At 45.0% G+C, this 142282-nt stretch overlaps 4 protein-coding genes across 14 annotated transcripts; 1 reads left to right on the top strand and 3 right to left on the bottom strand.

Annotated features, from left to right (window-relative positions):
- Positions 1-446: 446 nt before the first annotated feature.
- LOC132582437 (uncharacterized) lies at positions 447-12916 on the bottom strand. The gene is made up of 5 exons (XM_060254011.1): positions 12738-12916; positions 10889-11044; positions 4786-5023; positions 3012-3091; positions 447-750 (listed from the first exon to the last, which is right to left on the bottom strand). The coding sequence occupies exons 1-5, from the start codon at positions 12817-12819 to the stop codon at positions 611-613; spliced, it is 696 nt and encodes a 231-aa protein (XP_060109994.1). The 5' UTR covers positions 12820-12916; the 3' UTR covers positions 447-610.
- Positions 12917-29257: 16341 nt separating this feature from the next.
- UPK3A (uroplakin 3A) lies at positions 29258-41760 on the bottom strand. 6 transcript variants are annotated; one of them, XM_060254007.1, is made up of 6 exons: positions 41743-41760; positions 38627-39003; positions 34246-34525; positions 32425-32507; positions 32154-32271; positions 29258-29735 (listed from the first exon to the last, which is right to left on the bottom strand). In XM_060254007.1, exons 2-6 carry the CDS (start codon positions 38637-38639, stop codon positions 29528-29530), a joined length of 702 nt encoding a protein of 233 aa, XP_060109990.1. In that variant the 5' UTR covers positions 38640-39003; positions 41743-41760; the 3' UTR covers positions 29258-29527. The 6 variants fall into 6 exon arrangements, with proteins under 6 accessions (XP_060109990.1, XP_060109987.1, XP_060109988.1 ...); XM_060254004.1 differs by having other exon boundaries at positions 38627-38785; positions 41543-41747; XM_060254005.1 differs by lacking the exon at positions 41743-41760 and adding an exon at positions 41543-41729 and having other exon boundaries at positions 38627-38782.
- Positions 41761-55038: 13278 nt separating this feature from the next.
- On the top strand, positions 55039-107916 carry KIAA0930 (KIAA0930 ortholog). 2 transcript variants are annotated; one of them, XM_060254418.1, is made up of 10 exons: positions 55039-55375; positions 87163-87311; positions 88421-88525; positions 89102-89179; positions 90711-90812; positions 92082-92222; positions 99520-99714; positions 101494-101656; positions 104462-104617; positions 106819-107916. In XM_060254418.1, exons 1-10 carry the CDS (start codon positions 55228-55230, stop codon positions 106857-106859), a joined length of 1278 nt encoding a protein of 425 aa, XP_060110401.1. In that variant the 5' UTR covers positions 55039-55227; the 3' UTR covers positions 106860-107916. The 2 variants fall into 2 exon arrangements, with proteins under 2 accessions (XP_060110401.1, XP_060110400.1); XM_060254417.1 differs by having other exon boundaries at positions 55058-55375; positions 88418-88525.
- Positions 107917-120879: 12963 nt separating this feature from the next.
- NUP50 (nucleoporin 50) lies at positions 120880-134747 on the bottom strand. Of its 5 annotated transcripts, none has more exons than XM_060253733.1 (9): positions 134476-134747; positions 133452-133535; positions 130623-130703; positions 128035-128118; positions 126240-126435; positions 125229-125858; positions 123117-123192; positions 122232-122350; positions 120880-121250 (listed from the first exon to the last, which is right to left on the bottom strand). In XM_060253733.1, the coding sequence occupies exons 3-9, from the start codon at positions 130689-130691 to the stop codon at positions 121051-121053; spliced, it is 1374 nt and encodes a 457-aa protein (XP_060109716.1). In that variant the 5' UTR covers positions 130692-130703; positions 133452-133535; positions 134476-134747; the 3' UTR covers positions 120880-121050. The 5 variants fall into 5 exon arrangements, with proteins under 5 accessions (XP_060109716.1, XP_060109715.1, XP_060109718.1 ...); XM_060253732.1 differs by having other exon boundaries at positions 130623-130700; XM_060253735.1 differs by having other exon boundaries at positions 123117-123189; positions 134476-134594.
- Positions 134748-142282: the final 7535 nt, after the last annotated feature.

Here is a 142282-nt window from a genome sequence, read left to right as displayed (position 1 = left end):
CAAGATTGCCCTGTACGGCGAACTTTCCACCGGCCATCGAAATAGAGGGGCACCAAAGAAGAGGTACAAGGACTCCTTGAAGAAATCCCTTGGTACCTGTTGCATCAACCATCACCAGTGGTCTGACCTAGCCTCAGATCGCAAAGCATGGAGGCACACCAACCACCAGGCTGTCTCTTCCTTTGAGAACGCACGCATAGCTGGTCTTGAGGACAAAAGGAGATTGAGGAAGAATCGCACTGCTACAGCACCAACCCCAAATCAGACTTTTCCCTGCAGCCACTGTGGCCGGACCTGCCTGTCCCGCATTGGTCTTGTCAGCCACCAGCGAGCCTGCAGCAGACGTGGACTACTGCACCTTTCTTAAATCTTCGTTCGTGAAGTCAAGCCGAGAGAGAGAGAGAAGTTATATTTGAAGTAACCCAGATAAACTTATGCAGCCATCATGAGATAAATGATAAACAGTTTTATTGGATGCTTCTAATTCTTCAGCATTTTTCTTGAAATGAATAGATGTTAATGACATATTTTCTTGATTCTTTGCAACCAATCGATTATATATGTAGTTGCTGCGGATCCGGAAGAAGGTACTGTTGACTTGCCTGAGAGGCTACTTCTTGTTTGAGAGAGCGATTGCTATGATTAAGGCAATCAGCAGAACCAATCCACCAATAGAGACCAGAATGGTAATTACAACCATTCCTCCAGCTCGCCCTGCAAACGCCACATCAGCTGAATTATAATTTGTCACTGGAAGAGGAAGGAAAACAGATTTGAGAATTAAAGCAATGATTGTAAGTGTGCAAAAGGGCCAAACTTGTGTTCTATTTCCCTTGAATTCTACTCTTGCACAGTAGCTGAACTAGAAGGCATCCGGATACACAGAAAGAGTATGTACACGTGCAAACACAATTTATCTGTGTACCAACTGAGTACTCAGGGCAGTCACCACCTTTAATAATCAAATATTCCTATGTAAACAAATAAGAGGCCCCACTACCTGGGATTTACATGGCCTTGCTCTGGAGGTCTTTCCTCAGAGCTCACAAAGCCAGGAACTGCCCAAACGCAGTCAGAAGAATCACTACTACAGCCAGATGTGGCACCTTTAAGGAAAGTTAGCTTGTTCCTAGAGGAGTAGGGCATATATCGCCACATCTTTGCAGGACTATTTCAGGTCTCAGCTGACCCTCCGCTTTTGCTGAAACAACACTTAAGCTAGTGACTCCAGCACATTGACACCTGGACCTCTGCCTCAAGCAGGACAGCTGCTGCCTCCTGCCCTGCCATCATCTGTGGCACAAGAGAAGACAGCAAGAGAGCCGTTTGGGGCTCCGGCCAGGAGCTCCAGGTTTGCAGAAATCCCAAGGAAACTATATGCAAGATCCAGGTTTGCTTATAAGGAGATTTTAATAAGCTTACCAAAATAGCAAGCTAAGTTCCTATCTGCTGGTTCTCAAATGCACACGTGGACAGTGAAACTTAGCTAGACCTTGAGACAAGATGCCTACCTAAAACTAAGCATTTTATACCCTAAGTGCTGGCTTTGTTGTTGTTCAGTCGCACAGTTGAGTCCGACTCTTTGCGACCCCATGGGACAAAGTCACGCCAAGCCCTCCTGTCTTCCACCATCCTCCGAAGTCTGCTCAAATTCATGTTTGTTACATCAGTAACACTGTCCAGCCATCTCATCTTTTGCCGTCCCCTTCTTCTTTTGCCTTCTGTCTTTCCTAGCATCAGGATCTTCTCCAGGGAGTGCTCCCTTCTCATTTGGTGGCCAAAGTATTTGAGAGTCTTCTCCAGCACCACATCTCAAAAGCTGGCTACCAGTCAAGAAATCATTAATCAAGCTTTCTCAAACACTAGAATGATCCAAGCCATTTCATACCTCGTGTCTAGTGGTAAGAGAAAACCAAACAGGTTTCTAAGATAAGAGCTGCTAACAAGCATGAGAGAGAAGAATACTTTCTTGGGAGCGACCTGCCAGCTGTTCCTTCATAGAACTCAAAACTAAAGGACAAATACCAACAGGGCTGGCCCTAGGCTGTCTGGCACCTTAGGCAAAGCTAACTTCTGGCACCCCCCTCTGCACTGATAACGTCACTGCATCACATAGGGGGTGCCCAATTTGGTGCCCCAGAAGGCCAGCACCTAGGGCTGCCAAGCCCCCAGTCCGGGCAGGCAATCCCCTGCCTGGGAGGTTCCCAACCTGCCTCTCCCTGTGCTGCTGGCATGATGACATCATCCAGAAGTGATGTCATCAAAATGTGGGCGCCCACGCCAGCCGCTCTAGGCATTCCTGGGAAAACTCTATGGTTTTCTCGGATGCTCTAGTCATTTGGGAGGTAAAACTCTATGGTACAATAGGTACCATAGGGTTTTAACTTCTAAAAATCCTCCGCCGGGACTTGAAGAGCACTTGGCAAACCTACCGGCATCCTAGACAATCACCTGAGCACCAGCCTGTAGTTAAGCTGGAGTTACAAAGGCTATACACAAGCCAACTCCAAAACTGTCTCCACTGCATGCGTGGCTCTCTGCATCACTGGCAAAACAGCTCAGCTTGCTCCTGGCTGCCAGCGGCCCACCAGGAGCACTCCTTGTCAGTTAAATGACCGGTCCACCCTTGAATGGGCTAAGCCACAGGGGTAGGGAACATTGGCTCTCAATGTTTTTTGCCTACAACTCCCATCAGCCCTAGCCATTGGCCATGCTGGCTGGGGCTGATGGGAGTTATAGGCAAAAAAAATCTGGAAAGCCAATGTTCCCTACCCCGCTAAGGTGATCCATGGATCCATCCTTCACATCTGCTTTAACAATTCTACATTTCATTTGTTTATACCCCTGCTGTGAAGCTGAACCCTTTGTTTATAGACATACTTCTTTTCTGATATAAATTAATAGAAAATCCAGGCCCCAATCTTGCTCACACCAAAGGAATTTCTCCCTCCCTGTTGAGTCTTTGCTTAAGCAAAGCAGTTATCAGGACACTGTTCTCTTTCCAGACTCACCATTTCTGGTCTGTATTGCTGGTGACCAGTCTGTATGACCCTTTATTTCGGACTTGTCATCCAAAAGAAAGAAATTCACCCTTGAAAATAAAGATGGAGAAGGAAAATCAAAGTTTACACATGCATGAAAAGCAGTTATAAAAAACAGTACTGCTGAAACAGCTTTATGGTATGCTTTACTATCTATTGATACCTTTATGATACGCTTTACCATCTTGGTTAGCAGTGTTCTACCAGCCTTCCTGAAAGAGTAGCCTTTCTTTACTCAAAGTAGGAAATGCCATTGAGATCCAAAATCCTGCCCAAGGACTGATACCAAACTTCAGGAATGTTTCAAGGGGCAGCTAAATGCCTTGATGACTAATCTGCCATCTTGCTACCAGTAACTGCTCTTCCACCTGTATCTGCCAAGCAATGTGCTTCTCCTTCAAAATGCCACCTCGATACCCCTTTCTTCAGTGTCGCCTGCTGGTAGTGTGGATCTTGACATATTTTCACATCCAAAGCAAAGAGTCCAAATTAAATGACAATTTTACCCCTGCATGCAGTTTTGGCCTGGAGCTTGTTTGCTTTTTAAAATGACAGTGTTAACAGGCTTGGCTTCTAATCGCTGTGATTCAGTCCATCCTCCATGACAGAGGATACCAGAGGATGGTGTCTCTTCAGTTGGTGTTAGGAAACTGGCTGTTTAAGCAGTCCATCAGGCATGGAAGAGAAGACCACCTTCCATCCTTCATGAAGGAAGTAGGCATATGTGTGTGTGTGTGAAAAGGAAACACAGTTTGGAAGCTGGAAGGGACAGAGAAAGAACCATACAGTGACTGCTGGAGTGCTTTCTCTCTTCTGCCCTCCACTCTGCAAGAGTGCATCTATGGTATAGGGTTGCCACTAGCTTCAAGGTTGGGCCTGGAGTTCTCCCACAATCACAACTGATTTCTGGACTACAGAGAATATTTCCTTTGGGGGACATGGAAGCTTCAGTCTCAGCCTCTATATGAGGTGACATCTCAATGGAGTGTAGGGTTGCCAAATTCCAGATGGTGGCTGGAGATCTCCTGGAATTTCAACTGATCTCCAGACTACATAAATCACTTATTATTTATTTCTGTTTCTTCCAGTTCTCCTGGAGAAAACAGGAGGTGGAAGGTGGATTGCATGGCATTATATCCTACCAAGGTCCCTCCCCTCCCTAAACTGTATTTTCCCAGGCTCCATCCTCAAGTCTCCAGGTATTTCCAAACCCAGGGCCGGCTGCTTTAATGGATCTCCTTCCCCCTTCCAGACTTTACCCTTCAGAGGCACAGTCTCTATATCTCTAGGAGTAGACAGCCCTAGTTGATATATTTGTCAATAAAGCAAATTATAGAAACAGTGCTGTCTCCTCCAAAGGGAACCAGGTTGAGTAAGTGCTAGCCTCTGGAACATCTCACTGCTCATGCATAACAGGAAGGGAAATTTTGCCGCTCTGGAATTAGCCGCCAGAGATAGTGGCAAGTTACAGGGTGTTTAAGCCAACTCTGTTTTATTTACAACCTTAATATTATCTCTTTATCAAACCAAGATACCCATTTAATCAGTTTGTGTTAAAGAAAATGTAAAAACCTGGGATATATTTTAAGAACCATGTACCAAGAGCTCATCCTACATGTCTGTCTGTAATCAAACATCTTTACCTTGTGAGAAGTACCATGTGAGTTGATAAAACAACTTGCAGATGAAACACAGCTCTTTAAAGAAAGGTAAGGTACATCTGTCTCAGTCGGGCCATAGTTACCTATAAAAAGTGGATGGCTTAAGAGGTTGATTGCAGAAGGGTCCTTTGGTCTGACGGCAAAATTCTGCTCCCACCTGGAAGCCTAAAACTGTGAACAGCTCATATTGGCTATTATCTATATCCATTACCACAAGATCTCTAGCTACACTACATGCAACACTCTTGAATTCACCAGCAAAATATACAGTGGCTTGAGGTGTTTTCCGGAGATTTTGAATCTCTTCAGTATCTGTCACACCTTCAAAAGAAAATATAATCAGTCTGTTACATCAGAGCTAAAACAAGAGTTGCTTTTTTTCTCTTTTTTTTACCCACAGAGTATTCAAATGTGGGGTCCAGTTTACCGTATTGTTATAGATGCACAGCTGAGCCTGTTTTTAAAAAACTATTATGTGGACTGAAATGGCAAGAATATTGGAGTCCAAATTCTTATCCCAAAAGTAGCACCAGGCAAGGCAATTTCATGGAGTTTTATAAGACCAAGATAGCAACAGGACCTTTAGGGAATGTATTCTACAGTGCAGGGCCTCCACTCTGCATTGTCTCTACCTGCAGCATCAATACAAACACACAGGAGTATCATTACATGCATGACCCAGTCACATATTACATGGCCCATACGGTGGATACCACGAAGACCTTGGATGAGATGTGTGCCTGGAGTTCTATGCTTGGGGAACTCAATTCCCAGGCATGTGGAGGACCCAACTCAGACTGGAACAGCAACTTGCAAAAAGGGGTTTAAGCCTCGCATGCACTGGGTCCAAGACCTGAAATAGAAGCTGCTATTTGCCCCCTTGGGGAAAGCTTAAATGCAAGAGTCCTCAAATGGGTAAACAGTGGCTCATTTCAGGTCATTTATTTTATTTTTATTTACATTATTTATATCCACCTTTCTCACAGGGACTCAAGGTAGCTCACGCATAGTGAAGCAGTACAATCAACAAAGTGGGACGTCCAATGACCACTGCATTGGGATTTTAGAAGACTGGAACTGCCAGAAAGAACTCAAGCACAGCATAAATATTCACATAACACATCAAGAGGTACAGAAATTACATAGTAAGGTCCTGCTTCCTCTAAACCGTACACAGCAGCAATAATCCCACTAAGCTGTTGAGTCTTGTGAGCAAAAATTCTACTTTGTGAGCTACTGGCATTAAAGCTGTGAGCAACTGCACAAATTAGGTGCTCTGGGACCATTTTTCCTAAGTTCAGTAAAAAAATGTTTGTGACGAAGATTCAAAAAAAAATGTGAGCTAGCTCACATTAACTCACTTTAGAGGGAACACTGCACAGCGGTATAGTCTGCAATCCTTAATCGTTTATCCAAGCAAAGACCAGTTTTAAGCAACCCTATTATCTGCATGATTCAAGGGCCCCGTGGCGCAGAGTGGTAAAGCTGCAGTACTGCAGTTGGAACCCTCTGCTCACGACCTGAGTTCGATCCCGGCGGAAGCTGGTTCAGGTAGCCGGCTCGAAGTTGACTCAGCCTTCCATCCTTCTGAGGTCGGTAAAATGAGTCCCCAGCTTGCTGGGGAGAAAGCTTAGATGACTGGGGAAGGCAATGGCAAGCCACCCCGTAAAAAGTCTGCCGTGAAAATGTTGCGAAAGCAACGTCACCGCATAGTTTTGCATAGTTTGCAGAAAGCCAGGAGAAGGGGAGCTTTCCTGACCTTCTCAGGCAGGCCATTCCACAAAGGCAGGAGCTACAACAGCGAAAACATTTGTATAGACAGCTGTTGATTTTGCCCATCTGCAAGTTGGCGGTAAAATGGCATGTGGGAAAGGAGCTTAAGGTTTCCCCCTTGCACACTATGATCCTGATTCAAACTGGGCCTTCTGGGCCTAGGAGTTTAATTCAGAGTGCAGAAGTCCCAGACTTTGTCTATCAAAAGCTCACATGGAGAATATGTAACGTGAATTGAACTTGATCAGTGCCTCTGTGCTCCGTAAAAGAGGTTTATGTGTGATCTCCTGCAAACACCACAATGTGGCTTCTGAGTTAAGAGGAACTAGAAGACAATTCAACTTAAGCTGACCAGTTGGGTCCTCCTATCTATCTTTCACACATCTATACAACTATCGTGGCTTCTCAACAATCCTGGGAACTGTTATGAGAAAAGGGTTTTAAGAACTCAGTGTTAGAGAGCCTGAGCCCCCTCACAGAACCGCATTCCAGGGTTCACTGGAAAGAAGAAATGCGTCTAGTGTCATAATGCACATTCTGAACTCAGGTTCTGAAGGAAAGATTCAGTATAGGTTAGAGGCAAGTCAAAGAAAGAAAGAACGTCCAGTTTCGAACCTAGTCAGCTAGAGGGCCATCTGACATAAAGGCTGTTTTCGCACTTAGCGTTTGCTCCCCTTATTCCGCGGCGCAATTATGTCCGGATCATTTTTCTCGTTTTCCCACTAGTGACTCTTTGCGGAGTCGCCTTCCCTGAAGCCCTGGCTCAAATCGTTTTCCCACTGGCATCGACTTGAGTTCGATGCCCTGTCAATCATTTTTTTTTTAAGCGCAAGTCTGGTTGCGTAATGACGTACTAACGTAACATCGAGCTGTTCCCTCCCCTTCTTTTCGTGGACAAACCGCATCACGTGTGCTGCTGCTGCTTATGGATTGGCTGCAGCTGTAGAATCCTCCACAGCCCTTTATGTATTAACAGAAGCATTCACAGTGGAGAATCCTAGCACTAGATTCCCCCCCCAAATTCTGAAGCACTAGATTCCCCCCCCCAAATTTCCTCCGCTCTCTTTCCCCTCCCCGGCTGGCGCTTGCAACGGGGACCTGACTGATTCCTGCTGCCAGAGCTCCCCCCCCCCGCCCCATTCTCTCCTTCCCCCTCTGTGGCGTGTGTGAAGAGCGAGCTCGCGTCTATTTTCTAACCGAGCGGAATGTAGCCAGGGAGAAGAATGCAGGACTCCAACTTCCCATTTTATACATGGCGATTTTGTGCAGGTCCAGAAATCCTGGTGGCACAGCTGAGGGAGGCATTCCCTTTTTAAAACACACACACATGAACGCTTTGGCCCGCACCGGCACTAGATTCCCCCCCCCCCCAGCAATGTTCTTCTTCGCATTATCGAGATAACGCAACAGCGAAATAACGCAACTAAAGTCAATAAAAAATTCTAACGAAACCAATTGAAGTGGCAATTGAGGCTATTCCAGGAGGGTTTTTTTTTTCTATTTGTTAATTTTGAAATATCGCTATTACGCAAAACTGTGAAGTTTAAAAAAAAAATATGGCCGTGCCGGCACTTTGGGGAAGCGCCGCGAAAGGCTGATGATTGGCCAAGGGGGTGGATGGGGTGGGAGCACGGAAAGGGAGAGGGTGCCGCCCACAGCAGTCGATCCGGCGTGGATGGATTTCCCACTGCAAAGTCCGCGGAGTGGATCCGGTGTGGATCCGGAGGTTTTCAAAAACTCCGGCAGCATGCTGAAAAACATACTCCGGTGTAAAACCCCTGAAGCGCCGGAGCAAAGCGCGGCGCCGGAGCAACAGGTGCGAAATCCAGGAAAAGATCCGGAGGTAAATGGGGCGCTACGCCGGAGCAAAGGCTAGTGCGAAAACGGCCAAAGCCTCCATGACAGATGATTCTTCAAAAGCTTCTCACTTCTATCCAACCTAAACTACCACATGAGGGCAAAACTACAAGGGGTGCCAGTCATCAGGCGGGCCCTGGGGATCGCCTAGAATTACAGCACATCTCCAGTAAAGAGATCAGTTCCCCTGCAGAAAATGGATGCTTTGGAGGGCGGAGTCTGTGGCTTTGTAGCCCACTGAAGTCCTTGTCCTCCCCAGATTCCATCCCCAAATCTCCAAGAGCTTCCCAACCTGGAGCTGGCAACCCTACCTCACCCCCATCCCCTGCCAGTGGCCAGTGGGGACCTGGCAACCCTAACTGCTATGTGCATTACTGAGATTCTTTCCCCCAACAATTTAAAAAATGGAAAGCAGCCTTTGGGGCGGCTATTTTAAAATATAGCCAGTAGGCTTCCCAATCCCCAGGTCCCAGCAGGGGATCCCCTGGTTTTACAGGCTCCCCCCCCACCCCCGCCAGCCAGCTGGCCGCTGGGGGAAGCCCTGCCCCCACAGCCATTATGCACCTCCATGAATGATTCCCATAGGGAATGATGGGGAATTGATCCGCGGGTATCAGGGGCTCTGGGGGGGCTGTTTTTTGAGGTAGAGGCGCCAAATTTTCAGTATAGCATCTAGTGCCTCTCCCCAAAATACCTCCCAAGTTTCAAAAGGATTGGACCAGGGGGTCCAATTCTATGAGCCCCAAAATAAGGTGCCCCTATCCTTAATTATTTCCTATGGAAGAAAGGCTTTTAAAAAGGTGTGCTGTCCCTTTAAATGTGATGGCCAGAACTCCCTTGGAGTTCAATTATGCTTGTCATACCCTTGCTCCTGGCTCCGCCCCCAATGTCTCCTGGCTTCACCCCCAAAGTCGCCAGATATTTCTTGAATTCGACTTGGCAACCCTAATAGCCAGTGCTAAGGGAGGGGAAAGAAGATTTTTTCTCCTGGCTCCATTTTCTGACAAAAACTCTCTCTCTCTCTCACACACACACACACACACACACACACACACACACACAGAGCTGCTTTTACCCCCTGCGGAGGAAAAAAAAGGTGAGCACCTGTAATTTCCTCCCAGGTTAGTGGCAGTAATTTTCTGTGGAGAAACCGAAGAAAAGGCATTAAGAAGCCCTCCCCCTTACAGTCTTCTCTTTTAAATTGTAGCCCCCTAGCTGCTTTCTGTGTTATTTCTTTAAAAGAAACTGTCAGAAAGAAGAATAATGCAACTACATGTAGTTTTGCCCTGTGCTTGTAGATATTAATGTTGGAGGAAAAGAAGTAAGGGAGCACAAACTATTTTTTTTTTCTTCCTTCGCAGCTAGGGTTGCCAGCCTCTGGGTGGGGCCAGGAGGTCTCCTGGAATTAGAACTGATCTCCAGACAACACAGTTCCCCTGGAGATAGCTTAGGAATAGGTATCACGCCTCCAGTGAGCTCCTTTCCTTCTACAAACTGCCCCTCCCTGGACAGTGCTCCCAAATCTTTAGCAATTTCCCAAGCTAGAATTCGCAACCCTAATTTTCACAAATCAAGAGGAAGGAAAGAAGAAAAGCTTACATTTGTTATGGCTGGCTATTTTAACAGTTATTCTTTTATATTTTAACGATATATTGATTTTATTGAGTCCTAGTTTGCTGGGATAACTGCAGATCTAGAAATGTTTCAATTGAAATCAAAAAGTAAAATTCATGTGAGAGCCCTCCAAAATAATCTAAGTAGGCCTATGCGGGGTTAGGCGTTTCAGTGCAAAGAGAATAGGTGCTAGGAAGGCCTGCAGAGAAGAGCATTGGAGTGAAAGGGAGGGGGCATGAGGTGGAGCAGAAGTGACACATTTTGGTGTCCTGACCAGCTGGTTTTGCTGCTCTGTGTAGGAGCCATCAGATAGATGCAAGGACGGAGGATAATGCAAGAGGGGAAATCCACAGAATCCTTCCATTTACAGCTTCAGCCATGTACTGTTGAAGAAGGATGTCATGGATAACTGAAAGGCATACCCACGAACTTTAAAGATACTCCACTAGCTACTCAACGCTCAAGCACACTTATGGGGAAACAGTGGGGAAAGAGACAAAAACAGTGAAATAAGGGGCAAGGATTCACAGGCCAATATTTCATTTGTTTAAAAGGATAAAAAGTAATAAATTTTAGCAGGTACGGAATTCTGATAGTGGCACATGTTGACTCAGGTCAGTTCCCAGTGAACAGATGACTTTGTATTTTGTGTCTCTTTTAGCCACCCACAATTAATGTGCAATGCCATGGTCATGAATGTCTCCGAAAGCAAATTTAAGGCAGAAGCACATCCAAGAAATGCTACAGGAAGTAACTGGTAAAACTTCTCGGGGTAGGGGATCCACGTACCCCTAAGCTATTACCATGTCTTGCCTAAAGCAGAATCTTACCACTCCTATCAAGGAGAACCGCCTGAGAAACGCGGTTAGCAATGTGGATCAGACCTACCTCTAGATTTTGCTTGAAAAGACAGAAATAAAAATTTTTTTGTAAATCCCATACCTGCTGGGATGGTTGCATCAGGAAGCTGGGCTACTGCTACCCTGATTTTGTCCGGTGAGAATTTTGAGGAGGAGACACACTTAGGAATATTAACAAGGAAGCTGGTGCTCAAGGTGGCTGCTAAAAGCATGCTGTTGTTAGGAAAGAAATCCATCGCTGAAAAACAGAACAAACGAGGGGATCGTCAGGGCTGACTTTTGCTCCGTCCTGGTGCCCTCTTGTGCTTTTTGTCACAAAACCTGGCAAATGAGTGAAGAACCAAGATCTATAGCCCTTTTCATTGCATGGGAAGCAAAGCAGTGTTGGTTAAAGGAGACTAAGCCAGAGCAATGCATCCCAGGTCCTGACTGAGAACATATAGCTTAGTCTGCATCAACTCCAACAATTTTATTTGGAATACATACAACATACATACAGGCAGACAGACAGACATAACCTTTATTGGCAAAACAGAAAAGAAAAACAAGGTCCAAAGGAATTTCAAAGTGGGACATACAAAACACAGTGATTTGCAAGCCCAACCAGCATGGGAACACAAGGTTACATGCAGAACTTAGCTAAGAAAAGTGGGGCAAGGTACTTCCCTACCTGACTCCATTTTTAATTTCTTTCTCATTCACTGCTAGGGCCAGAAATTCTGCAATCTGCTTGGTAATTGAGGGACATTTGTCAGCCAACAAAAACTCTATCCTTTTGCTTGTCACCAAGTTGGGGGTTAAAAGGGGAGATTTGATCAGACGCCATCGGTGCTGGGAAAGTATCGGGCAGTCTAGTAGAATGTGGCATATAGAGTCAGGTTCTCTACCACATCTGCACTGTCTCTGTTCGTAAGGGATACTCTTATATCTACCAGAGACCACAGAGGATGGAAATATATATCTATTTATATCCAAACAAAATCCTTTGCCTGCTGCTGCTGTAATATACAGATGTATCTTCTAGTCTTTTAGAAATGCCGTCGCTTTTTCCAGCCCAAGGTTCAGACAGTTATCTCAGACAAAGATCCGCTTCATTAATGTCTTACTAGCGATTTCAAGCCCTCAACTACACGTTACTCTTTTTAATGTGCAGAGTTGGGGGTTTCCTGACCCGTTTTTGATGCTGACAGTCAGACATTAGGAACATCAAAGCCACGAGGAAGGAGGGAAGAAAAGGCTGAAGTCCCTTCTCCTCCTATGTCTTGGTTCCAAGTCAGAATCAGGGCTCCAGGCAATTGGAGAACAAACTCCCCTGATGTCTGACCCTCAGCATCAAAAAAATCAACTCAGGGGATACCAACTCTACACATTAAAAACCATAAAGTGTAGCTCAGGTTTAAGAATTCTGCAATGTGATTTCAGAGCTATGTGTGCAAAGAAATGTGATTGTTATTTTTCTTCTGGCATTACTCCTCTACCTTTAAACACCGCCGCAAAAGCAGAAATTCATCCTTTGCAACCAGTGATGGAAAAAGCTTTGCCAGTTTTAATTCCTGCTTTGTCATACACCTGTTAAAGTCACAAGAGTCCTCCTAGGAAAAAGCTGTGAGCATCAGTCTCTTGCAACAGAAGACAAAGAAATACGCTCTGAGGTTAAAAAAAAAAAAGTACTACGAAGTCCTGGTGAAAAATACTAGGGTGTTTTGCAAGCAATAATATAGGTAAGAAATAAATCATCATCAACTAACAAGGACATTTATTTACTCATAAAAGATATGTACTTCAAAAAATAAAGGTTTAATTCAAAACTGGGGTTACAATTTTGTTGGACATTCCTATTCATATTAATCAAGCTGGTACATTAGTCTATACAATTTTGGAACATCTCCATGGTCGATTCCTTCCTGTCAAAGTAATAAGGGAATACTCACTGAGTTTTTCAAGGCCTTCCAGTGGAACTGCCCATCCTGGTCTCAGGCTGCCAAAAAAGCAAAGGAGTGCTATCCACTTCATTGTGTACTTTTAGGTGACTTGAGTCCAGTCAGGTGGGCAACTGAAGGGCCTGTTACCTGGGCTGCATGTTTTCTTTGAAAGAAATGGGTGGGCCTTGCCTCACCTTTGCAGGCATGAGAGAGAAACAAGCCCAACAAGATAGGGATGAGATGCAGTCTGTAGATACGGGTTGCCTTGCAAAGTGTGTATTTGTTGGTCACTGAGTCAACAACACAAGCCTCAAGTTATCATGAACTTAAAGGTAAATGCACTTACAGGAATAGAAATGAAGGACTGAAGGAGATCTGGGCTGGAAGAAGAAAGTATTGGATGTTTGTTTATTTTCATTTTCCTTATTTTTCGTTTCATGGGCCATAAGAGTGCTAAACTACAAGTGGGACACAGTTGCATGGAACTGTGTCCCAAAGTAGAGTTGCCAGCTCTGGGCTGGAAAATACCTGGAGATTTTGGGGGTGGAGCCTGAGGAGGGGAGGGACTTCAATAATGTATAATGCCACAATGGCCATTTTCTCCAGGTGAACTGATCTTTTTTATATGGAGATCAGTTATAATCCCAGGAGATCTCCAGTAACCACCTGGAGGGTGGCAAACCTAGTTCCCTCAGGAGGTGCAAGGCATCTAGGGGAAAGTGCAGTCAGCAGCACAGTGTGTGGGGAGGGGTGCTTAATCCTCTCCTACCAGTCCTTTTTCCTCTCAGATCTTCCTGCAAATGCTTTTACTTCCTGGGAGGTAGATACAGGTCCCCATAATTCCCCCTCAATAGCTGAGAGGAAATTATTCTGAGTAGGAAAATGACCTGAGGGGAAGGGGTTATGCAGCTTCTTCTCTCCAGCTATCACCATTCATCATCACCAGTCTCCTCTCAAGAGTTCAGCTTCAGGTAGCTGCTCTTCATTGAAAGAGCAAGAAAGGACAGGGCAGAGCTAGATGCAGCTGCTCTTCATGCATAGTTTGGTCCACAGCAAAGCTTTTTTTTGTAGCAGGAACTCCTTTGCATATCAGGCCACACCTCCCTGATGTAGCCAATCCTCCAAGACCTTACAGTGGGCCCTGTAAGAGCAGCCTTGTAAGCTCTTGGAGGTTTGGCTACATCAGGGAGGTATGGCCTAATATGCAAAGGAATTCCTGCTACAAAAAAAGCCCTGGTCTGCAGTACATTTCTTATTCAATCAGAATGGTATGACCAGCTGTTGTGATTCTAGGCCTAGTGTGGCCTACAGGCTCCAGGGAAGCCTGTATTGGAGTAGTGACCAGCCCTATATTTCCCAGGATCCCTTCTGTCCCTCTGATCGGGTGGGCAGACATTTATGAGGGAAAACTTGCCCAGTGAAGGCTAGAGGGGTGGGACCTGGGAGGAAAACATAATAAGGCTAGCTATGGAAAGGGAAGTGGAAAAGGCCAGGCTGGGGAGAGGTTGAAGTCATGAGAGTTCCCTCAACCAGGGAAGGGTGAGTGAGTTGAAAGCAGAGGAAGGGAACATGCAGCTAGCTGCAGAAGGGCCTTTATTTCTTTGAACCATCTTTACTGTCTTGTTTTTCCTTATTTACTATTGCTCTAAAAAAAGTTACAACCAACTTGTTTGTTTGTGAGCACTTATAATAAATTTGTTTTTATACCACTTGGGTCTATATGCCTCTTCGGTCTAGGCTTCCCAACCCCCCGCCCTGGCGGGGGACCCCAGAATTTGCAGCCTCCTCCCCCGCTCTCCAAAAATCAAAAAGCGGGGGAGGGGGGAATGGCGCTACTCTCCCCCATTGTCTCCTCCGCTGTCACCCGCCAGCCCTTGCCTCGATCAGGGCATGACTAACTCTCACTTGCCTACTCACGTCCCTTCCAGCCTTCAGTTGCTCGGCCAGCGCAACAAGACGTGTCCCGACAAAGGAGCAGTGCGCCTGGAGCGACCGCGGGCCCTATGACATCCCCGCGTGCCGGGTCCTAGTGCCTGCTGTTTTCTCGGACTCTTCCTCGGTCCCAGTGCTCACAGGTTCAGCCTTAATTATTCCAACTCTGGCCACAACCCAGCCTACAAGTTGCTGAGGCCTGACCCCAGCCCTTCTCCTGTTGATTAACGAGTTGGCATTGGGAGTTAGCAGTAGGGTTGCCAATCCCCAGGTGGGGGCAGGGGATACCCCGGTTTGGAGGCCCTCGCCCCCCCCCCACTTCAGGGTCATCAGAAAGAGAGGGAAGGGGAGGGAAATGTCTGCTGGGAACTCTGTTATTCCCTATGGAGATTTATTCCCATAGAAAATCATGGAGAATTGATCCGCGAGTATCTGGGGGTCTGGGGTGGGGCGTTTTTTTGGGTAAATGCACCAAATTTTCAGCATAGCATCTAGTGCCTCTCCCCAAAATACCTCCCAAGTTTCAAAAAGATTGGACCAGGTGGGCCAATTCTATGAGCCCCAAAAGAAGGTGCCCCTATCCTTCATTATTTCTTATGGAAGGAAAGAATTGAAAAGGTGTGCCGTCCCTTTAAATGTGATGGCCAGAATTCCCTTTGAAGTTCAATTATGCTTGTCACAGCCTTGACCTTGGCTCCACCCCTAATGTCTCCTGGCTCCACCCCCAAAGTCTCCTGGCTCCACCCCCAAACTCCCCAGATATTTCTTGGATTGGACTTGGCAACCCTACTTCGGTCACAGGTCAAAGTTGCTTCCTGGGAAGGGAGAGAATGGGGGTTGGGTGGGTGCTCTGAGCCCTCCCAGACAGACCCATACCAGAGTGGTGGCAGCCAGGAGAAGGCCCTCCCTGGTCCCCTGCTTGTGACACCATCCTGTCCCTTTTAGTAATAATATTTAAGATTTATATGCAGCTTTAGAAGGCTGAAGGGTTGTCTGGGAAATGACTGTCTACCCAGGCACTAAAAGCACCTTTGTGTCCCTTGCACAAGAACATGCAGGAGTGTATTCAGAATGTAAAGAAGTCCAATGTACTTTGTAACCAAAGTTGGCTTTGCATTTCCATTCTAAATTGAGCCTCTGGTTTGAAAACAGTTGAGATGGCCTTTTATCTGGGAAATTAATGTGCCTACGGATTTTTTTTCAGAGATGGCTTGAGGGTAGAGCCTCTGCTTGGCATGCAGAAGGTCCACGGTTCAGTCCCCTGCATCCCCAGTTAAAAGGATCAGGGAGTGAGTAAAGAAGAGGAGACTGGATTTCTACTCTGTCCTTTACTACCTGACGGAGTCTCAGAGTGGCTTACAATCTCCTTTCCCTTCCTTCACACAACAGACAGCCTGTGAGGTAGGTGGGACTGAGAGAGCTCTTGAGAGGAATAGCTTCTGACAGAGTTATGACTGACCCAAGATCACTCCAACAGTTTTTTGTGGAGGAGTGAGGAATCAAACCCAGTTCTCCCAGATGAGAGTCAGCACACTTAACCACTATACCAAACTGGCTCTGAGTGGAGGTGAAGACCCCAGTAGATAGCAGCTTCATGTATACCTGAAAGTGATGTGGCTGTAGCTCCTTCTGCATCTTGCTCCAATCAACAATGGTATCTGAATGCCTTTTTTGCTCCCATCTTTCCAAGCCTGGAAATAAAATCACTTTTCATTTGGGGCCCAATCTTGAAGCCCAATAATATGAAATAGGCTTTGTCCCCAAATGATACTTTTGACTGGCTTCACATTACACATCTGCTTCGGCCCTCTCCTATTACCACCTGCCTCATATCACGTCTTGCTTTTAGATTACCAGATCTTGATTGGCGGCGCGTATTTGCGGAGCTACATCCGGGGACCAGTGAACTTCCACTGGTCACCTCCGTAGCGTCCGCTGTGTTGTAACTTCAGGACTGAAATGCAAGACACAACACTCCTCCCACCCCCCCCCGGTTCAAGACACAAAGTCTTTCAAGTAGGCTGGCGCCCTGCGTTCCCGGGTCGACCTCCTCGAGGTTATTTGGGGAGTTGGAGCGGCCGCCGTGGCTGGCGAGGTGGCTGATTCCTCGTAGTGAGGTGACGCTGGAAAAGGGCTGTCCATCACCTGTTGCAGTTCCAGAATCTCCTCTCTGGGGGGGGGTGCTCCCTCCACTGTGGTGCTCTTCCGCCCACATAGTCGGTGCGGCCGGCATAGGCTGGGTAGCTCCCGGGGGTGTTGCTGTTAGTACTCCCCCGCTCCCCTGATTGCTGTTGGTTCTTCCGGCAAGGTGCGACGGCACAGCTGGTCAATATTGACCAGCTGCGCCGTCGCACCTTGCCGGAAGAACCTTAGGATCTGGCCCCCCTCCGACAAGACCTCGTAGGAGCGGGACCCGGTGACCTGCAGCAACCTGGTGGCTAACCACCCCGGCCCGCTTGCAAAGTTATCCCCTGGAAAGAATCCCCTAGCAGCTTCCCTGGTTTCGGGGAACTGCGGAGGTTTGTAGCCCTGTGGGGATGCAACCTGTCTAGCCTCGTGATCAACTTCCTCCCCATAAGTAACTTAGCAGGGCTTAACCTGGTGATGGGGTTGGGGTGATTCTGTTATCAAATAGGAAGGCTGCTAGGCGGTGGTCCCAATCTCCCTGTACAATGCGACCCAGGGCCTCTTTAGTGGTGCGCACCATGTGCTCTGCTTGGCCGTTGGTGGCTAGATGGAAAGGGGCGGACCGAATGTGCTGGAGGAGGTACCGATTCAAGAACTCATGGAATTCCCGGCTGGTGAAAGCGGTCCCATTGTCCGTGACGAGGGTCTCGGGAATTCCATGAGTGCAAAAGACCCTTTGCAAGGCTCTGACCGCCGTTGTGGTGGAGGTTGAAGCTATGGGAATCTCTTCCAACAACTTGGTGTATGCATCGACTAAAATAAAGACTATTTGGCCCTGGTATGGCCCCGCAAAGTCTAGGTGTAACCGGGACCACGGCCTCCTGTTGGACTCCCACCGGTGGACAGGGGCACTGGGTGGATCAGGCCAGGACTCTTGGCAGGGTTGGCACCTCCGAACCCACCCTTCTATCTCCTCGTCCATCCCCGGCCACCATACATAGCTACGTGCCAAAGCCTTCATGCTCACTATCCCCGCGTGTGTTTTGTGTAGTGCTTCCAGCACTTGCTTCTGCAATGGGGGGTGGGGGGTCGGAACCACCACCCTGCTACCCCAGAGAAGGCATCCCTTGTGCATGGACAGTTCTTCTCTGCGTGATGCGAATGCCTGAAATTCTGCGTCCAGTTTGCCCACAGGCCACTTCCTTCCCACCCAGTCCAAAATGCGTGCGAGGATGAGGTCTCTACCCGTGGCTCTAGCTACCTCAGCGGCGTGGAGGGGCCTCTCTGGTAGAGTCTCTATAAGCATCACATGGTGGGCGGGGGTGGGATCTGGGTCCATAGAGGGCAGCGGCAGGTGGATGAGGGCGTCAGCGTGTCCCATAGCTTTGCCAGGGCGTTGGACCAGGGCATATGTGTACGAGTTGAGGAACTGGTTCCACCGCAGGACGCGCTGTGACAGAATTTGCGGTGTCTGGCAGTCTGGGGCGAGGAGGCCCAGTAGCGGCTTATGGTCTGTGGCGATTGTGAAACGCCTACCGTACAGGTAGTCGTTGAATTTATGCACACCCGCCACTATTGCCAAGGAGGTCCTTGACTGCCTGAAAAGCGGCGGCCTGCTTCTTTTCCCAGACCCACGGGGCGTTTTTATCAAGGAGCCGATGAGGGGGTTCTGCAATGGCTGCTTTGTGGGGCAAAAACGAATGATAAAAATGTAATAATCCCAAGAAACTTTGTAACTCCGTCTTGCACGTGGGGGCCGGGGCATGGACTATAGCCCTGGTCTTGTCGGCCGTCAGGTGGATTCCCGCGGCATCTACTGCAAACCCCAAGAACTCTACCCTCAACACTCCGAGGGAACACTTCTCCCACTTTACTTTAAGTCCCGCCGTCTGGAAACGGCAGAGTATCTCATGCAGACAGTTGCTGAACTCAGTGTCCGGGGCGGCGATCAAAACGTCATCAAAAAACGGTTGCACTCCGGGGATCCATTTGAGAAGAGAATCCATTATGCTCTGAAAAATCCCCGGAGCCACACTAACCCCGAATTGCAACTGCCGCACCCGAAAAGCTCCCCTGTGAGTCACAATGGTCTGGGCCTCTGCTGTCCCGGCGTCAACCGGGAGTTGCTGGTACGCCTGGGCCAGGTCCAGTTTCCCAAAAACCTTAGAGCCTGCTAGGGCTGCCAGTTCGTGGCTGACCACTGGAACGGGGTATGGATCGTCCTGAAGTGCCTTATTTATTGTGCGGTTATACTCAGCGCATATGTGCACATCTCCATTCGGCTTCACTGGAGTGACTATGGGTGTTTCCCATGCAGCATAGGATACCGGCTCTAGCACTCCCTGGGCTGTGAGGCAGTCCAGCTTCTATTTTTGGTTTAAGAGCGAACGGAACTTCGGCCTTATCGGTCTCATGTGGATTGGCGGAGCGTATTTGCGGAGCTACATCCGGGGACCAGTGGACTTCCACTGGTCACCTCTGTAGCGTCCGCTGTGTTGTAACTTCAGGACTGAAATGCAAAACACAACTAGATTCCAATGCCAAAGTTTCACTTTGCCTGGATTCTCCAGGCCTGGACAAAAATTTTGCTGCTTTGTCTATAGACCTCTGCAGGGGTCACTGCCAAGACTTTTGGAGGTGTTCTTTTAAGCTAGGTCTAATAACTAAGCAAAAAGCTCCTTTAGCATAGAAAGAGAAGCAAGGGAAGGAGTGTTCTTCCTTATGCTCATATATTTTCTGAGTGGATTTAGATAGAACTGAATAGTATAGTGGCCCGCATTCACTGACATATCTAGTGCACATGTGCTTCCTTGAATATGCACAGTAACAGCTGAGGCACCAAAGTTACAGGGCTCTCAAGAACATAAGAGAAGCTCTGTTGGATCAGGCCAATGGCTCATCCAGTCCAACACTCTCTGTCACACAGTGGCCAAAATCTAGGTGCCATCAGGAGGTTCACCAGGGAGGCCAGAACTCCAGAAGACCTCCCATGGTTGCCCACCAAGCACCAAGAATACAGAGCATCACTGCCTCAGACAGAGTGTTCCATCTATACCTTGTGGCTAACAGCCACTGATGGACTTCTGCTCCATTCATTCCCCTCTTGAAGCTGTCTGTGCTTGTAGCCACCACCACCCTGCAGCAATGAATTCCACAAGTTAATTACTCTTTGGGTGAAGCTCAGCAGAATCCCAACTGCTTGGAGATAAAAACGGCCTGCCCCTTTAACGGAGGCTTGATGTTTAACTCTTTAACAGTTATTTACCAAGTGAAAAAGCTTCAGCTGCCCACACATTAACCCCTTACTAAAAGGACAGGACATTTTTTCTCTAGAGCAGTTGGCAGCCCTAATACAGGCAGTTTACTAAGGCATTCTTATTTTGTCAGGCTTCTGATGGACCAGCACCAGGCAGCAACATATTCCAGTTGTGTGTATAACGTTTGTGTTGTGAGTTTTCAGGACTGGCTTTTTTGGTTTGCTTGTTTATGACTATGATTCTGAGAGACTCTTAGATGACAGATTTCTTTGGGGGCAAGAATGTGTCTTTTTTTGTTATTCTGTAGTGATGCTGTTGTAATCCCAAATACTACTTTTGGAAGACAAGTGCTGAGTACTCATTTAAAAATTCCCCCCAACTGAAACAAATCTTTTTATTTCATGTATTTTACACTGTGCTTGTAATTTACTGCTTGCTTCTATTTGCTGTATTTTAATTATTTTCTCATATTATTATTATTAATTTCAAAGGGTTCCAGGCATAAATATATGTTCATAGATATACAATTTTGTACTTCTTGATAACATTTAGCAAGATTATATATACAAGTCTGGAATGCCATAGGTATAGGGTTTTTTTCTGGTTTGTTTTTTTTTTTTGCTAAAGCAATTCCTTTACAGTTTGAATCACCTCATGTCCAAAGCCAGAAAAAGGCAGCTGGCTTCCAGAAATTCTTTTCAAACTGGTTCCTACAGGACTCAAAACAGGTTTTTCTCCCGGTTGTTTGCTTCTTAGTTGGTTAGCTGGGGATAGGTAGGTTGCAGAGGGCTTCCTGATCTTAACAATGGAAGGGAAGGTATTTAGGCGGTATCGCCTGGTGAAATGGCACAGTCAAGTACTTTTTTCCGGGGGGGCGGGCGGTACCAGCTCTGGGTTGGGACACACTTGGAGATTTCAGGGGTGAAGCCTGGGAGGGGGAGGGGGAGGGACCTCATCAGGGTGTAATGCAGTAGTAGAGTCCAATCTCCATAATGGCCATTTTCTCCAGAGGAACTGTTCTTGGTCATCTGAGCATCAACTGTAATAGTGTGAGATATCCAGGTGTCACCTGGAGGTTGGCAATCCAGAACCCAGAACAGAATTAGGTAAGGTGTACTGCCAAAAATGGGCAGGGAGGCTAAGAGGAAAAAACTGCCTGCTTTTTGCTTTTCTAGCAACTGGCTGGCACTAGGGTTGGCAAGTTCCACTGTTGCTGTTGCCATAGACTTTTTGCTGTGAATCCCAGAGCATCCCCAGCATGATATGCCCAGTGTGATGACATCACTTCCAGGTGACATCATTGTGCAGGGCATATGGCAGGATGACAGGGCTCTTTGGGGTCAGTGATCCCCCATTGGCCTGCTGCGTGCTGGCGAGTTGAGGCCCCCCAAACTGGGGGATCCCCGCCCCCGGCAGGAACTTGGGAGCCCTAAGTGGCATACCACCGAAGAGATCAACCAGAATGGCTCATTCCCCTAACCCCCACTCCGGGGTGGTTAGCAACCCTTCCAGGGAGCCCTCAGGTTCCTTCAGAGTTTAAAGGGTTTCTCCATGAGAATGTAAATAATGGTAAATAAGCTATCCCCCAACCCACAAAATAAATAAGTAAATAAGCCTTGGGGAGGCCCAACTAAGATGTCAGCATCAGGTAGTAGCTCAGGATCCTTGCTCACCTGCTTGGGGTTCCCCATCAGACTCTTAGGTATTTTCCTGCAGATAAACAGATGCTGAAGGGCCTCTTGCCAGCCTCCAGGTGGGGCCTGGACTGGAGAGCTCCCAGAATTACAACTGAAGCCCAGACAACAGTGATCAATTCCCCTTGAAAAAAAATGTCTGCTATTAGGGTTGCTAGCCTCCAGGTGGGGCTTGGGAATCTCCTGCTTTTACAACCGATCTCCAGCTGGCAGAGATCAGCGCCCCTGGAGAAAATGGCTGCTCTGGATGGTGGACTCTAGGGGCGTTTTCGCACTGACCTTCAAGTAGCGCGACCACCCTCTTCACACCGGAGGATCTGCCTGGATTTCGCACAAGAAGCGCCGGCGCACCCAAAAGAGCCGGCTACTTCCGTCGCGAAACCCGCTCAAACGGAAACCGCCAAGAAGCAGGAAAACGTTTGAGCGGGTTTCGCGACGGAAGTAGCCGGCTCTTTTGGGTGCGCCGGCGCTTTTTGTGCGAAATCCGGGCAGATCCTCCGGTGTGAAGAGGGTGGTCGCGCCACTTGAAGGTCAGTGCGAAAACGCCCTTTGGCACTGTATCATGCTGAGGTCCCTCCCCTCCCCAAACCACACCCCCTCTTGGATCCACCCCAAAGTCTCCAGGTATTTTCCAACAAAGGCCTGGCAACCCTAGCTTATAGAGACAACCCTCCAAAGCATTATAAGGCTGCTGAGGTCCCTCCCATCATTAAAACTGAAGCTCCCCTCCCCCACCCTAAAAACAAAACTCCAGGAATTTCCCAACTCAGAATTGGCTTTAATTTCAAGGCCACTAGCCTCCTGGGCCTTCACAAACCTATTTATTTAAGTACTGCTTCCTCCAGCTCTATCTACACACAGCTTACAGGAAAAAACAGCTGTGGCCTCCCTTCCCCTTGACTTTTTTCAGGACCTCAAACTGCCCTGTGGACCTGCTATTAAGTCTTCTGTGAAACTTGTGTGTAACCGCTATTGAGTCCCTTGTGAAAGTTATGCGTAACTTATGTGTAGTAATGTGATTTTTACAAAAGAGCCAATAGTAGAAGAAAAGGTTTTTATACCCTACTGATCTCTACCTTAGAGAGACTCAAAGCGGCTTACAATCACCATCCTTCTCCCCCCCCAACCTCAACCGGCACCTTGTGAGGGAGGTGGGGCTGAGAGAGTTCTGAGAGAACTGTGACTGGCCCAAGGTCACTCAGCAGGCTTCATGTGGAGGAGGAGTGGGTAGCAAACTCAGTCCTCCACTATACCATAGTGGCTCTTAAAAGTAGCTTCATGGGGTGGTTTGAGGAAGCAAATGATCCTTCTCCCTGTGTGCTGGGGTCACAAACAGAAAACAACCAGTGTGCATCTGAGAGGCATGAAACTCCCATCACATGTGTGATATGCTGTCCCCCACCACACACAAAGACTACATAATGTATAGATGAAGCTCAAGTCAAACCATTGTCTGTCTAGTCCACTGTTTACTGTGACTGACATCAGCTTTTCATGGTCACCGTGGTGTTTTCGACTCTAGATCCTTTTAACTGGAAGTGGCAGGGATTGATCCCAGGAAATTTTGCACAAGAAACACGCGCTTCTTTACTGAGGTATGGTCCACCAAATACCAGGCTGCTAGCTTTTGTGTGGGTTGCTCTGGCTCTGTTTCTGGTTGTGTGGGAAGAATAATGTTATGAAAATCCAGAGTTGACCAATGTAGCTCTGTATCATTATAGCTGCAGTGGACAGCACTTGTCTCTGTCCTCCCCTTTCCATCTATTAGTAGGAGGAACATGTCCAGTGCTTCTAACAACCAGTTCCACCTGCACCTAGGTATGGTGGGCAGCCTTCTGCCTCCACTTCCTCCCCCGCAAGCCTCATAAAATAGGACAGCCTTATGTGAACCACCTTGGGTGACATGGCAGAGCTCTTGAAAGTTGAATAGAGGCAGTTTGGTGTAGTGGTTAAGTGTGCGGACTCTTATCTGGGGGAACCGGGTTTGATTCCCCACTCCTCCACTTGCACCTGCTGGCATGGCCTTGGGTCCGCCATAGCTGACCCAAGGCCTTGCCAGGGTCAGCTATGGCTGTGCTTGAAAGGGCAGCTGCTGTGTGCTTGAAAGGGCAGCTGCTGTGAGAGCCCTCTCCAGCCCCACCCACCTCACAGGGTGTCTGTTGTGGGGGAGGAAGGTAAAGGAGATTGTGAGCTGCTCTGAGACTCTTCGGAGTGGAGGGCGGGATATAAATCCAATATCTTCATCTACCTCGCAGGGTGTCTGTTGCGGGGGAGGAAGGTAAAGGAGATTGTGAGCCACTCTGAGACTCTTCGGAGTGGAGGGCGGGATATAAATCCAATATCTTCTTCTTCAGAGGATAAATTGTTTACTATTCTCTTTATCTTTTCTGGGGGGCACCATTTTTACAACAGTGATCACTGGTGGGTTAAAAGACATTCCTGGGGTCCATTTGCAAAACTGTCTGAGCCAGAAAGTGTTTCAAGTCACTAACAAACTTTAGCTAGTCCTTTATTGTACTTTACTTTATTGTACAACTGACCCTTTGTTTCTTGCCACTTTCAAAGCTGGTGGGCTCCTTGGACAGGTTTAGCTACATGCCTGCTGACCTGTAATCTTTCCACTCGATCGAATTTCAGAACAGGGAGTAGTTCTTCTTACAGTTGTCGGCCACATTCCATAGCGTTCGCATCTCACGAAGATGAAGGCCAGGTGAATTAGCTAGGTTCGAAGAGGCAAGTAGAATTCACAGACCTTCCACTAGAGGCTGTGTCTTGATAATACAACATCGATGGGTGAATCATTTTGGCTTGGTTGCAGCTGGTTGACTGATCAAGTGACCCAGGCACGTACTCGGCAAGCCAAACCAGCCAGCAGTGGCATCGCAGGAGGAAGCAGCAAGGTGTGGTTTGCACCACCTATGCCAGTCCCACCTGGAGTACCAGGCATGAAGTCCTTCCCCTGCTGCCCAGCTGAGAGAGTCAGGACAGCAGCAATAGAGGAGGAAGTGCCCGCTTTCTTCATCTGAGCCTGCCTTGGCGGGATATAAGTCCCATTAATAAATAAATCTTTGCCACCTTAGTCTCATACTAGCATAGGGTTGCCAAGTCCAATTTAAGAAATATCTGGGGACTTTGGGGGTGGAGTCAGGAGACTTTGGGGGGTGGAGTCAGGAGACATTAGGGGTGGAGCCAAGATCAAGTCTGTGACAAGCATAATTGAACTCCAAAGGGAGTTCTGGCCATCACATTTAAAGGGACGGCACACCTTTTCAATGCCTTCCTTCCATAGGAAATAATGAAGGATAGGGGCACCTTCTTTTGGGGCTCATAGAATTGAACCCCCTGGTCCAATCGTTTTGAAATTTGGGGGATATTTTGGGGAGGGGCACTAGATGCTGCACTGAATATTTGGTGCCTCTACCTCAAAAAACAGCCCCCCCAGAGCCCCAGATACCCACGGATCAATTCTCCATGATTTTCTATGGGAATAAATCTCCACAGGGAATAATAATAAGAAGAATTGCAGATTTATACCCCGCCCTTCTCTCTGAATCAGAGACTCAGAGCGGCTTACAATCTCCTATATCTTCTCCCCCCACAACAGACAGAGTTCCCAGCAGACATTTCCTTCCCCTCCCCCCGCTTTCTGACGACCCTGAAGCGGGGGGAGGGCCTCCAAACCGGGGGATCCCCTGCCCCCACCTGGGGATTGGCAACCCTATATTAGCAAACTGCAGAGAGAGGCACTTCATCAGCCCACCTTGAACCCTGCTGGAGGGGGGAATGTGATCAAAAGAAAGGAAAGGAAAGGTCCCCTGTGCAAGCACCAGTTGTTTTCGACTCTGGGGTGATGTTGCTTTCACAACATTTTCTCGGCAGACTTTTTACAGGATGGTTTGCCATTGCCTTCCCCAGTCATCTACACTTTCCCCTCAGCAAGCTGGGGACTCATTTTACCGACCTCGGAAGGATGGAAGGCTGAGTCAACCTCGAGCCAGCTACCTGAAAACCCAGCTTCCTCCAGGGATCGAACTCAGGATGTGAGCAGAACTTAGGACTGCAGTACTGCAGCTTTAACACTCTGCGCCATGGGGCTCTTTTTGACTGGGTTATAAACAAACTGGGTTATAAACAAAAAAATAAATAAATAATAAAGTTAACCACAGTGCAACAGGGGGAAATGATATATGATTAAAAACTGGAATAAGAGCTCGATACCGTTATATTGTTATTTAGAGAGGCAAGCAAGCATGTTTGTTTAAATATAAGGAAAAGCAAAAACTGCTGCATAATTACTATGATATGCAAAAGCAAAATTTATACACCGTTGTAGCTGTATAAGAATTAAGCCTTGTTTCTTTGTAAGTTTTTTGTTGAAGCAAACTGCAAAAGGAATAGGACAAAGTTTGAGTCCAGTGGCAGCTTTAAGAACAAATGTGGTCTTCAAGGTGCTTGACTGGACTCAGACTTTGTTCTGCTGCTTCAGACTAACATGGCTGCCCACTAGAACAGGGGTGTTGAGCTCATTCGTTATGAGGGCCGGATCTGACACAAATGAGCCCTTGATGGGCCGGGTCATATTGGGTTGGGCCGAGCCATGTTGGGCTGGGCCTTGTGTGTACCTATTTAAGATTAGGTAGCAGAGATATAAATTTTATAAAGAACACAAACACATATATATTTTTAAAAATTAAACATGCTTAAAACGTTAGTACTCATTGGTCTTAAAGATGCTTTCTTTGTATTTCTCCCATGGGATCCAGGGAACTGGGCAAAGGGAGCTCTGGCTCTTTCCTTCCTTCCCCAGGGCACCAAGAGGGGAAGGAGCCTCAGCCAATGGAGAAAATAGAGGTTTTGCTCTGTAGCTCCTCTGCAATTGAGCAAGCCTTGCAAAATGAGCTGTTATTCAGAAGGAAGCAAGATATAGGGAGAAGGCAGCAGATGGCAGCCAGTTGCTTGGGGGCCTGATAGGAGCCCTCTGGGGGCCTGATTCGGCCCCTGAACTGCATGTTTGACACCCCTGCACTAGAATCTCCGAAAGCAATAGCTTGCCTGAAACAAAGTTACCATCTGCTTCACAAGAATGATATTCCATTTGCTGAGCTTACAAAATAAGGAAGCGTCAGTAGCTAGTTCGTGACATAGGTGATGCCTTGAAGCATCTGTTCTTACTGATGCTGTTCTTACATCTGTTCTGGCAGTGTAGTGTATTGTGCTTTAGTAAAGCACCGCACGGCCATGCAGCAGAGGCGACCAGGGGGAATCCCCTGGTCACTCGGCACAGCGTGCGAAAGGACTCCGCCAATCAAGATCTGTGGCGGGAAGTTTGACTGGCCAGGATTGGTCTGGGGGGGCCGTTCCGGGCTGTGTGTATATAAAGCAGGTCCCAGCCCGCGTTGCCCCTGTTCTGTTGTGATGTACCATCCATTAAAGCATGTTGCCTTCAACACGTCTCATCTCTGAGTACATTACAGGCAGCATCCTGCGCAGATGTCATTTTGGTGTGGGGAAAACTGGACTTGCCCAATGGAGACTGGACGAGAGAAGAGAGGGCGAGGCCCACTAACAGTACCCCGAACAAGGCAGACAACTTGTGTGTTGAGTGTGTACAACTTTATGAAACTTCATCGGGCAGCGAAAGATCTCACGTTCTCTGCTTGTAAGCAATGTTTCCTCTTATCTGTGGAGTCCTGTGAGCAAAACATTCTACTTCATGAGCTACTGAATAAATTAGTTTACTCTAGGGCCATTTTTCCTGAGATGAGACACAAATGTATGAGTTGGAACCTAAAAAAGTGTGAGCTAGCTCACACTAACTCAGCTTAGAGGGAACGCTGCTTGTAAGGCAGTTGAAAGGAAGAACATATTGCAAAGAAAAAAATAGGGAGGGGTCCTAAATTCACATCCCTCATAATACTCTGAAAGGAATTTTCCTTCAGGCCAGATTGGCCCAGGGATCCTGGAAGTTTTTTGCCTTCTGGTCACTGCAGGAATGAGGTGGAAAGGGAGTTTCCTGCATTGTGCAGAGTTGGACTAGATGACCCTTGAGATGCCTTCTAGCTCTGTGTTTCTAATGCAAGGACGGGGCATTTATTACAGAGGAGAGTCAGCAAGATACACCCTTTCCCCTGGGGCAGCCAAATCCAGATTGAAAAATTTATGGAGTTTTGAGGGTAGAGGCTGGGGAGGGACCTCAGTGGGGACTGATGCCAGGGCACACCCCTCCAGAACTGTCCTTTCCTCCAGGGGAACTGATCTCTGTAGTCTGGAAGTCAATTGTAATTCTGGGAGTTCAGGTCCTACCTGAAAGCTGGCAACCCTACTTCCCACACTTGCCAACATGTCGGTTCGAAACCAACACTGTGAATTGGATCCAGAAGCAAACAGGTAGCCCATGCAAAGGTGTGGTGTAATAACAGCCACTGAAGATGGCACTAATTGCAATGCCTGAGCCCTTTTCAAGAGCAGAAGCATTAGAGGAGTCAACTCTCAAACTTACTGAGGCATAGATGGGTTTAGCCAATGCAACAAAAGGTGACATTTTCCATGCCAAATACAAAAACAACAACACACCACACTGTTGGCTACCATATTTTAAAAAAAGGAGTGGTGGAGGAACCGAAAGGATTCCTCTAAACCAGGAGTGGCCAAACTGTGGCTCAGAAGCCACATGTGGTTCTTTCATATATTGTGTGGCTCTTGAAGCCCCCACTACCCCGTCAGCTGACCTGGAAAAGTCATTTCTTTCTTTAAATCACTTCTGCCAAGCCAAGCCAGCTGGCAGCTTGGATAATGTGTTTAAAGTTGCTTCCTTTCCACCCCTCTCTCCTTCCCCCATCTATTTGCCTGCTTGCCTGCTTTGAGGCTCTCAAACATCTGATGTTCATGTCTTGTGGCTCTCAAACATCTGATGTTTATTCTTTGTGGCTCTTATGTTAAGCAAGTTTGGCCACCCCTGCTCTAAACTCTTAATCAGGGCAACCAAAGAAAAGCTCATCTCATCCACAATATATAATGCAGCCCCAACCAAAGCATCACTTCTGTCTTGACTGGGTTTGGTTCCAGCTTTGTCTCCTCCTCTGATGGAAATCTGTGGGTCTTCCCACATTCTCATTTTTCTCACTTGTAAGTTCCTGGTTCTTCTGAGGTGGTGTCTGTTCCACATGTTTTGCTCCCTCTAGTGGCTGATTCACTATTATACTAGTTACATCTGGCATAAAAACTGGCAGTTTAAATCTGCAGGGAGAAATGTTGATCAACAGGTGTGATTTCAAACCAACCACTAGAGGGAGCAAAACATGTATTAACAAGTGTGGGAAATGAGAGTGTGGGAAATGAAAATCTGATTGTTTCCCATCTGCACTCAGAAGAGGTCAAATCCTGCCAGAACTGCTCTGTGTGCTTTGGACGATGCTTGTCATTTGCCCTCTCTCTCTGGAGAGTTTCACCTGCAGTCTCTTCCCCACCCCCCTCGTTTAGATTTCCAGCACCCTCTCTTCAAATGTAGCTTCAATTCCAATTCCCTTGCAAGGCTAACTTTATTTGGAAGTGTTTTGAGAGTGTGCATTACAATCCAACACAAACCATTTTATGAACAAGGCACACTCACACACCACATGCCAGATCACTGGCTGAATAACTGGAAGTTGCTGTAGCCCAAAGTTACCTAAGACAATTCATTCTTATGCCTGGGGTTCTTAGTGGGCCGGTCCAATAGCACAACATTAGAAGAGTTTCAGAGAAAGAAGATTCCAGGAGCAGTTTGTTGTCCTAACATCTCTTAATGTATCTACAGTTCAATTCTATTTGCTGGGACTTCACATCTGATCAAGGGAGTGTTGTGGGACCAGCCGGCAAGTTCACTTGCAGCTGAAGACAGCCTTTGGTCAACAGGAGCAGCAGGCAGTGATCTGACAGAGATCTCTTGTTCACTTAGGTCAATACATTGAGTAGCTTGGGGTTGATACCTGATTGCAGTAGAAGTCTCTCCAGATGCCCTGGTGGGAGAATGCAGAAAAAACTATAAGGAGAACACAAAACACGCATACCTATTTACTCAACCATTCGCTCCCTGCTAAAACTGTGGAAGGCCTCTCTTTCAAAGCATCTTTTGCAGGAGCACTAGTTTCCCTTTTGTGTCATCTGAGCACACCTTCCAAACACCACTGTAGTGCTGCAGCCATAACACAAAATCCAGCTGCATGTCTTGTAACATGCAGCAGGAACTCAGTTGCATATTAGGCCACACCCCTGGCATTACCATTGTTTTGTGCAGGTTTTTTGGTAGAAAAAGCCCAGCAGATACTCATTTGCATATTTGGCCACACCCCCTGACGCAATGCCAGCCAGGACTGCATTCCTGTGCGTTCCTGCTTAAAAAAAAAGCCCTGCTTATAATTATCTTAGGCAGTGATAACGAGGACAGTGCAGCCAGGATCATGCTGTGGAAGCAGGCAATGGCAAACCACCTCTGAATGTCTCTTGCCTTGAAGACCCTGGGGTTGCCATAAGTCAGCTGTGACTTGATGTCACCTCCCACCACCATTCAGCAACACTGCCTTGTTGCAGGAGTTGAGGGGTTAAAGCAAAGCACTGCTGGGTACCGGGCAAGAGCATGACAATTGCAGATACGCTTGCACTAAGCTGAGAAGAACTCTAAGGACAGAATTATAGAATTCAAGGACAGAATTAGACTGGGGGAGAGGGAGAGAGTACCTTGCTGTATCCCCTGACCCCCAGCTCTTCCACAAAGCCCTCACATGCAAGCCACCATACATACACATGTACTGTGCAGAAGACTCATGTGGTAGAAGAGAGATCCACTTCTACCCTGGCTAACGCAGGACCCAAAATTGTCACCTGGGCAGACAGTTGATTGTCAGGCCACAGTATATCTTTCTAGATTTGCCTTTATTCATATCTGTGCTTTGAAGAGAAACAAAGGCAGCCAGCAAAGGATGGAATATTGCTGGCACAGATGTAGATTATATCCAGATAGCACCCTGCCATCTGTTCAGAGAGGCTCTTTTTGTCTTGCATGATGGTCAAAGCTTCTCCCCCCCACCCCGCCCACTAGAAGAACTCTCCCAGGCCTGATATTAGAACGCCTCCTGTGTTTATGTCGTATTGGAGAACGTAGCTTGGAGAAACGTCGACTGCGGGTTGACATGATAGAGGTTTACAAGATATGCATGGGATGGAGAAAGTAGAGAAAGAAGTACTTTTCTCCCTTTTTCGCAATACAAGAACTCGTGGGCATTCAATGAAATTGCTGAGCAGTCGGGATAGAACGGATAAAAGGAAGTTCTTCTTCACCCAAAGGGTGATTAACATGTGAAATTCACTGCCACAGGAGGTGGTGGCGGCTACAAGCACAGCCAGCTTCAAGAGGGGATTGGATAAAAATATGGAGCAGAGGTCCATCAGTGGCTATTAGCCACAGCATATTATTGGAACTGTCTGGGGCAGTGATGCTCTGTATTCTTGGTGCTTGGGGGTGGGAGGGAGGGCAAAGCGAAAAGGCTTCTAGCCCCATTTGTGAATCTCCTTTTTTTTTTGGCCACTGTGTGACACAGTGTTGGACTGGATGGGCCATTGGCCTGATCCAAAACGGCTTCTCTTATGTATTGTCAAATTGAACAGTTACAATTTCCACATGGCAGCTTAAGTCCAAAGCAATCCCCCATGGGCATAAATTGTCACTTAACTCTATTGTAGTGAAGAGTTCTGCTCTTTGAGGAGACTCTTCTCTTCCCACCCCACAACGTCCACCAGGCTTCATTTCTTGAGCAAAAGGTTGTAAAAAGAAGCAAAAGGTTGCTATGGAGTTCCATGTGGGGTAGCCATCAGGAGGAGGAAGTATGGAATGATGAGCACGGAAGCCAGCTCATTGCATCTTTATGAATCCTTCCCACCAGAGCGCACAGAAAGAAGCCCAGCAAGAGGACCTGACTAGCTGGGGAGGCCAATGGAATGTGGGCAGGAGAAGGGTCCATGGAGATGTCACAGTTCCACAACCTCCTGTCCCACTCTCCAGGAACCAGGGCAGTTGCCAGACTGCTCCTTCAATAGTGTCACATACAAGACTATGAGCAGGGCTCAAGTCTCCAGGTCCACAGGAATTAGGGCTGCCAATCTCCAGGTGGTGGCTGGAAATCTCACAGAATTACAACTGGTCTCCCAAGTAAAAGAGATCAGTTTCCATGAAGAAAATGGCTGCTTTAGAGGGCAGACTTTATGGCATTGTACTCCATTGAGGTCTCTTCCCTCCCCAGGCTCCAGCCCAAAATCTCCACAAATGTCACAATCCAGGAATTCTAGAACTGGAACCCTCTGGAGCACTGTTAATTTTCTGAAGGTCTCATTTGATCCATCTCTTAACAGGCAAAGGAGAGCAAAATGCAACAGAAACTCACAGTGTAGCAAGAAATGCAGCTGCTATGATAAACATCAGCACACTCAGGAGGAAAGAGATGGCAATCATTCCACCACTTCTCTGGCCTGGCCAAGTATCAATGGAGGAAGACGGCTTCACTAGGAGAGAAGGCAGAAGAGGACCATCACTCTGCAGGCTTCCTGAACTGCTATTTCATTGGCACAACGAAGGAGGATGCTGCACCAAGGTTCCTCTTTGTACATCCCATGGGCTTCAGCACATGGCTTGAAGGCCCACTCCAAGATACTTACACTTGTTGGTTTTAATCGGATCAGACCAGTGGGTTTGGTCTTTCACAATGTCTGCGGTTCTGTCAACCAAGGCAAATTTAAACCTGGAAGCGAGAGGAGAAAGAAGATTCTTTTTGTGTCTCAACAGCAAAGAGCTAGGTACCTGTATATGAGAAGCGGGTGGGTGGAGGTGGAAGCGCTTGATTTCTTCCTAGTGTGCCTTCCCATGATTGCTTTGCAGCTCAGATCTATGTGCCCAGCAGACCCTTCATCTGGTCTCTACCATCAATGCTACAGGATATGGCTGCAGTAGTACAGGGTTGTCAGTCCCCAGTTGGGAACAGGGGATCCCCTGGTTTGGAGACCCTCCCCCTGCTTCAGGGTTATCACAAAGTGGAGGGGAAGCGGGTGTGTGTGTGTGAATGTCTGCTAAGCACTCCATTATACCCTAAGGAGACCAATCCCCATAGAGTGTAATGGAGAATTGATCTGTGGGTATCTGGGGAGACTGTTTTCTAAGGTAGCATAGTATAGTTTAATATGGTCAAAGACCAATCAGATAGAATATACATTCTAGATAAAAATCTGTGATCTGGAATATACATTCTGGTTAAAAATCTAGATGTGTGGGCCTCTGGGGCTCTAGGGGGACTGTTTTCTGAGGTGAAGGCATCAAATTTTCAGCATAGCATCTGCTGCTTTTCCTCAAACCCCGCCCCCCCCCCCAATTCAAAAAGATTGGACCAGGGGGTTCAATTCTATGAGCCCCCAAAGAATGTGCCCCATCCTCCACTATTTCCAGTGCAGGGAAGGCATGCAAAAGGAGCGCAGTTCCGTTAAATGTGATGGCCAGAACTCCCTTCGGAGTTCAATCATGCTTGCCACAACCTAGCCCCTGGCTCCACCCCCATGGTTCCCAGGTATTTCCTGAGTTGGGCCTGCCAACCCAACTGCAATGCCATCCTTCTGGGAAGGAGAAACATCCCTCCCATGATTCCACGCATTATTGCCGTTATCTGAAAGCAGAGGGGCCCCTCATCTTGCTTAAATATTTAGATCATTTGTTCCCTTTGAAGACTTGGCCTGGAACTGGCTTGGCTCATCTGCGGTAGGCTTCCATAAGGAATTCAAGGAATGCTCAGAAGACACCACAGTACAGTATTCTACAAGACAGCTGTCCTAAGCAGATCAGCTCAGAATCCTACTGAAGTCTACTCAAAGGGCTTACTGCCAGGACAGTGTCCTTAGGATCACCCTGAAAGTCTTGGAAAGCACAAACATTTGACTAAAGCAGTATTACAGATCAAGTGTGAAACTTCAGCCTTCCTTACTAATACCTGAAGCAGTCAATGTTTGTGTTTCCAACATGTCAACTGAAGACTTAAAAATATTTATTTAAAACATTTTTATGCCACCTTTCCACCCAAGCATCAGGGTCCTGAAGGCAGTGCACATAAAACATCAGAACTACTGAAAATACTGAGAGCATAAAATAATGGAGTCACTGTGAAGCTCTGACCTGTTGTTTTATCTGGAGGACTGTTTAATTGATATGAAGTTAGTTGCACTTTGCCGTCTTGGACTTAGCACTTTTAATGTTACCATAGTAATTATTTTATCAGTCTTATTGTTTTTATTATCTTCAATGATCTGTCAGTCGCTCTGAGCCCGCTTTGGTGGGGAGAGCAGGGTATAAACCAAAAAAACTAATTCGAGAAAAACACATCGTGTGTATGGCACATCATTAACTCAAGTCAAAAAGTACCGTTTTAAGAATATCTTGATTTTTAAAGAAATTGTCCTGGCTATGAAGTGGCAGCACTAACTCTACCAAATTCATACCTGTAGGATGTATCTTCAGAGAGGGGTGGATTGCACACTTCTAGATGATTTGGGTCATTCAGACAATATGAGTCGTTACCAACTCTGATTAGATATTGGGTCAGGACAGCAGGTGCTTTGGCTGCATCTGCAATATCAAACGATGCCGGAGGAAATGCGCAATTGGGAACATTAAATGTCGCAGCCTTGTACGGCCCACGTTTTCCTCCATTGGTTTGTAGGAAAGTAGCACTGAGAGGCTTATTGCCAAGGTCTGTCATAGAGGCGCTTGAAGCCATTGCTGTAGAGGAAGCAGGAGTCAAGTTCATGCAACGGTTTCTATGGAGTACTCACCAACATCCCTTGATAAACAATCTCATAAGGCTTAAGAACATTCATGCCATTTGTTCCCCTTGAGAAGGTATGAATTTCTTCCAGACAAAAGAAGTTTTGTACATGGGAATTCTACTCCCATCTCTCTTTTACGGAATGGACATATGGACATATGAAGCTGCCTTATACTGAATCAGACCCTTGGTCCATCAAAGTCAGTATTGTCTACTCAGACTGGCAGCGGCTCTCCAGGGTCTCAAGCTGAGGTTTTTCCACACCTATTTGCCTGGACCCTTTTTTGGAGATGCCAGGGATTGAACCTGGGACATTCTGCTTACCAAGCAGATGCTCTACCACTGAGCCACCGTCCCTCCCCAATGTTATGAACGGAAGGGCCTTCCTCCATTTTCATTATCCTTGCTTGTGTGTTCCTGTTGCTTTGGGGACCAGTTCTGTTCCACTCATGTTTTGCTCCCTGTAATGGTCAATGTGGCATAACATCAGCTTATGTCTGGCATAAAAACCTGCATGTTAGATCTGCACAGAAATGTGCTGAACATAAAGCAGTATAATATTGAATTGATTACTACAGGGACCAAAGCACAAGGAAAACTGGGTGGGTGGGACCCAAAGACTCAGGAATTTATAAGCAAGCCAACAAAAATGCAGAAAAGCCCAGAAGTCATGTGCTGTAATTATTCTATGCATATAGCTTCAGTGAAGCAGTACCCACAGGAACAGCATAACAAGGCTTGAAGATCTGGCACTTTAGTAGAGGTGGATCCTTGGCATCCATAAGGATGGAGGATGAACATAAGAGAAGCCATTTTGGACCAGCCCAATGGCCCATCCAGTCCAACACTCTGTGTCACACAGTGGCCAAAAAACCCAAGTGCCATCTGGAGGTCCACCAGTGGGGCTAGAAGCCCTTCCACTTTGCCCCCCCCCCAAAAAAAAGCACCAAGAATACAGAGCATCACTGCCCCAGACAGAAAGTTCCAACAATACGCTGTGGCTTAATAATCACTGATGGACCTCTGCTCCATATGCTTATCCAATCCTCTCTTGAAGCTGGCTATGCCATTTGTTCTGCTGGTAAAGGTAACTATCTTCTCCATTACAGCAGCTCCTGGTCTTTGAGGAGGAGGAGAAAAAGAAGAGTTGGTTTTATACCCCACCCTTCACTACCCGAAGGAGTCTCACTTTCCCTTCCTCTCCCCACAATAGAAACCTCGTGTTGAGGTAAGTGGAGCTGAGAGAGCTCTAAGAGAACTGTGACTGACCCAAGGTCACTCAGCTGGCTTCATGTGGAAGAGTGGGGAATCAAACCTGGTTCTCTAGATTAGTCCACCACTCTTAACCCCTACACCAAACTGGCTCTATGAGAGCAGTATGAGAACTGGGGAACCTTCACTTTTGAAAGTCCAAGGCTGCTTACACCTGAGGGCAATTCTCTGTGCAACTCCTGCTGCTGCTGTGAATGTAGAGCCATTTGGAGTACAAACAGAGTGCCCGCACAGCCATTTCCTTTACACTTTCCCTTACTTTTGCCCCATAGCACCTGCCATGCTGCCTTGTGTCCCTGTGCTACTGGAGGCTTGCTTACATAACAGTTCTCATAACAGCTGTAACAATCTATTGCCGTAACCCGACAGTCCCTCTTAATTCCTAGCGTTCATTTTTAAATAGTCTGGCGCTAGATTGTGGGGTAGAACAGGCAAAGAAAATGGCACTAATAGGGTTGCCAAGTCCAATTCAAGAAATATCTGGGGACTTTGTGGGTGGAGCCAGGAGACATTAGGGGTGGAGCCAAGATCAAGGCTGTGACAAGCATCATTGAACTCCAAAGGGAGTTCTGGCCATCACATTTAAAGGTACGGCACACCTTTTCAATGCCTTCCTTCCGTAGGAAATAATGAAGGATAGGGGCACCTTCTTTTGGGGCTCATAGAATTGGAGCCCCTGGTCCAATCTTTTTGAAACTTGGGGAGTGTTTTGAGGAGAGGCACTAGATGTTGTACTGAAAATTTGGTGCCTCTATCCCAAAAAACAGTCCCCCCAGAGACCCGCAGATCAATTCTCCATGATTTCCTATGGGAATAAATCTCCATAGGGAATGACAGAGTTCCCAGCAGACATTTCCCTCCCCTCCCCCTGCTTTCTGATGACCCTGAAGCGGGGGGAGGGTCTCCAAACCGGGGGATCCCCTGCCCCCACCTGGGGATTGGCAACCCTAGGCACTAATGTGGGTGGGACCCTCAAAAACATACACCTCCCACCCCATATAGCACATAAAACCGCTTTTGACTATACTCTTGTCCCAAAAGATCATATCAAGCCTCATTTTGGGAAAGACTGCAGCAAAGCAGGGGGAAACCCAGAAGGGGGGGGGTGCTTCTTCCCCCAAACAGAACTCAGCCACACTTCAGGCTGGCTGTTAATTACAGTAAAACATCCAGGTCGAAACAACCAGGGCTGCTAGCTTCCCCAAGGAAGGGCATTTATATTTATTTATACCCCACTTTTCCTCATGAGTCAAGGCAGCTTACATAACGGCTAAAAGTTAAAAAACAACAACAAAATAGCAAATCTCAAATCTAACCCGTCCCTCCCCCCACAAATGCAAGTCACCACTTGATAAGAGTCATGGAGTGGTACTTTTTTTTAGTTTGACCTTCCCTGAATCGAGTCCTGCGTGCATCCTGTGTTTCACTGGGGCAACTGGCTGTGTCCTTCTCTTCTGCTGTTGATAAGAGTCATGGAGTGTATAACATGGTGGGTTCAATGCATCGAGGAGGTGAAGCCACAGTAAGAATAGCTCTTTATTGGAAGCAGCATAGTAACTGGCTTCACCAACAAGACTGGCGAAGGGGCCTGCGGGCCCAACATATGTACAGTCCTGGTTCCCGCGCTAACGTGCCATTGGGCCATTCAAACAGGCAGGGGGCCTGTGATTGGTTTAGGGTAGCAGGTATTTTGGATCCTGCTGCCCGTTGTTCCCAAGTCCCCAAGCTCTGCTCTCCTGTCTCCAATGAGCCAGGTAGGAACTACATATCCCAGTTCAATACATAACAGTGTGGTACTTTTTTGAGTTTGGCCTGCTATTCAACCTCGTTCAAAAGCCCTAGCAGACAGGCAGACCTTGCAGCATTTTTTTAAGATCTCCAAGAAGGGGGCACCCCATTTCTTCAGAGCTGAAGCCATGATGGAAAGGGCCTGGACTCTAGTCGATGCCACCCTAAATGGATGGATAACTAACGTGGGCATCCAGGAGCCTTCAGATATGTGACTCCTGGGCTACGAAGGGCCTTAAAGGGACTGACTCTTTGAAAGGGCATGAGGATTCACAGTACAAGATGAACAGGCCAGTGGCCCCCGTTCATACAGCTGGTACTTCGAAACATAACAGCAGGAGAAGAGGACACAGCCAGTTGCCCCAGTGAAACACAGGATGCACATAGGACTCAATTCAGGGAAGGTCAAACCCCCAAAAGTACCACTCCATTGACTCTTTATCAAGTGGTGCCAGTTTGGTGTAGAGAGAGAGACAGTTTAGTGTAGTGCAGCGGTGGCCAACAGTAGCTCTCCAGATGTTTTTTGCCTACAACTCCCATCAGCCCAAGCCATCAGCCATGCTGGCTGGGGCTGATGGGAGTTGTAGGCAAAAACATCTGGAGAGCTACCATTGACCACCCCTGGTGTTGTGGTTAAGTGCGTGGACTCTTATCTGGGAGAACCGGGTTTGATTCCACACTCCTCCACTTGCACCTGCTGAAATGGCCTTGGGTCAGCCATACCTCTCATGGGAGTTGTCCTTGAAAGGGCAGCTGCTATGAGAGCCCTCCCAGCCCCACCCACCTCACAGGGTGCCTGTTGTGGGGGAGGAAGATAAAGGAGATTGTGAGCCGCTCTGAGACTCTGAGATTTGGAGTGGAGGGCGGGATATAAATCCATTCTCTTTTTCTTCCGGCAACTTGCTTTTATGTAAACAGACATGATACATCTAACCCAAACTTCATTTCCGCCTTTAAAGAATGGAAGGACACCCATGGAAGGAGCAGCCACTTACCAAAGTCAACCATGACGTACAGGTGTATTTCGTAGGAAGCACTTTTTGACACTGAGCTGACAAATGCGCAGAATGGCTTCTCTAAGGTGACCGTGGTGAGCGTTGGATTGTTTGTGGCAAACTTTGGGTTTGCAATCTGCGGCTTCAGAATATGGGCTGCTGGAAAGAAACGTTATGCTTTCCCCCATAATTTCTGCATATTTAACAAGCTGGACTGTGAGGAGAATGTGCCCTCTGACCTTACGGCTGACATCTAGAGAGGTACAGGCACACCCAGATTTTCAAAGGGATGCTTCGCATGTTTTGGTAGGCATGCTTGGGAGAGAAGGAACTCCCTGGGAAAGTTTGCACATATTTCCTCAATAGTCCTAAATTTGCTGTTGGGGTGTAAAAAGAAATTTGGGATTAGGCCTGAGATGCACTTTAAAGGGTGGCTTACCAATGGGGCAGTATTTACCCTTCCCCTCTGCATGACATTCTTTAAAACAATAGTATTGGGGGCTTGTGAGAAGCCTCAGTTGCCAAGAGAGCTCTTTCTCCAAATACACCCATGCTCCAAATACACCCATGCCCAACTGTGGGGCAGAGAACTTCCACCAGTGAAGCAGGTCAGAAGCTGTTTCTCTTTATGAAGAGGGCAAAGGTTTCCACATTGCTGTATCCCTTTGCATCTGGCCACTTCTGCTTCTGCAACAGTAAACAGACTCTATGAACTTGGTAGTACAATTACATTGCCATATCACTGAGTCCAAAGCACATTCTCCAAGGCAGAAACCAGATGTTTCAAAGGAGAAAGCTCCTCTAGGTGGGCAGAAGAGGAGCGTCCTCTTAATGCCGCATATCCTAAAGGAAAAGGAAAGCTCCATCTTCCTCACAGCTATTCAAGAGAAGAGTAACCTCATCTTCTACTTGATCTGGCTACCCAATTAAGGAAAAGATGCCCTCCATGTCAGAACTTAGGTTCAGTTAGGGCTAAAGTGAAGGACTCCATCACCTCAGTCACCCCACTCATGAGCCTCATAGCACCTCATCAGGTAGGCACAGAAAGCCAGCAGACCAGCGACTGGTAAGCATTAAAAGTCATGAGCAGAATTCAGAACAGAAAGGGCAGGCCATGAGGAATCTTTTACATCCACATTACTGATAACAAGTCTTAAGGAAGTTAGCAGGCAGACTCCATAGTGTAGCTGAGTCTATTAAGACCCAGATAAGATCATAAGAGAAGCCATGTTGGATCGGGCCAATGGCCCATCCAGTCCAACACTCTCTGTCACACAGTGGCCAATATATGTGTGTGTATACACACACACACACATATGTAACGTACTGAGACAGGAGACGTTGGTAGGGCAACATGCTTTAATGGAGGCACGTTACAAGAGAGGGAACACGCGGGCCGGGTCCCGCTTATATACAATCCCTGGAACAACCTTCAGGCTGGCCAGTCCAATCCTGGCCAGTTAAACTTCCCGCCACAGCTGGTGATTGGCGGGGTGTTCCACGCTCTGTGAGGAGTCGCCTGGGGACCGCCCAGTCGCCTCTGCCCAGGGCCGCGGGTGTAGGGGTCCCAAATCCCCCGCTAGGCCTGGAGACCCCGCTGGCCATAAAAGGGAAAGCGGGGGGGGGGGGGAGGGGGAGAACGGCAGCCCTTCCCACCCAGCCCCGATCGCAGCAGCCAGAGCTCTTCCGTTTTCTCAGGCTGCTTCCCGCCCCCAGTCAGCTGGCCGGTGAAGGGAGGGGAGCCCAGCCACGCCCCCAAAGGACCATGTGCCTTTGCGCCTCCGGAGGTGAGTGAGTTCTGTCTCCTGCATCAGATTTCCCAGAAAGGGGGGGGGGCGGGGGGAGGGGGGAGAGGGAAACGTCTTCTCATAGGGTATAATGGGGAATTGATCTGGAGGTTTCGGGGGCTCTGGGGGAGCTGTTTTTTGAGGTAGAGGCACCAAATTTTCAATATAGTATCTAGTGCCTCTCCCCAAAGTATCCCCCAAATTTCAAAACGATTGGACCAGGGGGTCCAATTCTATGAGCCCCAAAAGAAGGTGCCCTTATCCTTCATTATTTCCTATGGAAGGAAGACATTTAAAAAGGTGTGCTGTCCCTTTAAATGTGATGGCCAGAACTCTCTTGGAGTTCAATTATGCTTGTCACACTCTTGTTCCTGGCTCCGCCCCAATGTCTCCTGGCTCCACCCCCAAAGTCTCCTGGCTCCACCCCCAAAGTCCCCAGATATTTCTTGAATTGGACTTGGCAACCCTACGCGGGTGTCTGATCTAACGTCATTGCGTTACATCGTAATGGTATCCTAGTGATACACTACACCATATATATATACACACTGTGGCTAATAGCCACTGATGGACCTCTGCTCCATATTTTTATCCAATCCCCTCTTAAAGCCGGCTATGCTTGTAGCCGCCACCACCTTGCTTATTTGAGAGTAAGACCATTCTGGGCAAGAGAAAAACAAGCTCACAGACCAGTCTTGTCACTGGGAAACACAGCAACATTAGAACATAGATAAAGGAATATTTGAGCGAGCTTTGCTCCACCCCCCCCCCACCCCCGAGCCCTTGGCACCCTGGATCTTGTTGCAAGCGCTGCCTCCAGAAGAGGCATCTAGAATCATTTTTTAAACTAAAGAAAAGTTGATAAGTTTTGCACATACATTTCTGATGTGAAATTCTAAAGTTAACAAAGCTAGTTTCTAGATAAAAGCACTTAATGTTGTGTTGAAGAGAACATGTCTGACACTTCTGCACTGTAAAAAAGAAAGGGGAGGGAGAGCCCATCACCCAGAAAGAGAACATTCTAGAAACTTCCCTGTTAAATAAAGAGCCCACTAATACAGCCTGTTATTTAAAAAAAATCCCTAAAACCTAGCCAAACGAAGGGCGAAAAGGATACATGATAACTTACATGCACACAGCTTTCCACAACAGAAAAATATCAGTACGCCCCAATGAACCGCCATGATCAACCACCAAGGTGAACCCCCCTTTCCCACCCTCAGTATTACCAGGCTGACACCTTTTAGGTCTCCCAGCCAATACCCTTTAAATTCCTCACTAAGTCACTTTGGGGTTTAACCAACAAATCAGCTCCTGATATTTGGTTACCTTTCAAGTTTATGTGCTTCTGCCCTCCCCACTCATCTACATATTCTCAGCTGCATTCGATTTGCCAGAGGTGGGGGATGGATAGCCCTTTCCAGTCATACCTGCAGCAAATGCATGCATGATTGTTTTTAAGGCTGCTGAGGTTAAAGTAACTCACGTGCAGTGAGGAGAACTGCTTATTTCCTCATAGAAAACAACAGTTTGTTCCAAAGTTTGAAGCCGCACATTTCCCCTAGGGTGTATGTAGTGCCTAGGGTGTAGTCCAACAATAAATCAACATTTTAAGCTTCAAGCATCATAACGAATCTATTTTGACCACATTATTAGTTTCATCCTCACTCACTATTACATATTTTTGCCACTTCCACATATTCATTAGAATCTTTAACAGATAAATAATATATCTAGGTGCAAAGGGAAACTATTATATATCTCACATCAAGAATTCATTTGTTTTCAAGATGTTCCATACAATGTTGAATACAATCGTATCCAAACAGAAATAACCATTGTATTTTATAGATAATACTTTAAAAATTACAATGAAATGGGTGTAAGGGAAAACATTTTGTCATACATTTTCTGTCTTCAACAAACACAATTATTTTGTATAACCCCATTTTTTTCTTTTCTTTTTCTTTTCTGTATCCCCATTGTCTTCCTAAATAATAATAAAAAAAGATGCTTAATACATCAGAGGAGAATAGCACCGCAATATCAGGTGGGTTTTGCAATTTTTATAAGACTTGGTTGAGTGGCTGAACTGAGCTGTCAATCAGAAAGGCCCTGCTTCAAACGTTACTTGCTCTGTGAACACACTTGAAAGAGCAGGTCCCACCGATCTGAGTAAATGAGCACAGAATCACGTTGTAACTGAATTTAAATGCTTTTTCTCACCCTCTCCCTCTGCAAGTGGGGATGAAGGCTGCAAGCTTCTCTTCCATGCTTGCTGTCAGGATTATACTACTACAAGGCAGATTATGCACGTTTGTCTACAATTTAACAGAAATGTTAAATATTATCATTGCTATGAAGGAGTGCTCAGGTATCCTCACTTACCAACCTAACACTGAAAGATAAGCATCAGTTGTATCTATGGCTGTAAGATGATGGCTCGCTCTCATCTTATACTTGGGCAAGCAAGACATGACAAAGGGTAACTGCAGACCAGGGACTCTGAATCTGGACTGGAACTGGTTTAACCACAACTGAAGAAGATAAGAAGAAGATATTGGATTTATATTCCGCCCTCCACTCCGAAGAGTCTCAGAGTGGCTCACAATCTCCTCTACCTTTCTCCCCCACAACAGACACCCTGTGAGGTGGGTGGGGCTGGAGAGGGCTCTCACAGCAGCTGCCCTTTCAAGCACAACCTCTACCAGAGCTATGGCTGACCCAAGGCCATTCCAGCAGGTGCAAGTGGAGGAGTGGGGAATCAAACCCGGTTCTCCCAGATAAGAGTCCACATACTTAACCACTACACCAAACCGGCTCTCCCATGTCTCCCGTGTCTTTCAGGGGTTCAACAGGTGGAAATGTAGTGGATGGAACTTCCCACATCCCAGTAAATTCTTGTTCTGTTGTTCTTGGTAATGCAAACATTCCTTGACCTCTGTGAATTGCAACACCAACTTGATGCTGCAGGAATTAGGAGCAGAGGCAAAACAGCAGTTAATACTTATCAACAGCCCAACATCCTGTGAACACTTTTTGTTATAGAAGAAATGTTCTACCAGCCATTGTTCACAGTTGTTGCAACTGGAGAGACACCTGGTAGGACTCAGTAACATCTGTAAGTTGGCAATATATTTCAAAATCTAGGCAAAAGTTAAATGTTAGAGTTATTTCCCTAAGAGTTATAGTAGTATTCCCAGGTCCTCTTTTGGCCCTGAACCTGGGCTTTCAATCAAATATACACAGCTGTTAAAACAACATGGACAGCTTTGTTAATCTGTCTGTAGCAGTAGAAAAGAGCAAGAGTCCAGTAGCACCTTAGAGACTAATACAATTTGTGGCAGGGTAGGAGCTTTTGTAAGAGCCCCGTGACGCAGAGTGGTAAAGCTGCAGTACTGCAGTCGGAGCCCTCTGCTCACGACCTGAGTTCGATCCCGGCGGAAGCTGGTTCAGGTAGCCGGCTCCAGGTTGACTCAGCCTTCCATCCTTCCAGAGTCGGTAAAATGAGTACCCAGCTTGCTGGGGGGAAAGTGTAGATGACTGGGGAAGGCAATGGCAAACCACCCCATAAGAAGTCTGCCGTGAAAACATTGTGAAAGCAACGTCACCTCAAGTCAAAAACGACTGGCGCTTGCACAGGGGATTATCTTTACATTTTTTAAGGAGCTTTTGTGAGTCACTGCTCATGTCTTCAGGTGTTATATCATGGGCTTAACCATCTACCGTTTGAATTTGAGATTTCAAAAGTAATTCCAGATTTCTTGAGATTTTTTGTCAAAAGCTTTTCATAAGGCCGACTATGCAGTGCCTACTAATTGCCCTTCTAGTCAGGCCCTCTCCTGGGTCAGACATAGGGAATCTAGTCACCTGCTTTGCAGAGCCAGATCGCCAACTATTAGCTCTCCAGATTCATTCCACTCTGCCCTGTGGGAGTAGCAGTGAATATGCTGTCCATAAAACACTTGCATCCATTTTTGTAATGGTGCTGATTATATTACCTTCCGAGCTCTAAACCAGTGAGCGCTGGCCTAATATCTGGGACACCTAGATTCAAATCCTCAATCATGCCATGGAAGCTTGCTGGGTGATCTTGGGTCAGTTTTACTCTCTCAGCCTAACCTACCTCGCAGGGTTGTTGTGAGGATAAAATGGAGGAGAGAAGAATGGGGAGGGACAGTGGCTCAGTGGCAGAGCATCTGCTTGGGAAGCAGAAGGTCCCAGGTTCAATCCCTGGCATCTCCAAAAAGGGTCCAGGCAAGTAGGCGTGAAAATCCTCAGCTTGAGACCCTGGAGAGCCGCTGCCAGTCTGAGAAGATGATACTGACTTTGAGGGACCAAGGGTCTGATTCAGTATAAGGCAGCTTCATATGTTCATATGATGTAAGTCATCTTGGGTGCCTACTGGGGAGAATGACAGCCCATTTCTCCACTAGGTAATTGGTTTTATTGTTGGACTGGTCTTACAGTTAAGAAATTTATCCAAATATCTAGCTGAAATCTGCCCTCCTGCATAACATAAAGTAGGCGAATACAAGGGAAAAGGCCTTTTCTGGTGGCTCCCTGTTTATAGCACTTGCCTCCTGTGGAAGTTTATTTGGTACCATACTAGATGTAGGTGCCAGGCAAAAAAACCCTTCATTTTTACCCAGGCTCTAAATAGTGATTTATTTTTTTTTGATGTGTTAAGTGTTTCTTCTCCTCTGTGTGTGATCACAGGCTAAGGTCTTAACTGGGATTTTGCTGTTGAGCTGTTAATAATTTGATTAATTAGCTGTTATTTATATCCTATTTTTAGCATTTCTTTTATTGTGAGCTGCCCTGTAAACCACATGGGTTGAGAATGTGGGATTTAAAACCAGCAGTCTATTACACTTATATCCCACCTTTCTCCTATAGATCTTAAGGTGGTCCCATCAGGTCCCCAAGTGTCTCCTATCAAGGTATTGACCAGATCCGCTTAGCTTCAGCAGGCTGACTGCTGGTGCAAACCTAAGCACAGTTACGCTTTTCTATGCCCTTTGACTTCAATGGGTTTAGAAAGAGAACACTCTGCTTAGGACTGCACTGGGCATCTATAACCTTCAGAACAGAAAGGCAAAAATGGGTTTCCTTGATGTGTGCCAAAGCAATGCAAAAATGAAACCGAAGGGCATTAAAGAGAAGAAGATGAAGATATTGGATTTATATCCCGCCCTCCACTCCGAAGAGTCTCAGAGCGGCTCACAATCTCCTTTACCTTCCTCCCCCACAACAGACACCCTGTGAGGTGGGTGGGGCTGAGAGGGCTCTCACAGCAGCTGCCCTTTCAAGGACAACCTCTGCCAGAGCTATGGCTGACCCAAGGCCATGCCAGCAGGTACAAGTGGAGGAGTTGGGAATCAAACCCGGTTCTCCCAGATAAGAGTCCGCGCACTTAACCACTACACCAAACTGGCTACTCTGCTCCAACATTTCATATGATCAAAGACAGTGAGGAATGGATTGTTAGTTTTCAGACTAGCCATCATTGTGTTCAGTAAAGTGCATATATGTTCTTGATTAGAGACATACAGTACCTGGTTTCATGCAAGACAAGCAATTTTTGCTTCATCCACCAGGGTGAAACTGAAAAGTCTGTGGCGCCCTCTAGTGAAAGAAGCAGAGATGCATAGAGAATAAAGAGTCCTGCTTATGGTGTATGTGGAAAACAGAAGGGCCGTTTTCAGTGCTTCTGCATCTGACTGAGAACCATTTGCAATTCATCACAAAATTTCTGTGCTTCCATCCCAGTTTAATAATCGACTTCAACACATTGTTTTGCTTTGGCCTGATTCTGTTAGGGGCTATAGGTGCACAGAATAAGGTTGCCAGGTCCTTCTTGACCACCAGCAAGGGGGGGATGAGGGGGTAGGGTTGCCAGATCCAGGTTGGGAAACTCCTGGAGATTTTGGGATGGAGCCTGGGGAGTGCAGGGACCTCAGTGGGGTACAGCACCAGACAGTCTACCCTTCAAAGCATCCATTTTCTCCAGGTGAACTGGTTTCTGTCATCTGGAGATGAGCTGTAATTTCAGGAGATCCCCAGGTCCTACCTGAAGGCCAGCATCCCTAGGACAGAAGAAGGCTCCTGCGTGCACAGCCCTGCCTGTATGGGGAATACACCAACATGGCTACCCTCTGAAACTGTATCTGGAGAGAATCCTTCACTCAGGAGGAACATTTCTTCCCTCAGCCAATAAAGTCCCGCCATCCATGGATACTGTGACCAGGATGCCCTCAATATTAAGGGATGAAGCAGAGGTATTAAAGTGTAAGGGAAAATGCTGGAAGAAGAGGAAGATGAGATTGGATTTATACCCCACCCTCCACTTGGAGGCATTCCTTTCCCTTCCCCTCCCCACAACAGACACCCTGTGAGGTAGTTGGGGCTCAGAGAGCTCTTTGAAAAACTGCTTTTGAGAGAACAGCTCTGAGAGAACTTGTGACTGACCCTAGGCCACACCAGCAGCTACATATGGCGGAGTGGGGAATCAAACCTGGTTCTCTAGATTAGAGTCTGCTGCTTTTAACCACTACATCAGACTGGCTCTCCTCTTGCCTCCAGTTTATCATGTCTGTGAACCTTCTGTTGTTACGCTGTGGTGAAGATAATGCATTATGTGTCTGGTGGTCCTAACCCAGGCAGATATACTTCTGTCTTAGGGTTGCTAGGTCCTTCAATACCGGGAAAGTCGGTAGAAACCATTATCAAGGACAGAATGAGTAGGCACACTGATGAACACAAGTTATTGAGGAAGACTCAGCATGGGTTCTGTAAGGGAAGATCTTGCCTCACTAACCTGTTACATTTCTTTGAGGGGGTGAACAAACATGTGGACAAAGGGGACCCGATAGATGTTGTTTACCTTGACTTCCAGAAAGCTTTTGATAAAGTTCCTCATCAAAGGCTCCTTAGAAAGCTTGAGAGTCATGGAGTAAAAGGACAGGTCCTCTTGTGGATCAATTAATAGGGAACAGAGAGTATAAATGGGCAGTCTTCGCAGTGGACAGTAAGCAGTGGGCTGCCGCAGGGCTCAGTACCGAGTCCAAGGCTCTTTAACTTGTTCATTAATGATTTGGAGTTGGGAGTAAGCAGTAAAGTGGCCAAGTCTGCAGATGACACTAAATTGTTCAGGGTGGTGAGAACCAGAGAGGATTGTGAGACACTCCAAAGGGATCTGTTGAGGCTGGGTGAGTGGGCGTCGACGTGGCAGATGAGGTTCAATGTGGCCAAGTGCAAAGTAATGCACATTGGGGCCAAGAATCCCAGCTACAAATACAAGTTGATGGGGTGTGATTGAACTGGCAGAGACTGACCAAGAGAGAGATCTTGGGGTCGTGGTAGATAACTCACTGAAAATGTCAAGACAGCGTGCTATTGCAATAAAAAAGGCCAACACCATGCTGGGAATTATTAGGAAGGGAATTGAAAACAAATCAGCCAGTATCATAATGCCCCTGTATAAATCGATGGTGCGGCCTCATTTGGAATACTGTGTACAATTCTGGTCACCGCACCTCAAAAAGGATATTATAGCATTTGGAAAAAGTCCAGAAAAAGGCAACTAGAATGATTAAAGGTTTGGAACACTTTCCCTATGAAGAAAGGTTAAAACGCTTGGGGCTCTTTAGCTTGGAGAAACGTCGACTGCGGGGTGACATGATAGAGGTTTACGAGATTATGCATGGGATGGAGAAAGTAGAGAAAGAAGTGCTTTTCTCCCTTTCTCACAATACAAGAACTTGTATGCATGCAATGAAATTGCTGAGCAGTCAGGTTAAAACAGATAAAAGGAAGTACTTCTTCACCCAAAGGGTGATTAACATGTGGAACTCACTACCACAGGAGGTGGTGGCGGCTACAAGCATAGCCAGCTTCAAGAGGGAATTGGATAAAAATATGGAGCAGAGGTCCATCAGTGGCTATTAGCCACAGTGTGTGTGTGTGTTTGTATATATGTGTGTGTGTATTGGCCACATGGTTTCACTTATGTTCTTATGTTCTTATGTCCACCCTAGACCCTGGAGGGGTAGGGTTGCCAGATCCAGGTTGGGAAACTCCTGGAGATATGGGGATAGAGCCTAAAAAGGACAGGAACCTCAATAAATGCCATGGAGTCCACCCTGAAAGCATCCATTTTCTCCAGGGGAACTGATCTCTGAAGTTTGGAGATGAGCTATCATTCTGGGGGATCCCCAGGTCCCTAGCATCCCTATTCCACCTGTAGTTAGGGCTGAATTACAGTTGATATGGGCAGCCATATTTGTTTGTCTCATTATAAACCAGGGGCAAGGGTCATATCATGTTCCTCACATTTGTCACGGATGAGGAGAAATGAACTTTACTTCCCCCTGCTTTATCTTGGCATCGTTTTTCATGTTGGGCAGTTTTCTCCTCAGTCTGTCTTCTGGCACCGCAGCGGGCTTGAATGAAAACTCGGTGGTAGAACATCTGCTTGGAAAGCAGAAGGTCCCAGGTTCAATCCTCGGCATCTCCAACTAAAAAGGGTCCAGGCAAAATAGACGTGAAAAACCTCAGCTTGGGATCCTGGAGAGCCGCTGCCAGTCTGAGTAGACAATACTGGCTTTGATGGACCGAGGGTCTGATTCAGTATAAGGCAAAACAGCATTACCTCAGTAGAAAATAATGACATGACAGCAGGATGATACATACAGCAAACAGCATCTCCTTTCCCAATACTAGATCATCCATTGAAATCTGACTGGCAGTAGGTCCCTAACATTCCATAACAGGCAGTATATATTCATATATATATACCCAAAGCAATGGAATAAAGGGAGGTAAGAACAGGGAAGAGACAGGCCCGCTCCCCTTCTGAGGTTAAAATTAGACCTCTAGCTTATAGATGAATGGGACAGGCTTGTGAACAAAAGTGACTGCTCCTGTAAGCTTTTCAGGGTTTACAGACAAGACTGGCAGAATTAGGACAGCTTTAATATGAACAGCAACTATATTAGGGTTACCCTATTTTGAAAAGCAAAAAAGAGGACACATTTCCCAACTGACTACTTCAAACAAGCAAGATCACTACAATAAATCTCATTTTAAATACCTCTACTATTTAAGCCATGATAATTGCTAACTAGGAATATTCCTAACCTTCCAATTCAAACAGGGGACATTTCATCAGCTTTTTAAAGAGCCCCAGAGGACCAACACCACAAAAAGAGGACGTCTGAATACATCTGATAACTCTAACTAAATGCAGCTGTCTCTAAAGCCGTGCTCTAGAACTAGTCATGTGATCTTAGGGCAGATCCACAAATCTTTAAACCCTGTAAAACACAAGGGAATGTCTCTAAATTGTAAATCATATACACTAGAGTTGAATCCTGACTTTAAAAACAACTAAACAACATGGCAGAAACCAATGCCTGAGTGATATTAATTCCATTACAAAGCCTTCACAGCAAATGGATTCACTGTAGAGATCTTGCTTGTTTGAATTCCACGACAAAGCCTTCACATTCACAGTAAAGAGGTTAGGTAGGAGTGACAGTACTCAAGAATGCAGAAGCTGGCTTTCCTTAGGCGAGAGTGTTTTTGCAGAGAGTAAAATCAAGAATGTTTAGGTTAAAAATGAAACATTCTTAAGAGATGAGTGAATACTGTGTTGTGAATGACACACAAGTAGCCTTGCAGGGTGAGACCCAGGGGTGACGTCACAGGGAAGCCATGAGCACTGCAGGAAGGGATGGCATTCCTCTTCATTTTGCTGTCATGGCCATTATCCACATTTTGTGATGAAATACTGTCTGTTATGGAATGTTAGGGCCCTACTGCCAATCGGATTTCAGTGGATGACCTAGTATTGGGAAAGGAGATGCCGCTTGCTGTATGTATCATCCTGCTGTCATGCCATTATTTTCTACTGAGGTAATGCTGTTCTGCTGCATCGCATCTACATTCTGAATCACGTCTAGTATTCTATGCTTGTTTCAGACTTCTGCCTCCATAGTTCTAGTACATTGCTTATAAAACATCTCATCCTATTGGTCACATCGATTTACGCTGTGTAATCTGCCCTGAGTTGCAGTAAGGCGGAAGAGAAACATAACACATAATACATTGACTCCTAAGTTTATAAAGCTCTGCTACATTTCCAAGTCTTTTTTTTGTAAACTGTCGTGAGGAAGCTTTAGTCGTGATGGTGCTTCAGACTTGTGATCAGTCCCTTCGTATTATTTTACTGCTGACGCATATTACAGACAATGTTTAGCTTATCTGGGCAATCCTGAGGTCTATGTAAATCTAAATTATTTGTTTTTCAGTCCTGCTTTCATACGTATTAGCCAGTCTAATGTGAATAGTCTTTGCTCAACACTGTTAAACAAATTGGTCAAATACATCTAGTTGAGCTGAAGCCTGGCCTGATAGATCACAATGTACAACCCTCCCGGAGACTGTCCAGATCTACCACATGCTCATTTTGCTTATGTACTCAGTCTTTAATCTGCCAATAATTTGATCCTAGTGATTCTAGTGACTGACCTGCCAAATGACAAAAATGACTCATTTAGAGCTGAGACTATTTGAAACACACTATTAGGAGCAATGTTGGTATTTTAGCCATCTTGAATTGCTGTGGTCAGTGGGAAAAAAGTGCGTCTTATGGAGCGAAAAATACAGTAATTAATTCATTCATACCTCAAAATATCCTGAGTAAGCCTTCCCTTCTTGCTTTTCCCTACCACTCAAGTGATACCACCTGCCTAAAAAAATTGCTATTCCTTTAATATGTTTCACAGGTGATGTTATTTACCTCCATGCATGAAATTTACCTCGGCAGATTGCTTCTTAGCTTCAGGCTTGACCTGAAGAAAAATGTCCTATTACTTTAACAGATGCATGATGACACTTTTTTTAGCAGATGATGCTGTTTACCCTCATGCCATTAAAAGCTTCAGCTGCCCAGTTCCACACATGAAGCCTCTGTTAAAGGGACATTTTTCTTCAAAACTGTTGGCAACCCTATCTGTAATGCAAGATATACTTGTCTACTTCTGGTTCTCAGGATTGTGAGACAGAATTGCCAGTTTCCAAGGTGGGGCTGGTTATAATGGAACTCCAAAGATCAGTTCCCATGGAGAAAATGGCTCCTTTGGAGGAAGTCTATAGCTGTCAAGCATGCATATTTTGGTGTGCCTTGATGGTTCCTTGGACAAAGAGCAGGTCACCAGTCTCTACCCCACCCTCTCCTTTCAACCTTTGGGCAAGTAATAAATCCATCTAGTCCAAGGATGTTTACATGGCAGCCTGGCTGTTAAAGCTGTGAGGTGCCTCTCCCCCAGATTCACACAGACAGTCCTTATCTGGTCTCAGAGAAATGTGAGAAAGGGAGATGTTTTTAAATAGCCTAAATTCCTTAGTAATAAAATAGATACTGTGTAGTAACCTTTGAACCCGTGACTCGAGCTGCATCTGCATGATACCCTTTGAAGTTATCCTGTATAGTAACTATGTACCACTGTATACGTCATTACTTCCGAGGATTGTGTCCTTGGTAAAGCTTCTGAGTTCCTACAATAAAGCAACTTTTGATTCAATAACAAAAGACTATTTATTGAGAAATATCAATGCTTGACAATAGCATTATATCCTGCTGACATTCCTCTCATCTCCAAGCCATGTTCTCCACAAGCTCTACCCACCAAACCTCCAGGTTTTGCCCAACCCAGAGATGGCAACCCTACTGAGAAGTGAGGGCCAAACTATGTAATACATTTTTCCAGGGGTCATTTTGTACAAAAAGAGGTGCCGGAGCACAACTCATTTGCATATGCCACACACCCCTGACATCACTGGACAGTGTATTATATCAGCTTAGCATCTACCTTAAAATGGTTCTTGAATTATAATTGTCATAACAAAACCTTACTCCCATCATACTTTTTAAATTACTTTCTCCTATGTGGCCACAGTGGCATGATGATGATTTCCATCTGTCTGCTTTGTATTTTTGGTTATTTTCTGGTTTTTTTGTGTGCAGGAAAATATTAGAAAGTTTGTCAAATCTTAAGAGTTTAGCAAAATTCTCACAGGGGGTTTGGAGCCCAGAAGCGGGGGGAGAAAGAAGGATCGCAATAAAATTTAAAGGTTCTGGAGCTCCGCTCCTATGAGCTCCTACTCAAAATGACGTCTGCATTTTTCTCAGGTACATCCCTGGTTTGGGTCAGCAGGCATGTTCTGAGTGCCTCTGTCTCCCAGGAGCATGCAAACTAAAGTCGGTTTGGTATTACTGCACTCAGACAGAGGGTGCTTAAGCCAAACCCGCCCCCGCATGCCATTTTCTTAACATCAAACAGTGCAGAAAGTGCAGTTTGCCCTGACAGGGCTTCATCTGTACCGTTGGGAAAGTATAGGTTTGGCCAATGGAACAAATAGCACCTCTTGGAGTCAGTTCAGGTCTGGAAAGTGTGTGTGTATGTGGGGGGGGGGGGGGGGAGGCTTAAGACCTTTTCCTCCTGTGCTGTGATCCTGATCTAGATTGGGCCTGCAGACATATGGGAGACATACACTCCCAGAACATCTCTGCCACTGTGGCCTGGGGATGCACCTGTATTATATGGGAAGGCCGCTCAATGGACAGCCAGCCAGATATATGTGCTTGAATCTTGGTGCAAATGGTAACTATAGTAGTTAACTAGACAACCAGCTGAAATGCAGATGATTAATCAGAATAAAGAAATAACGGCATACTATCAAAATGAAAGATTACAGAGCAATCTTATGAAAAATTATTCTGGTCTGATTTCAATAGGTTTACTGAACAGTCAGTAAATGTCACTTAATGCTAATACAGAGGTGGTGCAGGAGGGAAACAACTGCTGGGGCAACTGCAAGTGGCCTGGAGCAGAGTCAGTTAACCCTCCCCTGACCAAATCCATTCTCATCTCTGTCCAACCCCCTCTTCTCCTTAAACATTTTGCTTTATTCTTCTCTGTCTCATCTTTATTGTCTGCAGTGAGAAAGTTTCCTGAGAAGCAGCCCCACTCAGCCTGGCATCTGATTTTGATCAGTCACTGCAATCAGTTAATCCCTTTTCATTCCGAAGAACTCTGGAATTGTAATTCAGTGAAGGGGAATATCTAATACCTGAGCCACTCATACTAAAAATCCCATGATTGTTTGGGGCAAGTCACACGATTGACATAGATTTACATGCACTTGATTTGACAGAGCCCATCCTTCCCTTCTTCTGACCCGACCCAACTTTTGGTTCATCCAATCAGAAGTCCCGGTGCAATAGCCCAGGGTGGGGACCAGACAGAAATGCCAGCTTTGTAAACTAGAACCTCCATGAGGCAAGTGAAGGTTAGGGCACACATGACTATCATGATTGTTGCAGTTCAAAACAGAGGCTCACTGATAGGGTAAAGCATAACACAAAAATTGCTCTTTTCCAGCATGGGTGAATCAGAAGCGTCCGGTACCGTGACCTACTTGTTTTATTTACTCCCGTTTATACCCTGTGCCCTTCTCCCCAAAGCTGCTTACATCGTTCTCCTCATAGGTGGAGAGTGTGTGGCCGACCCAAAGTCACCCCAAAAGCTTCTGCAGAACAAACAGCACAATAAACGCTGGATTACTAAATAAAAGAATGTAAAAGAAAGAGATCTGTGAGTATATATATGATAAACAAGACTGCAAAACAGAAGGATGCAACGGAAACAGCATACCATTTTGCGGGACTAGGCAGGGTTGGAGTGGGGGGTGGGGCCAGCTGCTTGAGCAACTCCAGGATTTAGGGTTGCCAACTCTGGACTGGGAAATTTCTGAAGATCCAGGGGCGGAACCTTAGGTGGGTGAGGTCTGGGAGGGGAGGGCATCAGTCTGGAATAGTATAATCAGGGGTGGAATTCTAGCAGGCGCTCCTTTGCATATTAGGCCACACCCCCCTGATGTAGCCAATCCTCCAAGAGCTTACAAGGCTCTTTTTTGTAAGCTCCAGGAGGATTGGCTACATCAGGGGTGTGTGGCCTAATATGCAAAGGAGCTCCTGCTAGAATTCCACCCCTGAGTATAATGCCATAGAAGAGTCACTCCCACAGCAGACGAGATTTCCAAGCACCACTTGGAAGCTGGCGACCTTAGCTGGACCCTAGATAGGCAGCCCCCACACCCTCCTGCAACCAAGTACGACCTGTTCTGTTCCCAACACCAGGGCATGCCCTGCCCAGCCATCTCCATAGCAGCCGCTTCCTTACGCTCCCAGAGGAGTCAACCACCCTAAGGACCCTTAAAGGCCTAACCGGGGCCTACGGACAGGGACCGGCCTTCGGGGCTTAACACCTGGGCGGGAGGAAGGAATGCAGTCCGCCACGAGCTGCGTATGGAGGATCTGGGCCTGACCTGGAAACCTCCCAGCGGCGTTAACGACGGCTTGCGGGGAACTGTGCTTCAAAGAGTGTTGCTGCGCATGCGCAGCTCCCACTCTTCCGGTCTGGAGATGTCTTTCCCTCCAGCCTCGCGACCCCCCCCTTCGCCAGCTCTCCCCTCTCCGCACGCGAGGCCCCGCCCCCTGTCTAGGAGGCGAGGAGCGAGCCAAGGCGCGCTCTCATTGGCCAGCGCGGGGTGGGGGCGCGGCCTCCTTCGCGGGGGTGCGGCCAAGCATGCCCGCGTGCCGTTCACGTGTCCAGCGTTCAAACGGAGCAGGCGCCGGCCCCCTTCCTGGGCGGATGGGAGGCGGAAGTGCCGGCCTGCTGCGGGCAGCCCCTCGCCGAGGCCGGGAAAGGCCGGAGCTCGAGGGCAGCCGGCGGAGATGAACTCGCCATGGCTGCTCTCAAGACATCGGGCCAGGCCGGCCACAGAGCGGCCGAAGACGGCGGCGGGGCCCTGGACCGCTCTCTCCAGCACATGCTGCGGGCCATAGTGGAGGAGCGGCACCGCCTCGCCCTCGGGCACGGCATCGGCGGACTCGGTGAGTGGGCGGGCGGGCGGGCAGGGGTCTCCTGGGCTGTGGGAAGCCCTCTGCCTGGCCCTCACCGCGGCTTCTGGGCGGGAGCACCGGGGTCGTCGGGAGAGGGGCTGCGGGGCCGGGAACGACTCGCGGTGGAGAAACCTGCCCGGGGACCGTGGCGGGGCCGGCCTCCTTTTCTCGGCTGCGGGCTGGTGGCGGGATGCTCCAGTGCAGGGGTGGCCAAACTTGCTACATAGAATAAACGTCAGATGTTTGAGAGCAGCAAGACACGGACGTCAGATGTTGAAGGAAGGAAAATAGATGGGAGGGAGGAGAGGTGGAAAGAAAACAACTTTAACTTCAAATGTATTCTCCAAGCTACCAGCTGGCTTGGCTTGGATAAATGCTTTCTCTAAGCTGGCTGATGAGATGGGGGGGGGGGGTGCTTGGGAGCCGCACAATGTGTGTGAAAGAGCCACAGTTTGGCCACCCCTGGTCCAGTGGGTGTAAGAGTGAGGAGCTTCTTTGGGGAGTTGGAGAAGGGGGCTCCAAGGATGGAAACTGTCATCCCTTTTGTTGGCTGGGGGCGGTGGGAACGGCGAAGGGGCCGTCAGCAGAGCCTGCTGAGGAGGGGGCTTTGGGGTGGGGCCTCCATTCCCTGGTGCTGCGGATTTGATATGCTCCTTGCTGGTTTTTCTGCAGCCCAGGTAGTGTCTGTATTCAGTTGAGCTGTGGATATGGTTCTTTGTTCGAGGCTGGAAGTCTTTTAATCCTTTCTTTACTCCAAAATAAAAGGTTCTACGGAGACATTAGTACTTTTATTGAAAGATAACGGGGTAGGGTTTATCACTCTTTGGATTGTAAAAATCTTACCCGCTTGGGATAGATTTTCACAGCTGTTCAAATGTGGTCTAGTTCTTTAGGTCTCGGTCTGCTTAAAACTAATGTGTTAAGAAGCAGTATGAGGGGCAGAGCTTTTCTTCCACTACCACCAAAGGAGTCCCTCCTTGCCAACTCTTGCCTTTCTTTGGTGCCCGTTTCAGAACATTGTAGTAATAAATGGTGCATGGGTCGCATTGTCTGAGGAACCTCTGGACGGGAGCTGGCTGTGTGTTTGTCGTGGGCTGTCTCCGCAGCTGAGATGGCCTGGCACAAAAACCCATCCAGTGCCATCTGCAACAGAGCTGGATAAAGAGGCATCGAGGGAGGGGGGAAACCCCCAGTGGTTTTATGGAGAGAGAACAAAGCTTGAGTGCTGCCCTCCCTGCCGGAGTCCTCAGTCCCTGCCTCCCTCTGGCACCTGTTGTGCATTCAGATCTGGACTAATCTGTGTGTTAATTAGGTCAAGCGCTTTAAAAGTCACCTGTTTTATGTCCCTTCCAAAACCCTTTAAAGAAACCTTCCTGCACACACTTTTCTTTAGTTCTCAGTGCCTATAAGCATTTGGTGTGAGAACAATGGCTTTCATACTGTTTTCCATTGGGGGGTTTCCAGTTTGAAGAATGGTGGTAGGTGAACTTCCCTTGCCTGTGAGTACCCTTGTTCACCTGCATTTGGTGGTCACAAGGCCAGACAATCCATGTGAAACAAGAGTTTGCTATGTGTTGCATCCCAGAACATTGCAAACACAGGCAGGTTCTCTGCTGCAAAGTGGATGTAGAAGCGTGTCCTGAAGGTTTAATAATCTGTTCTGTGGCTGTCTGCGAAATGAAGAACTTCTACAAGTTGGCCCATTGAAAGCAAGTCCATTGTAGCAGGCCAGGTGATTGGGGGGGCCATGCGGATTCTGCCCTTGTCCTCCATTGTCTTGCTGCCCTTTGCATCTTTTGGGTGAGGACAAGGGCAGTAAGGTCCAACAAGCCTCCTGGCTGGGCTACTCTGCTTTTCTGTTAGAGCATCAGATCCTACACAATCATTTGTTGGTCAAGGTCCTTGTGGAATCAGGGTATCTTCCTTTGTTCTGGGATGTGTGTGATGATTTAATTATGCTTTCAAGTTGCATGTTGTGTTCATTTGATTCTTTGTTTTGCTTTCCCACTAATCTCATTCTGATCCTTCCCACTCTTTCTAGTGTTCTATTGCATCTACTCAGAGTACTGTAGAGCTGCCTTTTATGTGTGTGTAAATGGCTACTACAGATGCTCCGTTTTTGTTGCTAACTGTTTTGCTCATAGGAGAATCTCTTCTAGAAAATACTAAAAAAGAGTACGTAAGTGTAATAAGTAGTCTGAGGCCTGATCTGTACTTCTAGAAGCATGTGCAAGATTGGAAAGTGGAGGTCTGCTCTTTCAAAGTGACTGAGATTCTGTACTTGGTTTTGTTTTGCTTTAAAAATGTGATCCCCCGCAGTTGTATGGATTTTGTGTTTTTGAAAGTCAAAGGGTGGCCAAGCAGCAGCCTTCTTGTCTGTAAGGCACTCTCTATAATCTTTATATTTGCATGTTTATATGGTCACCCTTAGCCATACTTTCTCCAAGTATGTGGGATAGTGAAGATGCTGCAGGAGCTAATGGTCAATCAATTCCCTCTTTTGTGGCAAACTTGCAGAATGGCATTTTTAATGCTTTTTATACATAAACCTAGTCTTGGGAACAGAAAGGTATATTTATATTAAACGTGGTGAGGGTACTTCCAAGCTACTTCTCCTGTCTTACCAGACTTATGCCAGGTTCTATTCTAAATAAGTTTGTAGCTTCAATGCTGTTACAAATAGTTGATGTATTAGTTTTTGTTGCTTAGTCAATTATTGAGGGTCATGTTATAGCAACAATCCCAGCTCTTCAGTTCTACCCATAATCATCTCTAAAAAAAATCGCCCAAATGAGAGATTGTACATTCACAGAAGTTCTCATGTAGCAGGGATGTAGGCACTCTGAGGAATCAAAATTACGTGCCAAATAAAGCTGCAGTCTGATCTATAACGATAATGGGAAATAAAAACTTATTATTAGAGTTGTGTATGTTGCATAATATGTTGTGCCTGTGCTGATCTCTAGGAGAGGCAAAGAACTGCACATAATTTTTGGGACTTCCAGATATCCCATTTACTCTCTGAGTAAGTCCAACTTTCTGACCATGCAGTTGTTAGAAATCGTTGCTAGTGAATTGCCTTGCCCTCTTGCCCTGCTGTGGATGGCTTTTAAAAATCTGCAGCATGAGTGTTTAACTGAACCTCATGGGATTAACCTCAGTGGGTTAAAAATTGACAAATTGCTTTGGAAATTGTAGGGAGCCAGCCAGCTGGCCAGTCTGTCTGCCTCTATTGAGAATCTGGGCTCAGCCCCTTGCTTTTGAGTGTCACCAGGTATTGTCTAAATGTTTTTAAACCTGTAATTTACAGTCTAAAGGGTTACAATTTGCCTTCAAGCGGGTGGAGGGGCAGGAGATTCTTGGGACCCTGAAGTTTCTGGCCAGTACTGAATTTTCATTGGAAGAGCTCAGTTATGACACTGAACTTATTGTATAAAGTGTAGTATATAATTCCATCTTGAATGTGGGTGTGCTGCCCCATCAATTGCAAAATGGTGGGGGGGTGTCCTGGATTTTATGAGCAGAAGTGAAGATTGGGTGGGTGGGAACTGACCTACTTCTACATCTAGCAGCTTTCCTGTGTCTCTGTACTTTTCTTCTAGCCCTACTCTCACCATTGTAGCCCAGTTGAGCGAAAGTGCCTGAGGTAGGTAACTGCAGGGAGATCAGCCACACATCAGGGGGATGGAGAATACAGTGCCTCCCCACCACTCTTAGAATTTGGTTCCCCTTCCCTATTTGAGGTGGATCTTCCACTGACACATGAACTACTTCACCCTGAACTGTTGGAGGGGCTGTTGGCTGCTCCATCATTGGTTGGCAAGAGCAAAATTCAGGCCCTCCGAGTGTTCCTGTGTTCTGGCTCAGAAGGCTTTCCAGAAACCTATTAAGCATGTGATCGGAGAGGAAGTGCCTCTTCCAGTAATTAGAAATGACATGCAGTCTCTCATCATAAATCTAGAAGCGAGATTGCCGTGGCAAGTGCATTTCTAGTGTCTGGATGGAGAGTCATGATGTTTATGTCCTCGTTCCTCTGACTCACCGAGATGTGTTTTGAAAGGCAGGTATAAAAATCAAGGCTAGATAGGATGCCTCTTGTCAGGAGTCCAAGTTTGAATTGGATATTTTAATTCAAAGAAAATGGCTAGACTTTATGAAATACACTGGATGTATGTCGTGTATATACTGAGGGCAAAAGCCTCAACATTCACTTTCCCCAGAATTTCTGTTTTCATGATATAGTACGTACATGGCCAAGTTTCTGACCCCTAAGGTCGCAAAGTCAAGCTTATAAATATGGAGGCAAAACTTGGTAATCTCAGAAGGCTGAGAATGCATCTCCTATTCCTGAAGCCAATAACTGAGGGCTGTTTCTCTCATCGTTCTCTCAGTTTTCTGCTATATCTGCTAGAAGTAAGGAAAATACAGTAAACAAACAGTCCATAAGATCTATACAAGTGCAGTAGCGTGTTTGGAGTAATCAAGTAGGTCAAGATCTGGAGTGCCTGTGGGATTTGAGTTGCTTGTGTGTGGTTGTGGCACATCTTGTAGAGCTTGAGGAAGATGGTTGGAAGTGCATCAGTTCAGGGCTGAATGGGGGCAGCAAAGTGGCAGAGATCCCAGGATCGACTTGAAGCTGTAAGGAATTTTGTGTTCATGTTTGAAGATGACTCAATTCCCTTTGCTGCCTGCTGGCTTCCTCTATATGAAAGGATGTATACTAATTTGGGAAGTTCAGCCATCTGCTGGTCTAGTAGGGTCCAAAATAGCCCAGGGGGGTGGGGTGGGGTCACAGTGTATCATCAACACACCACAAACAGCACTGTGAACTAAGGAATAAGGCAAATATAAATGTAAATATATAGAAACAATGTAATTGGAATTTTAGGCTCAATTGAACTTGATTCAAGTGCTTAATGCCATGGCATCCTGATGTGTGAATTTCCTAGTTAACAAATGTTGTTTGAAGTAGTAGGTTTTTTTTTTTTTTTTTGCTGGGCCTGAATCTGGGGAGCAGTCAGTTTCATTGGATGCTCCAACTTAAGTATGGTCGGAAGGTAGCCTCTTCATTGTCTCCTAATTCTTTACATATATAGGGATTTTTGGGAAGGGAAGGGAAGGGCTTCAAGAGCAGGTAAGAAGAGATACCCTTGGTTACTGGAGTAGAGGTTCCTGGTGAATGGTGTGGAAAGCAGTGCGCTTAGCATTTTGGGTTCTTGTGTACCCATTTACATGCATGTCTGCTAGATGTATTTCCCCTTTCCCACTTAGACATTTACCTTCTAGAGTTCTGAGGGAGGGTCGAAATCTGGAGGAATTTGTATGTGCAAGTCTGGTTGCTCATACTCTTAGAAAAGACATCCCTATAATCTCTCCAAAAAGTTACCAGGACCAGTGTTTTACAAGAAACAAGTGCAGCAACGGAACATTTTCCTGGTAAATGGGGAGTGTTGGAAGCTTACTGTATAGATGTGTGCCACTTAAACGTGTGGTTCAGCCCTTTTTTTTGCTGTTGACAAGTTTCTGTGATCAAGAAACATTGGAGAGCGCTGATCAAGAAATGCCCTTGGCTTGAGTTTCTTACCCATTTTGTTTTTAATGAGGCTGTTTTTAACTTGTTCTGGGTTTTGCACTGAATAATGGCCATCCAAGAAAGCTAAATTACTGCCTGCATTCGACCTTCCTGTGCTTTTCAGTCCAAGTGCAAGTTTAGTCCTCAGACTAGGGTCTGTGAGCCTGGTGGCCTTTCTGAGGACAGGGAGGATTTTTAGGTTAGGATGTGGCTTCTAAATCATGAGTCCTGCAATCTGGAATCTGAGACATGAGAGGCAACTGGCCTGTAGAGGAACAACAGTACTTCAGTACCTTTTCAGTAGTGATTTTTTTGTATGCAGAATACTTGTGTACTTCTTCCTGATTGCTGCAAATCTAAGCCATAATCCATCTACTTTAACAAGTGTTGCTCTCTCTAAGCCGTAATCCATCTACTTTAACTGTTGTTAGCCGCCCTGAGCCGGTTAGGGGAGGGCGGGATATAAATGTAATAAAATAAATAAACGAACAAACAAGTGTTGTTCTCTCAAAGAACAAAGTCTGAGTCCAGTGACACCTGTAAAGGCCAACCAAGTTTTATGGGTATAAATTTTGTGTGCATGCACACTACTTCAGATATCTGTCTGATGAAGAGAGCTTTGGCTCTTGAGATCTTATACCCTGAAACTCTTGTTGATATCTACAATTCCAGCTCCGACCAGCACAACTACCCCCTGAAAATACCTAGAATAGATTCGAGTCTTTAATCAGTTGAAAGCCCCATAGCTTCCTGTCCCACACTTTATTGGAGCAATGTGTTATATAATATTAAGTCTGTTTTGGTTCTGGTGTGTCACTGCAGCAGCAAGCTATGAAAAAGGAAATTATTTAAATATGCTTTTTAGAGGTCTCTTACATCCCACCTAATGAAAAGGCGTGGGGGGGGGGGGAGTCAAACGCTTGCACAGGCTCCTTCATGAAAGTGAGCCTGATCAAAAGCCCCGCGTCGCTTCCTGAATGTCTTGCAGCCGCCTTTTGTTATCATTGAAAGGGGATGAGAGCAGGAAACTAATAAAGGGTTTCTCCCTCTTTGCCTGGCGATAGATGTCTGTATCAAAGCCCCTGGTGTCGGAAGTGTGATGTGCCTCTAAGCATCCCGTGTCTCATTCCGGAGGCCTGACCAGACAGCGTGATTTTTAATCATCCTCCTATGCTCAGTAGACACAATGATGTCATCGTAGGTCTCGGCTGCACGGTGGGGCGTTGTCTTCTCGGGTGCCTTCTGAGGCTAGACATTTTCCAGGATCTGTTCTTTCTTTTCAAGTTTTTTGTTCTGTCAGTGTCTAAATCCGTGGTAAAGCAAGGGATATTTATATTGTGGTTGTCCTGGGGAGCCTCTGGAACATCAGCTCATGGACGGAGGACCGTTGTATTCTTTTTAAAAAGCCTTCAACTTATCTCTTTCAGACTTTTTCATTTTATTTATATTCTCCCTCCCCCCTTTCCTGGGGTTATCTGATTTTTGTTTTTCACATGAAGTTTCTGCATCAGGCTTTTCTGATTGAGCGGCCCAAAGCACCTAACGAACTGCATGGAGGAGAACGGATTCGCACCACTGCCCTGCCCTGCATTGAGACAACAGGGGAGGGGGGGGGGTTGTTTGTTTATTTATTTATTGTTTTCTTACATTAGACTTTGGGGCAAACAGGTCCACTTCGGTAGCAGTGCATTCAAGATAGAAACCATCGAAAACTTCCAACACTTTATGATTAATTGCAGGAATTTGCTTCTCCAAGATGTAATGATGATTACTGCGGGGATGGGGGGGGGATGGGTGCTTTTTGCAACTTGAGATCTCTGCTGATATTTCAAGCTGTAAAAAGCACCCATTTACGCCCCCCCCCCCCCCGCAGAGTGGTAGGCAACAATGAAGTTTCTGCAACAGGCTTTTCTGATTGAGTGGCCCAAAGCACCTAATGAACTGCATGGAGGAGAACGGATTCATACTACTACCCTGCCTTGCATTGGGACAACGGGGGCAGGTTGTTTATTTATTTATTATTTTCTTACATTAGACTTTGGGGCAAACAGGTACACTTCGGTAGCAGTGCATTCAAGATAGCAGCCATCGAAAACTTCCCACACTTTATGATTAATTGCAGGGATTTGCTTCTCCAAGATGTAATGATGATTACTGGGGGTGGGGGTGGGGGGGATGGGTGCTTTTTGCAACTTGAGATCTCTGCTGATATTTCAAGCTGTAAAAAGCACCCATTTACCCCCCCCCCCCCCCCCTCCGCAGAGTGGTAGGCAACAATGAGGGAAGGCAGGCCGGCCGTGCGTTCAGTGTTGCCCCAAGCTAGGCTTGCAAAGTGTGTTTCTCAGCAGAAGTCACACATATCTAAAGCTGCTTTTTTCTGAATCAGACCCTTGGTCCTTCATGGTCAGTATTGATTGTCTACTCAGGCCAGCAGTGGCTCTCCAAAGGGCCTAAGGCTGAGGTCTTTCACATCACCCGCTGCCAGGTCTTCTTAATTGGAGGTGCTGGGTTTTGAACCCTGGTCCTTCTGCATGTGGGGGAAATCTTGGAAGAGTTCAGAAAAGCCTTTCCTCCCTGCTATTTCCTCCATAATAGTATTTTGGATTTTTTAATTTTCCTTTTTGGAATGAATAAAATGCTTTACAAGTCAAGGTTCAAAAGGCAAGAAAGCTAGTATGGTGTAGTGGTTAAGTGTGGTGGACTCTAATCTGGAGAACTGGGTTTGATTCTCCACTCCTGTCAAAGTTCCTTGCCATTCTCTGTTTCTGCTTGATGTAGCCTAAGGAATGTATGGGTAGAATGCTTGGTCCGCTGAGGAAATGAAAGTGCTTGCTTCCTAGGAGCTGGAAACCTACTTAGTACTAAGGTCACTGCTCCCCTCCTGGGATGTTTTTGTAGAATTGGGAACTTGACAACTCCTCCACCTGAAACTTGCTGGGTGACCCTGGGCCAGTTACAGTTTTTCTCAACTCTCTCAGCCACACCAACCTTGCAAGGTGTCTGTTGCAAGGAGAGGAAGGAAAGATGATTGTAAGTCACTTTGAGACTCATTAAGGTAGAAAAAAGTGAGATATAAAAACTGCTTATTTTGCATGTTTCTTACGTATGTTGTAGAAATATCCTTGCAGATGTGCTGCATCGTTTAGGTGGGACATTGTCCACAATTAATATGCTGAAAAGAGCAGGCTGATGATACTCTATGAAAGGATTCTGTGACTTTAGTGCTTTAATGTTTAATTTGATGTCCAAATATTCTTCTAGTCTTATTGAATTGAGACTTTCTGTTTTTTTGGGGGTGGGGTTTTGATTTTTTGATTGTTTACTACAAAATTTGTGTCTGTTTTCAACTTCTCCCTTTCAGATGGCAGAATTAAAGCATGTGTTCTAAGATATATTGCAGTGCAATTTGAAGTCCTCATTCTGTCTTTAGTATTAGGTATATTTGCAGACTATAGAAACTTATAAGGTATTAACAGAGTAGAGTTTCCAGCGTTCTAAGTCCATTGAAGTCAGTGAGCTGGAAAGAGTGTAACGTTGCTAACGATGGAAGCTGTTAAAGTTCATAAATATGGCAGACAACACAATGCTTTATGTGGCACAAGTTTAGACCTGGTAAGGAAGCAATTATTGGACATATTTCAGCATTCCTGCCATTTCTGTTGTTTTTCCAGGAGGAAAGGAGGAATCCTCCCCACCCCCCACACACACACCTGATAACTTCCAGAATCACTAGGTGTGGGCTCGGGTCATTTTAGAGAATGTAATTCTTTTTATTAGTACCAAGCAAAATATGTCAAATGTGCAGAGTTTCACATTTTCCAGAACTAGGACTGGGGGCCTGAAACAGCTTTTTCTCCTTCCCCTTCCTCTTTGTTTTGGGTGTGTGTGTTTTTTTCCTTCCCCTTCCTCTTTTTTTTTTGAGCTTGTGTTTTTCATGTTCAACCTCCAGCCTGAGAAAATGTTCTGGAGAATTTAGCACACTTATTTTTGGTGCTTTGGTTGGTCTTAATAACAAAACAGTGCTTACTTGAGATCTCTGTATTCTATCCAAGCCCCCTTTTGAGTCCACAAAATTGCACCTGTTTTTAAGGGCAGTCACTTGATCCAGATTGGGGGCAGGATCTCAACTAGATTCTGTACCAAAAGGAGTTTTATTGGGCCAACAAGACTGTCTGGGGCTGATCTGTTACTTACTGGGTAGGGAAAGATTTAATGATAATAATTAACAGTTGTGTGCATTAAGTGCCTTCAAGTTGCAGCAGATTTATAGGGTTTTCAAGGCAAGGGACATTAGAGGTGGTTTACCATTGTCTGTCTCTGTGTAGCAGCCCTGGAACTCCATGGTGGTCTTCTGTCCAAGGTTGACCCTCCTTAGCTTTTAAGATCTGATGACTGGACTAGACTGAGCTATCCAGGTAAGGACACCTGACACTTACCATGTGCAAGCTCCACTGGATTGAGTGAAGATCTCCTCCAGGGGAACATAATAGCCTGGTTTTGCTTTTTCCAGGTAGCCCAAGTTGCTGTAGTAGCTGTATTTATTTGACTTCTAACTGCCCTCCCCCAAGTAGAGCTCAGGGCAGTTTACAACATTTCAGTAAATACAATTTACAAAAAAAGATTAAAATTTAAAATGATAACAAAGAACATCAGAAGTGCTTTTACATGCTCCTGCTTCCCAAGGTCTTGGGGCGCTTTATGGATCAAATGATGGATCGGGGTTGTGAATTTGGGGCACAACTTGATTTTTATTTTATCCTTCCAATATGGTAGGTTTGCTTGAGCATTTGTGATTGGCTGGCACTCACTTCTTAGTGAGTTTCAAATGCTGGTTGTCCAAGTCCAACATTTGCATTGACTATCATCAGTCTTTAACATTCAGGACAGCTGGCATTATTTTATCACATGGTGCCAGTGAGAACAGGGGCTCATCTGGAGCTGTTCTCTGAATTTGTAGCTAAGGTAAGATTGGGGCTGGAATCAACCTGGATCTTAATCCACTCTGTTCTTTCAGTGGCCAGAGGCTCCAGTGTGGAGCAAAGGTACTAACGACCTTGACCACAAATGTCCATGAATTCAGGAGTGCAAAAATATCTCAGACCACTTAGGCAATAGTATTTTCTACAGTTGTTGGCTCACCTAAAGTTCTTTTTTTGTCTGTTGCTCCATTGATATTTGGCTTGTACTTTTAGTTGTGCTTTTAATAACAGCACACGATAGCAGAGATTACCCTGGGACAGCTTACTCAGTAGAACTGTTTTGAGGCTAATAATTACAGGTTCCTGTTTTGGTTTGCACAACTTCTGGGAAATGCACAAGATCTGTCATCAAAGTACCGATATATTGCAGAGCAATACAGATGTTTCCATAGACTGCCTAGTTGTGCAGCTAAGGTTGTGACCTTTCAACAAAAAGATCTTTGTGGGTCTGTTGTGAGGGAAATTGCTGTTCATAGTATCTTCAGCTCATATTATGTTTATTCCTTTGGCCATCACTACATCTTCTGGTAGTGAATTCCACATTTTACTTGCTCTCTGATTAAAGAAGTATTTCCTTTTCTCTGTCCTGAATCTATTGCCCACCAATTTCACTGGATGCCCTCGAGTTCCTAGTCTTTCGGGAGAGGGGATAAAAAATTTATTTTGTCAACTCTCTCCACCCCCATGCATAATGTTATAAACCTCTATCATGTCCTTCCTTAGTTGTCTCTTTTCAAAACTGAAAAGTTCCAGACTCTTCAGCCTTTCCTCAGAAAAGAAAGTGCTCCAACCGTCTAATAACCTTGGTGTAGCCCTCTACCTGTCAGTACATGCAATTAGAGAGAGGGTGTGTATTTGTGTGTGTGTGGTGACAAGCTGGATTCATTTCTTGGTTGGTGATTTCTGAATGCAGCTGATACCTAAAATGTGTCTGACCTCTCCAGCCTTCTGTTGAGGCATCCAAGGAAACAATTCCATCAGACTGTAAGTTGAAGAAACTGTATGTCAAAGAAATCGTTTGGTTGAGATTTAGCTGTCCAAGAATGACCTGAGACTTACCGTAAGTTCTGTGTCTTGCTGTACAATTCCAGGCATGTTTATTTGGAAATAACAAAGCTTGAGTTCAGCATCACCTTTAAGATTGACAAAGTTTTATTCAAGGTATGAACTATGGTATGCAAGCCCACTTCTTCAGATGCAGTGGAATGAAAATTGAAAAGGTGTTTTTCACAGATTAAAAAAATCTTCATCGTTATTAAAACACCATTATTTTGTATTGTAATTCACTGCACTCTCTATATGTGTGACTGTTATTTCTGTTTTCATTTCATTGTATCTGAAGAAGTGTGCCTGCACACAAAAGCTCTTATCGTGAATAAAACTTTGTTGGTCTTAAAGGTGCCACTGGACTCAAACTTTGTTCTGCCGCTTCAGACCAACACGGCTACCCACCTGGATCTGTTTGGAAATAAGTTGTCACTCTGTGTAGCGGTGCTTACTCTCAGGCAGGTCATCATGCTGCAGCCTTGGTCAGTTTCATAGCTGTGTTTGCAGCCTCTACATATGACTGGGTTTATGGTATTGGACAAGGAATGGATTCTCTCAAAAGAAGATTGCCTTGTATAGATCCTGTGATATCTCAGCTGGAGTAGGCAGCCAAGGGGTTAGGATCAGGCTACATAGGGTAGTTGCTGCAAGAGGAAATAATCTAGTTGTGCTGGGACTCCTGAATTAATCCTCTTCAGTGTGTGTCCATCCTCTGACTCTCTGAGGCCCATAATTATTAGGACCTTCAAGACAATCATGGATCCTTAAGGGGCCAGGCTATTCAGGTATCTCCCTACCAGTGCAGCTTCCTCCAGAAATCTTTTTTTTTTAAAAAGCAGCTTTATATGATAAAGAAAACAATAAAGATTCCAAATATAATAGTTGAAAGTATAAACAATAATTTACAACATAATTGAATTTTCTATTGAGGATCTCAAAAGATGGGCCAGGCTAACCATGTTTAAATAGTTCTTCGGGTTGTCCATTCATATTTGTCTGTTAGGTTCTGAGGTCTTCTTCCTTCTGTAATGATCAAAAACCATGGATGTGGCATATAATGCCATAATTTACTTCACCAGGAATTTCTCTCACATAATTAAATGATATTATCTCAGGAGTAGGTGTGACAAAATAACCAGCACCACAAGATAAACCATTGACACAATCTGTCAAAAAGGATGTTCTGGGGCACTTCCAACCTCGCATGAAAAAAGAGGCACCATTGTTGCCATAATATCTTTTGTGGGGCAATTAAAAATGTAAGGTTTTCCAATAAACATCTTCTGGTTCATATTCCTCAAATAATAGTCTTTTTCTGGTTTGGTTTGTGACATTGTATAATGTACTTTCTACAGACTGATAAAGAAAAGTAACAGAGAAATTGCAGAGAAATGTCTGCTTTAAAGGCAGTTCTTAAAGGTTCCCCTGAATTCTGAAGGCTGCTTTTCCATCCCACATTTTTGGTTTTACCTGCCGACTTGAAGTTGAAAACCAAATGCCTTGTGCAGGGAAATTTTGTGTATATTTTGTAGATTAGCTGCATCCTTCTTCTGATGTTTAGATTCCAGTAATTCAATTTGGCAGTTGTGCTTCTTGATAATCAAGTGAGGTTTCTGTAAAGTGCTCATTTGAGAATGCTGGAGATGCTGGGTGGTGTCGAACTAGAGTCTCTGACAGTGGCAGTTATCTGGAATGGAAGCCGTTTAGAGAATATCTACAGGGGGAAAGTCTCTGTCCCATAATGAATGGTTTGCCCTAAAACCATGGATGATCTGATGTAGAGGAAGATAATGTATGTATTTTTTAAACCCATGTACAGATCCTGGAAATTTTTATATCTTATTTATGCAACGGTGAGAAAAGGTGCTCCTGTTCACATTCTCTTTGCTGCAAAAGGGGCCATGTGAAAGACAAGATTGGCTTGAAAGTGGACAACAGAGACCAATCTCACTATGTGTGTTTCAGTGACTGTCTTGCTGTACCTTGACAGCTTTGATTGGGCCAGGAGCTTCTAAAATTAAAGTTAATATAATGTAAATTAAATTTAAAAAAAAAAACACCTGAAAAGGAATGTGCAAAATGGAATGGAAAGTCTGACACTGCAAATGTCAGGAGGCTCAGCTGAGGAGGGGCACTTGTTGCCCAAACTATTTTTGGCCTAGGTGGAGAACTTGTGCCTTGAATGTACTGTTGCAGACTCCATGCTCATTAGAAGGAATGTTCTTCCTGTAAAGAGGCATCCCCATGCATAGAAAACTAGTGTGCCAAGAAGGTGGCAATGTTGGAATTCGTCTTCCTAACATCTGTTGTAACTAGAATTTTTTGTATGAAAGATATTCAGCCACTTGCTTTTCCACTTGCAGTCTGCTATGATATAGCCCTAAACGGTGAGGAGCCTTCTTTCTTGAACTAAGTAGACTTGGAGATGTCTTCCTTGCCTGTTCCTTCTACCTCAGGGATGGGAAACCTCCATCCCGAGGGCCATATGCGGCCCTCGAGGTCACTTGGTGTGGCCCTCGTGGATTGCTGGACCGAACCAAGCCATGTGGCAGCCTTTCTGGGGCCTGGCTGGCCCGCGAGGATTGTGGGGTCCAGCTGCGCTGTGCAGCAGCCTCCCCAGGGCCAGGCAGGGATCACAGGGCGCAGATGTACTGTGAGGCAGCCTCCCTGGGGCCTGGCTGGCCGGCCAGAATTGCTGCAGGGCCTGGAAAAGTTACTGTCACATTTCAGTTTGCACTTGATTATCCCAGATGGTGTGACCTAATATGCTAATATTAGGGGATATGGTCTAATATGCTACTGAGTTCCTGCTGGGCTTTTTCTAAAAAAAAGCCCTGGACCTATGCATTTGCGTAGGGCGGCAGGCCAGGTGTTTGCGTGTGTGTGCCAGATTAGGCTCTCCCTACATGACTTCAAATAGAAAAACAATTATTTGCATTAATTGTATTGGCCTGAATCTTTCTCCCTTGGTGGAGCACTGTTTAAGTTGATAATTTTTTATGGCCCACGAATGATGTTATAAATATCCATATGGCCCTTGGCAGAAAAAAGGTTCCCCACCCCTGTTCTACCTCCTTCTTCCACCCCCTTCTTCCAATTTGTAGGAGCAAATGGGCTCTAGAAGAATTGTTGTTCAGTCTGCTGAAGCAATCATAACATTGAATAGGTAGTCTTCCTGTTCTTATGTCCACGTGAGTAACTTTGTGAGCCACTTCTTAATGAATGTACTGCTATTGGACAGGAACTCATTATGGATGCACTCAAAGCCTGGTGACTTTTCGCTCTTGATGTGCTTCAGCACCTTGGAAATCTCATCAGCTCTGAAATCGTCTGACAGCTTGCAGTATTTAGGGCAGGTGCGTTCCAAAATCCGGAGTTCTTTTTTTATCCTGATTGAGATTATGGAAAGACAAAATAAAAAAGATCAAACATAATATCTCAATTATAGATCAACAGTTATTAGTGAATGAAAGATGAGTCCATTATATTTAAAGAAGCAGATAAGGGTGGGGCTCTTGTCACTCAAGATAGGAGTGATTATGAGAATGAAATAATGAGGCAATTGTCAGGTAATACTTTCCACAAACACCTAGAGGGTGACCCTACTGATCATATATTGAGGCTTGTTAAAATGACCGTCACGGAAGCCCAGTTTATGGGTTATAACACGGAAGCAACTGCAAAGTACTTAAAGATTACCCTAGAATACCCTAGAACAGGGGTGGCCGATGGTAGCTCTCCAGATGTTTTTTGCCTACAACTCCCACCAGCCCCAGCCATTGGCCATGCTGGCTGGGGCTGATGGGAGTTGTAGGCAAAAAAAACATCTGGAGAGCTACCGTTGGCCACGAATACTAATTTTTTACATGCTGCCAAAAATTCATAAGGGTGGGAGGCCACCACCTGGCTGGCTGATCGTGTCAGGATGTGAATCTGTTTTGGAACCACTTTCTAAATTTGTGGATGTGCAATTACAACCAGTTTTCAATTAGAGCCAGTTTGGTGTAGTGATTAAGTGTGTGGACTCTTATCTGGGAGAACCAGGTTTGATTCCCCACTCTTCCACATGCACCTGCTGGAATGGCCATGGGTTAGCCATAGCTCTGGCAGAGGTTGCCCTTGAAAGGGCAGCTGCTGTGAGAGCCCTCACAGCCTGTCCCTCTCAGATATCTGTTGTGAGGGGAGAAGATATAGGAGATTGTAAGCCGCTCTCTGATTCAGGGAGAAGGGTGGGGTATAAATCTGCAATTCTTCTTCTTTGTGAAAAAAATCCCAGGTCTTTTGAGAGACACTAAAGATTTTATTAATAAGATTGAGAACACCCAGATACCTAGGGAAGCTGTTGTAGTATCGATGGATGTGGTATCATTGTATACCAATATCCCTCATGAGGAGGGTAGGGCATGTATACGAGAGATTCTTGACAAGAGAGCTTATAAAGATCCTCCCTCCTTTTTTAAAATGGAGCTAGTTGACCTGATCTTGGAAAAATGTTATTTTAGATTTATGGAAGAATTCTTTTTACAAACAAAAGGAGTCTTGATGGGCAGTGCATTTGCCCCGAGTTTGGCAAATATTTTTACAGAGTATTTGTAATGCCAAGAACAATTCATATTTTGAAAACACCTTAGTATATTATCGCTTTATTGATGACATTTTCTTTCTCTACAGTGACCCAGGAAGCATTAATGAACTTTTTGCATGGGTGAATACAATCCATAATTTTATTAAATTTACAGGAGTGGCGGAAAAAGACCGTTTAAATTACCTTGATACGCAGGTGTTCCATACTAATAACAGGTTGGCAGTGAGACCATGTACAATGGATAGGAACTCTTATCTCAGGTTTGATTCTCATCACCCACCACAACATTTGCACACCAATTTGCCCTATGGACAATTCCTCTGTATCCGTAGAAATTCCGCTTTCCCTGAACATTTTCAAGAGCAGGCAAATATTATATTGGGACAGTTCAGCAAGAGTGGGTACCCGGATTGGGTCATACAGCGGGCATTAGTGAGAGCAAAACAGGGTGAGAGACTCTATTGGTGGATAACATAAAAAAGAAACTGACTGATGGAATATCTTGTGCTTTTGATTTTAATTTTAATTTGAATGCCATAAAGAAAACCATATTAAAAAATTGGTTCTTAGTGCAGGATATCCCGGGATGTGAGGAACCACCATTTATTGGTCTGAAGAAAACAAAAAGCTTAAAGAACATGCTAGAATTAAGACAGAGGGGGATAATTCAGGTCTTAAAGGGCACTTCCCTTGCGGGACCTGCTCTGTACGCGAATTAGTGTGGCGTACGGATGAAATAGTTCTTCCACACTTTAGAAAAAAACTAAATGCATGGACTACATGTGCAAGTAAAAGAATAGCGTACCTTATAAAATGTGCATGTTCCAAGCTGTATGTGGGGTCCTCAGTAAGGGCAGTCCGTACTAGGATCTGTGAGCACCGGTCACATCTGAAAACAAAAAGAAATAGATGTTCCTCTCTGCCAACATTTTATAGATGCCTAGCATTCTCCCAATGATTTTTCTTTTCTGGTATTAGAGAAATTTGATTCCCATCCTTTTGTACGAACGGATATTCAAAAACATTTATTGATACGTGAATGTTACTGGATACATACTTTAAAAACAATGGTGCCAGTGGGATTGAAACAAAGTTTTGACTTATCTGTATTTTTGTAATGGTTGTAGTGAAGTGTAATGGTTGTAATGAAATGCAATGTTTGTATTGGAATGCAATGGAACTGTTATGTCCCTTTAAAATGGAATAGTACTAACAGCTGTAACCATTTGACTATGTGTGTTTAAAAATGGAGTAGCAGGAATTGTGAAGTGGAGGGACATTATCAGCTGCAATATCCTGTGAGATTTTTCCGGTTGGTAATAATTGGACTGGGGTTCCTGCTAATGAGAAAATTGATGGTTGTGTTGAGTAGAATAATTTGGGTGATGTTGTATGGTATATGATATTATTTGTTTGATTTATTGGCTGGTCTTGTGTTGCGTCAGGAGGAGCCGTAAAGCATTGAATTACCAAGAAACCTACGATTGATAAAGGCGCATAGCCAAAACTGGTCTCCATTCCGACTGTGGCTTTTCTCCAGTGACTGACGCTTTGCGAGAACTACCTTTTCAAGATTATGCTTTGAGACTTAGAGACATGTGTCCAGAGACTTGACTAGTAACAATTTGATATTTTGATACCAGTAAATTTGTGTGAAATTGATGTCTACTGTACCTTTAAGAGTTCTTTATAAACTGTTTTGATACCTCTAGCACAAATTAATTGTTATTGTGTTACACAGTTTGTTTGATTTTTGCCATATTCTTACTGTGTATCCTCTTTGATTGTCTATTGTAATTATCAGCAAGTCCAATTGCACATGAGTGCCATCATACCAACAGGAAGCAGCTTGTGTTGATGACACTTTTGATTAGTTCTTTTGTCATAAGCTCTGGCTCTTTTTAGTCCCAGTTGTTTTTGTTAAGCTGTTTGTTCTAAGTTCAATTTTATTGTGTAGATTTGCTGTTTTGGTTTGTTAGCTGCCTGAAATGATGTGGAATATAAATATTTTAATAAAGGTTGATGAGTTTTTAGAAAGAAAAAAACCTCAATATTCCGACTAGAAAAAAGAGAAAAAGGTTGCCTTTTACCCACAAATGAGAAAATAAACAACAAAGATTGTAAGGATTCCAGTCATTTTGCGTCTAGAGAACTTTACCATGTTTTTGAAATGACTTCAGGAAATCCTCTTGGTCAGGAAACGGTACACTACATATCATCCAAGTCAAAGCTCAGATCAAAGTTCTGGAAAACAACTCCAACAAAGAGGATGTCCAACACCGGAGAACGTTCAGTGTGGGGAGACTGCAAAACTTTCAGTGAGTTTGGTTAAGATCAACATAAGATCTATGGATATGGTAATAGAATAATAAATCTAATAAGTTATTGCACAGAGTGCCACATCCCTCCTACAGCATGTATTCCTACACCAGTTGTGAATCCCTTGGCAGAGAAACAGCTGCTGTCACACACCAGCTCAAAATTAACACCCTTGAGACTGTCCCATCACACCAGCAATTCTTGGGCGTAAATTCCATATTCTTCCCCCCTCCCCCCCCCCAAAAGCTGTTCTAGATTGTAAGATTTCTAACAAATTTGTGAAATACTGGAAATTCAAAATACAAATGCTGAAGATGATAGTGGGGTCCCTCCAAAGTATCCGTTAGATTTGCCTTTGACTCACTTTCAAAACAAGATTCAGCGCTGGAATGCTTGCATCACGATCAGTTACACTGCAGCTCTTATGCTTGTGTTAGCTACAGTTGAGGGCTATTACTCATGGATAAGTTTAGCCGCGTTTTGCATGTAATTGTGAGGGGAACTTGACTTGCCCAAACCGTGGTTGAGGAGGGGGAGAGCATGCGTTCCTGTGGGCAGCTCTGTGTGATGTATGAACCAGCTTTAGGTGTGTGTTACAGTACACTTTGTGTATGCAAGATACTCAGAGCTATGACTGCTTTCAGCCAAATTGGAGCTGTTGAAAGACTGAGATTTGTAGTCATTCTCCGACTCTTAATTTTTTTACCTCATCACTCTGTTTTCTGCCTGATAACTTCTCATTGGAAGAGTAACAGGAGCTTAGAGTGAAGTGTGGGAGTACATTTGCCAGTGATTCATGCGTTACAGATGGGTGAAGATTGGTATGATAAAGGAATAGAGCAGGATCTATCTAGTAAAGGGCATCAGAATGATGAGTTGGCATGTTGTCAAATAGGCAGTCCTGATGTATACATGATGAGCAGCTTCTTCCAGTTGAATGGGCAGACACCATTCTATTTGCAGCAGTTCTTTCAGCCTGTGACTGTGAGTTATCCTTTTCCAGATCCATGAGAATTTTAAATAGCATACATCTTTTATCGGGTGGTTTCCAAAGGAATACTAACAGCCTAGGTGTTGAATGATGATGACCTTTTCCTGTTTTTTCATGAGCAGTTTTGAAAGTCCCCCTCCCCCAATTTTCCTTCCCATCTCTGTTCAGCCAGCCTCTGGTTAGAAATTATTGACCAGTAAGGAAACTTCTTGGAGTCTTCAGTTCCTTCTGATCAAAGTTGTGGGACTGATTAGAATATAGAATCAGTCACCCTCTGAGACCGGGTTTTGTTGACGAAAAGCAGACATTTTACTTAAATACTTGCTTTTTAAAAGGAGTTGATATGGTTCTTGGTGTATTGTTTCAGAGTTGGAAAACTCCATGGGGCGTAAGCAGCTTGCCACATGTGCTTTGGAAAAAGGTTGTCTTACACGTGGGGTTGTGTGTGTGTCTGCAGGGAAAAGAGGGGGGCTGGGGGAGGGGCTCACAGCTTTTCAAAATGGGCACGGAAACCTTCACTTGCTAAAATTTGAGAACTGCTAGTTTAACTCACTGAATATTAATAATACAAGCTTGTAAATAGCCACGTGTTCGAGAGCCTGCAGTGAGTAAGAATTGCCTCCAGCTTTCTAAAACACGACTCATTGCTTTCCTTTTAGGTCAGAACATAAACTGGTGGATCAGAACATAAACAGATCTTTTTGCGGGTCAGTGAGTTTTTGTGGGCTTGCTTTAAAATGTGTCTTCCATGCCTTTGTAAACTGAATTTTTCTTTTATATGCTTTGGACTGCTATGATGGATGGGAAATTTCTTCAGGCTGGGCCAGTATTCCATGCTTCCTAGTATCTAATTAATGTATGGAATGTCAAATATTATGGTGGCTGCTGGCTGGGATAGCCTTAAAAAGACCCTTTCACATTAATCCATTGTAGCCATGATGGCTAAATGACACATTGGAGCCATCTTCCTCTTAAAGCTAAAAAAAAAAAAAAATGGAAGAGAGCTGTAATGCCAGGAACCTCATGTAGGTGTTTGGTCTGCTCCAGCTGGGCTCCTCTGGTGCTGTATCAGTGTAATTTTCTGTTTGCCTTGGTAAAAAGTCATGGTCTGTTTTGATTTATCCTTTTCCTTAAGGAAATAGCCTACCAGGAGCTGATATGTTATTTATTTATCACTTCAATTTATATTCTGCTCTTCTTGCAAACGGGTTTAGGTTGGATTACTTTTCTCCCTAAAACTGTTTACTGTTTATTCCCCAGTGTCTGTGCTTTCTAGAGTTTAAGTTAAAATTTTACCTTACTTCACTCATAGTGGAGAAATGTGTTTCATCCTAGATTCCCTTGTGATGTTTCATTAAGTGGGACTGCACTCTATATATCAGGGGTGGGGAACCTCCAAACCGAGCCATGTGGCAGCCTCCCTGGGGCCTGGATGGCTAGCGAGGATCATGGGACCCAGCTGTGCAGTGCAGCAGCCTCCCCAGGGCCAGGCAGGGATCACAGGGCCCGGATGTACTGTGCGGCAGCCTCCCTGGGGCCTGGCTGGCCGGCCAGAATTGCTGCAGGGGCTGGAAAAGTTACTGTCACAGTTCAGTTTGCATTTGATTATCCCCGATGGTGTGGCCTAATATGCTAACGGGTGTGTGACCTAATATGCTAATATTAGGGGATGCGGTCTAATATGCTACTGAGTTCCTGCTGGGCTTTTTTCTACAAAAAAGCTCTGGACTTATGCATTTGCCTAGGGCTGCGGGCCGTGTGTGTGTGCCAGATTAGGCTCTCCCCACATGACCAAATAGAAAAACAATTATTTGCATTAATTTTGCTGGCTTGAATCATTCTCCCTCGGCGGAGCACTGTTTTTTAAGTTGATAATTTTTTATGGCCTGCAAATGATGATATAAATATCCATATGGCCCTTGGCAGAAAAAAGGTTCCCCACCCCTGCTATATATGCTTCAGAAGGTTCAATTATGGTGAAACACTGGCAAAAGGAAAACTACAAGAGATTAGTATTCTTGCACTCCAGTGCTGAGTGGAACAAAGATTTGCCACCTTAACACCTTGATGGATTGTCCCTCCTAAAGGGACAGAGTCTGGGAGAAACAAGACTACCTAGTACTTCTTCCTCTTGGGACAGAAGATCAGGACTGACCCCAGAGGGGGCTGTGGATTCCCAAGGGTGCAGTATTAATTTTTAGGACATGAGGAAGGGCCCCTCTTGGTTCGTATTCTTACACTGACTTTTGGCTCCAGCCATGTTGAGGGATGATGGGAGAAATCTCAAGTATGAGACGTAAATAATGAAGGCCTTTTAAATGCTGCAACTTCACAAATGATTAGCCTACCCTAATTAAACATTGTTTAGGATAAGTATAGCATTTAAGGTTTAGAGAATTGCATGTTTTTGCTTTTTCTTTTTGTTCTTGTTCAGCCTGGTGTTTGTACAGACCATGTGCACCCTTTTTGTTTATTAAACTTTATGTTTTGGATGCTTTAAGTCTGATCTCTGTGAGCACACCATGCTTATTTGGTCCTGCTTTCCAAAGAGCAGTAAAGGGGAGAGGCAGTGAGTGAGTTTGCCTTCCCTTGAGTGCAATAGCTTGAAAATGTGATTGATAGTCCCTGCTTTAGCTAGTATGAGAAGTGCAGTAGATGAGGCAACTAGGTGGAGTCATTAAACAGATAACAGGGAGATTTACAAATCCACCAGATTTGTTGGTGGCAATGGTTACTAACCAGAGAGAAGCTGATACACCCGGGAGTGGGCAAAAGGGGCTACCTTACTGGATGGGGACTAGGATGGCCACAGGACTTTTCCAAGTGGAAGCGAGAGGGAATGGGGCTTCTGAGTTGTGAAAACATTTCCTCCTAGGGGCTTTCTGAGGGCTGCTTGGAAAATCCTACTCACAATGTTAAGGCCACTGCATCAGTGTTGTTAAGTACTGCTCCGATGAGTACAGACTGGAGTGGGAGTAGAGCAGCTCATACATCTTAATTTCTCTCTCATATCACACCCCTGCATATAGATTTTTCTGGCATGCAAAGTGGCTATGTTAAAGAGAATTCCATTTGCTGATGGCAGCTCATACCAAGAAGAGATTCCAAACAGGGTGGAAGGTGTTCTTGTTCCCTGGGAGTTGGAAAACGATAGTTTTAAACGCAGACCACCTTGGTTCTTGGTCAGCTCGGAGCTCAAGGCTGAACAGGTAGCCAGAAGACATTGAGAGTTGAGGAAGGTTTGTGACATGCACCCCCCCCCCCAGCTTGTGCCCCCCCCCTTGATCTTCCAGGAGCAACCCTTAAGTTGCCAGAGACTGAATACCCCCTGTTAGCTCTCTAACATTGAAATTGCTGGAACTTTGGATCATGAGGAAGCCCCATGGGACAAACTCTTTAAGTTATGATGCCTCTACGATGGAATGTGCAGGACTGGCCTACAACTTTCCCACTGGAAACCAAGGGAACGTAATGGTCTGTAACGCTGGCCTGACCATACTCAGGATTTGTGAAACGTTTATGGTCCAGTTGAGAATTTTTATCTAGAGGAGTCCTCAAGGGCTGTGAAAAAATAAATGAATATGCTGTAGAGCAGATGGAGAAGATTCTTCAGCAATATGAAATTGTTCAGGGAGGGAGGCTGGGTGTATGTATGTGTGCAACCTTTCATGAGAGGATAAAGATGTAACTGCACAAGCATTTCCCTGTTCTCATGTTTGGAACTTCGGACTGTGTGAGAGGTGGCAGGTGGTATTCAACTCTGCTTTGTCTAGCCTGCATATCAGCAGTTCCGCTTAGCCGTGTTGCAGTTCCGCTTAGCCATGCTGCAGTTCCGCTTAGTGCCCTGAGCTGGCCAATGAGTGCTCTGTAGCTGATGTGGGTGTATAGAATAATTGCTTTCCACGGCTCATGAAATCTTGCAGCAGCAATCTCAGAGGTTGTGGGAGCTCAGCTGAGATGCTAAACATCAAAGGATAATAGTTGTTGATGATTTTGAGAGGCAGCATGGTGTGTCATGGTTATAAAGTGTCAGACCCGGATCTGGGAAACCCAGATTCAAACCCCCAGCCTGCTGTGGAGGCTTCTTGGGTGACCTTGGGCCAGTCAAACACTCTCAGCCTAGCCTGCCTCACAAGGTTGTGAGGATCCTTGTGAAGATGCAACGGAGGAGAGGAGAATGTTATAAGCCACTGTGGATTCCCACTGGGGAGAAAGGCAGGATATAAATAAACAAAATGAATTTCAGGCAGAAGTCTTTCTCATCATCTGCTGTCTCATCCCTTGAGTAGATGCAAGGGTTTGAACCTGGGACTTTTGGCATGCCAAGCGAGCACTGTACCTCCATCTGCTGCACTGAGAATCTTGATATAAATAGATCCTCTGTTTAAAATAATTTATCTTCTGAGAGCAGTTCTGGACAGCTGATATGGGCTTAGTCTACAATTTTTATCCTACTTTTCTTTTTAAATAAGTTTTTTAAAGCATGGTTTTTAAAAACAATTTCCCAGCCCAAAGAGACTGAAAATAAAGCTTCATGCACCGGGAGTCCTGCTTTCCGCTCTGGTCCCTTCTTTTGCCCATACTGTCTTCTCAAAACCCTTTGATGTGGGTTAGGCTGAGAGATGGTAGTTGACCCAAGAACATTCAGTATATTTCCTGGTAGAGCAAGGGCTTCAGCTGGACTCAGTCTCATCTCAAGACAATGTTCTGTTGATTTCACCTGACCAGCTCTCACTGTCTCATTCCAGTTTTTCTTTGTGGATTCCTGTCCAAAACATAACATATGACTGGGAAATGAGAAAGGGCTCTTAGGAAGCTGCTAATTGGATTGGGCAGATTGCCATTGGACTCCGGGACCCATTTCTGTTTCAAAGGGTTCTTGATGCAGGTAATATTGCATTCTTACGGTGGTGAGACCTTGTCCTGGCTTTTGAGTGTTTTGTGAATAGACAATTTGCAGGTGTGAGCTCTGGTACATGCTATTGGGTTGGATCCAACCGGCATTCCCACTGGCAAAAAAAGGAGGAATTGAGTCCCCTTCTACCACTAAGAGGATCTGCACAGAAAAAAATCATGTGGGACAGAGACTGGATTTTGGAGGGAATTGGGTGAGATTGAAGAGAAATGCTGGCTGGATCCAACGCATTGTATGATGCACCTCCACTAATCCTGCCACCAATGTCCTACATTAGTTCACCTGGGCCAAGTAAGAGAATGCCTCTGTAACCATGGGCACAGAAAGAACACTGAAAGTGAGAACGCCGGAGGGGAAAGCCAGGAAGCATCCTCCTTCTGGAACATTCTGAATCTGGCCTATGTGAAGGTTCATAAACACCTCCATCAGAACAGTTTCTATCTGGGAGACTGTGAGAGCCAGTTTGATGTAGTGGTTAAGTGTGCAAACTCTTATCTGGGAGAACCAAGTTTGGTTCCCCACTCCTCCCCTTGCAGCTGCTGGAATGGCCTTGGGTCAGCCATAGCTCTCATAGAGACTGTGCTTGAAAGGGCAGCTGCCGTGAGAGCTCTTTCAGCCCCACCCACTTCACAGGGTGTCTGTTGTGGGGGAAGAAGATAAAGGAGATTGTAAGCCACTGAGACTCTGATTCAGAGAGAAGGGCGGGGTATAAATCTGCAGCCTTCTTCTTCTGTGGCAGAAGTATAGCCATTTGCCTCATCGCCTACAGTATGAGGAGAGGCTCTGTGATTGGTGCAGTCCACCCTCCCCTTGTGTGTGGAAGATCATATCAATGGAGCCTGTTCTTGTATGAGTGTTCTTAGGTTGCGTCATTACCTTGTCCACTCAGGCGACATGTGATCTGTACTCTTCCCCCTATGTGCAAAGCAGTCCGCTGTAAACCAGAGCCCACTCTAAAGGCTGCGGTGCTGGAAGCCCTTTCACATAGCAACTGCAAAATCAGATGTCAGGAGCAAATTTAATCACATGCTTATGCTTTGAACAAGGGTTACATTATACACAAAGTAATTGTTTCCTTCTCTTAGTGCTGCACTCCCCCATCCCCCGCCATAATATGATTAGGTCTCCAGCAGCTGGTGTTTCACTGATTGCTGCTGCCTGCCATTTTAACAAGGGGTGTTCCTCACTTCCTTTCTCTGGCTGCTGTAGGCATTGCCTGCCACCCTGCCCATCTGCTGGCTGTGTGGTTAGCTGCAACCCCCCCCCCCCCAAACCAGAATAAACCCATTTAGAAGAAGCCACAATCTCATCTGAATGCTTTTTTTGTAAAGAAACCTACTAGCTGTAGCATTTTAAGAACTTTCGGATGCTTTCATATTTATTTACTTATGCCTGCTTTTCGGCCCCAATGGGGACCTAAGGTGGCTTACATCATTCTCCTTTCCCCCGTTTGAGTCTCAGAACACCGCTGTAAGGTAGGTTAGGCTGAGAGAGTGTGACTAGCCCAAGGTCACCCAGTGAGCTTCTATGGCACAAGTAGAGATTCGAACCCGGTTTCCCAGAGACTGGTCAGGCCCTCTTAACAACTACATCACACTGACCCCTAATGGTTTGATAACCCCATTGATATTCAAAACTATTAATTGTTGTTTGAAAACTTTCAGAAGTTCCAAAAGGTACTGCAGGTGAGGTATGTGAGCGGGAATTGTTAAGGAGCAAAGAAGCCCAGGGGTGTTGGAGCTGAGAACTTTGTGAGCACTGAAAGCTGCTTTGTCTGGTCTGCTCCGTGCAGAGTTGCCTTTGCCAAGTGTTCAGAAAAGTCTTTTGGTCTAGAATGTAGCTCCTAGATGTATGGCAAGAGAAAGCTTCCAGGAGCGCAGTACTTCTCTTTTGTTCCCTTTGTGCTGGTTGGTTTCTGGGCTGATGTTCAGGTGCTTGTGACCTTTAACATCTTAAGTGAACGTGTCTTTTGGTTTACCTCCTTACATACTGACCTGCCTGAGTACTGAGGTAGTTTTTGGGGGCCCTCAGTGTGCCTCTTTTAACCCAGACTATTGAAATTGACTGAGCTAATTTTGTCAGGTGCTGCAATGAGCTGGGTGGAAAATCGCCTAAAGAGACCTGCTTTCTTGTTTGTGCAGTTGCATTTTGCCCCTGCAGGTCCCTCTCTTAGCCAGAGCTGACAGGTGTCCATATGTGTGCAACGTCTGGATCCCTCCTAATGCTCCAGGATTACTGGGTTCTCAGCTTGCAGCAGGCTTGAGACCTGATTGTGTTAGTAATCTTTAGCTTTTAAGAATAGTGCACAAGCAGCAAATAAATATAAAAAATCTTAATTTTTAAGTTAGTGGAACAACGTAGAGGTGGGATGGTGTCTTGTCTTTTCTTTGTCCCCTCAGTATGTCTATTTCTATAGTACTTCGGTTCAATATTCAGATAACAATTTCTTTTTCTTTTTGAATGAATTAAGCATTTCTTTTCAGGCACTTTCAGTTAAGTAAGTGTAGGCTATTATTCTGAAGTGAACAATTGGCAGTACCACTCAAAGGTAATAGTGACAAATTCCAGAGAATTTTTGTGGTTTTTAATGGTTAACTACCTCAGGTCTTTGTGAGAGAGGCACACACTTAAAATGGGCCCGAGCCCACTTCAGCAGGGGCATCAAGTGGTTATCTCAGGGAACATTTTTAAAAGCTCATTCTTCCCTCACAATTTTCAGGGTAGTATATATGGTGCCCCTCCCAGTTCTCCCTGTAATATCTATGACTGGCCAGATAGCTGGTGTATGGGCCTTACTAGGCCCAGGCAGGCTGGTGCTTAGAAAGTTGACTCAACTAAATGAGGAAAGCTGGAAGTAGGTGGGTTTCATGTCATTCTGCCCTGTTTCTAGTCCTTCAGGCAGAGGACGGTATACTCATAACCATCCAGTGAGTTGGATAGAATGGAGAGATAGTGGCTGGTCATGGCTGAGAAGGGATTTGAACCTAGGCCTCTAAATCCCACACTTACTGTGAATGTGGAGAGGAACAGAGAACTTTTTAAAGTCAAGCAGGCCTGAAAAGCAAGAGGCAGCAGTAGATCATGATGAGAAAAAAGCTAATTTTTATGCTAGACATTATTTGAAAAGAGACTGTGAACAGAACAGCCAATATCATACTGCCCTTCTGTGGCTCTGTAGTATGGCCACATTTGGAATGTTGTGCACAATTCTGGTTACTGTTTCTTGAAACGGGTGTTCTAGAGCTGGGAAAGGTGTAGGAAAGGCCAACCAAAAAGAAGAAAGGCAAAGGAGTTTGGGGGCTTCTGCCCTTACAGGGAACTGGAAAAGCCCTTGAAAAAGCATTAAAACCTTTTAAAATTGAGCAGATAGAAATAACAAAGTGAGCTAAATACAATCAGTGAACACAGAGAAATGGAATGGTTCTTTTTAAGTAGTACGTGTATAAAGGGAAAGATACAGAACCTTTCCAGGCATTTTTACAAAAATTATGCTACACTTCTGCTAAAACAATGACCTAAATTTGCAGCATGGCACTTCAGCTCAGAATCTCTCATTCCTCAGCTCCCTCTCCTGTAACACTGGCTCCCTTCCCCAGACTCCCCTCTCCTGCTAGAAACATCCAGCCCCAGCCTGCAAAGACCCTTAAGATCCCATTGCCAAACCTTTCACTGGTTCTTGTTCCCCAGCTCACCACTCCTATTGGCTGGTAGAGCTCTGCTGTCATTGGCTCCTCTGTTGCTGGGCTTCTTTTTCCTTTCCTTTTCTACAAAGAAAAGCGAATGGGTTTTTTAGAAAGGGGAACCGGGGGGGGGGGGTTATTTAGGAAGCGGTGCATTGTAATATCTGGATTGTTGGGCTTCTATTGAGAGTTGCATTGAAATCCTTGACTGCTCAGCCAAGAAACATTCTCTTTCAGCCGTACTGACTTGGCAGGGCAGAATAGGAGACCATGGGAGCCCAGAAATACTTGGGGCAAACCTCATCAAACCATTGCATTGTGTGTGCTTGCATAAATGAGCTTTGGAGGAGAGTAGAGTTTTTTGTTCCACTGTTTGAAACATCATGCCATAAATAACGAAGAGGGGTTTTTTTGAGGGTGGGGGGACAAAATGTATGTCGTCATAATTGCTGTTTGTACTACTTATTATATAATTGCTTTTATTTTAAAACTTGGTGTCTGATTCTCTTGGTTTCTTTTTTTTATTGAATTAGCATGGTAGTTAAAAGGTTGAGCTATCAGTCCGGAAGTCCTTGATTCTAATCCTGCCTCTGCCATAACTCACTGAGTTGGCCCCACCTTCAGTGTGGAAACATTAATAGTAACCTCCTTGAGATGGTGGTTGTTGTAAAGATTATCAAAGTCATATATGTGACGTGGTTTGAATGCTCAGGGAAAGGCACTGAACGTTACAATTATTTATCTGCAAAGTTTTATTTTATTTTGTTGTCAGAATACTCCTGCATTCCACCGCCCACCCATGCAGGAGTATTCAGGAAGGCGTGTAGCTGGCATGCTTCCTGCCACAGACGAGCAGCTGCGTCCCTGAAACTTCTGGGTTGTATCCATTGACTCTGCCACAACTGGCAGGAAAAGCTGATCCAACCTTCATGCCAACTGCACTGCCAAGAGGTAGTTTTATTTCCTTATCTAGGTCATTGCTCACCTGATCTTGGTTTTATTCCTGCTAAATTCAGTTGAGTTTGAAGGTGTTCAGCTTTCTTTTTCCTCCTCTGTGCACAAACTTTGATCCCTGACAACGGTTTTGTGGAGAAATAACTTAAAATATTAAAGACCAACAGCATTTATTTCAAAGTTTTGAATCCAGTGGCACCTTTAAGATCAACCAAGTTTAATTCTGGGTATACCCAGAATAAGGAGCCCCGTGGCGCAGGTGGTAAGGCTGCAGTACTGCAGTCCGAGCTCTCTGTTCATGACTTGAGTTCGATTCTGGCTGAAGCTGGGTTCAGGTAGCTGGCTCAAGGTTGACTCAGCCTTCCATCCTTCCGAGGTCGTAAAATGAGTACCCAGCTTGCTGGGGGAAAAGCAATGGCAAACCACCCTGTAAAAAGTCTGCCGTGAAAATGTTGTGATGCGACGTCACCCCAGAGTCAGAAACGACTGGTGCGTGCCCAGAATTATACCCAGAATTAAACATAGTTGGTCTTAAAAGTGCCACTGCACTCAAACTTTGTCCTGTAGCTTTTGACCAACACGGCTGAATCCACCTGAATCCTGAATCCAGCATTTATTTCAGTGTGAGCTTTTGGAAATTTTGTCACATCTTTTGAAGAGCTGTGGTGAGTTTGAAGGTGTGCTCATTGTCGTGTGCCATTGGGCTGGTCCCCATAAAATTACATGGCTTGTGACTTGGCTTTTTGGCTTTTACTTTTGTACCAACACTGCTGTAAACAGCTTGCCCTTCTAATGACATTTAGCTTTTCTGTACTTCTCCCCTCCTTTCCAACCTTGTGACAACAGAACAGGAGCATCTGAACAAACAGAGATGAACTTTCCAGGGTAGAGCTGTTGTCGTCTGGCAGTACTGGAGGGCTCTACTAATAGTGCAGCAACAAGGATGGGAATCTGCCCCTTGCTGTTTGAATCCCAGTGGATGTTTGTCGGTATAGCTGCTGAAAATCTTTTGCTTGAGCTCTGATTATTCCATGATGCGGATGTAGCATTATCTACCTGATAGAGAAAGGCCTCTTTGGGCTGGGAATCTCTACCAAGCAGCTGAAGGTCTGGTTTCATGGATGAGGTCTAGGCTGAAGTTGCCAATAGGCAAGTTTCCCACATGATAACAATTTTCCTTCCTTTTGACTGGTGGGCCAATGAGGGTCTTTCATTAGAATGGGTAAATAGGAAGGAGGCTGGGGCTTAAATATATTTGGTACCTTGTTGGTTTGTTCACTATTGTCATGGTTTGGGTCAATTCAGGTCAGATCTTAGAGCCCCTTTCACATCTCTCTTGAAGTCATCCATGTCAGACTATTCATAAGGGAAACAAATGGGGGACCACAGTCTGCTGCTGGGTTGGCCTTTCCTGCTCCCCCCCACCCCACCTTGCCTTTTGCAGGAAGTGTTTGGTCAGAAGCCAACAACCCCATCTGGGCCTCAGCTGCACAGCAAACTGTCATAACTGGAGAAGTGGCCCCTAGAACACCCCCCCCCCTTGAGGCATTAAAAAAATCTGATGGAAAAATTGGAAAATTTGAGGGAGTGTTGGTGGGTGGGAGAAGTTCCTATGAAACACTCTTAACTGTAGACATATACAGCATTTTCCAGATTGTTTTTTGTTTAAATGTAAATAATTTGGGCCACAATTATTGTAATGTGTTTAATGGTAATATGTTGTTAAAGAGTTCAGATTGTTAAATGTGACAGAATGTAACTTAGTATGCAGATATACTGGTAGTCCTACTTATTGTGACTGTCAAGAGGGTATCATACATTTTCTTTGCTTTCTACAGAATTTGTTTTTTACCTCCAGCTTTTATTTCCCCCCCCCCTACCTATCAGATGTCAAAAGTTAGGATCCACGTGCTTATGGTAGTGTTGGGTCCAATAATGTGCAGTTCTTTCTGAAGTATTGGGTATATTTGTAATTTTTTTTAATAGTAATGAAGATATTTGTACTGTTGAATTCTGTAAATATACCAAATCGTATATTTACGCTACCTACATAGCATAAATACCTAAGTTCTATGTGGTATAAATACCCAAGTTATAAATGAGACATTTTATGATTTTCAATCGGTAAAATAAGGGTAGGTTTGACAGCAAAGTAAGTATTGCATATATTTCAGTTCCCCCAGAAGTGTATGTATTCACAGCTTTGTCCTTCCACCCTGGTTTACAAATCAGTAAAGCTGGCATGTACTTTCTCATACAGTTCCTAGGAAAAATCACCGTGAAACTTTTTAACTGCAATGCTTGTCTAATATTGTATCGACAATGGCATCCATTCACTGATGTTCATTTTGTGAAGAATCTTTTGAAGCAAAAAACGTTGTGTGGGGAGGAAGAGTGGAGTATTTTCCACCTTGCATCTTTTTGTCACGATTTTTTAAGGACCTCTTCATGTGGCAGTCAGGCCATACTAATGTTTTCCTCTCCGGTATGAAGGGGGGATGTATGAGATCAGTGGACGTGTGCCACAGAGTTGTGATGAATTGTGACACCCCGGAGTACAGTAATTTGTTGTGTACAAATTACTTCCCTGCGGGAAACACTCTGGCAGCGCTGCTGTTTTAATGCTTGGCTGGCTGCCACACAAACGGGGAGACTCAGCTATGGTAGTTTTTTTAAAAAAAAAAAGCATTGTGGGCTCAGTAGATTTTAAGGCTCGCTTTTAATCACCTTTTTTAGGGTGTTTCAAAGATGACCGCATTGTGTTCTGGACATGGATGTTTTCCACGTACTTTATGGAGAAATGGGCTCCCCGGCAGGATGACATGCTCTTCTATGTCCGTCGAAAACTGTCCTATGTGAGTGGCGATAATACAGATGGGAAGAAGGTGAGTGGCAGAAATGGCACCTTCTACCTGAAGGCCTTCTCCCAAGCCAATGTAGAACTTTTGGCCTTGTCTACCTGCTTAGAAAAGAGCCCCGTGGCGCAGAGTGGTAAAGCTGCAGTACTGCAGTCGGAGCCCTCTGCTCCACGACCTGAGTTCGATCCCAGCGGAAGCTGGTTGAGGTAGCCGGCTCCAGGTTGACTCAGCCTTTCATCCTTCCGAGGTCGGTAAAATTGAATACCCAGCTTGCTGGGGGGAAAGTGTAGATGACTGGGGAATGCAATGGCAAACCACCCCGTAAAAAGTCTGCCGTGAAAAACGTTGCGAAAGCAGTGTCACCCCAGAGTCGGAAACGACTGGTGCTTGCACGGGGGACCTTTCCTTTCTTACCTGTTTAGAAATAGTGTAAAAAGAGGCTGCAGTCCACGGGTATGGAACACAATCATGCAGAACAAGATACCGCATATAATCTTTTACAATTGTGATTTTAAAATCACTTAAAAAAAAAGCCTTTGAGTGTGGGAAAGAAAATATAAGATAATGCATATCTAGGGTATTTGTGGAAATTTTAGTATTTATTTCTTTTATATAAAATATTTGTTAACCGCCTTTCTACCTCACAGAGCTTCAGGCGGCTTACGACACAGATAAAACACACAAAATACATTAAAAACCAAAATTTGAATTGCAGCAGGATAGCTATTAAATTAATCTAAATAAAACCATACTGAGTGTGCATGTTCCTAGTATTGTGCACCCAAGACAGATTGGGTATTCTTTTGGTTCAGTACTCACCTAGCTGGCTTATGCTGTCTCTGGATAGTGTCTTGCAATCCCTTTATGGAAGGCACATAGAGTTTTCCCACATTCATTGCTGCAGCTCCATCTATAGCCCCTGGAAAGATCACTCCTGGGGACATAGGATCTACTCAGAGGAACAGGGATATGAAATTGCTTCTCCCTCAATAGCGATGTGCATGCCGAACTGAGGAGGAGCAATTTCTTCTCCTTGTCCCTCCTCACTGCTGCCTCCCTGGATCAGTCAGCCCTCAAATAACGTCTCCCATCACTATGCAGCATTCACCTGGTTCCTCTTGGTTTTCTCTCAGCAGGCTGAAGTGGAGGTTTACCGTAGGGATTCTAAGAAGTTGCCTGGCTTGGGGGATCCAGATATTGACTGGGAAGAGAGCGTCTACTTGAACCTCATCCTGCAAAAGGTGACATAAATCTCTTCTTCTGGCACTTGCTTTGTTTGAGTATTGCAAACCCTTGTTCTCTGTAGCTCTGGGCAAAGCACGGTTGATTTGCTCATGGGGAGAGAGGGTTGAGGCAATTTTGCTAGGGTTTTGGGCCATTGTTTTCCATCTGCCCTGAGTTTCCATGCTCAGCTCCAGGGCTGCCCAGCCCTCAGCATATGAAGCTGTAGAAAAGAGAAGGGGAGCACTGAACAGTAGGGTGTTTGGGGTGAGTCTCTTGTGTTGCAGCACTAAGCAATGTTTTTCCACTTTGGAAACCTATGAAATGGGGTCGTTGGGGAGGCTTAAGGGGGTCAGGGAAAGAGCAGTGGTTCCTAACTGTCCCTGTGCAGTAACAGCCAAGGTGCTTGCAGAGCACTTAAAGACTGAGTTGTGCTGGGAGGAGGTGGATGACTGGGCTGTCAAATGGTCCCTTCGGAAAAGAATGACACATTTTCTTCCTTGAGGGGTGGGAGGAAATTTGTTACGGAGGGCTGTGATTGTGGCTGGCTTTATATATTAATAGTTTCCACCCCCAACCCCTTGGTTTGGTTTCAGCTGGATTATATAGTGACATGCGCCGTGTGTACCCGTTCAGATGGAGGGGACATCCACGTCCACAAGAAGAAATCCCAGGTGAGGAGCACCATCTAAATCTTAGAAGGCAGCCCCGTGCCTACAGGTTTTTACACTGCACTTATTACACTGCACCCCAGAAAACTTTACAAGAGCCAAAATGGGGGTGCTCAGAGCAGTATGCTGTATGAGGTGTTATCACAATATCAGGGTGGGGAGAATTAAACACAGTATGTTGCGGACCCTGTTTCCATGGAGTCATGAAATAACATTTGCTCGGTTTTGTGAAAAGTTTTGCATCTGCTCCAAACGAGTTTGTAAAAGAACAATGGCAGCACAATATATGGAATACAAAAATATCAAAAATATTGTGCAAGACACACACTCTTGAATAGTTTATACTAAATTAAGTATATTGTATTGTGTCATATAATGAACAGCCTACAAAAGTAGGCATACATTCATACAATCAGAAATTAAAGCCAAACAAGAGTCTCAAATACAGTATTTCAGGGAGGACCCCTCACAGTCTCTTAATTTTCCAAATAGAGTACTAAGACTCAATAATAAAGTTCCACAGGAGTCCCTCCGTTGCTTGTTGGCTTTTGAGGGAAAAATTCTTGCCTTCACGCAAACTCCGGCTTTGATTGCGTTCCGCTGCTCCTGCAGTGAAAGTATCTATCAGTGGAGCTTTAACCCCACCCTTCTTCCAAACAGGAAGGATTTGAATGTGGGTTTCTTCAGTCCAGCAGTGTAACTATTACACCACTCTGCCCATTTGAATAAAAGCCCCATGAAACTCCTCACCAGCATAAAATATGGGTAAGGAGGGAGGGTTTTATACCCACAAACCTTCACGCTCCCTCCCTCCTTCAGGCTGTTTCATCCCTGTATCCCCACCCTTTTATTTATTGGACTCCTTTTGTTCTCCTTTCTCTCTCTGGCACCCTGCTCCTCTTCCCAGTGCCCCTGTCTTCCTGTCTTCCCCTGCTCCCAGTAGGTCCTGATCTTTTTGTTTCTTTCCTGGCTTTTTTCACACCCTTCCCTGGGCTTCCCTTCCCATGTTCCCCAATCATAGTTCCAGAGGAGTTAGCAGTGGTAGTCTGTTGCTGCAAAATAGTAAAGAGTCCAGAAGCATCTTTAAGACTTAACAAATTTTATTGTAGCGTAAGCTTTTGTAAAACACAGTTCTCTTCATCAGATGCATGGAGGGTATGTAGAAACTGGCCAGAGATATATAGGTGGTAAGGGGAGGGGGGAGTGCCATGTAAATGCAAAGCGGCTGCAAAAGTCATGGATTTTACCCTTTTCATGACTTTTGCAACTGTTTGTCGTTCTCATATCTGGTTCATTTGCTGCAGCCGAGAAGTGGAACGAAGGGGGTCATTGGTGGGGATCTGGGGATCATTGTGGCCTTCTTTCCTTCCTACTGTCGGCTTGTGTGTGTTTGCGCATGCCGAAAAAGATTCCTCTGAACCTTCTGACAGGGTCGACTGTCTGTTTTTCTACCCATGCCTGTCCTTCCTGCCAGTATTCATAGCTGTTCATGGAGCAGCCAGTCGCATAATAACTTCCAAATGTTCTCTTCTAGCAAGTTTTTGCATCTCCAAGCAAGCACCCGATGGACAGCAAAGGGGAAGAATCCAAGATCAGCTACCCAAACATATTCTTTATGATAGACAACTTCGAAGAGGTAGGGCCTTCATTGGTACAGACATTTCTTAGACTTGTCTTCAAACCTTCCTTTCACGACGTAGGGTCCTCCCATTGAGTTCCAGAGAACAGTCCCACGACTAGAAATTAGGGGTGTGCAAAAGAAAAAAATTCAGAAAGATTCGGATTTGGGGGCTAAAAAATACGGGAGGCCATATATTTTCTAATAGTAGATTCAGCAACCGAATCTGATTAGGGAGATATACAGCTATTCCCGAATATATGGCCCCATTATACTCTACGGGGCATTGAAATCAATGGCAAAATAGGGTATAATTAAGTGCGGCTGGGGGGCAGAGGGTTTGGGGTAGAGGCTCCACATTTTCTGGGAAGCTTCAGCGGACTCTCTCCTGTAGGATTTAATTTCAGTGGCCCGTAGAGTATAATGGGGCCGAATGGCCGCCGAATTTTGGCGGCAATTCGCAACTGCAGTATATGGCTCCCGAATCAGGTCAGAGAATCTGATTCTGCCCTGTACTGCTTTAAAACAGCCAAATCAGCTGTTTTTTGAGGGTCTAATCGGTTTGGCTGAACCGAATGCACACCCCTACTAGAAATGTCCAGACAGCTGGGCGAGTCTAAGCTTGCTTACTAGCCTTGCTCTCTCTTTAGAAGCTCAAAGGGACTTCTGTAAAGCTCTCAGCCATCTGTTCTCTAGATCCTGAAACTGCCTTGGCTTTGCCATTTGCAGAGCCTTCAGATCTGCAGGAATTTTTGCTGTGGATATAAAGCACTGACAGGCAGAAATGGGCAAAACACTGGAAAATGAGTCCAGAGCCAAAGGGAAATGAATTACTTAGGAAACCTCATAAATGGTGGGACCTGAGTGGCATGCGACAGTGTGGTTGTGTGCTATCAACAGCATGATGTTTTGGAAGGGGGCATGCCCCTTTCAATTCCCGATGCAAGCTGTGATCATTTGGACTTGCTATAAAAAGCTGTTGCTCTTATTTGTATTTCCTGATTTTTTAATAGTGATCTTGGCTTATGTCATGTTTAATGAGGGGCAATTATGATATGACCTGCCTTCTGTCTCTTTCTCCCCCCTGCCCCTCCTGCCAACCCCCCCAAACTGCTATAGGATTCAGCGTTCCTAGGCTAGTTATTGGACATTTGCTTTTCTGCCACAAAATACTGTATCTCGCTTGCCCCGTGAACGTTATTTTGACATTCTGTGGTTTACATGAACTTCAGGCCATGTACAGCAATTGGCCTTCTAAGTATTTGATTTCCCTGGATGTGATGGCAGGTGTTCAGTGACATGACTGTCGGGGAAGGCGAGATGGTCTGTGTGGAGCTGGTGGCCAGTGACAAAAGCAACACTTTCCAAGGCGTCATCTTCCAAGGATCGATCCGCTACGAAGCTCTCAAGAAGGTCTATGACAACAGGGTAAGCCAGCCATTTGAATGAGAGCACTGGTCCAACCTTGATGGCCAGGAAGACCTGAAAAGGGTAGCCATGTTTGTTGTTCTCATATCTGCTTCATTTGCATTTAAAGGCATGTGGACTGCTGGTCTAAAAGTCTGCATATTGAGGGGCATTGGCCCAGTATCATTTTACCCTTCTGCACACTCAGTGGCTTCTTCAGGCCCTTTTCTTAGATACCCAGAAGCAAGCAGCAGCAGCAGGAGGAGGAAAGCTAGTCATTCTCTCAAACTTGGGTCCTGTGCTATTCCTTTATTGCTTTATGCTGATTGCATAGTTGTTTTATCACACTCTCAGATGGCTCAAGCATCTCCTTTTTGCTTTCATCTCCTGTTGTGATGCACATTGTCTATAAATTATGGCAAATCCAAAATCATAGCATTTTCAAAGTCTTGGAAACCACAAAGTTGGTGTTTCAACGAGAGTATGGACTGTATGCCAAAGTCTCGAGGCAGCAGGAGGAAGATTGCGGGCCTAACTTGCCTGGGAAAGTATAGATGTTTGTATACAAATGCTAGAAGTGTTCAAAGTAAAATTGGTGAGTTGGAATGTTTAGTGTTGGGAGAAAACATAGATATTTTGGGAATTTCAGAAACTTGGTGGAATGAGGAGAAACAGTGGGACACGGTGATTCCTGGATATAAGTTATATCGGAAGAATAGGGAGGGAAGGGTTGGAGGTGGGGTGGCTCTGTATGTCAGAGAGGGTATACAGTCCAGTAAGACTGAGGTCAGAGAATTAGATTCCCTTCTAGAAATGCTTTGGGTCGAAATAGAGGGCCCAAAAGGAAATTTAACTGTGGGAGTTTGTTATTGCCCACCAAATCAAAAGATATAGGACGATTATAATATGATGGAAGGATTAAAGATAGTGGCTAAACATAAAAACTGTGTCGTAATAGGTGATTTTAACTATACGCAGATTGATTGGAGAGCCAGTTTGGTGTAGTGGTTAAGTGTGTGGACTCTTATCTGGGAGAACCGGGTTTGATTCCCCACTGCTCCACTTGCACCTGCTAGCATGGCATTGGGTCAGCCATAGCTCTGGCAGAGGTTGTCCTTGAAAGGGCAGCTGCTGTGAGAGCCCTCTCCAGCCCCACCCACCTCACAGGGTGTCTGTTGTGGGGGTGGAAGGTAAAGGAGATTGTGAGCCGCTCTGAGACTCTTCGGAGTGGAGGGCAGGATATAAATCCAGTATCTTCATCTTCAATATATGTTCAGGTTGAGAGAAAGAGATTGAGTTTCTAGGTGCTCTCAGTGACTGTGCTATGGAGCACATGGTCACAGAACCTACCAGGGGTGGGGCGATCCTGGATTTGGTCCTAAGTAATGCCCAAGACTTGGTGAGAGATGTACAAGTGATTGCACCATTGGGAGCAGTGACCATAACATTATTGATTTCACCATTTGTATAAATAGGGAGTTGCCTCAAAAGACCAGCACAGCCACGTTTAACTTTAAAAGGGGTAAATTCTCTGAGATGAGGAGGCATGTGAAGAGGAAACTGAAAGGAAAGATAAATACTGTCAAAACCCTTGATGAAGCTTGGAGGTTATTTAAAACTACAGTCCTAGAAGCTCAGATAAAATATATACCACAAGTTAGGAAAGGCACAAACAGGTATAAGAAAAGGCCTGCATGGTTAACAAACGAAGTAATGGAAGCTGTAAAAGGTAAGGGCTCCTTTAAGTGGTGGAAAGCTAGTCCAAGTGAGATTAATAAAAGGGAACACAGGCTGTGGCAAATCAAATGCAAGACTGTGATTAGGCAGGCAAAAAGGGACTATGAGGAGCATATTGCAAAAAACATAAAGACCAACAAAAATTTCTTCAAATATATTAGAAGCAGGAAACCAGCCAGGGAGGCAGTGGGGCCCTTGGATAACGAAGGGGTAAAAGGATTACTGAAGGAGGACAGGAAAATGGCTGAGAAGCTGAATGCATTTTTTGCCTCTGTCTTCACTGTAGAAGATGAGAAGTGTTTGCCTGTTCCAGAACCGCTAATTTTGGAAGGGGTGTTGAAAGATGTGAGTCAGATTGAGGTGACAAGAGAGGAGGTCCTACAACTGATTGACAAATTAAAAACTAATAAGTCAGTAATAAATCATACATCCAAGAGTTCTGAAAGAACTCAAAGTTGAACTTGTGGATCTCCTGACAAAAATATATAATCTTTCATTGAAATCTGCCTCCGTTCCTGAGGACTGGAAAGTAGCAAATGTCACCCCGATCTTTAAAAAGGGTTCCAGAAGAGATCCGGGAAATTACAGGCCAGTCAGTCTGACTTCAATGCCGGGAAAGTTGGTAGAAACCATTATCAAGGACAGAATGAGTAGGCACATTGATGAACACAGGTTATTGAGGAAGACTCAGCATAGGTTCTGTAAGGGAAGATCTTGCCTCACTAACCTGTTACAGTTCTTTGAGGGGGTGAACAAACATGTGGACAAAGGGAACCCAAAAGATGTTGTTTACCTTGCCTTCCAGAAAGCTTTTGATAAAGTTCCTCATCAAAGGCTCCTTAGTAAGCTCGAGAGTCATGGAGTTAAAAGGACAGGTCCTCTTGTGGATCAAAAACTGGCTAATTAATAGATCCAAGCGGGCAGCCGTGTTGGTCTGAAGCATTGAACAAAGCAGGAGTCAAGTGTACCTTTAAGACCAACCATTTTTTATTTAGAACGTAAGCTTTCATGTGCTCTTAAGCACACTTCATCAGACGAGGAATCCAGCACAGTGAGCAAAGCCATACATAGCTGAGCAGAGCCATACGTAGCTGGTAGTCAGTGGCCCAGAATGCAACATGGAGTGAGTATAAATGGGTAGTCTTTGCAGTGGAGGACGGTAAGCAGTGGAGTGCTGCAGGGCTCAGTACTGGGTCCCATTCTCTTTAACTTGTTCATTAGTGATTTGGAGTTGGGAGGAAGCAGTGAAGCGGCCAAGATTGCAGATGACACTAAATTGTTCAGGGTGGTGAGAACCAGAGAGGATTGTGAGGCGCTCCAAAGGGATCTGTTGAGGCTGGGTGAATGGCGTCAATGTGGCAGATGAGGTTCAATGTGGCCAAGTGCAAAGTAATGCACATTGGGGCCAAGAATCCCAGCTACAACTACAAGTTGATGGGTTGTGAACTGGCAGAGACTGACCAAGAGAGAGATCTTGGGGTCGTGGTAGATAACTCACTGAAAATGTCAAGACAGTGTGCGATTGCAATAAATAAGGCCAACGCCATTAGGTTTTTTCTCACGAAAGGGGGCATTTTATTCCAGTTGCATTAAAACTCTACTTGGCCAAAACAATACCCCAAGTCACTTATGGAACTATGTTGGGTCCATCCTTATCAAGCTTTGATCCCCTTGAGAAAATTCAGTCCAAATTTTTGAGAGCCATTTTCCACTTTCCAACCTGCGTTTCCAATGCAGTACTATGCTTGGTAACTGGCTTGCTAAGCATAGAGGCTAGGGTGAGCCTACTTTCAATCACCACTTGGCTCAATCTCAGCCATTGCCCCACGAATATCACATCGTTGATTTTAAAGGATAGATATTGTTCCTCTTGGGTTAGAGCCATCCATCAGAAAATGTCTACGTTTGGCTTTTCACCTGAATCTCTCCAGATAATGGCCCTGGATCCAGCCATAGTCAAACAGAGATTACAAGACATTGAGAGATAGCATGATATTGCCAAGGTCCCAGATTATCTAGCTCCCCCTCAAAGGAGATATGTGCTAGCTCCAGCCCCCTATCTCTCAAATCTAAGAATACCATCCCACAGAAGGGCCTTTTCTATGGCCCGTTGCAATATCTTTCCTTCAGCAGTCGTTGAGGGCCGCTTCAAAAAGGTGCCTATGGCTGAGCGGGTTTGTCCTTGTGGTGCAGATAAAGTGGAAACGATTGACCATGTTTTGTTTGGGTGTGGCCTATACCCTCGCATACGCGCCAGGTATATTTGTTTGAGGGATGTCTGGGGTTCTCTGATTTCAAAATCAGAAATATGCTGTTATCAGATTTTAACCCCCAATTCACAATTCATTGTGCCAAATTTATGGCGGCAGCTAGGAGAATATGTGAGGATTATGTAAAGAAGGGGTCTTGAACTAACTGTTTTTTGAATATTTCCAAGCTTGTATTTTACCTTTTCTTAAATGCCTGAGTACTTTGTATACCACCACAAATGCTACTGAAACTGATACAAATACAGAGACCGTGCATAAAGTTGCCAGATTTTATTCCCATGCAATTAAATTGCACTCTCTGGTTCTTCTCACAAGCCAATGCCGAGGTAACAGATTGTAATTTTAACCAGTGTATTCTAGTTAATATTTCTCTGGAGCTGTATAATTTTTAAATTTTTTATCATATGTACTATATCTAATAAGTTAGAAGATGTTCGACCAGTACTTTATTATTTGTGCTTTGTATTTGGTCATGGACTGTAATAAAGCAAACTGAACCCAACACCATGCTGGGAGTTATTAGGAAGGGAATTGAAAGCAAATCAGCCAGTATCATAATGCCGCTGTATAAATGGATGATGCGGTCTCCTTTGGAATACTGTGTACAATTCTGGTCACCACATGTCAAAAAGGATATTATAACATTGGAAAAAGTGCAGAAAAGGGCAACTAGAATGATTAAAGGTTTGGAACACTTTCCCTATGAAGAAAGGTTAAAACGCTTGCGGCTCTTTAGCTTGGAGAAACATTGATTGCGGGTTGACATGATGGAAGTTTACAAGGTTATGGGATGGAGAAAGTAGAGAAAGAAGTACTTTTCTCCCTTTCTCCACAATACAAGAACTCGTGGGCATTCAATGAAATTGCTGAGCAGTCAGGTTAAAACGGATAAAAGGAAGTACTTCTTCACCCAAAGGGTGATTAACATGTGGAATTCACTGCCACAGGAGGTGGTGGCGGCTACAAGCATAGCCACCTTCAAGAGGGGATTGGATAAAAATATGGAGCAGAGGTCCATCAGTGGCTATTAGCCACAGTGTGTGTGTGTGTGTGTGTGTGTGTGTGTGTGTATATATATATATATATATATATATATAATATAATTTTTTTTGGCCACTGTGTGACACAGAATGTTGGACTGGATGGGCCATTGGCCTGATCCAACATGGCTTCTCTTATGTTCTTACAATATTGAACAGGTTAAATCTTTTAGATACTAAAGGGGGGGGGGCTCTTTTCAGTATAACCACATCTGGATAGCATAGCACTATCCAGTGGTTACTTTAGCAAGGTGCAGTTCGTCTGCGGTAGTCAGGGGGTTTTTTTTACGTGAAGGGCAACCAGTTTGTTCTAGCTGCCTTCCGCATTTTTATTGCCAGAACAGTTTCCCAGTTATTATATGGGATCCCCATCTGGATTGGTGCCTTCAACAATCAGTTTAAGCAAATTGAAGCAACGTTTCTACACCGTATCTAGCCACGCTGCAGTGTGTTTAGAGATGGGGCTGCACTTGATAGAAACTAGGGCATGGCTACTAACTTTAAAGTTTTGACTACACCTGCATTTCAGGGTCACTGAACCCACAACCTAATTCATACGATGTTATCTGACTTTCCAGTTGGTATCACAGAATTCAAAAGAAAATGCAATCCATAGGTGTTTCCCTGGGCTCTCTTTTAATGCAAAGTGAAATACAGGCATTCAGAATTTTGAAATGAAGGCTTTTTGATATTGAGAAGCAGACCCTTTGGTCTCTTGAACATAAAATATGCTCCCATCTAGCCTTTGGTATTTTTCCAGGTTATGGGCTGCCTGCTGCTTATTTCCCCCTACTTATTACTTCACCTCAAAAACGCCTCTCTTTTATGTTAGCAAGATTTAATGTTTTGCCTTTAGCGGTATTGTCTGGGAGGTTCACTAACGTTCCCCATTGTGAAAAATTCTGCCCCTGCAAAGGAAGCTATCTTGAATCGGTAGCCCATGTTCTACTTTAGTGCGATTTTTATGAGGAAATGCGGTACCTTATAATTAGACCCTTTGTGGCGAATCATCACGCATCACCTGATGCAAATTTAGGGTTTCCCCCCCATTATCCGGTCAGTGTCCTCACATTACAAATTCAGTGGCAAGATACCTTTTGGCTGCTATGACAATCAGGGAGCAAAAGACAGACTCTCCCATCTGATTCCTGTTGACTGCTCTTACACTTTTATCTCTTTTCTGAAAATACGTTCTGCTTTGTATCTTCTTTTTAATGCCATTAAAGGTACTTGGATTGGATTGGCACTGAGAGAATGGTGACTGACCCAAGGTCACACAGCTGGCTGCATGTGGAGGAGGAGTGGGGGCTCCAACCCAGTTCTCCAGATTAGAGTCGTCTGCTTTTAACCACGCCACCATACTGGAACCATTTACTCCCAGTCATATGGGTGTTGGGGGTGGGGATTACTGAACTGTGTCCTCTGCAGTTTCTGCTTGAAGCCTCCGACCACTGCTGCCTGCCTGCTGATGGCCACTGCTGCCGTCTTCCATCAGCAACAGCTGCTGATACCCAAAGGTTTAAAGCACAAACTATGGAGGATGCACCACTTTCTGTTTTAGTCTTCCCTCCCCTCTGATGCCCAGTTCATCAGAATTCTGGCTGGCAAGAGAACTGGGGAGGGAGAAGGGGACAACAGGGAGTGTGGGAGATGATGATGAGACTGGATTTATATCCCGCCCTTCACTCTGAATCTGAGTCTCAGAGCGGTCACAATCTTTACCTCCCTCCCCCAAAAGACACCTTGAGAGGTAGGTCGGGTTGAGAGAGCTCTCCCAGAAGCTGCCCTTTCAAGGACAACTCTTGTGAGAGCTATAGCTGATCCGAGGCCATTCCAGCAGCTGCAAATAAAGGAGTGGGGAATCAGACTTCGTTTTCTGAGATAAGAGTTTGCACACTTAACCATTACACCAAACTGGCTCTCAAACTGGGAGAGAAGTGGGGGTCATCAGAGAGTTGGAAGGGAGAGAAAGCGGTGGTTGGACAGTGGTTAGAGGGAAAGGAGAGAGATGAGGGCTTGCACCAAGGGGTAGGCAGGATTTGCTGTTTTCGCGAATCTCACTGGTCTGCTGCTTTCATGAGTTCTAAATTGCGCCCATTGAAAGAAATATGTCATCGCAGGTGAATTCCTGTTTTCTGTATGCATGCCAAGGCTATTCACTACTTGTTTGTCCCATATCTGAACCATCAGCTTGAAATCACAGCCAGGTCTTCCTTGACAAAGAATGAGTGTTGTGTTATAACTAGCGGGTACTTTTTCTCTCCCTTGCAGGTAAGTGTTGCAGCAAAAATGGCGCAGAGGATGTCCTTTGGCTTTTATAAGTACAACAACATGGAGTTTGTGCGAATGAAGGGGCCACAGGGGAAAGGTCATGCAGAAATGGCAGTGAGTCGTGTTTCAACGGGTGACACTTCTCCCTATGGAACAGAGGAAGATTCAAACCCTGGCTCACCTCTGCACGAGAGAGTAAGTTACAATCGTCCAGAATGTGTTCCAGGGGCCCGAAGTATGTGTTGCATCTAGCTAGGCTCTCCTTTGGACTTAGCATGGGGCATTGCAGGGAAACTCCAGGAGATCTTTGAGGATACCTTTGTGTCTTGTGACATTATTCAGCAGTGTCTTTTTACTAGTATAACTGGAGAGTAAGTCAGGCCTATCGCAATCGTGCGTGTAGTCAGGAAGGCATGTCAGTGAAAATGGACCCTATTTCAGCTTTGATCCCAAATTCATAGTAAAATTGCATGAGAATGAGGAAGGTCTTTCTTGAGCTTCCTCCCGCACCCAAGTCCTGCTAGTTTAAGGGTTTGCACCTTGGACTGCCAGCTCCAGGGTGAGAGATTCCTGGATATTTGAGGGTAGAGAGACAGTGAAGAGGAGGGACCTCAACAAGGTGTATTGCTGCAGCGTCCACCCTCCAAAGCAGCCATTTTCTCCATTCTGGAGATCAGTTGTAATTCCAGGTCTCCAGGACCCACCTGGAGGTTGGTAACTATATGAACTCCATCTGGGAAATGAAACCGACATGCCTCTAAAATGATCTTTTGTCATAGTGCTGAAGCTCCTAGTTTGCTGAAGCAAGTTTGGATGTGGTGGACAGTTTTATTCAAGGAGAATGAGTCCTGGTAAATGTGAAGCATGTTGTAATAATGCTCTGTACATTATTTAAAATGCTTGCTATTCCGAAACTTCCCATGTGTATCACTCAAGGGGGAGGATGTAAGCCAAATGAGGCAGTGTAAAGAAGGTGAATCTGGGGGGCTTTTAGCACCAGTTCTTATTCCCAGGCAAGAGCTCTTGGACTGCCAGTAATCCAGAAGGTTAGTCCTGGAGGGGAAGAGAGGTGTGGAGACAGGTACCCTTTCCCAGGCAGGGGACTTTCCATTTGTCACAAGGCGGCCGTAGTTGTGTGCAGACAAAGGCTTGAACTGAAGGCAGGTCCTTGCTCCATTTATAGAGGCTTAAATAAAAACCAGAGGTTTGTGTCTACTTGGGCTTGGTGGAAAGGGTGAATTCAGGCAAGCTGTTCTGAAGGGGGGCAGGGGGGAGTTCCCTGGTCCTGGGGACATTTCCAAATAAAGAACGGTGGGGGTTGCTGCAGACAGTCTTCCTCGAGTACAGACTTTCAGTGGAAATGCCAGAGGTCCTGTATGGAGTGCGTTTGAATGAAGAACCTTTTAGTCGGGAAGGCTGGTGTGAACCTCAGGTGTTGATAGCAGATTTGACGCAGCAGGATCCTTGCGTCTAAATGTACCTTGATTTACTACTGAGAGATCCAGATTAGCAGTTTGAGAGCTTGGTCTATAGAGGTGGCCTTTGTCTTGAGTAGTTGTAATGGATGAATGGAGCCTGATCCCACCCACCTCTGCTGATGTAGAAGGGCCCAGAATTCATTTTTGAGTAGGGTTGTCAGCCTCCAAATGGTGGCTGGAGACCTCCTGGAATTAGAACTGATCTCCAGGCTACAGAGGCCGGTTCTCCTGGACAAAATGCCTGCTTTAGAAGGGGGACGGTAAGACATACCCTGCGGAGGTCCCTCCCCTCCCCAAACCTCACAGTCCCTAGTTTCCACCTTCCACCCAGACTCGGCAACCCTTTTTTTTGGGATCTGATGTGACTGGCAGAGAAAGGCTGGTCTCGGACACCGAGCTGTCCTTTGAGTGGTATTCAGAACAAGACCACTGTCTTCAAAACATTTCCTAGCTCTCTTCCCTGGTAACATCTTTCTTCTTTATTTTCTCCTTTCAGGTCACTTCCTTCAGCACTCCCCCAACTCCTGAACGCAACAACCGCCCCTCATTTTTCTCCCCATCCCTCAAGAGAAAAGTGCCCCGGAATCGTATTGCTGAAATGAAGAAGTCTCACTCAGCCAACGACAGCGAGGAGTTCTTCCGAGATGACGACGAGGGAGGTGAGGGAGCCCGGGACGCCTTGCTCTTTGGCGTCATTGTGAGGCTCTGGAACTCAGGCCATGAAGATGGGGGAAGTTGCTACATCCATGGAGTGGGGGCTACATCCATGGCAGGGTTTTATCTGCTTCCTTGTTGTTTTTCTTCACTTGTGTCCCATTTTTCTTTTCGGTGAGGGACCCAATGTGGCTTACAATCCCCCCCCCCCCCCCCCCGCCTTCCATTTTATCCTCACAACAACAGGTGAGGTCAGTTAGGCTGAGAGTATGTGATTGGCCCAAGGTCACCCAGCAAGCTTCCACTGCAGAGCGAGGATGTGAATATGGGTCTCCTAGAACACCCAGGCCCACATACACGTTTGCAGGTTCAGTTTTAAATATCGCTGATAACAAAAGCCGCTCCTTGGCTTGTCTGCTGTGGGTTCCTGGGCACATTGTGGTGCCTGACAGGCTGCACAAATACGGTCTTTTGGAGAACATGAGATGTTGTTGGCAGGCTACCCTGGAGAACCTTCTTCTAGCAGTTTGATTCAGGTGGGTCTGAAGCAGCAGAGCAAAGTTAGAGTCCAGGGGCACCTTTAAGAGCAATGAAGTTTTGTGTGCGTGCGCACTTCTTCAGATACAATGAGAGGGAAATTACCAGTCTGTACCTACAGGTAGAGGATGAGCAGAAAATGCCGTAAGGTTTCCTTCGTGCTTGAGAGGAGATGGATGGAGCACAGTGGCAGAGTCTCAGTTAATTACTCTTGAGCACGCCTCAGTTAAGGATATCTCTGCCCATCGGTCTCCCAGTGTTGACATTTTATTTCCTTCGCTATGTTTCTCCCCAGAATTAAGCCCAAAGAAATGGTGACCATATAAACTAAGCTTGGGATTCCTGTTTGGTCCCTGCATCCATCTGTTAAGCATCTTCATTATGTTGCATGCTAATTTGCTGCTTCCCCTCTACCTATTTGTGTGGACTGGTAATTTCAGTTTCATTGTATCTGAAGGAATTAGCATGGACCTGAAAGCTCATACCTTGAATAGAATACTGTTGGTCTTAAAGGTGCCACTGGACTCCAGCTTTGTTCTTGTAGCTGTAAGTAAGAGGGCTAGAATGAGCTAGTTTCATTTTAGAGATTTGTCTTGAGTTTTGATTGAGCCTCATGCTGACCAAAATGCTTGGGAGGCCCGTAACATGTCAAATGTAGATAGATCCAAGTAGGCAGCCGTGTTGGTCTGAAGTAGTAGAACAAAATAGGAGTCGATTGCACCTTTAAGCCCAACTTAGTTTTATTCAGAATGTGAACTTTCGTGTGCTCTCTAAACACACTTAGTCAGACGAGGATAGCTGGTAGGCAGTGGCCCAGAATGCAAAATGATACAGATTTAAGAACCAATGACAGAATAATAAAATTATCTAGTAGGCAGTGAATTATCTAGTAGGTTTAGAATGTAAAATGGTACAAATATAAGATCTAAAAATGTCCATAATTGTCTATATGCCATGTGTACAAGATTGATTTATTTATGTGTACAAAAATAAGATTTATTTAATATAATATTAAATAAAATATAAGTCATTGGATCTTATATTTGTACCATTTTACATTCTAAACCACTGCCTACCAGATAATTTTACTTCACTGTCATTGGTTCTTAAATCTGTACCATTTTGCATTCTGGGCCACTGCCTACCAGCTATGTATGGCTCTGCTCACTGTGCCAGATTCCTCGTCTGGTGAAGTGTGCTTAAGAGCACATGTAAGCTTACGTTCTGAATAAAACTAAGTTGGTCTTAAAGGTGCAAAAGTACATGTAGTTCTTCCCCAGAATTGCATTTACTGGGTCTTGGGAATGGGGGGTGGGGTGAGGAGCAAGACCTTCATCTGCTTCTTTGGCTCAGTGCTGCCCCTGAGAGAAGACAGTAAGAAGTAATAATAATAATTTATTTTTATATCCCGCTCTCCCCCGCCAAGGCAGGCTCAGATGGACCATGAAGTTTGTACCTGCTGTCTCCATGACTCTTCAGTTGTGTCTTACGAAGCAAATACTTTGTTTAGGATGTACTGGACAAGATATCAACTCTTTAGTCAAGGATTGAGTAAAATGTCTAACTGTTGGCCTTGTAACTCACAGGATGCATCCCTTAAATATATGCTCTGGACATGTCCAGCCATTCAGTTTTTCTGGGAAGAAATTATTACTCCTATTAATTTTGTATTAGTGCTCATTGATTTAGGATGCTTGTGTACTTTCAAGCTATATGCCCATCTCTTGGAGGCTAACTGATGTGCAATAAAAGTGGACCCTTCGTGCCCTTACTACTCTTAAGACTCATTCTATAGCATTGGAAAAACATAGGCCGACCTCCTGTCAATCAATGGATTGAGGGCTTTTAGAGCTTTACCAGCATTTGACACCTGGCATATAGACAATTATGGACTTATTTTTAGATATTTGGAAAACCTTTATGGAAACTTAAGGGTAGATCTGCCACTAGGGATATGTGTTTTAAATTAAAACGTTCTGTTCTATTTTTAGTTGATGCATTTTGAGGTTTTTTTTCTTCGTTCTTCTTCTGCTCCTTTGGAAAGAAATAAGATAAATAGCCTTTGGTGTAAGGCAGTTTCATATGCAAATATCAGCAAGTTGGCAGCTGTGCCACCTGGGTGACAACTTTGGTGTCCAAAGGCAGGCCAGATGGCAATTGCCAGATGCCTGGGACAGACCTTCGTGCTCCTTTGGGGATCTTCTCCAGCAAGGCAACTGAATGATGGTTGGAGGATGGGCAATAACACTTTGTTTCTTGTTCTACTCTGGCAGATCTGCACAACGCCACGAACCTCCGGTCACGGTCCTTGTCTGGCACCGGCAGGTCTCTTGTGGGTTCATGGCTGAAGCTGAACAGGACGGATGAGAACTTCCTACTCTATGCACACCTAACCTACGTCACATTACCATTGCATCGAATTTTAACAGGTGAGGCCTCTCTCCTGCATCCCACATCTAGAGGATCATCCCTCAATTTATTATCACCTTCCTCTGCCCACACCTCACTAACAGGGAACGTTAGATGCCTCTCATTCTGTACAGAAGGCAGGAAAAGCTTCTGGTGGAATATGCCTCTTCATGTTCCATTGATTCACGCTGTTAGTTTAAAATCTCCTTTCAAATATTCAGGAGGAGGAAATAGAGCTGGCCAGGGGTGGAATTCTAGCAGGAGCTCCTTTGCATATTAGGCCACACCCCCTGATCTTAGCCAATCCTCCAAGAGCTTACAAGACTCTTTTCTGTAAGCACTTGGAGGATTGGTTACATCAGGGGTGTGTGGCCTAATATGCAAAGGAGCTCCTGCTAGAATTCCACCCCTGGAGCTGGCTAAACTTTTAGTTACGAAGTACTGTGGAGACACCCCAAACACTTAACTGTCGAGAGGTGTAATTCCAAGTGGTGGAGAGATTTCTGCCTCTCCCTAACAGCAAACTCTGCAGTTCCCTTGGCGGCATGGGAGCCACTGCACTGTTCTTCCTTCCTCTGCTTCCTCAGTGATGTCAGTGGCCTGGGAGAATAGGAGGAAACCAGACTTTGGCTGTGTCCATTTGTGGCAGCATGACGAAGAACTGTCCTGTGCTCTCTTCCTGCAAGGCTCAGGGCTTTTCATGATACCCTCATGGTTCAGGAAGAAGGGTGCCATCAGGATAGCAGAAGTTCTTGCACCTTGACTTCTGCTTAAACGTTCCGCTTTTCAGACAAAAAAAAAAGCAACAGCAGCTCCTTCCAAAGGAGTTTTTGACCTGTATGGCAGAAGGGAATCAGAGTTCCTAGGAGAGGGTGGAGCAGAAGAAGATTGTCAGTGGGCTCTCATTTTCCTTCCCTCTGTTCTGCTCTACCTGCAATTAATTACGGCTCCCTGGTTGGCTTCCAACCATAGAGGTTCCAGTCTCTCACACCAAGGAATAGAAGATCCAGTTCCATAGAAGCGCAAAGGCAGGTGTAGATAGCTAAATGGGAAAGTTTTAATAAGACACAAGCCACAAAATAGTTGCTGGAGTCTGGTGGCATTCCTGTTTTGAGGGAAAAACCTCTTCAGACATTCTCCTTGAAGACCGTGGCAATATTAAGATGACGGTGTAATCACGTAACATTGCAAGATGCCCGTGACTGTTTGCTCTTGCCCAGATGTGGCAGATGAACAGCTTGGACTGAGAAGAAAGCCATCTGCGGCTTTTTAATTGTAGGGAGTGTGCTGGTGCAGACACTGCCTCAGCTTTGTGTCAGGACCCAAAATGGATTCTGGAATTGCTTTAAAATTTCCATCCGTTCAGACATTTGTGCTGTGCTTGTTTAGTTATCGAGCACAATTTCAAAGTCTGATTCTAAATAACCTTTTTGAAACAGAACAAAGCTTTGGTCCAGTGGCACCTTTAAGCCCAAAAAGGTTAATTCTGAGTACAAGCTTTCGTGTCTGTTGCTTCAGACCAACACGGCTGCCCTCCTTAACCTATCTTTTGAAGCAGCAATTCTGGCTGTATTCAATCACTAAAATGAGTGCGTTGAATTTTCCCATAGTGAGACTTCCAGAGGTACTTCCATGAGCCTCCTTGTCATTGTCCCTCCCCTCCTCTCCCCAGCCTTCCTCAAGTCTAGCAAATAGGGTTGCCAACTTCCAGATGGATCCTAGAGATCTCCTAGAATTCAAACTGATCTCCAGGCAGCAGAAATCAGTTCCACATTCCATGAATACATAAGTCAGTCCCATAGTGAAGTCCCACCTCTCACCAAACTGCTCCACCCCCCCCCCCTTCAAAACCTCCTGGTATTTCCTAACCCGGAGTTGGCAACCTTGCTTGCATGTCAGGCCATGCCATTTAAGACACTGTGACTTTAGAACTGTAGTCGATATCTGTAGATACATACAGGTGGCAGTGGCCAGGTTTAAACAGATGGAAGTTTCAGAGCAGTTTCAGGAGCAGCGGGCCCAGAGACTTTCCCTTTTAGGCTTTTCAGGGTAGCCAAGATGACATGTATGGAGCACAGAGGCAACCGGGAAGTACCATGACTACTTTTGGATATCCTGTTTCGTACCGCTTCTCCATTTCAGATCGTTCATGGACACACGTGCTACTCTCCTCAGAACCCTCCTCAGTATTCCTGTCATGTCTCTCTCTCTTTAAATCTAGATATTCTGGAAGTGCGGCAGAAACCGATTCTGATGACATAACAGAGAGCTTGGCACTGACATGGAACCCTTGCTGCCAAGTGCCTACAAACCAACTGTCGACAGCACCATCTAGTGTCAGGAGTTAAACATTACACTGGAAAAAGGGATGTCTTGGAATAACCAGCCAGCCAATCAAGAAGTGCCTCTTCCTTCTTTTCCTTCCTCTGCTGTACATCTTTTGTGCGTATTTTAAACAAAAGACTTTATAGTTGCGACCGGCAGCAACCTTTCCCACCACTACAACAGTCGGGGCTGCGTTTAAGGAAAAAAAAAACCCCGGCTTTATGAAGAATTAGTTGTAACTGGAAATAAAGCAACACGAACAGAATGTATTAACCTTTATGTACTTTGGGAGAAATTTCCATAGGATTTTTTTTTTTTACTGTTGTACCAATGAACTTTCTTTCATAGACTGTTGAGAACCTTCCTTTCTTCCTTATCGCACAGCAAGACAGCTTTGTGTGTGCATATGCAGTTGAGGAAATGGTAGCAGAATAATGTAACCCTAAAGGAAAGCGGACTCGGCCAGAGTGCAGTTTGGCTCCGTGTCAGGTTGGAACTTGACAGATTATTTTTCCTTAGTGGTCTGTTTTTAAGGTTCATGGTGCAAATTGATTCTCTACCAAAGAACAGTGCAGACGTCCAGCCAGAAGGGCCCAAAGGAGCCAAGGTGAAGACAGAAGAACTGCACTGGGCTAGCTGCATAGGACTGGTAGCACGTCTAGATGTAAATCTTGCCCATAAGAGGATATAAGATGTACGAAAACGTGAAGGACCGTGGCACCAAAACCCCAGAGGCCTCAGTTGCTCTTCTGCCCTGGCTCAGCAGAAACTAAAGCTCCCAAGCGGCGGCTTCTGGAATGGTTTCTAAGTCAGATTTCCATCACCCCTGTATAATTTGCCGCTGCATTAGACTCCCTCAGATTTTTATTTGATGGGTCTGTGATTTGTGATGTGGTATAATTATGGGGGGAAGGGTTGTTGTTTGAGGATTGTAGGTCAGGTCTGCTGAACTGTCCGCAGAGGATGCATAAAAAGTGCCATTTTGAGCATGCCACAGGTTTTAGTCCTCGTTAAATGCGTAGTGCCGCTTTACCAAGGCAAGGTGGTTGTTTTTAAATAAGCTCTGCACTTTTCTGCCTGTGTTGTGTTCGGATGCGGTGCCTCTGATGTCCTAAACTCTCATTCACCCCTCCAATCCAGATCACCGTTGCAGTGTGAAGAGTTCTTTTGTTTTTGTCATGAGGCAAAGATCAACACACTCAAGTGTACCCGCTACATTTTTAAAAACGAAACCTGAGCAGGGAGAGGGAAGGACAGGAGCCGGGGACTGCTGAGGACGAACAGAGTTCTTTGAACCTCTTTCCCCTAAACATGCAGCTTTGCTTTAAACACCAGCTCTCAAACTTTGCACTTAACAATTCAAAGTGCATTCACTTACCCTTTAACACTGTCTCATCTTTTTAATAGTACATCAAAAGCTGGCTTTGAAAACTTAGTTGAATAAGCCTGGTTGGCCAGATGTAAAGGGAGAGAGAAAGCGAGGATTAGGGGTGTATGAGTTTCCTTTTTTAGGAAACACCGAGGCGGTATGAGCAAATGCAGCAAGGGCAAAAGTGGCTAAAACTTCTCCTTTTTTGGGTGAAGGGAGTCTATGTGAACATGAGCAAGCAACTGACACCCACAGTTGTTGCAATTTGATTGACATAAGAACTGCAACTACCAGCATGACATGGCTTTAAAAATTTGGTTCACAGTTTCTGAAAATCCAAACGAGCAGGATGTAATTCAGTCCATCAGATGCAGACTGATTTCTTCATACCTTGTTTAGATTCAGACCAATTATTCAGGGTTACAGATAACACCAGTGACCTTATTTTTCAAGTGCTATTCTTCTCCCCAGCCCACCCCCCATTTCTGTGTTGGTTCTTCAATTGCCAGCATTCTGTATGGAATCTGTTGCCGGATTAGTACTTCTGCTTGCGTTTCCCATCTTCCCTCTGCACGCGAAGGCAGCATGAGACACTGGGACTGTCTTTCCAGTATGCTATTTTGGATGGGGGCTCTTTATCAAAAAGGGGGTGTAGTCCAGCGCAGAACAGCCCGTCATGTGCATCTGCTTGATGGGGTAGCTTAGCTTGTAAAAGGAGTGTCATTTTAGCAAGTAGCTGCAAAAACTAAAGCCACTTTCCCATCCTGCTTGCTTGTGAGTTGGCTTTTGAGGTACAAACCAGGGACCCACCTGGTGGCAAAGCGTGCCCTAACTGAGACCCCCGTTCTGTGACGAGGCAGATGTGAGGTCGCTGACGGAAAATATCTTTATGCGACTCATCCCGCACTTTAGCAGTAACATGATGTTTCACTTCTGCATGATGCAACAGTGTGGTAGGCTGTGTTTTCCTACCCCACAGCCTTGGTGTACCCTTGGTGTAAGGCAGACCATCACATGTGAATGATGCGGGTCAGCAAAATTACACACGCTGGGAAGAGAGGGGAGCATGAAGGCCATTTTTGGTGGCAGATCTCCTGTCTCCTCCCCAGTTTTATAGCCTTTCCAAAGAGGTGCTGTGTGGGCAGTGCAAAGCTGACATGGTGGATCCACAGTTATTGGTGTATAGTCGGTGTCAGTTGGAACCGGGTCAATGGTGGTCCAGGCAACCACATTAGAAAGGGACCAGTGTGTACAACACCCTTTTAACAGGTTGAAATGAAGCTTTCTTTGTTGTTTGTCATTATACAGAGGAGAAGAGGACTTGGTGTGCGTTTGTTAGTTTAAAGGTGGCAGCGTGCATATACCTTTCTGGCGAGTTGGCCATCTCTGGTCCTTGTTGCTGATCCTTTTAGTTCCCCTTCTTCTGTGTAATAGGCTAAAATGGTCTTTGCATTATAGTATTAAACAATTAGAGAAGAGATTGTAGCCTTGCTGGAGGCAACAGCTTAAATTTACAGAATGGTTGCAGTTAACCAATTTGGAGTCCTTGTGGAACTGCAAAGAGGAGGGGATTTACAGCAGGTAGCTGTACAGGAGGGGATTTACAGCTGGCTATACAGCAGGTAGCAGGAGTTGGTGGAGAGGCTGGACAGGTCAAGGAAAGGGTATCAGTTAAGTGCGGGGGGGGGGTCAGTTGCACAAATCACTCAGAGGTACAGTTTTTGTCTTCCCTTCGGTATCCCATGTAGGGCACTTTTTGACCCATATTTTCATCCTCTTTCCAGGATGCTTTAAATGACCAGTTTCACTACCACCCTTTGCAGTTCCTTTCATTTTAATTGATCCTCCCCCACCTCCAATCCCTCTTTAAAGCAGTCAAGAGTTCTAACCAACTTATAGCCTCCCGGGCTTGTGGAGGGTGCGCGTGCATGCCCCGCGCATGCCCCTGCTCCATGGGAATGCCATTGCTGCCCAGTTCTCCCCCCCCCCCCTTCAACTGACTTTCAATATTCTTTGTCTCACAAGTACACTTGATCCTCATAAGGTCTTCTAAAAGTTTTTGCTTTTGATTTACGTACACAAAGTGTGGGGAGGGACAACAAGTGTGTAAAACTCTGATCCTAATTTGCAGCTAGTCTGGTTTGCTGCTCTGGTGATGGGCATGGGGGCATCTGTTTCACTAGGTAGAGTTTACCCATTGTGGGGTGAGGAAATCAGGCTTGAGAGTTCACTGGTAAAGAAAGCCCGCTGAGCTCGGGGAAGAGAAAGATGGTTTCCTGGTCACCTTGTTTGAACCTGAACAGCCTCCCTGTTGTGCAGTTGCCCTGCAGTGCCGTTTGCTGAGATTCAGCACTAGAGAAGCAGGGAACTGGTCCTCTCTCCACGAACAGGAGTGTTACAGTGCAAGAAGCCTTATTTTTTTCTCTCTCCTGGGTGGGGGAAGTGATTCTGTCTCATACCTTTCTGAAGATTGAACATCCAAGGGCCTCAAGGGTATGTAGGGGTGGGGGGAGGTGTCTTCTAGTTTGAAAAGTAATTCCCCCCCCCCCCCCATACTGAGCTTCGAGAACTCCTAACAGTTGTAGCCGGGGTGCATGTAACTGTCCTGTTATGAGGCACGGGCCATCAAATCGGTAGCAGTGAGTAAAAGTAATGAATGTGTTAATGTATTCCGATGGAGCTTGCTTACAGTTCTGCCAGCTCTGTTCTTTGCCAACTGCCTTAGGACATTAAGGTTGGGTCAGTCACTCTAGTGCCACGGAGAGGCTAACCTCAGCCCTTCTCCTCTGTCTCTCTGTGTGGCCTTAGCGGCACAAACAAGCTTGGTGTGCTGGTTAAGTATGTGGACTCTTATCTGGAAGATTCCGCACTCCTCCACTTGCCGCTGTTGAAATGGCCTTGGGTTAGCCATAGCGCTTGCAGAGGTTGTCCTTGAAAGGGCAGCTTCTGTGGGAGCTCTCTCGGCCCCACCCACCTCACAGGGTGTCTGTTGTGGGGGGAGAAGATAAAGGAGATTGTAAAATGCTCTGAGGCTGTAAGCCGCTCTGAGACGGATTCAGAGAGAAGGGCATGGTATAAATCTACAGTCTTCTTCCTCCTCCTCCTCCTCAGGCTACTCAAAAATGGAAAGGCCTATCTGCAACTGTTCCGCCTGCAATTTTTGGTGTTTAGGCTGTTCTTGGGCATCCAGGCCTTCCTTGGAAGTGTCTCAGGGTTCCCCAGTAAGCTGATAAGAAAGGTAGAGAACTGTATCTGCCTGACAGTGTAAGAGTGGAAAAGCTTCCCAGTCATCCCCACACACTGTTTTTGGAGGGGTGGGGTGATCTGGCTTCTGCCCTTGGAGGGTTTGCCTCAGTGACTAGTGAGGCCCCTGGAGCTGGTTCTCCTGAAATGCCTGCAAGGCTCAGGTCTTCCAGCAGTGACCAGACTTCTCCAGGACTTCTGAAATTACAAATACTGAAGCCAGCCTTTGGTTGGAGCCAGAATGAGTCTCCCACTAATGCAGTGGACTTCCAGAACCACTTTCCTGCCTTCTCCCCTAAATGCTGCTCCTAGGGGGCCAACAGGAATGGCACGAGGGGCAAACTTGGGGCTCTTCAGGATGGAGGAAGAGATGGGAATGGCTTCTGTTGGTGGAGAATTTAGTCCGGCTCCATCCCCTCAGTTCCCGTTGTGCCGTTAGCCCATATGACTGTGCCTTAAGCATCATCTGCCATAGTGGAATGGCTTTTCATCTGGCCCTGGCCATGCTGCCCCCCAAATGCCTGCCAGGATACTGGCTGCATGTGTGAAACAGAGAGTGGCATTCAGTATGGCCAGGAGGGCAGGGCAGGGCAGAGCCAAGATTGGCGTCTCCTTAGGTATCCCAGTCCAGGTAGGCTCTAGACACAAATTGAGCAGGCTGGCCCTGAGAGTGAACAGATAGGCCGCATCCCATTTAGGGGAGGGGCGCTGGTTGCTCAGACCTGCCCTTGTGCAGGGTGGAAGCAGAAGGCCTCAGGTGGGCCTCTGCCCCCTTCAGCAATGAGAGATTTTCTGTGGCTTGTTCCTAACCGTAGCTGCTCTTTTGTGTCTTGCGAAAGGTGCTGCCGGTTCCTGGATTGTGTCTCTCCAGTGAGGGGGGAATGGCTTCACATGCTCAGCAGTTGGGATGACTCTAGGCAGTGGATTCCTATTGATGAGGGCATCTCACCAAATTGTAGCTGAGCCTCGTGATGTAGGAAAGGAACAGCCGGGGGGTGGGGGAATGATCTAGTCTGGGGAGTTTGAAGAGCAAGAAGTTTGAGAGAAGCATTGTCTAGTCCTGTCAGTATCAGACCGCAGATCGTCTGTAGCCGGAGAAGCAGCCTGCTGGTGGTTTCTGACTCAAGAATTAGGTTCTGGCCTTGACGTGCTGAGGGCTTAGAGGGAGGGGAAGAGTGGATCTGTTGGGTACCAACGCCAGAAAAACTCACCGCGGAATAATAACAAAGTCATGCTCAGTAGAAAATTATTGCTCTTAAATACTTACCATTGCTTATTAAGTAGAAACAGTCCACAATACTACAATTTACATAATAATAATAATAATAATAATAATAATAATAATAACTTTTTATTTGTATCCCGCCCTCCCCGCAAGCAGGCTCAGGGTGGCTCACAACTTGTGAATACAGTATACAATAAAACCATGTGCAATCAATTATAAATTCATATACAATTTCAATATAAAATAGTCATTTTAGTCAACCTTTGTAACATTCAAACATTTGAAACATCGGAAGCCTGAAATTGACGCGTCCACATGAATGGGAATGGACTGAAAGCTTCGATGATACGTTTTGATAAATGTTGCATTTGAACGTTATAGAGGTTGACTATGTAAATTGTAGTATTGTGGGCTGTTTCTACTTAATAAGTAATGGCAGGGCTTTTTCTGTAGCAGGAATTCATTTGCGTATTAGGCCACACACCCCTGACGGAGCTCAGTCGGCCGTGTGTGGAGAGCCCTGTAAGCTCTTGGAGGACTGGCTACATCAGGGGTGTGTGGCCTAATATGAAAAGGAGTTCCTGCTACAAAAAAAGCCCTGAGTAATGATAAGTATTTAAGAGCAATAATTTTCTACTGAGTGTTATTTTGTTGTTATTCCACAGTTATATTGTGTGTGTTTCTATTCTTTACTGTGGTACTCTGTGGTACCAACTCCACACAAACTCCAAAATCTTGCTTTGGCTTGGTTCGTTTCCATAGCGACACTGCAGTCAGCTTGAAGCTTCTGTCTCTGGGCAAGTTTGCCACTTCAGCCATGACCGCCTTAATGCCTCTCCTCCTTCCCCACCTTTGCTTAGCTCTCCCCCTTTCCACAAGCAAGGGCAGCAAAGTTGTTCTTCCTTGTGTTAGTTCAGTTTCTATGGTCAAATGTAAAAACAGGAAAAAAAATGTTCAATAAATTTAAATAAAACTGTGTTCCATTGTCACATCATCATAGAACTGGTTCGCGCACGTGCTGACCAAGGGGCATGGCTGACTAGCTGGGCTACTGCAGGTAAAGATACATAGCTGTCATCTCAAGGGTGATGCTTTTCTAGCATCAGCTCACATGCCCAAGAGCCGGACATTGTGTCAAGCAGGGGCAGCGCACATGAACACGAGAAGATCCAGTGGTCCGTCTGATCCAGTGACTCGTCTCACACAAGTGGGCAGCCAGTGAGTGTAGATGGGCGGAGAGCCTGAGGCCTTTCCCTGATGTTGCTGCTGAATGTGAGGGTTCCCTTCGTTTGTCACATCGTTGCACTCTCACTCAATCAGTGGAAATCCTCCTGGAGCACTTTCATGGTTGGCCTTGGTTGTCACCATCCTGAATAATTTGATGTCCTCTGCAAACCTGGCCATTATAATGCTTGCTCCCAGCTCCAGATCATTTGACAAACGGCACTGGCCCCAATGCTGATTATGGGACCCCCGCTGCAAGAAATGTCTTATTTCATCCTGTTTGCTTCCTGTCATTTAACCAGTTTTTAATCCTTAAGAGGACCCGTGCTCTTATCCCATGACTTCTAGGTTTATTCAGGAGCCTTTGGTGAGGTACCTTGTCAAAAGCCTTTTGGAAAGTCCGAGTATATAATGTCTGCACAGTCACCGTTGTGTATCTGCTTGCTCATTTTCTCAAGATCCAGTGGTGAGACAGGACTTCCCTTTGTAGAAGTTATGCTGATTTTCCTTCACAGGTTTTTGTTCCTTTTCTGTGTCCCTAATAATAGTCTCTTTGAACATAGTTAATACCAATTTGTCTGGGACAGGGCTGTAATTTTTGGGTACCCCTCTGGACCTCTCACCTTATGGTAGGTCCAGTGGTGGAATTTGTTTATAAGTTACATATACGGTTGAGTAGATCAACAGTCTTGCATTTGAGTTCGCTAAGACCTCCTGGGTGTATGCCATCAGGACTTGGAGACTTGTTGGTTTTTAATTAACCCATCACCTCAATTTGACTCGAGTCTTCAGACTCCCTTCCTGAAAATAAGGGCTGTGGCATGGGTAAATGCCCCCCACTTTTCACAATGAATACTGAAGCAAAAGAAATTTATTGAGCTGCTCTGCCATCTCTTCATCTTCCTCTAGCAATCCCTTTATTTCTATCTAAAGGCCCACTGCTTCTCTGACTGGTTTCCTGCTTTGGATATATTTAAAGAAATGTTTATTGTTTGTCTTGATGCTTTTAATAACCTCAAGTTGTCTTTTTTGCATGCCTAATTACCGACTTGCATCTCTTTTGCCAGACCCTGCAGTCTCTTCTGTTCTGGTCACTGGGGCAGAATTTCTGCATTTCAAAAGAAACTTTTTTTGCTTTTTACGTCTTCCCTAACTTGCACTGTTGACTGTGTAAGCATTCTTTTAGACTTGGCAGTGCCTTTCCTACATCTCTCACCTGGTCTTGAGTCCCACTCAGAACCAAGCCCAAGATATGTTCCCCTAAGTTCACAGGATCAGCATTGCCATCTAGCCTCCGAAGAAGAGCCCACCACCTCCCTAGGAAGCCTGTTTCACTGAGGAACCACTCTGTCAGGAAGTTTGTCCTGATGTTTAGCTAGAAACTCTTTTAATTCAATTTCAACCTGTTGGTCCTGGTCCAGCCTTTTGGGGCAACTGAAAACAACTTCAAGTACTTTAAGATGGTGATCACATCACCTTAGTTGTCTCCTCTCCATGCTAACATACCCACTTCCGTCAGCCTTTCCTCATAGGACTTGGTTTCCAGACCCCTCACCATCCTCATTACCCTCTTCTGGACACCTTCCAGCTGGTCTATATCCTTCTTAATAGTGGTGCCCAAAACTGAACATAATACTCTAGGTGAGGCCTAACCAGAGCAGAGTAAAGTGATAACATCACTTCATGTGGTCTGGACACTATACTTCTGTTGATACAGCCCAAAATTGCATTTGCCTTTTTAGCAGCTGCATCACACTGCTGACTCATGTTCAATGTATGGTCCGCTAAGACCCCTAGATCAGAGGTGTCAGACTCATTTTTTACAAGGGGCAGACCTGACATAAATGCCATTTTGCTTGGCCGGACCGTGTGTGCCATAAAATGTAACACAAGGTATTGGAGATACAAACTTTATAAAGATGATTTCAGATGCCAAATGGTAATATGCTTGATTGATTTAGTATGATGTGAAGGGTAGTGGGGTGGAGATATCATCATTGGTAATGAGACAGGAAACCTAGGTCTCCATTTGGTCCAGTAGGATGCAAAGAATGGACGCAAGTCTGAAGAAGTGAGGAGTGTCATGAAATCTCATACCCTGCCACAAATTTTGTTAGTCTTCAAGGTGCTACTGGACCCTCTTTCTACAGCTATAGAGACTCTTAACAGAACTTTCATGCTCAGGTTCACATCTTTCCTCACAAATATAAACCTCCTTTACATATATTAGAACTCTTCCGCCCTTCCTTATTTGTCTGTCTCTTTTAAAGAAGCTGTATCTCTCAGTCCTAATATTCCAGTTGTGAGTTGACACAAGTTCCTGTATTAGGACTTCCTAATACCAAGTTTCAGTATTGCCTATTAGGTCGTAGCCCCGTTCCTCTATTAGAACTTTCAGTTCCTTCTGCTTGTTTCCCATACTCTGCATTAGTGTAGAGACATCAGAAACCTTGTTTTATGTTCCCTGAGGTTTTTGTTTCTTTACATACGAGTTAACGTTGCCAGCATATTTACCATTCCCTGCAAAACTTTAGCATTCTCTCGTTATTGGTATCATACTAGGATTTGAATTTTTGTCACTCCCCCATATGATTTCGTTTAAAGCCCTTGTTAGATTTGCAAGGTTCTTACCAGACACATTTTTTTTATCCTCGTGAGGTGAAAGCCATCTTCTGAGAGAAGAGCTTCATCTTGAAAGCGTAATCCATGGTGCAAAAAATCGAAACCTTTCCTGATGACACCATCTGTGTAGCCAGTCATTTGCAGTATTATTCTTTCCCTTCCTAAGCCACGGCCTTTGACAGGAAGAACTGATGCACACTCCCTATGCTCCTAGATCCTTCACCTTTTTACCCAGCCACATAAGTGTCTTTTAGTATGTTCTGGGCTGTGCCAGGAAGTATCATTTCCCACATGGACCTGCAAGAAAAGATAATCATCTGTGGACTTCAGGAGTCTTCCTACCCTTTCAGTCATGTCCTGGATGGGTGTTCCTGGTAGACAGCATACCTCTCAAGACACGTCTGGTCAGCACACTTTAGTCTCTACCCCTCACCAGGGAATCCCCAGTTACCAGCACACACCTTCTCCCATACTGGGAAGCAGAAGCTTGAGTCCTCTCCTCTACAGGGGGCTGAGAAATTTCCTTCAAGGTTCCTGGAGACTGGGGAAGTAGTCTGTTCCAGTGGTGTGGAATCTGTGGGGAGACCCTGGAATTGCTTAGCAACAGAGGCGCAGATATCTTCTGATTATCCTACTCCTGCAGGTCATTTTTTTCCATGCACCCTCCTCCTATGTTGGGTGCTCTTCCATTTGCTGAGGTGCCTTTTCTTCATCCTCCTGTTGCCCTTCCAAGAGCACTTCACCTTCAAGAAATCTTCACCTTCCCTTATAAAGCGGAGTGTGGACAAGTGTGCCTCAAGTCCCTGTATCTTCTCTTCCAGTAGACCTATCAACTTAAACTTGCTGCAAATGTCCTTAAATGGGCAAGAATCCCTAAATCAGAAGCAGAAACTTCAGTGACTGGTGGCCTCATTTAGCCTCCAATCAGCCATATTGGGGCCACCACACTTGGCTCCATTCAAGACCAGTAAAAACCAGTAATGTAAACATGAACAAATCAGAGTTAATATCTCCCAGTTTGTTTATTCACATTTCCATGGATTTTATACATGTCCTTAGAGAGCACTACAAAGACAGGAGAAAAAGGCCATTTACAGATGGCTTATCAATTAACATTCTACACCGCCAGAAGAAAAACAAAGCATATGTTGACAGTAAATAGAGGGAGAAAATACATTAACAGTTCATTAAGCCTTTGCAGATTTTTTTCTGTGCATCATAAAAAGTAAATGCAACATTAAGATATACAACTTAGCAACTTCTGCTAAAGTAACGTAAGGCCTCGGAACAGAACAGTCTTCAAAATTTTTGTTTGATGCTGCAAAGAGCAAGAACTAAGCCTAAGTTGCTCTGTGTACCTAGCTACAAATTTTCAGTTTATAAATCCACCCTTCCCCCCAGTTTAAGAAAATGGAGTACATGAAGCCATTTATCTTTCCACCAACCACCTTTTCCTTCAGAAATGTCTATATAAATTTAAAGATCCCCACCACACAGGAAAATAGATGGAGAGAGCAAGTCTGGAATCCTTTCTGCCATGGTGTGAATTATCATTCACCTGCAACGTGAAGTAGCGCGATCCACATCCAGAGTTACCACCTCACTGAGGAACAGGCCTTTATTCTAAAAAGCATGTACATGCAAAAGAAAATAGTAGCACCAGAGAGTCTAAAGATCTATTCTGGTTATAACAAAAAATTTTTTTAGTAAGTTCAGCAGGAAATTGCAAACCGACAACAGTAGTTACCCCTATAGCAATAATTTAGACTAAAGACACTATCTACAAGAAAAGTGATCAGACTGGAAATGAAGACCACATCCCCTCCTGATGCAATGCATGGCCCAAGAACTGAGCTCCAGGGTCAAATCACCCAGAAGCTTGATACATTGCTTTCAACTACATTTTTTTGTGCAAACATGATTGTCCAGTTTTGTACAGGCTTACACACCCACTTCTGAACTCCTGCACCATGGTGTCACAAAAATCAATCCTTACCTTTCAGCGGCAGCAAACGGTGCATGCTGTACAACGCAGCCCGAGAAGTCTACCCATGTAGCTTTCTTGCCAAGGAACCATTCGGACTCACTTGGCTCCCTGAAGTTATTAGCGGCACCTGACTTTGACTTGCCAAGCGGCTGAAGCATCGGTTAACTTTTACCTTTAGCACTGTTAAGATGAAAATTCTACGGGAAGATACATCAAGTCTAGTTCAAAATACAATAATGTAGGAGGGATTTTTGTTGTTGGCAGAAGGTTTTACTGGATGGTGCCTTCTGTCCCAATCCACACAGCTCTATAGGGGGCACCCTGCAGGTGCGGGGGGGGGGGGGGGAACGTTTAAACAGAAAAACATTCCAATAATTAAAACTTCGACTAACTCACAGTATGGCCATTTCAAGAGAAATGTAGTCTTCAGAGGAAACCTTTTTGAATTTCCAAGAGAAGCAAGCAGTACTATTCTAGACCCCACAAAGTATTGGGTGGCCACTGATGCCCTGACTCAGACCAGAGCAGCTAACAAGGCATGGTAGTAACATGAGAGAAACTTCTCCAGAAGACAGTGATGAGAGTGAAACCATTGAAGGACCCGGGATTACTCATTCCTTTTTGGAATGACTAACAACTTCATCCTAGCAATTTAAACAATTCTGTGTCCCTACTGGAATATGATTGCATGTTTCCTTTCTGTGGCATATTTAAGCAGCTACCATCCATGGCCCCTGAGCAACTGCTTTCAGAACTGCAGAATGCTAAACAATCCTTGAGCTGCCTCCAGTCTCAGCCTCACAAGTCTTCAGAGTCCCAGGAGTGGCACTTGGGGGCAAGGAGCAGCTGGCACAAGAGAAGTGAACATGGTCCATGAAGTCTTGCTCTCAGTTTTAGGACCTTAAGTAGGACCCTTTTCCCACCACCACCAGTTCTTTCCACTGTAGTTTTACTGACTTTGGTATATCCACTGAAATCTGGCATTTGCATTGGTTGACTAACCAATTTCCTAAATACCATTCATGAATTGCTTTGGGTAGCTACAGAAAACTTTTCAGTTTTAAAAAAGATTTAAAAAGGTACAGATGCATGCTGGTTTTCTTTCAGAAACAGCACCACAGAACTAACAGCTATATAAAGGATATTTAATAAAATTAACTGCCTCTTACTGAACCAGTTCCTTAATTTGCTCAGAAACTGAAGAACCATTTTACAATATACACACCCTTCCGCTCTTTAGGAAACACACTAATGCAAGTTAAAATACCTGTACTACTGAATTTTGTTGCACAAATTATGTTAAAGATGATGGGAATTCAGCTAGTTACCCGCTTAGTAGAAAAACACTTGTCCACTCTCCCCAATCTCCAGCCACTTGCAGTAAACAGACTTACTGAAGTTTACAAAACCTTATTTCTTAACAAAAGTGACCCACATATGGAAGCCCTTGGCCACTCAACCTTTCTCAATCAGCAACATTGTTATAAATACATACATTCCCACTTAAACATGCAAATTAACATTTCTGGTTTTGCAGCCATGTTGTACTATGGGCACAACTCAAGACACACAAGCCCTACTAAAATGGAAGCTCCTATTTGAGGTTTGCAGCTACAATAGGAATACAATGCATTTAAACAGCTGATCAACTACTGATCCTGTTACACGCAAAACTTTTCTGTGGGGGTTGCGCAAGCCTGGCCCTTGTAATGGGATGCTAATAGTATAGCGGGTCAGCCCATTTAAGCAGCACTTCGCAAAATGTGCAAGGTATACTAAAATTCGGAAGCCGGGCAAGATAATCTGGATACGTTCATTCCAATGCAGGTTATGTTCTCCCTTGAGAACTCCAGGGAAGGAGAGAAAGGGGGATCTTGTAAGTCTGGCCTCCAGCCTCCCTCTCCCTGCCCCCCCACCCCCTGCAATACACCGACAAAAGAGATGGCTGTGCCTCTGGGGCATGAAAACTACAAGCAGCACCATGAGAGGACAATTTGTGAAGAATGCTAAAGTCAACATGTACTGATGGCCACTGAATGACAACCTCAATCCCAAATGCAACCATAAAAATCAAGCAAAAATTGAAACAGCAGTTGTAACAGTCCAAATTTTGAAGTAAGTTCCTAGAGTGGATTCAATGCTACCCCCTTGGCCCTCAATTTTTCCTCCACATTTCTGATACTGTGTTTTAATAGTGCTTCATGAATGTTTTATTTATGTTTTATTCAAGTAAGGCTCATGCATTAGGTGCTTCAAACTATAGAAGGGAGGAATGATGGACACGTTATCAAGTTAAAGCTTTTATTGGCTTCCTTGCTTTTTCTTTCTCCCTCCAGCATTCTTAGACCAGTTCTCAGAATGTAAGAGTAGTGAGTGAAGTGACTAGTAAGTGTCAAGGGGGGAAAAGTGAGTAGCAGCAGCGGTTTGGCAAGTTCTCCTCCCAACATCCCAGAGGGCTTCAGGCCCCCTTCTCCGTCAGGATTTTGTGCAGTTCGTCAGCATCCTCACTCGTTTTGACTCGGATCAGCATGGGAACGGGAACGGTGGCGTTCTTCTCATCGATGGGTGGGTTTGGAATGCAGACAATGAGGACGTTGTTCTTCCCTGTCCTTGAGCATGGCATGTTAGGGGGCACCAAAATGTTCAGCAGTATGTTGCCTGAAAGGGTGTAAAGTTCTACTGTGAAAAACCACCAGCCTTGCAAAATACTTAGATGCTACAGAGTATTTTAAAAAATATGGGGTGGGATAAAATAAAAATTGGGGAGGGATGGTGGTAAGCAGAAGGTCCCAGGTTCAATCCCTGGCATCTCTAAAAAGGGTCCAGGCAAGTAGGTGTGAAAATCCTCAGCTTGAGACCCTGGAGAGCCGCTGCCAGTCTGAGACGACAATACTGACTTTGATGGACCAAGGGTCTGATTCACTATAAGGCAGCTTCATATGAAAAGGGTTGGGCAGCTTCTTGGGGCAAAGTTTATTCTCAGCCTTGCTGCCAAAGATCCTGTAAACTGAAAGCACGTATAAAACACTTGTGCTCCGCCTCTAAGAAGAATATATTGGATTTATATCCCGCCCTCCACTCCAAATCTCAGAGCAGCTAATATCTCCTTTATCTACCTCTCCCACAACAGACACCCTGTGAGGTGGGTGGGGCTGAGAGGACTCTCACAGCAGCTGCCCTTTCAAGAACAACCTTTGCCAGAGCTAAGCTGTGGGCCCTCCCACAGAATCCCCTCGTTGATTCTCTTATAGCGAAGTGACTGGCCCCTGTGCAGATCACAAAAGGAGTAAAACAGATAAGGTGGGGGCCCCACATACTCCGCAATACGCAGCAATACACAACCTAATTAATACAAAACTTTCACTTATCCCATTGCTTTCTCCCCAGATTGGGGACTCAGAGCTCATGGCCTCCTGCAGAGTAGGAAAGAATGTCTAAGTTGCCCTCCCTGCCCGATTCTCACAGACCCATTGTAGTTCCACTACTGCTCCAAAAGGGGGGGTAATGCCTCCTCCAGAATGCATGCTGTTTCACGTCAGCACCTTAAAAGGCCAGCATGAATATCTTGTCTGCTAAAACGGAGCCTCAGCTCTTCAGGTTAGCAGTTCATAGAACTAGATTCAAAGAGAAGATGCATACCTAAATTGGTGTCTGCCCGTACTAACAGCTGAGTCTTCTGATTTCCTGCAGGCTTCAAGTGTAATGTTCCTACACCTTTTTCTTTAAATTCATTGTCTTTCTTGTAGAAGATTTTGCATCTAAGGAAACAAGAATGTATCAGTCAGTAAGTGTAAACGGAAGGAAGATAAAGGAGATTGTGAGCCGCTCTGAGACTCTTCTGAGTGGAGGGCGGGATATAAATCCAATATCTTCAACTTCTTCTTCTAAACAGAATGAAAACCAGATATTTTTAAAACCTTCCAACTAGCTTGTTGAGATCAGCCAACACTTGTTCAAACCAGCCAGATTAATTCTGGAACAAAGTCTCAGCTGCAAACAAATTACTTTAAGACACTTTACAATGTACTGACAACTGCAGTTTGGATCCAACCAAGCTCATAACTGGCTCTTATAGGCTGAAGAAGCTCTTCTGCCACGTATGCTGCACAGCTGCCCAAGCAGTGTTTCAAAGAGCAGTTTCTGACATGGCATGAAATGGGTGGGGCTGAGCCAGCATTTCACAAAGGAAAGGTTGAAAGCTACACTGGATGAACACTGCTCTGCTATAAGCAACTATTTGAGCCCTAGCTGGCACTTTTTAATATGACTGACATCTGCCATAGCTAGCCAGCAATTCCAAAAGTACCTGTACTCTGAAGGAAACTATTGTGGAATATCCAGTTCAATCTATACAAAATACAAAAGTACTGGCACTGTAGCTAAGGTAATAGAATTGTTTAAAGTTGTTCTTACTCTGCAGTAGTATGCATTATAGATTTAACATTCCTGAAGTCCAAAGAACCACATCTAACTGTTCCCTCAGAATTAGCACATGTACATTTGGTCAAAGCTGGCAAAACTTACTTCTTGGAGTAGAAGGCGTCATCTTCCTTTACTTCATTAACAACAACTTTTGGTGGCTCCTCCTCTTCTTCAGCTCCTATAAGGAAGAATGTTTTCAAAGCATATCTGGAATCCTCACTTAAAGTAAACCAGTGGAAAGAGACCATCCACATACATACATACACACTATGACGTGGAGCACAGGGATGCTAGATGTAAAAATAAAGCCAGTAAACCTCCATTATTTAGTAACAGAACTTCCATTATGAATTATGTTCCTAAACAAAAACAGCATCTCAGAGAGGTTTTTTACACTGACTAAAAATGTTACTACTTGTGTATTTCCCACTGTCCCCTATCTCACAGCCATGGAACACATCAAGCTGCTGCCTAAAGCATTTGAAAACAATAATAAGAACATAAGACGACCCCTGCTGCATCAGAGCAATGGTCCATCTAGTCCAGCATTTTGCCTCACACAGTGGTCAGCCACTTCCTCAGGAGGGCCGGCAACACAGAGGCTGAGGCCTTCCTGTAATGTTGCCTCTTGCCTCTGAGATTCACAGGCTTACTGCCTCTGAATGTGGAGGTTCCACATAGCTACCATGGCTAGTAGCCGCTGGTAGACTTATCCTCTTTGACTCTATCTAATCCCATTTTCAAGCTGTTTATTCCTGTGGCCATCACCACATCCTCTGGCAGTGAAGTCCACATTTTAATCACTCTCTGTGCAAAGCAGTATTTCATTTTGTCCATTCTGAACTTACTGCCCATCAGTTTCATTGGATGCCTTTGAGTTCTAGTTATCTGGGAGAAGGAGAAAAAGTTCTCTTTGTTAACTCTCTCCAACCCATTAATAAGTTTATAAACCAGTATCGGCTTGAAATTATGTTGAAATCAACTGTGACAAACATGCTTCTGCTTGCCATGTGAAAAGGCAGAAGAGAGTAAATTTTAGGTGAATCAAGACATTTGTGTCTTTGATATCACACTAGCTCTGCTCTCACATGAAGAAGAGGCACTCGGGTAGCAGGAAGCCCCCCCCCCCCCATGGCTGAGTGCAACAACATCTTTTAAATGCAAGATTTTCCTCATCAATACTTGAAAACTGTTTCACATGAAAATGAATGCTGTGGAAGGCCTGCCTGTTCACAGCTCTTCTAACTGATGTGAAGTGGCTGGTGCTTGTCAGGAGCATGTCTGGCACCTTTCTTGTGGGTTATCAAGCACCAAGGAAGTCTTTTGCTTCTGTGCATACAAAAGAATCAGTGTGACACAGTCAGGCAAAAATGTTAGAGGTGTGTGGTGGGGGGGAGGGAGACTCCACAGGTATGCTGTATATGTAACTTCCCCTCATAATCCCGTTTTTAGGGACCACTCCTCCCAGCCAGGTTATTGCTAACTGCAAACGTACACACAGTGTACAGTGGCAGCTTTGGGAACTGGCCAGCATTTTCAGTCACTAGACTGGGAATGGCATGATGCTGGAAAAGGGTCAGCACAGCCCCCAAAGACCTCAAAGAACCCGGTAAGAGGGGCTACTGACAGCCTCAGAACCTTGATCCTGTAGATTCCACTGGACTGGAAAGGCAAGGCAAGTGAAGGGGGAATGGTATGTGTGTGTTGGGGATTAATATAAGCCTGGGTGGCAGAAGAGGTAGAAGGGAAAGAGAGGAGAAAGAATGGAGTAGAGTAAGCTAACAACTATACATAGCACCTTCCTGGGAATTTCTCCTGTCTAAAGTGTTCACAATACACCTCTTGCAGGGGCCAATACATTCAGGTTGGCCAATCTGTACGATCATCAGAGCTTTTTTGAGCAGGAACACACAGGAACGCAATTCTGGCTGGCTTGGTGGGTGTGGCCTAATATGCAAACGAGTTCCTGCTGGGCTTTTTCTACAAAAAAACCCCTGGTGATCATCACGGACCTGATCCCGCCCCACCTGAATCCACTAGCACTTGCAGAAGATTTAATTAATCATTGTCACTAGGCACCGCATGCATGGACCCCTGTACTCTTCAGCAGAAGACAATAAACATTTTGAAACTGCTAACTGCCCAATGGGAGCCTCTAAAAGTTCAACAGGCGGTGGTGTCCCCAGTCTCTTATCTTTTAAAATAAATGTTTACCTTTATCTTCGTTGCTGGCACTTTCCATCTGTGTATCTGATACCTTGCTGGAAAATGAAGGAAGGCTGCCCTGGCTTGCATCTTTGCCAAATAAACTTGCACTTCCAGAAGAGAATGAGAAATTAGGCAATGCACTTGAATTCAGCCCTGAGCTGTCAACGCTCTTGCCAAAAGTAAATGTGACGGCTGACTTAGACCCTGGTTTTGGTTCTGGTTTCTTTTCCATTTCCATAATCTTGCCAGGCAAATCCTCAGACTTGTTGCTGCTAAAGAAAAATGGTGAGCTTTGCTGGAGACTTGAACTGCCAAATGCAGTGCCAGGCTGACTTCCAACTGCCTTGTTACTATCGCTCTCTGAGCCACTGTCACTACTGATCCCATGTTGTTCTATCTCAGCTAGGTATTTTTCATAGTCTCTGAAGATTGGTGTCAAGTCACAGAGTGGATTGGCATTTACATGCTTTACTATCCAGTCACGCACTGAACAGTTGAGAGCAGCTAGCTGCTTGTGGTAGACATCAGAGCTGCATGCTGGGCTTTGAGTGGATCCTGAGGATGGCGACTGCTGACTCTCACCATTAGTTTCTAGGCTTGCAGGTTTATTTATGGAGCCACTGGATACCACAGGGTCTAGTAGAAAAAGAACCAACAGCACATTATGATCTTGGTTAGGAGGAACACAGATATTTGGAAGTCCACCTCCCCCTTAAGGCAGAACCAACTCTTGTTCAAAAGCGGTGTCTGCAAAGTTCACACCAACCACATTGTGAGTTTATTGGCAGAGAAGAAGAAAATGTGCTCATTGTCCAGTCCTATACTCAAGAACTTTTAATTAGGGGTACTGGAAACTGATCCCCAGTTGCAAAGAATGAACTCTGCAACTGAACTACACACACTTCTCCTTTCATGATTCATGCTTATACAAAACCGTCAACTCTCCTTTTAACCACTGAATGTCTGAAGGGCTTTTAACACCATGTCTATCAAGAACATGTTTACCGGTTAACTCACTGGTTAATGTAGTTTGTGTTTCAGCAGCTGCCTTGAAGCCAATATATGAAGAAGTGTTTGTAATGCTGCTGCTACCATTGGAGAGTCCAAAGGGCTTGGTGCTGGTGCCGGTGCCATTGCCAAAGCCAGAAAACCCAGCACCTCCAGAACATAGAACAAAACCTTTAAAACCTTTAAAAGCTCCTCCACTGTCAGCCTGAAAGAGAACATGAAGAGGTTGTTATATATCATTTTTCACAGCTCAGCCACTTCCTATCAAATCCTATGCATATATACTCAGAACTTCCCACCAAATTACTCACAGCATGCACAGAAGGGTACTGCATGTTACTAGACAGTAACAGAAGGCAGGTTAAATCACCTAATTAGTTCATCTTTGCCTAATTACTGTCCTGTATTTATCCATTCCAATAATCTACTTAACTTTTAGTAGAATTCGCTTCTCTTGTAAAATGAAACTACCGTACCCATTTTCTAAAGAACTCATCACTATTTCTACTCATACAAAGTCGTAAGAATGGTTTTATCTCTATTGTTCAAGACAAAGGATGTCTTAGAAAAATATCAAATCCATCCCCAGCTCCACATCCTGGCCCTCTCACACTGGCAAGCCTCTTTAGACAGAAATTTTGCATCACCCAGCAATTAAAACAGTTCAGATGTTTGGCTGATAGCCATTAAGAACAAAGTAACTGAGTGATATATATACATGGGAATCAACTAGGGGTCTGTTGAACCCATTACCAGAATAGAGCTTATGGCAAAACGCATCACGCACCCGGAGTCTCCAAGGAAAACCACATTGAGGCTGATTCCACACCAAAACAATTCCATGCCATGAAAGAATACTCTGTTAGCACATTAAAAGTGTGCTTCAGATGCAAAGCCAAAACACAAATGAGTTCTACACATTCATAGGTCACCTCCTCTCCCAGTCAGAATCAATGAATGACTTCCAATTGAGTAAAAGCCATCTAACATCTGAACTGTTGAACTCGTCTGCACTAGAAGTCTCAAATGCACCAGGAACAGGAGGAAAGGAGTGAGCATGTTACCACAGGATTTCCTTATGTGTCGCAAAGCCACGACTTGGTGGCAGGCCTGGTCCATGCCGCCATTCCCTTCCAACTCAACCAAGCGCCAAGTCATCAGCAATAAAACCAGTTTTAAAGAATAATGGAAAGATTTAAAATTTCATAAATACTGGCTTTTAATACTGACTTTACATGCTATCGGAAGCCTGCTAGGAGTCTGTACAGGGCCTTATTTTTAAGACAACACAGTTATCAAACAAAATGAAGATGTGTTGGCACAGTGGCAAATTAATGACCGCTTAGCAGAATATCTTCTTGCAAGATTACATGCGTGAGTGGAGGTAGAAAAACACTTAACATCTTGGTTATATGGGCCATTTGCTGGCAACTATCCCATAAATCACATGCTTTGAACACTGGCCACACTGGCACTTGGGTGGGAGCAAAGGACAGAAAGGAGGCATGTCACCATGCCTCGCTTTAAGAAAGGAAATGGTGGAAGAAATTTGCTGGGAATTCTTTTGCCCTTCCCATCTTGAAATGCTTCCCATGACATTTTATGTTTTGCTCCTAAAATGAGTTTCCTACATGCAAATACATTGGAGGTACAAAGTTCTCTTTTGTGAATCCACTCTCGCCTTTTTCAGCTACGTACGCAGATCGATATAGTAAACACAAGCACTGGGTACTACCTTATTTGCAGGCTATGTTAATAGCCTAAACAAACTGAACACTTGATAAAAATAATTTTATTCATATACCTCTGATCCCACATTTCTACGCTTTGCCTTCTTAATGGCTCGGTTCTTCAGAACTTCTTCACTGGCCACTGAGAAAGTTCCCATCTGCAGGAAAATGTTTAAGATTCTTAGGAAAAGCAATGCAAAAAGTATACTGGGCAGAATCTAAGGTCTCAAGCAAGAAGGCATTTCTCTTATTTTTGCTAGGAACAACTGTATTATGATTAATTTAAAAGGAACGCTGCCAGCACAGGCATTCTTAATTTCATAGAACATCTGAAATCAGATGTGGGCACATACCATTAACTTGCAGACCACCCTCCTCCCCATCTACCTGCCCTGGAGGAAGGACTCATTGGGGCTAGGCCTGGCAGCAACCACCTGATAAATCAATACTATTCAACAGCAGCCACTGCACAACAGCCAGTGTGGTGTAGTGGTAAAAATGACAGACTAGAATCTTGTAGACTCAGAAAAGAAGAGGAGACTGGAATTATACCCTGCCCTTCACTCGGAGTCTCAGAGCGGTGTACAATATCTTTTTCCTTTTCCTCCCCACAACAGATACCCTGTGAGGTAGGTGGGGCTGAGAGAGCTGAGAGAACTGCTCTTGAGAGAGCAGCCCTTTTAAGAACTGTGCCTGACCCAAGGTCACTCAGCAGGTGCATGTGGAGGAGTGGGGAATCAAACTCGGTCCTCCCAGATTAGAGCCCACACTCCTAACCACTACACCAGGGGTGGTCAAACTTGCTGAACATAAGAGCCACATAGAATAAATGTTAGATGCTTGAGAGTCACAAAACATAAATGTCAGATGTCTGAGAGCCACAAGACAAGGGAGGAAGGAAAACAGATGGGGAGGAAAAGGTAGAAAGAAAGCAACTTTGACTTCAAATGCATTCTTGAAGCCACCAGCTGGCTTGGCTTCGACAAGTGATTTAAAGAGACAAATGCCTTCTCCAAGCTGGCTGATGGGGCTTTGGGGGCTTCAAGAGCCACACAATGTGTGTGAAAGAATCACATGTGGCTCCTGAGCCACAGTTGGCCACCCCTGGACTACACCAAACTGGCTCTCTACACCAAACAGGCTTGAATCTCCACTCTGCAACAAAAGGATGACATTGGGCCTTTTGAGGTTTTTGAAAGGATAAAATGGGGAGAAAGGTGGATTATAAACAAATACTAAAGCTGAAGATCAGGTCAGGGAAAGTTGGTGAGGGGTAAGGAGACAAAGAAAGGGGAGAGGATTTGGGGGCTGCCAGGACAAGGAAATGAGGAAATAGTATGGGAAGGGGGATACAAGGGGAATTGAGGTGCCCCCCACAAGCCCTTGCAGGTTCCTGCTTGTCGTTTTGCACTCTCAGTACAGTCCCAGCTGCAGATCTTTAAATCCATGAATTGAGGCCATTCAAAGAGAATGAGTATCTTTCTACAAACTTGAAGGAAAACCCAGAGTAGGAGACCCCCCCCCATTTTTTTTAAAGGAGAATTAAATTCCACCCAACAGAGGCATGTTATGTGGACTGTGAAAGCACAGACTCATCTCCATTCATTGTGGAAGCCATGGAGGGGTGGCAATGTGGACAGGTGAGGAGATACCACTGCCCCCCGCATCCCGTGAGCCATAATGGTAGCTGCAATGCAGGGAGGCGAAGAGTAGGCACCAGTGAGTTAGTGAAGAAAGGATGGGATTTATCTCACCTCCTTAATATCCCATCCTTGCAGTCATATAATTCATGGGGGCAGGCAAATCTCAAATTATCAACCAAATGGTGAAGCGTAAAGCAATGACCTTTCAAATATATGCCTTTGGTAGATATAGAAGTACAGGGCACATATCATTAACAAGTTAACAGCAAATGAATATGCTCACCATAATCTTAACAGAAATAGTTTTCAACAGTGATCTATATCTTGTTAGCAATTACACAAAACAGCAATTTTCGGAGATACAGAACAGATACATGAAACACTGTGGAAGCATAATTAGCTGTTAGAAAATAAGACTACAATCTCTTCTAATGATTTGTATTTTGACTTAAAAACATTTTATATTCTTAATTGCATAGCTCTCAGTAGAAGAATGTTTAATCCATAAAGCAAAGTGCTTTTGGCTAAACAAACTCTACCAGAAAACTGCAGTGGTCGAAAAGCTAACTAGCAGAACACTTGGTACCAAGCACACGGCTTACAGATACCAGACCCATGATCTTGCTTTGCACAACATGCAATAGCTTAACCTTATCACCCAAGTGAGACCAAAATAAAAAGTAAGACATACCAGCTCGATGAATGAAAGTATCATGCCACTGTTAATCAGTTTTGCCCATTGTTCTGTGCAAGTTAGACAGCGAAAAATTTTGGCCCAATGCAATGTGTTAAGAGAACATAAGAGATGCCTTGTTGGATCAGGCCAATGGCCCATTCTGTCTTACATTCTGTGTTACGCAGTGGCCTAAAACGAAGTGCCATCTGGAGATCCACCATTGGGGTCAGCTTCATCACTATACCAATAAGCTACTATAATTGCTATTTCCAAGATCTCCCCACTGATTGTTAGCAGTTATGTTGGTAGCAAAAGAAAAAAAAACATAACGAACGTTCTTTACCTCCTCTGTTTCTTCTTCTTGATCCCAGTTCCTGTCCGTCAGCTCTTTCTCTGCCACTCTCTTAGCCATTTTACACCCCTACTGGATTGAGATTCAAAAACAGGAATCAAATGCAATTCAGAATTAGTGCTTGTTTTTAAGCAGCTGAAAAATCAAGCAAATTAGATTTTTTTAAATTTCAGATGTTTATCAGTGTCTCAACTGATAACCAAACTGCTTACTACAATGCTTAGTGCTACAATTTGCTGTGCAGATCAGATTCTACGTAAAGGCTGAACATGAAAATGTAGCTTTTTAAAAGGTCCCCCTACAATACAATCCCCCCCTCTCCCCTTGGACCATGACAGCCACACTCTGAGCAGTAAAAAGAGCACCTAACCTCCTCCTTAAAGAGCTTCAGTTTAAGTATAGAATAAATTCCAATTAAGCCATAAACAAACAGCATCAAACGTGCTTTTCAATTCTAGTTCAGTGATTTATTAAAGTTAGATTCTGTTTATTTAGGGTTTAATAATATGCAACATGAGGTCAATACACTGGTACATGAAAATATATTTCCTGAGGTGCTACAAGGTTATCATTTTTATGCACTGGACTATCAGTCCTCTCTAAATTCCATAAAATGCTGCCACTTCAGCTTACAAAGGAACGAGAGCCCAGGCATGACGTCTCAAGTGTACACCACATACTCACACAGTATCCATTACATGAGCAAACATCATTTTGTCAATATTAAAGCTGGTATACAAAAGACCACAACCTGTGTTTCCTGATCTACCTCCTCCTACTTTTGGAACTCAAGGGGAGAAAAGTAAGGCTGATTATGAGCTAATGCAGCATCAGCAAAGAAGAAAATATCAACTAGGTCCCAGGATAACGGTAATTATTTAGTGCATTTATATTCCATCTTTCTTCCAGTATGGGATTCCAGGTTTCCTTGGGAGACCCCCTGGAAATTCCTTTATGAACCAAACCAGAACAGAGATGCAAAACTTTGGGAAATGGTGAAGCCACCCCCCCAAGGTGTTCCTCCCACAAAGAAATGGAAGTGTGTGAGTGGGAGGAATAAAATATATGCAATACCTTCTGTATTTGTATTCTGTGCTGTGAAGTCACTTCCAACTTATGGTAACCCTATAAATTTATAACTCCCAAAATATCCCATCTCTAAGTCAATCAATCTCATGTTAGATCTTCCCCTTTTCTCACTGCTTTGAACTTCTAGCATTATTGTCTTTTCCAGAATTCTTCTAGGAAGACTTCAGGCTTGGTTAGGGCTACATCCCACATCCCACTTATTTGTCATTTTCTGGTCCATGGTATCTGTAGCCACATTTCTAATCAATCAATTTGCTTCCTGTCCACTTTGTTCATTTTCAACTTTCATATTCATACACAGTAATAGGGTTTAAACCTAGGCATATTTCTGTATTTTAATTGCTGGGCATCTACTTTTGATTAGTATTACTGACTGCCATTTTAATTGATTGCTTTATGTATTGTTCTTAGTATACTTCAGGCCTTTGTACCTACTTTTGATTGTGAATCATGATTGCTTTTATGCCAATAAAGGTCTGAACTGAACTGAAATAGGGTATACCATTGTATGAATTATCTTGATCTTGCTATTCAGTGATACTTCCTTAACTTAAGGATCTTTTCTAGCTCCTTCATGGGTGCCCTTCCAAGTCCCAATCTCCTTCTGATTTCTTGGTTGCAGTCTCCCCAAAAGGTTGATCATTGAGCCATGGAACGGAAAATCTTTAACAAATTTATTCACTGTTATTGAAATTGAATAATTCCTCTGTAGTCATTATTTGTGTCATTTTGATGTTCAGCTGTAATCTGGCTTTGGCATTTTTATCATCAGCAGTTATTTCAAGCCTTCACTATTTTCTGCCAGTATTGTTGTCCCCTCTACTTATCTCAAACTTTTAATACTTTCTACCAAACCTAAACTTATTTTAGCTCTTAAATGTGTTAAAATTCATAATTTGTAAAGTTACAATATACAATTGTACTACTTGACATATACACAAAATTTAAAACTTCTACAAGCAAAATTGTTTATCCTTCCACCAGTACTTGGAAGAGAACATTGCAACCTTGTATATTTGACTTAACTGAGTCAGAAAAAAAATGCAAAAAATATACTGTAAACAGGGCAGGGCACATATATTATTTTAGCAGAAAGTCTCCTATAGTGGCAGTAGCATTAGCAGATTCGGATCTCAATTCAATGAAAACAATGGACTCTTCATTAGTATATCATACAAAACTGGTTATAATTTAAACTGATGTATCATTGCAAGTATATTGTATATGTCTACAGTATACACAGAAATCATCTGGGTCTTCATATTTTCAGGCCAGACCTGCTTAGCTTCAGCAAAATGACTACTCTAACTGATCCAACCAGATCCTGTTACCCCAACAACTAGGATGGCGTGACCTCCCCCCCCCCCAATTTTACATGAAGAAAACAGGAAAGGTGGCTTGCCTAAGACATGCCCTGTATGTATCGTTCCAGGTCTCTATAGTATACAAGCCACAACGTTTTGCTCGTCATCTTAATCTTGAGCTAGGAACTTTGCCTTAGAGCTGTTTCTTGAGTCCAGGGCTCAGACATGAAACAGGTGAAGTAGTGGAAGACCAAAACACATTTAAAGTTTATTTCTCTTACTGTTGAATAAACGGCCCTTAATCCTGATGACTTTAGCTTTGTCAGAAAAACGCACATCCCCCTCCCCTAACGCATTCCAAGTCCTCACATCACTGAGGCCCTAACATTCATGGCATGGCTATGATCAATCACACATACACACGTACCTTTGACCTCAGGCATCACATATTTATGGGGCAAACTGAGAACATCTTCAGCAGTACATGGACATATCTTCACATGGAAATATGCTGCAGATTATAAAATAGGTATTAAAATATGGGCAGGGGAGCTGTGAGGAATGACAAGGGGAGCTCCCATGCCTTCATTACAAGTTCAGCTTCCAACACAGAAGCTCAGCACACCCATCTCCATGCCAGACAGACTTCACCTGTTTCATTTCTGCATGGTAGGCAGCTGCTACTTGGTAGGTCAGACCAGTCACAGCAATGACCTAGTTACAGGCAAAACGACTGCTCTAATGGGATTGCTTCCTTTCTTGGAAGGCCTGGCTTGTACTGTGTGGGTTCTTTCAGGTCTGGCACCGCTTCTAGAACCTCTCACGGCAGTCATGACCAGCAGTAACTATCGTCAGCTTGGGATGAATCACCCAGCTGTGCACTGGCGAAGAAAAATGCTGCCATGGCCATTCAAAACGAGACAGAAACCCAAAGAACCATTCCTGCCTTAACATCCTCTGGATTGCGGTATCATTAGGTGCTTTACATAGCGGAAATCACATTCCCCCCCCCCCCCCCCCATCAGCAAAGCAAAAGGCGAAATCGGCGCTTCCAATGCTGCCTTCTTGTATCTGGGGCCAGATCCGATCTAGGCCGGGGCTGTCCGAAGGAGCTCCTCCTCCCACACGCAACCGCCCGTCGGCTACGATCTGCCGCTGCAACCGGCGCTCAGTCCCAGCAAGGCCTCCTCTCTGATGGCCCCGGCCCCAGGAGCTGTAGCCCCTCCAGCAGACGGGAACGTCGCCTCTTTCCGTTTCAAACGCAGCAGAGCCGTGTGAGGCAATGCCGGCAACCCCTCCCCGCCTCTCTCCACACCCACCCGGCTTCGGCGCAGAGCAGGCGGCCCTGGCCTTCTACCGATTCCCGGCCGCCCCGGAGCTCTCCCCGGCCGCCTCTTTCGCCAGCCGGTGTCGCCTCGGACGGACCTCTCTCAAAGGCCGCGGCCGCTTACCACTTCGCCGCCTCACAGACGCGCGCGCGCCCCACCGCTTCCGCTTCCGGGCACCGGCCGCCCGGCGGGCCCTCCTCAGGCGCTCCGCCCGCCGAGGGGCGGAGCCTCTAGCCCTTGGCCAGAAAAAAAAAAGGTGAAAAGCCTGCAAGGAGGAGGGTCTGTTCTTCTCGCGGGGCAAAAGGCGCACCACAGCAAGGCAAGGGCTGGTCTCGCGAGGTTCTATTGCGCGCGTGAGCGTGGGCAAGGTGGGTGACGTAGAAGGCAACGGCCCCGCGCATTGGCCGAGGTGCCTTTTTCAAAGTCTTGGCGGCCGTTCAACGGCCGTGAGGTGGCTGGTTCTGGCTCGGCAGCTTCTGATTCGCCGTCGGGGACGGCTCGCGGCACGTGGAGCTGGGTGGGCTGGAGCAGTAAGGGTCTAGCTTCAGGGTTACCAACCCCCAGGCGGGTTCAAAAATGCCAAGAGAGAAGTCACTCTGGAAATACAATATAAACACAACCCTCTGGTTGTAGTCACGAAATAACTATGTAATGACAAATACGCAAGTACAATTAGGCTTGGAGCGTGAGCCGCCAAAAGAGACAGCGAATTTAGAGACTTCGTGCCCAGGGCTGGATTAACAGATAGGCCAAGTATGCACTGGCCTATGGGCCCCCACACCTTTAGGGGCCCCAGGCTAGTTTGCCTCTCTCTGCCTCTCCCCTGCAGCTTTGTCAAAGGGGCTTTTGAGAAGGTGCCTGCAAAAGATATTAGGAGATAATTTGCGAGGGGCCCCCCAAGGTTTTGACTGCCGACGGGCCTCCACAGGGTTTAATCTGGCACTGTTAGTGTCCGTGCGAATTCATATCTAAGACTTTCATATTTAATATCGTTTGAAACCGAAATATCCCTCTTTGATAGAGGAATTGAAACGTGTGGCAGAAGAGAGCCAGTTTGGTGTAGTGGTTAAGTGCGTGCACTCTTATCTGGGAGAACCGGGTTTGATTCTCCACTCCTCCACTTGCACCTGCTGAGATGGCCTTGGGTCAGAGCCATAGCTTTCATAGAAGCTGTCCTTGAAAGGAAGCTGCTGTAAAAGCACTCTCAGCCGCACCTACCTCACAGGGTGTTTGTTGTGGGGGAAGGGGCGGAAGGTAGAGGAGATTGTGACTGCTCTGAGATTCAGAGTATAGGGCAGGATATAAATCTATGACCTGTCCAGGAAATTTTCATTCCATAGTTGAAAAAATTGCACAGTGGAATAAAGTGATACAGGATTTTTCCCCCTTATTGCATGAAGACATCCATTTGCAAATTCCTTTGGGAACAGGATACTATTGGAATGTTGTGTGTTAGTTCCTTTGGGAACAAGCTATTACCAGACTTCCTATAGATATTTTGAATTTTGAACAATGAGAACAGACCGGATTTTCATAAGGGACTTTATTGTAATTGTACTTGTATATTTATCATTACATAGTTATTTTGTCACTATAACCTGAGGGTTGTGTTTGTATTGTAACCTGGAGATCTTCCGCTGTTGTAATTGCTCTCTAGTCAATAGAGTTCGGTTTCGCTGGAGAACATGACTGATTTGGAGGATGGATCCTATGGCCTTGCACCCTGCAGAGGTCCCCCCCCCCATCTCCAAGAGTAAGGAAATCCCCCCCTGAATTTCCAGGGAGGGAAGCCCAGAGCTGGCAACTATACCTAGCCACCACTGCAAAGTCTATGAAGATGGAGGCTGATCAGAACAATGCAAAGACAGCAATTGATGTGGTGCAGAAGGGAAGCCTGAAGGACCCGAGGGCTGGGATCTGGTTAGAAGGAGCCAGCTAGGGCAACTCTTGTGTTAGGTCCCTAATATGTTGTCTTGTCTGCCTTGTCTGAGAACCACTCCTCCTCCCGCAGTAAACGATGGTAGACAGGATATTGGGGAACCAACACAGGACTTGCCGCAATGGCTCCTTTGGATGGGACCTGGAGATCTTTTGGGATTGCAACTGATCTACAGAGATCAACTCCTCTGGATGAAATGGCTGCTTTGGAGGGCAGATTCTGTAGCATCACATCTCTGCTGAGCTTCCTTCATTTGTTCTCAGGTCTCCAGGAACCTTCCTGAAACCATTTTGTTATACTATAGCCCTGTTATCTTCATTATAAAACTTTAATTGGTTTTTCTTCACATGCTGTATCCTACACCTGGATAGATCAGACTAGTCAAACTTCTCAGATCTTGGAAGCAAAGCAGGGTCAGCCCTGGTTAGTACATGGCTGGGAGACCACCGAGAGATTCCAGGGTTGCTTTGCAGAGGAAGGCAAGGGCATACCGCCTCTGTTAGTCTCCTGTATTGAAAACTTTACAGGATCACCTTAAGTTGGCTATAACTTGATAGCACTTTTCACCACCACACCATCATACCTTGAGTGGTTTGGGACCAACGTATCTGCAAGACCATCTCCGCTATGTCACTGGAGGAGCACTGTGTTGTATTACTAAGAACTTTCTGGTGATCCCTGGCACTAAGGAGGTCTGGCTGTCCTTGGCCAGGGCCTTCTTGGGCCTGGCCATGACCTGGTGGAACATTCTGCCAGATAACATCAGGGCCCTGCAATTTTACAGGGTCTGTAAGGCGGAGATGTTCCGCCAGGCTTTTGGTTGGGGGCAGCGACAGTTTGCCACCCAGCTGGCACCTTTCATTTTCCACCACCCCCCACACTTTTCAAGTTTTCTCTCCCCCCGGTAGTTCAGAAATGTAGAGTAAAAGCCCATAGGATGTCATCTGGGCTTTTAAATATATACAGTATATAAATTGAAGTTGTTAATGTTGGTTTTTAGCTTATTTGCTGTTTTATAATGTGTTGTACATTGTCAAGACCCTGGTGTAAGTGCAATAAATAATAATAATAATGACCCTTTAGGACAGGAAAGGTCCCTTGTGCAAGCACCAGTCGTTTCTGACTCTGGGGTGACATTGCTTTCACAACGTTTTCACGGCAGACTTTTTACGGGGTGGTTTGCCATTGCCTTCCCCAATAACCCTTTACTCATAATTTATTATGCTTAAGACTGTCTCAACCTTGATTTCTTCTTTTCATCTGTACTCCCTAAGAGGTTGGAACTTGTCACCATCCTGTACGTTTCAGCCTAGTCTGTTTCAGTCCCTTACACAAAACATTTACTGGAAATATTTAGAACAGGATCCACACCAAGGTTCTGTTGGAGCATTGCCATGCCCGGACATTTGGGTGGGGGGAGCATATGCTGCATAATTCTAAGTGTGTATATCTCCTTGAATGGGATGCCTCCCTTTGTGTTAATCAGAGACCTGCCCTCTGGCCCTTCCTCTCTGTCCTTTCACACCCTTTACATGACCTTCCATGGAGACACATGTCTCTGCAAATCTCTCCTGTAGTTACCATGCCATTATACTCCCACACACATGATGCCAGACAAACTGGCCATTTAATAAATAATAAATAAATAAACTTTTTATTTATACCCCGCTCTCCCCGCCTAGGCAGGAACATCTTTGGGCTTCTTTCTTTGTGAAAGGGACATCTTTGGGCTTCTTTCTGATATTGGGTTTTGGGGTTTTTTTTTTACTGCAAGCCGAATGTGAACTGGGTCTACATGAATAAATGCAGAACTTTTTTTGAGCAGGAACACACAGGAATGCAGTTCCGGCTGGCTTCTCATCAGGGTGTGTGGCCTAATATGCAAATGAGTTCCTGCTGGGCTTCTTCCATAAAAAGCCCTGTGAAGAAATGTAAGTTAACCTTTTTTTTGCAATATACTTATTGAGAGATTTATTTACTGTCTCAGTATCAGGCTTCTATGATTGGACAAAACTGTTATATTAACCAACTATCCGAATAGTTTCTCTCTGCCCCAACTCCCCAGCCCCCCCATAATTTTCGTTATAAGTGTATATAATGATATCCTTCCACTAAGCATCTGAAGAGCTGGGATGACTCACAAAAGCTAATACTAAAAAGAAAGTTGTTGGTCTTTATGGTGCCACAGGATTTGTTTTAGAGAGCTTAGTGTCATCTAAAGTCATTTAGAGGCCATCAAAGAATTCCTTAACTTTATAAAAGTAGACCTAGAGTTCTGGTCATCTCTTTGCATTCCATAAAATGTTTGCCATTGCAGGAAGGAGCCAGGTAGCTTTTTATGAGAATGGAAGAGTAAAGTATGTACAGAATTCATACAATGCCAGTAACATCCTTGTGTTTACTTTGTAAATAAATTTCCTGATATTTGCACAGTTACATGCAGCTGATATTGTTTTTAATATCAATTACTTGAAGATGTTGAACATTTCCAGCAGAATTATTTTCTCACCTAATGATATCAGTTCAAAATGTGTGCTTACAAGTCCATTCAATAATGACACACAGCAGACAACGATGCACAGAAATTTTTAGGTAGTGCTTCCTTGAACTATGAACTTGTGAAGTATTAAGCAACTCTTTCATTCTAGATTAGCGGCAGTGTTGTTTGGCATATGTTCTTTCATATTTTACAGCCTCATCTACTTGAATGTTAGAAACATTACTTATCTGATGGGACCTAACGTTACATTGCATCAAATCCACCAATTTTATTCAGTAGTAAAAGCTGCTAATTTCCTTAGTATAGATTGGAATTTCCTGATGGATTCAGTATTTTGTATATGCGTTTTCCATTATTTGTATACATTAATAATTCTCTTTCCAAAGCAAGAAATTATATCATAAATCAAGAACTCAGAATTGCTTTGAGGAATAGATTCTGTGAGTGTTTGAATTGCACATATTCAATTCCTGGAGATTATGTACAAAGGAATTACTGTTTCACTTTTTTAAAAATTTAAGTGTGTGCTAAAATCTGGTAGAAAATCATATCAGAATGTAATACAAACATCAAGGCAGCATACAAGTAAGTAACTATTAGCACATTACAATTAAAAACCAATAGAGTAAGACCTCAGATATCCCTTTTCCCCCAAAGAGGCCTACAGTTCATACCTCATTCAAAGCCTTGGCAGTACCTCTTTATGATTTGTAAAGACACCTCAGGCAGCCTGTTCTACAAAGCTGGAGCTATAATTGGAAAGGCATGGGCTGTAGTAAATGCCAGGTAGAGTCTGGGTCGGTCCTAGGGCACATGGCGCCCTAGGCAGGCCCACCCCCCCCCTCTGTGGCGCCACACCCCACCGCCCAGCAAATTAAGGCAGGGAGGGCACCGGGAAGGGAGGCGAAGGCACACCAGCCAGCAGGCTTTGCTCCACCTCCCTTCTGATCGGAAGAGAGGCGGAGGGAAGCCAGGTGGCTGCTGCACAACCAGGGCATTTGCCTAGGGCACCAGGGGTGGGGAGTGCTTAATTCAGTGCCCCCTGGCCCAGCACCATAGGTAAATGTGTAATTTACCTGGGTGGAGTGCCTTAAATGGAGAAACAGCCAGTAGGTAGCACTCTGAGGCCTATATTTGGTGCATGGGAACAATTTGGAGGAGATGGTCCTTTACATATGGGTGTCCTAGGCCAAAAAGCATCTTGAATTAGATTTGGCAACAAACTGGCAGCCAATGTAGCTGTAAATCTTAGGATGGACAAGATACGTTGCTATCAGCTAGCTCTTGACAATACATGGGCTACCCCATTTGAAACAGCTGCAATTTCTGGGTTGCCAATGCACATTGTATTTGTGTAATCCATCCACGACCAAAGCATGGATTAGCATGGCCAGATCAGCTGAACTGAAGACAGATGACCATTAGCAAATCAGATGCGTCCGATAGCAGGTGCTCTTTGCCACTGTGACGGCCTGCTTTTCAAACAGCAAGGCTGGATTCATGCTTGTGAAGAAGCCCCAGAAACTAGCTGATTTAGAATGCAGCAGCCCAATTATTGTGTGGGGCTAGCCTATGGAAAAGTACAGGGCTATATGGAAAGGGAAAGTTGCCATTCAGGAGACTTCTGCTAATGACAACAATTTATAAGCTCCTAGAACAGGACTAAACCTAATAAAAATGTTAGAGAGGAAATTGTAATTTCCATATAAATGTTTGGAAGACGTGTATTTAATGCTAATGTAGCTTAACATATTTTTATATATGCTATGGGCTTCTGTGTATTTTTTGGCCTTTTCCCTCTATTATTTATACTATATAAATATAATAAAATAAGATGTTTAAAAATACAGGATCCCTAACCTTACCCTTGTGCCTAATAGAAGGCAAACTCTCCGTGTAGACATAGGTCAGTTTTGATATCTGCTGATGGAAAGAATCAAGGCAGATTACACAGCGCAAATCAATACAAGTAATAGGATGAACTTCCTAATAAGCAATGAGACAGAAATAGGATTACAGATATCTGAAATAAAGCATGAGGTTATATGTTAATACAGAAAATGGTATTTCTTAAGTAGGAAACAATGCAACGAGAGCAAGAGAATACATTTTATTTATTTTTTCTATTTCTATCCCACCCTCTGCGCAAGTGGGCTCAGGGCGGGTAACAACAGAGCAAAAATATTAAAAGCAGTCAGCATTATAAATACAAAAACAATTACACAGATTAAACAAAACAAAAGATGGCGAAGCATAAAGATTTATCATAAAGCCCCACAGCAGGAATGTATACGATGAAGTCAAGTGGCTCTAAACTGACCATTCTCCATATGGGCACAGTTTATTAATTGCACTGTAAACTTGTTAATCTATATTCAGTTTTTATGCGGTACCATGTACAAAGGACGTTATTTCAATATATACTAAGATTCAGAGATAAGACATTTCATCAGAGGTTCTAAAATCAATTTTCTAAAAAGTACACTTTGTCCTACGATATAATGGTGGTTTACAACCAAGGCAAGCACATCTTCCCAAGTGTCCTCAGAGGTCAGGGATAAATTTCATCCCTCCAAGTGCCGGCTTAGCATTTTCTGGAGGGCTGGGTTTGCATCCAACATCACCTTTTAGTCTGAGTGCTGAATGTAAAGCTTTGTCTCTGCAGGGAGTCAAGGGGACAAAGGGGGATGGAAAAAGGTAATCTAGTGCTGCCACTGGGAGGCACATTCTATTTACACTGAAAAGGTCACTGCCTACATTGTTCATCCACCATTGCACCAGGGCTGCCAGAAAATTCAGGTTTCCATGGGCAGTCTCTGGGATTCAGGGCAAGTTATTTCAGGTGCCAGTTTCCCCCTGCTCTAAAATAAGAGCCTCACTCCAGGCTGCCTTCTGAGACCTACTACTTGATGAGGAAACATTTTTTAATATGCTTCAAGAGGAACAAAGAGACGTTACCTTCTGTGTTCACAAAATCTATTTTTGTGGAAGTACCTAAAGAGAGCTTAATTTATCACACCTGTGCATTGTTAAATTTAGCTGTATTCTGCTACACTGTGGTTCAGATTTCTGCCGCACCTGCTCTTTCCAGCATTCCATGGCAACTTCTGCTGCAACTCCGTGGTTTACAGATGGACAAATTCAGAACTCCTGGACATCCTATAATAGTCTGGGACCCGAAACTGATTGTGCCACATCAACTGATCATCAAATCAGTGGTCTCGTTCCAGGCTGAAATGGGATGACTATCAGGGATGACTGGACCACTGCATACAATATCCAAACTCTGAGAGGAGAACTCTCACACCTTTTGAAAGCAGTATTTTTCTTCTGAGTGTCAGTATAATATATTTTACCATACTTTGATTAAACTTTGGTAAGGTTGAGTAAAATTGCTTTGATGATGAACGGCTGACCATCCTTGTTCTGGTTCACTGCTGAGTTCATTAGACTCGGATCTGGGTTTCTGACCAAACTTTGGCAGCAATTGT

The sequence above is a fragment of the Heteronotia binoei genome, chromosome 14 (assembly GCF_032191835.1).
Source record: "Heteronotia binoei isolate CCM8104 ecotype False Entrance Well chromosome 14, APGP_CSIRO_Hbin_v1, whole genome shotgun sequence".
NCBI classification, from domain to species: domain Eukaryota; kingdom Metazoa; phylum Chordata; class Lepidosauria; order Squamata; family Gekkonidae; genus Heteronotia; species Heteronotia binoei.
The sequence above is the reverse complement of the archived record's forward strand: the minus strand, read 5'-3'. Positions and strand labels throughout refer to the sequence as shown.

What these genes read in the sequence shown, in the direction of transcription:
- UPK3A (XM_060254004.1), bottom strand. Translation starts at nt 41,597, where the DNA reads ATGGCGGTTCATTGGGGCGTACTGATATTTTTCTGTTGTGGAAAGCTG. An exon ending in TCCGATTAAAACCAACAAGT is followed by an intron (nt 32,272 to 32,424) that starts GTAAGTATCTTG and finishes CTTCTCTCCTAG; the next exon opens with TGAAGCCGTCTTCCTCCATT. An exon ending in GCTGCATTTCTTGCTACACT is followed by an intron (nt 29,736 to 32,153) that starts GTGAGTTTCTGT and finishes TTCTCCCACCAG; the next exon opens with GGCATCTGGAGAGACTTCTA.
- LOC132582437 (XM_060254011.1), bottom strand. Translation starts at nt 12,819, where the DNA reads ATGAAGTGGATAGCACTCCTTTGCTTTTTTGGCAGCCTGAGACCAGGA. An exon ending in TGATGCAACCATCCCAGCAG is followed by an intron (nt 5,024 to 10,888) that starts GTATGGGATTTA and finishes TTTCTTTTGAAG; the next exon opens with GTGTGACAGATACTGAAGAG. An exon ending in AAGCCATCCACTTTTTATAG is followed by an intron (nt 3,092 to 4,785) that starts GTAACTATGGCC and finishes TTTATTTTCAAG; the next exon opens with GGTGAATTTCTTTCTTTTGG.
- NUP50 (XM_060253733.1), bottom strand. Translation starts at nt 130,691, where the DNA reads ATGGCTAAGAGAGTGGCAGAGAAAGAGCTGACGGACAGGAACTGGGAT. An exon ending in GTAGAAATGTGGGATCAGAG is followed by an intron (nt 126,436 to 128,034) that starts GTATATGAATAA and finishes GTTCTCTTTCAG; the next exon opens with GCTGACAGTGGAGGAGCTTT. An exon ending in TGCCAGCAACGAAGATAAAG is followed by an intron (nt 123,193 to 125,228) that starts GTAAACATTTAT and finishes TCTTCCTTATAG; the next exon opens with GAGCTGAAGAAGAGGAGGAG.
- KIAA0930 (XM_060254417.1), top strand. Translation starts at nt 55,228, where the DNA reads ATGGCTGCTCTCAAGACATCGGGCCAGGCCGGCCACAGAGCGGCCGAA. An exon ending in AGAAGGTCTATGACAACAGG is followed by an intron (nt 92,223 to 99,519) that starts GTAAGCCAGCCA and finishes TCTCCCTTGCAG; the next exon opens with GTAAGTGTTGCAGCAAAAAT. An exon ending in GCTCACCTCTGCACGAGAGA is followed by an intron (nt 99,715 to 101,493) that starts GTAAGTTACAAT and finishes TTCTCCTTTCAG; the next exon opens with GTCACTTCCTTCAGCACTCC.